The sequence below is a fragment of the Pavona decussata genome, unplaced genomic scaffold (assembly GCF_977016875.1).
Source record: "Pavona decussata unplaced genomic scaffold, jaPavDecu1.1 SCAFFOLD_336, whole genome shotgun sequence".
In the NCBI taxonomy this organism is placed as follows: Eukaryota; Metazoa; Cnidaria; class Anthozoa; order Scleractinia; family Agariciidae; genus Pavona; species Pavona decussata.
Window position 1 is genome coordinate 734771 of NW_028145724.1, and position 131866 is coordinate 866636.

At 41.4% G+C, this 131866-nt stretch overlaps 5 protein-coding genes and 1 long non-coding RNA gene across 8 annotated transcripts; 4 read left to right on the forward strand and 2 right to left on the reverse strand.

The window, feature by feature from the left end:
• Positions 1-35060: 35060 nt before the first annotated feature.
• On the forward strand, positions 35061-38167 carry LOC146453360 (uncharacterized). The gene is made up of 2 exons (XM_085096742.1): positions 35061-37283; positions 37442-38167. The coding sequence occupies exons 1-2, from the start codon at positions 35061-35063 to the stop codon at positions 38165-38167; spliced, it is 2949 nt and encodes a 982-aa protein (XP_084952868.1).
• Positions 38164-39861, forward strand: LOC146453361 (uncharacterized). Its single transcript, XM_085096743.1, has one exon. It carries the CDS (start codon positions 38164-38166, stop codon positions 39859-39861), a length of 1698 nt encoding a protein of 565 aa, XP_084952869.1.
• A 3296-nt stretch (positions 39862-43157) lies between these two features.
• On the forward strand, positions 43158-66794 carry LOC146453362 (fibroblast growth factor receptor 2-like). 3 transcript variants are annotated; one of them, XM_085096736.1, is made up of 16 exons: positions 43158-43308; positions 43517-43575; positions 44470-44607; positions 46901-47185; positions 50974-51030; positions 51524-51814; positions 57411-57791; positions 59541-60029; positions 60315-60479; positions 60942-61052; positions 61450-61634; positions 62286-62408; positions 63560-63671; positions 63882-63978; positions 64218-64323; positions 64749-66794. In XM_085096736.1, the coding sequence occupies exons 3-16, from the start codon at positions 44538-44540 to the stop codon at positions 64860-64862; spliced, it is 2586 nt and encodes an 861-aa protein (XP_084952862.1). In that variant the 5' UTR covers positions 43158-43308; positions 43517-43575; positions 44470-44537; the 3' UTR covers positions 64863-66794. The 3 variants fall into 3 exon arrangements, with proteins under 3 accessions (XP_084952862.1, XP_084952861.1, XP_084952860.1); XM_085096735.1 differs by having other exon boundaries at positions 43159-43575; XM_085096734.1 differs by lacking the exons at positions 43158-43308; positions 43517-43575 and having other exon boundaries at positions 44141-44607.
• Positions 66795-75894: 9100 nt separating this feature from the next.
• On the forward strand, positions 75895-81569 carry LOC146453363 (myoblast growth factor receptor egl-15-like). The gene is made up of 3 exons (XM_085096737.1): positions 75895-76137; positions 76358-76447; positions 80958-81569. The coding sequence occupies exons 1-3, from the start codon at positions 76056-76058 to the stop codon at positions 81347-81349; spliced, it is 564 nt and encodes a 187-aa protein (XP_084952863.1). The 5' UTR covers positions 75895-76055; the 3' UTR covers positions 81350-81569.
• Positions 81570-97742: 16173 nt separating this feature from the next.
• Positions 97743-99054, reverse strand: LOC146453364 (uncharacterized). Its single transcript, XM_085096733.1, has one exon. The coding sequence runs from the start codon at positions 98840-98842 to the stop codon at positions 97910-97912; it is 933 nt and encodes a 310-aa protein (XP_084952859.1). The 5' UTR covers positions 98843-99054; the 3' UTR covers positions 97743-97909.
• A 3302-nt stretch (positions 99055-102356) lies between these two features.
• On the reverse strand, positions 102357-113260 carry LOC146453365 (uncharacterized). Its single transcript, XR_014859516.1, has 3 exons — positions 112969-113260; positions 104639-104705; positions 102357-103887 (listed from the first exon to the last, which is right to left on the reverse strand). It is a non-coding gene; the product is annotated as an uncharacterized LOC146453365 (long non-coding RNA).
• Between the last annotated feature and the right edge of the window lie 18606 nt (positions 113261-131866).

Below are 131866 nucleotides of genomic sequence, written 5' to 3' on the forward strand. Positions count from 1 at the left end.
TTAAATGAAAAAGTATTTTAGACTCAAGATAGCCAAAGGACAACAGGCATTTATCCAATAGTGTCAAAGTTGGGTGGGAGTGTCTGTCACGTGACTTACCCTCGTCCAAACCATAGCCCTCACACGTACATCACCCTAGGGGCCAGAACTTAACCCTAACCCTAGATCTTAACCCTAATCCTGGATATCCTAGCTGCAACCATAGTTTTGAGTAATGCTTGTCTATGGCTTTCATCTGGTGATGTCACAAGTCCCGGTCACGTGACCTTGTTTTTTTCCCCTAACCCTTTCACTGCCAAATTTCTTGGTCTCTCTGGACAATTATCTCCATGTAGATGACCAAAACGGATTTAGTTGTCCTATATGAAGATCTCCTTTGAAATGTTCGCTGCTCTGCAATAACGAGGAGTCAAGTTTTTTTGTGACGTCACCTATTTGAACTGTTGTTGTTTTGCTCGCGAGCACAAACACATTCTAATCGGTAAGTTGTCGGTTTATAAGTGTACTTTCGGGCCATTTTGCACTGCAGAAGCTCCCAGGCTGGCATCATAAAGCTGGAATGGAGAGTAGAGACAATCCTCTGAAAGAATCCAGAGGTGAGAGATAATTTCATAGCGACTGGGACGCCAAAAGTGTTCGTATCGAGTCACGGTGGCTCACGAGTGAAGTTGTCTCTCTGGCCGTTCTGTGGGTGGATTCTCGGACCTACCTAGGCAATTTGGGGGAGATTTGACTTGCAAAGAAAACGATGTGTGCGATATTTTGCCAGTAGGACCGGGCGGCTCGACACTTATAAAAAAACTACTGAATTAAGATGGCGGGACCTCCATTTCGTCGTTGTATCGAAATTACCCAGAATGCAACTCGGACGGGAAAGGAAAAAAAATTACGGGCTTTTTGAAAAGTGGCTCGAATCAAATGGCTGATGTTCGAACAGCTGTACGCGTGAGAGGCAAAATTGGAGATAAATGCTTAGTCATGAGATTAAGGTTTGCTGTCATGAAGGAATTTTGGTTTTAAAATGAGATTTTGAATTAAAAAATTGGAAGCAAAGATGTGTGTTTTTCACCTTTGTCGATGCCGCAGAAAACGGTCATTTTTGGTTTTGCTTGAAAATAAATGTTGATATGGAACGGCAAACGGAAGATAAACTCAGTTTATTTGCTCTTAAAGCCTAAAACACTTACTAATTAACACTATTAGTAGACCATAATAATCAGATTTCTGGATTGATTTGAGAACGTGGCCAATCTTGAAAGTGGTAGCCTCTAAAACGGCGACATTAGTCGCCTTTAGCAGTGAAAGGGTTAACTAAAGATACTGGTTGTCAGCCACTCGTTAATTTCAACTCGGAAACCATGCCAATCGGCAAATATCATCGATATTAGTATTTTTGCAAAGTATTGTAGAGATCTGAGTACAGGAAATTAGAACTAGAGGGGAAGGGTAGCTGGCATGAGCCCAAAAATGACCAACGTTGTAAGAAAGGACGAAATCAGAGTAAGAGGGGAAGTTATTTTGAAATTTCGGCTTAAATGAAAAAGTATTTTAGACTCAAGATAGCCAAAGGACAACAGGCATTTATCCAATAGTGTCAAAGTTGGGTGGGAGTGTCTGTCACGTGACTTACCCTCGTCCAAACCATAGCCCTCACACGTACATCACCCTAGGGGCCAGAACTTAACCCTAACCCTAGATCTTAACCCTAATCCTGGATATCCTAGCTGCAACCATAGTTTTGAGTAATGCTTGTCTATGGCTTTCATCTGGTGATGTCACAAGTCCCGATCTCGTGACCTTGTTTTTTTTCCCTATCCCTTTCACTGCCAAATTTCTTGGTCTCTCTGGACAATTATCTCCATGTAGATGACCAAAACGGATTTAGTTGTCCTATATGAAGATCCCCTTTGAAATGTTCGCTGCTCTGCAATAACGAGGAGTCAAGTTTTTTTGTGACGTCACCTATTTGAACTGTTGTTGTTTTGCTCGCGAGCACAAACACATTCTAATCGGTAAGTTGTCGGTTTATAAGTGTACTTTCGGGCCATTTTGCACTGCAGAAGCTCCCAGGCTGGCATCATAAAGCTGGAATGGAGAGTAGAGACAATCCTCTGAAAGAATCCAGAGGTGAGAGATAATTTCATAGCGACTGGGACGCCAAAAGTGTTCATATCGAGTCACGGTGGCTCACGAGTGAAGTTGTCTCTCTGGCCGTTCTGTGGGTGGATTCTCGGACCTACCTAGGCAATTTGGGGGAGATTTGACTTGCAAAGAAAACGATGTGTGCGATATTTTGCCAGTAGGACCGGGCGGCTCGACACTTATAAAAAAACTACTGAATTAAGATGGCGGGACCTCCATTTCGTCGTTGTATCGAAATTACCCAGAATGCAACTCGGACGGCAAAGGAAAAATTACGGGCTTTTTGAAAAGTGGCTCGAATAAAATGGCTGATGTTCGAACAGCTGTACGCGTGAGAGGCAAAATTGGAGATAAATGCTTAGTCATGAGATTAAGGTTTGCTGTCATGAAGGAATTTTGGTTTTAAAATGAGATTTTGAATTAAAAAATTGGAAGCAAAGATGTGTGTTTTTCAGCTTTGTCGATGCCGCAGAAAACGGTCATTTTTGGTTTTGCTTGAAAATAAATGTTGATATGGAACGGCAAACGGAAGATAAACTCAGTTTATTTGCTCTTAAAGCCTAAAACACTTACTAATTAACACTATTAGTAGACCATAATAATCAGATTTCTGGATTGATTTGAGAACGTGGCCAATCTTGAAAGTGGTAGCCTCTAAAACGGCGACATTAGTCGCCTTTAGCAGTGAAAGGGTTAACTAAAGATACTGGTTGTCAGCCACTCGTTAATTTCAACTCGGAAACCATGCCAATCGGCAAATATCATCGATATTAGTATTTTTGCAAAGTATTGTAGAGATCTGAGTACAGGAAATTAGAACTAGAGGGGAAGGGTAGCTGGCATGAGCCCAAAAATGACCAACGTTGTAAGAAAGGACGAAATCAGAGTAAGAGGGGAAGTTATTTTGAAATTTCGGCTTAAATGAAAAAGTATTTTAGACTCAAGATAGCCAAAGGACAACAGGCATTTATCCAATAGTGTCAAAGTTGGGTGGGAGTGTCTGTCACGTGACTTACCCTCGTCCAAACCATAGCCCTCACACGTACATCACCCTAGGGGCCAGAACTTAACCCTAACCCTAGATCTTAACCCTAATCCTGGATATCCTAGCTGCAACCATAGTTTTGAGTAATGCTTGTCTATGGCTTTCATCTGGTGATGTCACAAGTCCCGGTCACGTGACCTTGTTTTTTTCCCCTAACCCTTTCACTGCCAAATTTCTTGGTCTCTCTGGACAATTATCTCCATGTAGATGACCAAAACGGATTTAGTTGTCCTATATGAAGATCCCCTTTGAAATGTTCGCTGCTCTGCAATAACGAGGAGTCAAGTTTTTTTGTGACGTCACCTATTTGAACTGTTGTTGTTTTGCTCGCGAGCACAAACACATTCTAATCGGTAAGTTGTCGGTTTATAAGTGTACTTTCGGGCCATTTTGCACTGCAGAAGCTCCCAGGCTGGCATCATAAAGCTGGAATGGAGAGTAGAGACAATCCTCTGAAAGAATCCAGAGGTGAGAGATAATTTCATAGCGACTGGGACGCCAAAAGTGTTCGTATCGAGTCACGGTGGCTCACGAGTGAAGTTGTCTCTCTGGCCGTTCTGTGGGTGGATTCTCGGACCTACCTAGGCAATTTGGGGGAGATTTGACTTGCAAAGAAAACGATGTGTGCGATATTTTGCCAGTAGGACCGGGCGGCTCGACACTTATAAAAAAACTACTGAATTAAGATGGCGGGACCTCCATTTCGTCGTTGTATCGAAATTACCCAGAATGCAACTCGGACGGCAAAGGAAAAATTACGGGCTTTTTGAAAAGTGGCTCGAATCAAATGGCTGATGTTCGAACAGCTGTACGCGTGAGAGGCAAAATTGGAGATAAATGCTTAGTCATGAGATTAAGGTTTGCTGTCATGAAGGAATTTTGGTTTTAAAATGAGATTTTGAATTAAAAAATTGGAAGCAAAGATGTGTGTCTTTCAGCTTTGTCGATGCCGCAGAAAACGGTCATTTTTGGTTTTGCTTGAAAATAAACGTTGATATGGAACGGCAAACGGAAGATAAACTCAGTTTATTTGCTCTTAAAGCCTAAAACACTTACTAATTAACACTATTAGTAGACCATAATAATCAGATTTCTGGATTGATTTGAGAACGTGGCCAATCTTGAAAGTGGTAGCCTCTAAAACGGCGACATTAGTCGCCTTTAGCAGTGAAAGGGTTAACTAAAGATACTGGTTGTCAGCCACTCGTTAATTTCAACTCGGAAACCATGCCAATCGGCAAATATCATCGATATTAGTATTTTTGCAAAGTATTGTAGAGATCTGAGTACAGGAAATTAGAACTAGAGGGGAAGGGTAGCTGGCATGAGCCCAAAAATGACCAACGTTGTAAGAAAGGACGAAATCAGAGTAAGAGGGGAAGTTATTTTGAAATTTCGGCTTAAATGAAAAAGTATTTTAGACTCAAGATAGCCAAAGGACAACAGGCATTTATCCAATAGTGTCAAAGTTGGGTGGGAGTGTCTGTCACGTGACTTACCCTCGTCCAAACCATAGCCCTCACACGTACATCACCCTAGGGGCCAGAACTTAACCCTAACCCTAGATCTTAACCCTAATCCTGGATATCCTAGCTGCAACCATAGTTTTGAGTAATGCTTGTCTATGGCTTTCATCTGGTGATGTCACAAGTCCCGGTCACGTGACCTTGTTTTTTTCCCCTAACCCTTTCACTGCCAAATTTCTTGGTCTCTCTGGACAATTATCTCCATGTAGATGACCAAAACGGATTTAGTTGTCCTATATGAAGATCTCCTTTGAAATGTTCGCTGCTCTGCAATAACGAGGAGTCAAGTTTTTTTGTGACGTCACCTATTTGAACTGTTGTTGTTTTGCTCGCGAGCACAAACACATTCTAATCGGTAAGTTGTCGGTTTATAAGTGTACTTTCGGGCCATTTTGCACTGCAGAAGCTCCCAGGCTGGCATCATAAAGCTGGAATGGAGAGTAGAGACAATCCTCTGAAAGAATCCAGAGGTGAGAGATAATTTCATAGCGACTGGGACGCCAAAAGTGTTCGTATCGAGTCACGGTGGCTCACGAGTGAAGTTGTCTCTCTGGCCGTTCTGTGGGTGGATTCTCGGACCTACCTAGGCAATTTGGGGGAGATTTGACTTGCAAAGAAAACGATGTGTGCGATATTTTGCCAGTAGGACCGGGCGGCTCGACACTTATAAAAAAACTACTGAATTAAGATGGCGGGACCTCCATTTCGTCGTTGTATCGAAATTACCCAGAATGCAACTCGGACGGCAAAGGAAAAATTACGGGCTTTTTGAAAAGTGGCTCGAATCAAATGGCTGATGTTCGAACAGCTGTACGCGTGAGAGGCAAAATTGGAGATAAATGCTTAGTCATGAGATTAAGGTTTGCTGTCATGAAGGAATTTTGGTTTTAAAATGAGATTTTGAATTAAAAAATTGGAAGCAAAGATGTGTGTTTTTCACCTTTGTCGATGCCGCAGAAAACGGTCATTTTTGGTTTTGCTTGAAAATAAATGTTGATATGGAACGGCAAACGGAAGATAAACTCAGTTTATTTGCTCTTAAAGCCTAAAACACTTACTAATTAACACTATTAGTAGACCATAATAATCAGATTTCTGGATTGATTTGAGAACGTGGCCAATCTTGAAAGTGGTAGCCTCTAAAACGGCGACATTAGTCGCCTTTAGCAGTGAAAGGGTTAACTAAAGATACTGGTTGTCAGCCACTCGTTAATTTCAACTCGGAAACCATGCCAATCGGCAAATATCATCGATATTAGTATTTTTGCAAAGTATTGTAGAGATCTGAGTACAGGAAATTAGAACTAGAGGGGAAGGGTAGCTGGCATGAGCCCAAAAATGACCAACGTTGTAAGAAAGGACGAAATCAGAGTAAGAGGGGAAGTTATTTTGAAATTTCGGCTTAAATGAAAAAGTATTTTAGACTCAAGATAGCCAAAGGACAACAGGCATTTATCCAATAGTGTCAAAGTTGGGTGGGAGTGTCTGTCACGTGACTTACCCTCGTCCAAACCATAGCCCTCACACGTACATCACCCTAGGGGCCAGAACTTAACCCTAACCCTAGATCTTAACCCTAATCCTGGATATCCTAGCTGCAACCATAGTTTTGAGTAATGCTTGTCTATGGCTTTCATCTGGTGATGTCACAAGTCCCGATCACGTGACCTTGTTTTTTTTCCCTATCCCTTTCACTGCCAAATTTCTTGGTCTCTCTGGACAATTATCTCCATGTAGATGACCAAAACGGATTTAGTTGTCCTATATGAAGATCTCCTTTGAAATGTTCGCTGCTCTGCAATAACGAGGAGTCAAGTTTTTTTGTGACGTCACCTATTTGAACTGTTGTTGTTTTGCTCGCGAGCACAAACACATTCTAATCGGTAAGTTGTCGGTTTATAAGTGTACTTTCGGGCCATTTTGCACTGCAGAAGCTCCCAGGCTGGCATCATAAAGCTGGAATGGAGAGTAGAGACAATCCTCTGAAAGAATCCAGAGGTGAGAGATAATTTCATAGCGACTGGGACGCCAAAAGTGTTCATATCGAGTCACGGTGGCTCACGAGTGAAGTTGTCTCTCTGGCCGTTCTGTGGGTGGATTCTCGGACCTACCTAGGCAATTTGGGGGAGATTTGACTTGCAAAGAAAACGATGTGTGCGATATTTTGCCAGTAGGACCGGGCGGCTCGACACTTATAAAAAAACTACTGAATTAAGATGGCGGGACCTCCATTTCGTCGTTGTATCGAAATTACCCAGAATGCAACTCGGACGGCAAAGGAAAAATTACGGGCTTTTTGAAAAGTGGCTCGAATCAAATGGCTGATGTTCGAACAGCTGTACGCGTGAGAGGCAAAATTGGAGATAAATGCTTAGTCATGAGATTAAGGTTTGCTGTCATGAAGGAATTTTGGTTTTAAAATGAGATTTTGAATTAAAAAATTGGAAGCAAAGATGTGTGTTTTTCAGCTTTGTCGATGCCGCAGAAAACGGTCATTTTTGGTTTTGCTTGAAAATAAATGTTGATATGGAACGGCAAACGGAAGATAAACTCAGTTTATTTGCTCTTAAAGCCTAAAACACTTACTAATTAACACTATTAGTAGACCATAATAATCAGATTTCTGGATTGATTTGAGAACGTGGCCAATCTTGAAAGTGGTAGCCTCTAAAACGGCGACATTAGTCGCCTTTAGCAGTGAAAGGGTTAACTAAAGATACTGGTTGTCAGCCACTCGTTAATTTCAACTCGGAAACCATGCCAATCGGCAAATATCATCGATATTAGTATTTTTGCAAAGTATTGTAGAGATCTGAGTACAGGAAATTAGAACTAGAGGGGAAGGGTAGCTGGCATGAGCCCAAAAATGACCAACGTTGTAAGAAAGGACGAAATCAGAGTAAGAGGGGAAGTTATTTTGAAATTTCGGCTTAAATGAAAAAGTATTTTAGACTCAAGATAGCCAAAGGACAACAGGCATTTATCCAATAGTGTCAAAGTTGGGTGGGAGTGTCTGTCACGTGACTTACCCTCGTCCAAACCATAGCCCTCACACGTACATCACCCTAGGGGCCAGAACTTAACCCTAACCCTAGATCTTAACCCTAATCCTGGATATCCTAGCTGCAACCATAGTTTTGAGTAATGCTTGTCTATGGCTTTCATCTGGTGATGTCACAAGTCCCGGTCACGTGACCTTGTTTTTTTCCCCTAACCCTTTCACTGCCAAATTTCTTGGTCTCTCTGGACAATTATCTCCATGTAGATGACCAAAACGGATTTAGTTGTCCTATATGAAGATCCCCTTTGAAATGTTCGCTGCTCTGCAATAACGAGGAGTCAAGTTTTTTTGTGACGTCACCTATTTGAACTGTTGTTGTTTTGCTCGCGAGCACAAACACATTCTAATCGGTAAGTTGTCGGTTTATAAGTGTACTTTCGGGCCATTTTGCACTGCAGAAGCTCCCAGGCTGGCATCATAAAGCTGGAATGGAGAGTAGAGACAATCCTCTGAAAGAATCCAGAGGTGAGAGATAATTTCATAGCGACTGGGACGCCAAAAGTGTTCGTATCGAGTCACGGTGGCTCACGAGTGAAGTTGTCTCTCTGGCCGTTCTGTGGGTGGATTCTCGGACCTACCTAGGCAATTTGGGGGAGATTTGACTTGCAAAGAAAACGATGTGTGCGATATTTTGCCAGTAGGACCGGGCGGCTCGACACTTATAAAAAAACTACTGAATTAAGATGGCGGGACCTCCATTTCGTCGTTGTATCGAAATTACCCAGAATGCAACTCGGACGGCAAAGGAAAAAAAATTACGGGCTTTTTGAAAAGTGGCTCGAATCAAATGGCTGATGTTCGAACAGCTGTACGCGTGAGAGGCAAAATTGGAGATAAATGCTTAGTCATGAGATTAAGGTTTGCTGTCATGAAGGAATTTTGGTTTTAAAATGAGATTTTGAATTAAAAAATTGGAAGCAAAGATGTGTGTTTTTCAGCTTTGTCGATGCCGCAGAAAACGGTCATTTTTGGTTTTGCTTGAAAATAAATGTTGATATGGAACGGCAAACGGAAGATAAACTCAGTTTATTTGCTCTTAAAGCCTAAAACACTTACTAATTAACACTATTAGTAGACCATAATAATCAGATTTCTGGATTGATTTGAGAACGTGGCCAATCTTGAAAGTGGTAGCCTCTAAAACGGCGACATTAGTCGCCTTTAGCAGTGAAAGGGTTAACTAAAGATACTGGTTGTCAGCCACTCGTTAATTTCAACTCGGAAACCATGCCAATCGGCAAATATCATCGATATTAGTATTTTTGCAAAGTATTGTAGAGATCTGAGTACAGGAAATTAGAACTAGAGGGGAAGGGTAGCTGGCATGAGCCCAAAAATGACCAACGTTGTAAGAAAGGACGAAATCAGAGTAAGAGGGGAAGTTATTTTGAAATTTCGGCTTAAATGAAAAAGTATTTTAGACTCAAGATAGCCAAAGGACAACAGGCATTTATCCAATAGTGTCAAAGTTGGGTGGGAGTGTCTGTCACGTGACTTACCCTCGTCCAAACCATAGCCCTCACACGTACATCACCCTAGGGGCCAGAACTTAACCCTAACCCTAGATCTTAACCCTAATCCTGGATATCCTAGCTGCAACCATAGTTTTGAGTAATGCTTGTCTATGGCTTTCATCTGGTGATGTCACAAGTCCCGGTCACGTGACCTTGTTGTTTTCCCCTAACCCTTTCACTGCCAAATTTCTTGGTCTCTCTGGACAATTATCTCCATGTAGATGACCAAAACGGATTTAGTTGTCCTATATGAAGATCTCCTTTGAAATGTTCGCTGCTCTGCAATAACGAGGAGTCAAGTTTTTTTGTGACGTCACCTATTTGAACTGTTGTTGTTTTGCTCGCGAGCACAAACACATTCTAATCGGTAAGTTGTCGGTTTATAAGTGTACTTTCGGGCCATTTTGCACTGCAGAAGCTCCCAGGCTGGCATCATAAAGCTGGAATGGAGAGTAGAGACAATCCTCTGAAAGAATCCAGAGGTGAGAGATAATTTCATAGCGACTGGGACGCCAAAAGTGTTCGTATCGAGTCACGGTGGCTCACGAGTGAAGTTGTCTCTCTGGCCGTTCTGTGGGTGGATTCTCGGACCTACCTAGGCAATTTGGGGGAGATTTGACTTGCAAAGAAAACGATGTGTGCGATATTTTGCCAGTAGGACCGGGCGGCTCGACACTTATAAAAAAACTACTGAATTAAGATGGCGGGACCTCCATTTCGTCGTTGTATCGAAATTACCCAGAATGCAACTCGGACGGCAAAGGAAAAAAAATTACGGGCTTTTTGAAAAGTGGCTCGAATCAAATGGCTGATGTTCGAACAGCTGTACGCGTGAGAGGCAAAATTGGAGATAAATGCTTAGTCATGAGATTAAGGTTTGCTGTCATGAAGGAATTTTGGTTTTAAAATGAGATTTTGAATTAAAAAATTGGAAGCAAAGATGTGTGTTTTTCAGCTTTGTCGATGCCGCAGAAAACGGTCATTTTTGGTTTTGCTTGAAAATAAATGTTGATATGGAACGGCAAACGGAAGATAAACTCAGTTTATTTGCTCTTAAAGCCTAAAACACTTACTAATTAACACTATTAGTAGACCATAATAATCAGATTTCTGGATTTGAGAACGTGGCCAATCTTGAAAGTGGTAGCCTCTAAAACGGCGACATTAGTCGCCTTTAGCAGTGAAAGGGTTAACTAAAGATACTGGTTGTCAGCCACTCGTTAATTTCAACTCGGAAACCATGCCAATCGGCAAATATCATCGATATTAGTATTTTTGCAAAGTATTGTAGAGATCTGAGTACAGGAAATTAGAACTAGAGGGGAAGGGTAGCTGGCATGAGCCCAAAAATGACCAACGTTGTAAGAAAGGACGAAATCAGAGTAAGAGGGGAAGTTATTTTGAAATTTCGGCTTAAATGAAAAAGTATTTTAGACTCAAGATAGCCAAAGGACAACAGGCATTTATCCAATAGTGTCAAAGTTGGGTGGGAGTGTCTGTCACGTGACTTACCCTCGTCCAAACCATAGCCCTCACACGTACATCACCCTAGGGGCCAGAACTTAACCCTAACCCTAGATCTTAACCCTAATCCTGGATATCCTAGCTGCAACCATAGTTTTGAGTAATGCTTGTCTATGGCTTTCATCTGGTGATGTCACAAGTCCCGGTCACGTGACCTTGTTTTTTTCCCCTAACCCTTTCACTGCCAAATTTCTTGGTCTCTCTGGACAATTATCTCCATGTAGATGACCAAAACGGATTTAGTTGTCCTATATGAAGATCTCCTTTGAAATGTTCGCTGCTCTGCAATAACGAGGAGTCAAGTTTTTTTGTGACGTCACCTATTTGAACTGTTGTTGTTTTGCTCGCGAGCACAAACACATTCTAATCGGTAAGTTGTCGGTTTATAAGTGTACTTTCGGGCCATTTTGCACTGCAGAAGCTCCCAGGCTGGCATCATAAAGCTGGAATGGAGAGTAGAGACAATCCTCTGAAAGAATCCAGAGGTGAGAGATAATTTCATAGCGACTGGGACGCCAAAAGTGTTCGTATCGAGTCATGGTGGCTCACGAGTGAAGTTGTCTCTCTGGCCGTTCTGTGGGTGGATTCTCGGACCTACCTAGGCAATTTGGGGGAGATTTGACTTGCAAAGAAAACGATGTGTGCGATATTTTGCCAGTAGGACCGGGCGGCTCGACACTTATAAAAAAACTACTGAATTAAGATGGCGGGACCTCCATTTCGTCGTTGTATCGAAATTACCCAGAATGCAACTCGGACGGCAAAGGAAAAATTACGGGCTTTTTGAAAAGTGGCTCGAATCAAATGGCTGATGTTCGAACAGCTGTACGCGTGAGAGGCAAAATTGGAGATAAATGCTTAGTCATGAGATTAAGGTTTGCTGTCATGAAGGAATTTTGGTTTTAAAATGAGATTTTGAATTAAAAAATTGGAAGCAAAGATGTGTGTTTTTCAGCTTTGTCGATGCCGCAGAAAACGGTCATTTTTGGTTTTGCTTGAAAATAAATGTTGATATGGAACGGCAAACGGAAGATAAACTCAGTTTATTTGCTCTTAAAGCCTAAAACACTTACTAATTAACACTATTAGTAGACCATAATAATCAGATTTCTGGATTTGAGAACGTGGCCAATCTTGAAAGTGGTAGCCTCTAAAACGGCGACATTAGTCGCCTTTAGCAGTGAAAGGGTTAACTAAAGATACTGGTTGTCAGCCACTCGTTAATTTCAACTCGGAAACCATGCCAATCGGCAAATATCATCGATATTAGTATTTTTGCAAAGTATTGTAGAGATCTGAGTACAGGAAATTAGAACTAGAGGGGAAGGGTAGCTGGCATGAGCCCAAAAATGACCAACGTTGTAAGAAAGGACGAAATCAGAGTAAGAGGGGAAGTTATTTTGAAATTTCGGCTTAAATGAAAAAGTATTTTAGACTCAAGATAGCCAAAGGACAACAGGCATTTATCCAATAGTGTCAAAGTTGGGTGGGAGTGTCTGTCACGTGACTTACCCTCGTCCAAACCATAGCCCTCACACGTACATCACCCTAGGGGCCAGAACTTAACCCTAACCCTAGATCTTAACCCTAATCCTGGATATCCTAGCTGCAACCATAGTTTTGAGTAATGCTTGTCTATGGCTTTCATCTGGTGATGTCACAAGTCCCGGTCACGTGACCTTGTTTTTTTCCCCTAACCCTTTCACTGCCAAATTTCTTGGTCTCTCTGGACAATTATCTCCATGTAGATGACCAAAACGGATTTAGTTGTCCTATATGAAGATCTCCTTTGAAATGTTCGCTGCTCTGCAATAACGAGGAGTCAAGTTTTTTTGTGACGTCACCTATTTGAACTGTTGTTGTTTTGCTCGCGAGCACAAACACATTCTAATCGGTAAGTTGTCGGTTTATAAGTGTACTTTCGGGCCATTTTGCACTGCAGAAGCTCCCAGGCTGGCATCATAAAGCTGGAATGGAGAGTAGAGACAATCCTCTGAAAGAATCCAGAGGTGAGAGATAATTTCATAGCGACTGGGACGCCAAAAGTGTTCGTATCGAGTCATGGTGGCTCACGAGTGAAGTTGTCTCTCTGGCCGTTCTGTGGGTGGATTCTCGGACCTACCTAGGCAATTTGGGGGAGATTTGACTTGCAAAGAAAACGATGTGTGCGATATTTTGCCAGTAGGACCGGGCGGCTCGACACTTATAAAAAAACTACTGAATTAAGATGGCGGGACCTCCATTTCGTCGTTGTATCAAGATTACCCAGAATGCAACTCGGACGGCAAAGGAAAAATTACGGGCTTTTTGAAAAGTGGCTCGAATCAAATGGCTGATGTTCGAACAGCTGTACGCGTGAGAGGCAAAATTGGAGATAAATGCTTAGTCATGAGATTAAGGTTTGCTGTCATGAAGGAATTTTGGTTTTAAAATGAGATTTTGAATTAAAAAATTGGAAGCAAAGATGTGTGTTTTTCAGCTTTGTCGATGCCGCAGAAAACGGTCATTTTTGGTTTTGCTTGAAAATAAATGTTGATATGGAACGGCAAACGGAAGATAAACTCAGTTTATTTGCTCTTAAAGCCTAAAACACTTACTAATTAACACTATTAGTAGACCATAATAATCAGATTTCTGGATTGATTTGAGAACGTGGCCAATCTTGAAAGTGGTAGCCTCTAAAACGGCGACATTAGTCGCCTTTAGCAGTGAAAGGGTTAACTAAAGATACTGGTTGTCAGCCACTCGTTAATTTCAACTCGGAAACCATGCCAATCGGCAAATATCATCGATATTAGTATTTTTGCAAAGTATTGTAGAGATCTGAGTACAGGAAATTAGAACTAGAGGGGAAGGGTAGCTGGCATGAGCCCAAAAATGACCAACGTTGTAAGAAAGGACGAAATCAGAGTAAGAGGGGAAGTTATTTTGAAATTTCGGCTTAAATGAAAAAGTATTTTAGACTCAAGATAGCCAAAGGACAACAGGCATTTATCCAATAGTGTCAAAGTTGGGTGGGAGTGTCTGTCACGTGACTTACCCTCGTCCAAACCATAGCCCTCACACGTACATCACCCTAGGGGCCAGAACTTAACCCTAACCCTAGATCTTAACCCTAATCCTGGATATCCTAGCTGCAACCATAGTTTTGAGTAATGCTTGTCTATGGCTTTCATCTGGTGATGTCACAAGTCCCGGTCACGTGACCTTGTTTTTTTCCCCTAACCCTTTCACTGCCAAATTTCTTGGTCTCTCTGGACAATTATCTCCATGTAGATGACCAAAACGGATTTAGTTGTCCTATATGAAGATCTCCTTTGAAATGTTCGCTGCTCTGCAATAACGAGGAGTCAAGTTTTCTTGTGACGTCACCTATTTGAACTGTTGTTGTTTTGCTCGCGAGCACAAACACATTCTAATCGGTAAGTTGTCGGTTTATAAGTGTACTTTCGGGCCATTTTGCACTGCAGAAGCTCCCAGGCTGGCATCATAAAGCTGGAATGGAGAGTAGAGACAATCCTCTGAAAGAATCCAGAGGTGAGAGATAATTTCATAGCGACTGGGACGCCAAAAGTGTTCGTATCGAGTCACGGTGGCTCACGAGTGAAGTTGTCTCTCTGGCCGTTCTGTGGGTGGATTCTCGGACCTACCTAGGCAATTTGGGGGAGATTTGACTTGCAAAGAAAACGATGTGTGCGATATTTTGCCAGTAGGACCGGGCGGCTCGACACTTATAAAAAAACTACTGAATTAAGATGGCGGGACCTCCATTTCGTCGTTGTATCGAAATTACCCAGAATGCAACTCGGACGGCAAAGGAAAAATTACGGGCTTTTTGAAAAGTGGCTCGAATCAAATGGCTGATGTTCGAACAGCTGTACGCGTGAGAGGCAAAATTGGAGATAAATGCTTAGTCATGAGATTAAGGTTTGCTGTCATGAAGGAATTTTGGTTTTAAAATGAGATTTTGAATTAAAAAATTGGAAGCAAAGATGTGTGTTTTTCAGCTTTGTCGATGCCGCAGAAAACGGTCATTTTTGGTTTTGCTTGAAAATAAATGTTGATATGGAACGGCAAACGGAAGATAAACTCAGTTTATTTGCTCTTAAAGCCTAAAACACTTACTAATTAACACTATTAGTAGACCATAATAATCAGATTTCTGGATTTGAGAACGTGGCCAATCTTGAAAGTGGTAGCCTCTAAAACGGCGACATTAGTCGCCTTTAGCAGTGAAAGGGTTAACTAAAGATACTGGTTGTCAGCCACTCGTTAATTTCAACTCGGAAACCATGCCAATCGGCAAATATCATCGATATTAGTATTTTTGCAAAGTATTGTAGAGATCTGAGTACAGGAAATTAGAACTAGAGGGGAAGGGTAGCTGGCATGAGCCCAAAAATGACCAACGTTGTAAGAAAGGACGAAATCAGAGTAAGAGGGGAAGTTATTTTGAAATTTCGGCTTAAATGAAAAAGTATTTTAGACTCAAGATAGCCAAAGGACAACAGGCATTTATCCAATAGTGTCAAAGTTGGGTGGGAGTGTCTGTCACGTGACTTACCCTCGTCCAAACCATAGCCCTCACACGTACATCACCCTAGGGGCCAGAACTTAACCCTAACCCTAGATCTTAACCCTAATCCTGGATATCCTAGCTGCAACCATAGTTTTGAGTAATGCTTGTCTATGGCTTTCATCTGGTGATGTCACAAGTCCCGGTCACGTGACCTTGTTTTTTTCCCCTAACCCTTTCACTGCCAAATTTCTTGGTCTCTCTGGACAATTATCTCCATGTAGATGACCAAAACGGATTTAGTTGTCCTATATGAAGATCTCCTTTGAAATGTTCGCTGCTCTGCAATAACGAGGAGTCAAGTTTTCTTGTGACGTCACCTATTTGAACTGTTGTTGTTTTGCTCGCGAGCACAAACACATTCTAATCGGTAAGTTGTCGGTTTATAAGTGTACTTTCGGGCCATTTTGCACTGCAGAAGCTCCCAGGCTGGCATCATAAAGCTGGAATGGAGAGTAGAGACAATCCTCTGAAAGAATCCAGAGGTGAGAGATAATTTCATAGCGACTGGGACGCCAAAAGTGTTCGTATCGAGTCACGGTGGCTCACGAGTGAAGTTGTCTCTCTGGCCGTTCTGTGGGTGGATTCTCGGACCTACCTAGGCAATTTGGGGGAGATTTGACTTGCAAAGAAAACGATGTGTGCGATATTTTGCCAGTAGGACCGGGCGGCTCGACACTTATAAAAAAACTACTGAATTAAGATGGCGGGACCTCCATTTCGTCGTTGTATCGAAATTACCCAGAATGCAACTCGGACGGCAAAGGAAAAATTACGGGCTTTTTGAAAAGTGGCTCGAATCAAATGGCTGATGTTCGAACAGCTGTACGCGTGAGAGGCAAAATTGGAGATAAATGCTTAGTCATGAGATTAAGGTTTGCTGTCATGAAGGAATTTTGGTTTTAAAATGAGATTTTGAATTAAAAAATTGGAAGCAAAGATGTGTGTTTTTCAGCTTTGTCGATGCCGCAGAAAACGGTCATTTTTGGTTTTGCTTGAAAATAAATGTTGATATGGAACGGCAAACGGAAGATAAACTCAGTTTATTTGCTCTTAAAGCCTAAAACACTTACTAATTAACACTATTAGTAGACCATAATAATCAGATTTCTGGATTTGAGAACGTGGCCAATCTTGAAAGTGGTAGCCTCTAAAACGGCGACATTAGTCGCCTTTAGCAGTGAAAGGGTTAACTAAAGATACTGGTTGTCAGCCACTCGTTAATTTCAACTCGGAAACCATGCCAATCGGCAAATATCATCGATATTAGTATTTTTGCAAAGTATTGTAGAGATCTGAGTACAGGAAATTAGAACTAGAGGGGAAGGGTAGCTGGCATGAGCCCAAAAATGACCAACGTTGTAAGAAAGGACGAAATCAGAGTAAGAGGGGAAGTTATTTTGAAATTTCGGCTTAAATGAAAAAGTATTTTAGACTCAAGATAGCCAAAGGACAACAGGCATTTATCCAATAGTGTCAAAGTTGGGTGGGAGTGTCTGTCACGTGACTTACCCTCGTCCAAACCATAGCCCTCACACGTACATCACCCTAGGGGCCAGAACTTAACCCTAACCCTAGATCTTAACCCTAATCCTGGATATCCTAGCTGCAACCATAGTTTTGAGTAATGCTTGTCTATGGCTTTCATCTGGTGATGTCACAAGTCCCGGTCACGTGACCTTGTTTTTTTCCCCTAACCCTTTCACTGCCAAATTTCTTGGTCTCTCTGGACAATTATCTCCATGTAGATGACCAAAACGGATTTAGTTGTCCTATATGAAGATCTCCTTTGAAATGTTCGCTGCTCTGCAATAACGAGGAGTCAAGTTTTTTTGTGACGTCCCCTATTTGAACTGTTGTTGTTTTGCTCGCGAGCACAAACACATTCTAATCGGTAAGTTGTCGGTTTATAAGTGTACTTTCGGGCCATTTTGCACTGCAGAAGCTCCCAGGCTGGCATCATAAAGCTGGAATGGAGAGTAGAGACAATCCTCTGAAAGAATCCAGAGGTGAGAGATAATTTCATAGCGACTGGGACGCCAAAAGTGTTCGTATCGAGTCACGGTGGCTCACGAGTGAAGTTGTCTCTCTGGCCGTTCTGTGGGTGGATTCTCGGACCTACCTAGGCAATTTGGGGGAGATTTGACTTGCAAAGAAAACGATGTGTGCGATATTTTGCCAGTAGGACCGGGCGGCTCGACACTTATAAAAAAACTACTGAATTAAGATGGCGGGACCTCCATTTCGTCGTTGTATCGAAATTACCCAGAATGCAACTCGGACGGCAAAGGAAAAATTACGGGCTTTTTGAAAAGTGGCTCGAATCAAATGGCTGATGTTCGAACAGCTGTACGCGTGAGAGGCAAAATTGGAGATAAATGCTTAGTCATGAGATTAAGGTTTGCTGTCATGAAGGAATTTTGGTTTTAAAATGAGATTTTGAATTAAAAAATTGGAAGCAAAGATGTGTGTTTTTCAGCTTTGTCGATGCCGCAGAAAACGGTCATTTTTGGTTTTGCTTGAAAATAAATGTTGATATGGAACGGCAAACGGAAGATAAACTCAGTTTATTTGCTCTTAAAGCCTAAAACACTTACTAATTAACACTATTAGTAGACCATAATAATCAGATTTCTGGATTTGAGAACGTGGCCAATCTTGAAAGTGGTAGCCTCTAAAACGGCGACATTAGTCGCCTTTAGCAGTGAAAGGGTTAACTAAAGATACTGGTTGTCAGCCACTCGTTAATTTCAACTCGGAAACCATGCCAATCGGCAAATATCATCGATATTAGTATTTTTGCAAAGTATTGTAGAGATCTGAGTACAGGAAATTAGAACTAGAGGGGAAGGGTAGCTGGCATGAGCCCAAAAATGACCAACGTTGTAAGAAAGGACGAAATCAGAGTAAGAGGGGAAGTTATTTTGAAATTTCGGCTTAAATGAAAAAGTATTTTAGACTCAAGATAGCCAAAGGACAACAGGCATTTATCCAATAGTGTCAAAGTTGGGTGGGAGTGTCTGTCACGTGACTTACCCTCGTCCAAACCATAGCCCTCACACGTACATCACCCTAGGGGCCAGAACTTAACCCTAACCCTAGATCTTAACCCTAATCCTGGATATCCTAGCTGCAACCATAGTTTTGAGTAATGCTTGTCTATGGCTTTCATCTGGTGATGTCACAAGTCCCGGTCACGTGACCTTGTTTTTTTCCCCTAACCCTTTCACTGCCAAATTTCTTGGTCTCTCTGGACAATTATCTCCATGTAGATGACCAAAACGGATTTAGTTGTCCTATATGAAGATCTCCTTTGAAATGTTCGCTGCTCTGCAATAACGAGGAGTCAAGTTTTTTTGTGACGTCACCTATTTGAACTGTTGTTGTTTTGCTCGCGAGCACAAACACATTCTAATCGGTAAGTTGTCGGTTTATAAGTGTACTTTCGGGCCATTTTGCACTGCAGAAGCTCCCAGGCTGGCATCATAAAGCTGGAATGGAGAGTAGAGACAATCCTCTGAAAGAATCCAGAGGTGAGAGATAATTTCATAGCGACTGGGACGCCAAAAGTGTTCGTATCGAGTCACGGTGGCTCACGAGTGAAGTTGTCTCTCTGGCCGTTCTGTGGGTGGATTCTCGGACCTACCTAGGCAATTTGGGGGAGATTTGACTTGCAAAGAAAACGATGTGTGCGATATTTTGCCAGTAGGACCGGGCGGCTCGACACTTATAAAAAAACTACTGAATTAGGATGGCGGGACCTCCATTTCGTCGTTGTATCGAAATTACCCAGAATGCAACTCGGACGGCAAAGGAAAAATTACGGGCTTTTTGAAAAGTGGCTCGAATCAAATGGCTGATGTTCGAACAGCTGTACGCGTGAGAGGCAAAATTGGAGATAAATGCTTAGTCATGAGATTAAGGTTTGCTGTCATGAAGGAATTTTGGTTTTAAAATGAGATTTTGAATTAAAAAATTGGAAGCAAAGATGTGTGTTTTTCAGCTTTGTCGATGCCGCAGAAAACGGTCATTTTTGGTTTTGCTTGAAAATAAATGTTGATATGGAACGGCAAACGGAAGATAAACTCAGTTTATTTGCTCTTAAAGCCTAAAACACTTACTAATTAACACTATTAGTAGACCATAATAATCAGATTTCTGGATTTGAGAACGTGGCCAATCTTGAAAGTGGTAGCCTCTAAAACGGCGACATTAGTCGCCTTTAGCAGTGAAAGGGTTAACTAAAGATACTGGTTGTCAGCCACTCGTTAATTTCAACTCGGAAACCATGCCAATCGGCAAATATCATCGATATTAGTATTTTTGCAAAGTATTGTAGAGATCTGAGTACAGGAAATTAGAACTAGAGGGGAAGGGTAGCTGGCATGAGCCCAAAAATGACCAACGTTGTAAGAAAGGACGAAATCAGAGTAAGAGGGGAAGTTATTTTGAAATTTCGGCTTAAATGAAAAAGTATTTTAGACTCAAGATAGCCAAAGGACAACAGGCATTTATCCAATAGTGTCAAAGTTGGGTGGGAGTGTCTGTCACGTGACTTACCCTCGTCCAAACCATAGCCCTCACACGTACATCACCCTAGGGGCCAGAACTTAACCCTAACCCTAGATCTTAACCCTAATCCTGGATATCCTAGCTGCAACCATAGTTTTGAGTAATGCTTGTCTATGGCTTTCATCTGGTGATGTCACAAGTCCCGGTCACGTGACCTTGTTTTTTTCCCCTAACCCTTTCACTGCCAAATTTCTTGGTCTCTCTGGACAATTATCTCCATGTAGATGACCAAAACGGATTTAGTTGTCCTATATGAAGATCTCCTTTGAAATGTTCGCTGCTCTGCAATAACGAGGAGTCAAGTTTTTTTGTGACGTCACCTATTTGAACTGTTGTTGTTTTGCTCGCGAGCACAAACACATTCTAATCGGTAAGTTGTCGGTTTATAAGTGTACTTTCGGGCCATTTTGCACTGCAGAAGCTCCCAGGCTGGCATCATAAAGCTGGAATGGAGAGTAGAGACAATCCTCTGAAAGAATCCAGAGGTGAGAGATAATTTCATAGCGACTGGGACGCCAAAAGTGTTCGTATCGAGTCACGGTGGCTCACGAGTGAAGTTGTCTCTCTGGCCGTTCTGTGGGTGGATTCTCGGACCTACCTAGGCAATTTGGGGGAGATTTGACTTGCAAAGAAAACGATGTGTGCGATATTTTGCCAGTAGGACCGGGCGGCTCGACACTTATAAAAAAACTACTGAATTAAGATGGCGGGACCTCCATTTCGTCGTTGTATCGAAATTACCCAGAATGCAACTCGGACGGCAAAGGAAAAATTACGGGCTTTTTGAAAAGTGGCTCGAATCAAATGGCTGATGTTCGAACAGCTGTGCGCGTGAGAGGCAAAATTGGAGATAAATGCTTAGTCATGAGATTAAGGTTTGCTGTCATGAAGGAATTTTGGTTTTAAAATGAGATTTTGAATTAAAAAATTGGAAGCAAAGATGTGTGTTTTTCAGCTTTGTCGATGCCGCAGAAAACGGTCATTTTTGGTTTTGCTTGAAAATAAATGTTGATATGGAACGGCAAACGGAAGATAAACTCAGTTTATTTGCTCTTAAAGCCTAAAACACTTACTAATTAACACTATTAGTAGACCATAATAATCAGATTTCTGGATTTGAGAACGTGGCCAATCTTGAAAGTGGTAGCCTCTAAAACGGCGACATTAGTCGCCTTTAGCAGTGAAAGGGTTAACTAAAGATACTGGTTGTCAGCCACTCGTTAATTTCAACTCGGAAACCATGCCAATCGGCAAATATCATCGATATTAGTATTTTTGCAAAGTATTGTAGAGATCTGAGTACAGGAAATTAGAACTAGAGGGGAAGGGTAGCTGGCATGAGCCCAAAAATGACCAACGTTGTAAGAAAGGACGAAATCAGAGTAAGAGGGGAAGTTATTTTGAAATTTCGGCTTAAATGAAAAAGTATTTTAGACTCAAGATAGCCAAAGGACAACAGGCATTTATCCAATAGTGTCAAAGTTGGGTGGGAGTGTCTGTCACGTGACTTACCCTCGTCCAAACCATAGCCCTCACACGTACATCACCCTAGGGGCCAGAACTTAACCCTAACCCTAGATCTTAACCCTAATCCTGGATATCCTAGCTGCAACCATAGTTTTGAGTAATGCTTGTCTATGGCTTTCATCTGGTGATGTCACAAGTCCCGGTCACGTGACCTTGTTTTTTTCCCCTAACCCTTTCACTGCCAAATTTCTTGGTCTCTCTGGACAATTATCTCCATGTAGATGACCAAAACGGATTTAGTTGTCCTATATGAAGATCTCCTTTGAAATGTTCGCTGCTCTGCAATAACGAGGACTCAAGTTTTTTTGTGACGTCACCTATTTGAACTGTTGTTGTTTTGCTCGCGAGCACAAACACATTCTAATCGGTAAGTTGTCGGTTTATAAGTGTACTTTCGGGCCATTTTGCACTGCAGAAGCTCCCAGGCTGGCATCATAAAGCTGGAATGGAGAGTAGAGACAATCCTCTGAAAGAATCCAGAGGTGAGAGATAATTTCATAGCGACTGGGACGCCAAAAGTGTTCGTATCGAGTCACGGTGGCTCACGAGTGAAGTTGTCTCTCTGGCCGTTCTGTGGGTGGATTCTCGGACCTACCTAGGCAATTTGGGGGAGATTTGACTTGCAAAGAAAACGATGTGTGCGATATTTTGCCAGTAGGACCGGGCGGCTCGACACTTATAAAAAAACTACTGAATTAAGATGGCGGGACCTCCATTTCGTCGTTGTATCGAAATTACCCAGAATGCAACTCGGACGGCAAAGGAAAAAAAATTACGGGCTTTTTGAAAAGTGGCTCGAATCAAATGGCTGATGTTCGAACAGCTGTACGCGTGAGAGGCAAAATTGGAGATAAATGCTTAGTCATGAGATTAAGGTTTGCTGTCATGAAGGAATTTTGGTTTTAAAATGAGATTTTGAATTAAAAAATTGGAAGCAAAGATGTGTGTTTTTCAGCTTTGTCGATGCCGCAGAAAACGGTCATTTTTGGTTTTGCTTGAAAATAAATGTTGATATGGAACGGCAAACGGAAGATAAACTCAGTTTATTTGCTCTTAAAGCCTAAAACACTTACTAATTAACACTATTAGTAGACCATAATAATCAGATTTCTGGATTTGAGAACGTGGCCAATCTTGAAAGTGGTAGCCTCTAAAACGGCGACATTAGTCGCCTTTAGCAGTGAAAGGGTTAACTAAAGATACTGGTTGTCAGCCACTCGTTAATTTCAACTCGGAAACCATGCCAATCGGCAAATATCATCGATATTAGTATTTTTGCAAAGTATTGTAGAGATCTGAGTACAGGAAATTAGAACTAGAGGGGAAGGGTAGCTGGCATGAGCCCAAAAATGACCAACGTTGTAAGAAAGGACGAAATCAGAGTAAGAGGGGAAGTTATTTTGAAATTTCGGCTTAAATGAAAAAGTATTTTAGACTCAAGATAGCCAAAGGACAACAGGCATTTATCCAATAGTGTCAAAGTTGGGTGGGAGTGTCTGTCACGTGACTTACCCTCGTCCAAACCATAGCCCTCACACGTACATCACCCTAGGGGCCAGAACTTAACCCTAACCCTAGATCTTAACCCTAATCCTGGATATCCTAGCTGCAACCATAGTTTTGAGTAATGCTTGTCTATGGCTTTCATCTGGTGATGTCACAAGTCCCGGTCACGTGACCTTGTTTTTTTCCCCTAACCCTTTCACTGCCAAATTTCTTGGTCTCTCTGGACAATTATCTCCATGTAGATGACCAAAACGGATTTAGTTGTCCTATATGAAGATCTCCTTTGAAATGTTCGCTGCTCTGCAATAACGAGGACTCAAGTTTTTTTGTGACGTCACCTATTTGAACTGTTGTTTATTTTGCTCGCGAGCACAAACACATTCTAATCGGTAAGTTGTCGGTTTATAAGTGTACTTTCGGGCCATTTTGCACTGCAGAAGCTCCCAGGCTGGCATCATAAAGCTGGAATGGAGAGTAGAGACAATCCTCTGAAAGAATCCAGAGGTGAGAGATAATTTCATAGCGACTGGGACGCCAAAAGTGTTCGTATCGAGTCACGGTGGCTCACGAGTGAAGTTGTCTCTCTGGCCGTTCTGTGGGTGGATTCTCGGACCTACCTAGGCAATTTGGGGGAGATTTGACTTGCAAAGAAAACGATGTGTGCGATATTTTGCCAGTAGGACCGGGCGGCTCGACACTTATAAAAAAACTACTGAATTAAGATGGCGGGACCTCCATTTCGTCGTTGTATCGAAATTACCCAGAATGCAACTCGGACGGCAAAGGAAAATTACGGGCTTTTTGAAAAGTGGCTCGAATCAAATGGCTGATGTTCGAACAGCTGTACGCGTGAGAGGCAAAATTGGAGATAAATGCTTAGTCATGAGATTAAGGTTTGCTGTCATGAAGGAATTTTGGTTTTAAAATGAGATTTTGAATTAAAAAATTGGAAGCAAAGATGTGTGTTTTTCAGCTTTGTCGATGCCGCAGAAAACGGTCATTTTTGGTTTTGCTTGAAAATAAATGTTGATATGGAACGGCAAACGGAAGATAAACTCAGTTTATTTGCTCTTAAAGCCTAAAACACTTACTAATTAACACTATTAGTAGACCATAATAATCAGATTTCTGGATTTGAGAACGTGGCCAATCTTGAAAGTGGTAGCCTCTAAAACGGCGACATTAGTCGCCTTTAGCAGTGAAAGGGTTAACTAAAGATACTGGTTGTCAGCCACTCGTTAATTTCAACTCGGAAACCATGCCAATCGGCAAATATCATCGATATTAGTATTTTTGCAAAGTATTGTAGAGATCTGAGTACAGGAAATTAGAACTAGAGGGGAAGGGTAGCTGGCATGAGCCCAAAAATGACCAACGTTGTAAGAAAGGACGAAATCAGAGTAAGAGGGGAAGTTATTTTGAAATTTCGGCTTAAATGAAAAAGTATTTTAGACTCAAGATAGCCAAAGGACAACAGGCATTTATCCAATAGTGTCAAAGTTGGGTGGGAGTGTCTGTCACGTGACTTACCCTCGTCCAAACCATAGCCCTCACACGTACATCACCCTAGGGGCCAGAACTTAACCCTAACCCTAGATCTTAACCCTAATCCTGGATATCCTAGCTGCAACCATAGTTTTGAGTAATGCTTGTCTATGGCTTTCATCTGGTGATGTCACAAGTCCCGGTCACGTGACCTTGTTTTTTTCCCCTAACCCTTTCACTGCCAAATTTCTTGGTCTCTCTGGACAATTATCTCCATGTAGATGACCAAAACGGATTTAGTTGTCCTATATGAAGATCTCCTTTGAAATGTTCGCTGCTCTGCAATAACGAGGAGTCAAGTTTTTTTGTGACGTCACCTATTTGAACTGTTGTTGTTTTGCTCGCGAGCACAAACACATTCTAATCGGTAAGTTGTCGGTTTATAAGTGTACTTTCGGGCCATTTTGCACTGCAGAAGCTCCCAGGCTGGCATCATAAAGCTGGAATGGAGAGTAGAGACAATCCTCTGAAAGAATCCAGAGGTGAGAGATAATTTCATAGCGACTGGGACGCCAAAAGTGTTCGTATCGAGTCACGGTGGCTCACGAGTGAAGTTGTCTCTCTGGCCGTTCTGTGGGTGGATTCTCGGACCTACCTAGGCAATTTGGGGGAGATTTGACTTGCAAAGAAAACGATGTGTGCGATATTTTGCCAGTAGGACCGGGCGGCTCGACACTTATAAAAAAACTACTGAATTAAGATGGCGGGACCTCCATTTCGTCGTTGTATCGAAATTACCCAGAATGCAACTCGGACGGCAAAGGAAAAAAAATTACGGGCTTTTTGAAAAGTGGCTCGAATCAAATGGCTGATGTTCGAACAGCTGTACGCGTGAGAGGCAAAATTGGAGATAAATGCTTAGTCATGAGATTAAGGTTTGCTGTCATGAAGGAATTTTGGTTTTAAAATGAGATTTTGAATTAAAAAATTGGAAGCAAAGATGTGTGTTTTTCAGCTTTGTCGATGCCGCAGAAAACGGTCATTTTTGGTTTTGCTTGAAAATAAATGTTGATATGGAACGGCAAACGGAAGATAAACTCAGTTTATTTGCTCTTAAAGCCTAAAACACTTACTAATTAACACTATTAGTAGACCATAATAATCAGATTTCTGGATTTGAGAACGTGGCCAATCTTGAAAGTGGTAGCCTCTAAAACGGCGACATTAGTCGCCTTTAGCAGTGAAAGGGTTAACTAAAGATACTGGTTGTCAGCCACTCGTTAATTTCAACTCGGAAACCATGCCAATCGGCAAATATCATCGATATTAGTATTTTTGCAAAGTATTGTAGAGATCTGAGTACAGGAAATTAGAACTAGAGGGGAAGGGTAGCTGGCATGAGCCCAAAAATGACCAACGTTGTAAGAAAGGACGAAATCAGAGTAAGAGGGGAAGTTATTTTGAAATTTCGGCTTAAATGAAAAAGTATTTTAGACTCAAGATAGCCAAAGGACAACAGGCATTTATCCAATAGTGTCAAAGTTGGGTGGGAGTGTCTGTCACGTGACTTACCCTCGTCCAAACCATAGCCCTCACACGTACATCACCCTAGGGGCCAGAACTTAACCCTAACCCTAGATCTTAACCCTAATCCTGGATATCCTAGCTGCAACCATAGTTTTGAGTAATGCTTGTCTATGGCTTTCATCTGGTGATGTCACAAGTCCCGGTCACGTGACCTTGTTTTTTTCCCCTAACCCTTTCACTGCCAAATTTCTTGGTCTCTCTGGACAATTATCTCCATGTAGATGACCAAAACGGATTTAGTTGTCCTATATGAAGATCTCCTTTGAAATGTTCGCTGCTCTGCAATAACGAGGACTCAAGTTTTTTTGTGACGTCCCCTATTTGAACTGTTGTTGTTTTGCTCGCGAGCACAAACACATTCTAATCGGTAAGTTGTCGGTTTATAAGTGTACTTTCGGGCCATTTTGCACTGCAGAAGCTCCCAGGCTGGCATCATAAAGCTGGAATGGAGAGTAGAGACAATCCTCTGAAAGAATCCAGAGGTGAGAGATAATTTCATAGCGACTGGGACGCCAAAAGTGTTCGTATCGAGTCACGGTGGCTCACGAGTGAAGTTGTCTCTCTGGCCGTTCTGTGGGTGGATTCTCGGACCTACCTAGGCAATTTGGGGGAGATTTGACTTGCAAAGAAAACGATGTGTGCGATATTTTGCCAGTAGGACCGGGCGGCTCGACACTTATAAAAAAACTACTGAATTAAGATGGCGGGACCTCCATTTCGTCGTTGTATCGAAATTACCCAGAATGCAACTCGGACGGCAAAGGAAAATTACGGGCTTTTTGAAAAGTGGCTCGAATCAAATGGCTGATGTTCGAACAGCTGTACGCGTGAGAGGCAAAATTGGAGATAAATGCTTAGTCATGAGATTAAGGTTTGCTGTCATGAAGGAATTTTGGTTTTAAAATGAGATTTTGAATTAAAAAATTGGAAGCAAAGATGTGTGTTTTTCAGCTTTGTCGATGCCGCAGAAAACGGTCATTTTTGGTTTTGCTTGAAAATAAATGTTGATATGGAACGGCAAACGGAAGATAAACTCAGTTTATTTGCTCTTAAAGCCTAAAACACTTACTAATTAACACTATTAGTAGACCATAATAATCAGATTTCTGGATTTGAGAACGTGGCCAATCTTGAAAGTGGTAGCCTCTAAAACGGCGACATTAGTCGCCTTTAGCAGTGAAAGGGTTAACTAAAGATACTGGTTGTCAGCCACTCGTTAATTTCAACTCGGAAACCATGCCAATCGGCAAATATCATCGATATTAGTATTTTTGCAAAGTATTGTAGAGATCTGAGTACAGGAAATTAGAACTAGAGGGGAAGGGTAGCTGGCATGAGCCCAAAAATGACCAACGTTGTAAGAAAGGACGAAATCAGAGTAAGAGGGGAAGTTATTTTGAAATTTCGGCTTAAATGAAAAAGTATTTTAGACTCAAGATAGCCAAAGGACAACAGGCATTTATCCAATAGTGTCAAAGTTGGGTGGGAGTGTCTGTCACGTGACTTACCCTCGTCCAAACCATAGCCCTCACACGTACATCACCCTAGGGGCCAGAACTTAACCCTAATCCCGGATATCCTAGCTGCAACCATAGTTTTGAGTAATGCTTGTCTATGGCTTTCATCTGGTGATGTCACAAGCCCCGGTCACGTGACCTTGTTTTTTTCCCTTAACCCTTTCACTGCCAAATTTCTTGGTCTCTCTGGACAATTATCTCCATGTAGATGACCAAAACGGATTTAGTTGTCCTATATGAAGATCTCCTTTGAAATGTTCACTGCTCTGATATAACGAGGAGTCAAGTTATTTTGTGACGTCACCTATTTGAACCGTCGTTGTTTTGCTCGCGAGCACAAACACATTCTAATCGGTAAGTTGTCGGTTTATAAGTGTACTTTCGGGCCATTTTGCACTGCAGAAGCTCCCAGGCTGGCATCATAAAGCTGGAATGGAGAGTAGAGGCAATTCTCTGAAAGAATCCGGAGGTGAGAGATAATTTCATAGCGACTGGGACGCCAAAAGTGTTCGTATCGAGTCATGGTGGCTCACGAGTGAAGTTGTCTCTCTGGCCGTTCTGTGGGTGGATTCTCGGACCTACCTAGGCAATTTGGGGGAGATTTGACTTGCAAAGAAAACGATGTGTGCGATATTTTGCCAGTAGGACCGGGCGGCTCGACACATAAAAAAACTACTGAATTAAGATGGCGGGACCTCTATTTCATCGTTGTATCGAAATTACCCAGAATGCAACTCGGACGGCAAAGGGGAAATTACGGGCTTTGAAAAGTTGCTCGAATCGAATGGCTGATGTTCGAACAGCTGTACGCGTGAGAGGCAAAATTGGAGATAAATGCTTAGTCATGAGATTAAGGTTTGCTGTCATGAAGGAATTTTGGTTTTAAAATGAGATTTTGAATTAAAAAATATGAAGCAAAGATGTGTGTTTTTCAGCTTTGTCGATGCCGCAGAAAACGGGCATTTTTGGTTTTGCTTGAAAATAAATGTTGATATGGAACGGCAAACGGAAGATAAACTCAGTTTATTTGCTCTTAAAGCCTAAAACACTTACTAATTAACGTTTTTATTAGACCATAATAATCAGATTTCTGGATTTGAGAACGTGGCCAATCTTGAAAGTGGTAGCCTCTAAAACGGCGACATTAGTCGCCTTTAGCAGTGAAAGGGTTAAAGCTACAAGTCAAAATGAATTTTGTTTTTGCTAATTTAATTTGCTCCTCAGTTTCCGGACCCAAAGCGCTAACAAAACGTGTCTGCGTTTTGCCATATTCATTTTTAGTGAAAAGTTATAGAGCATTTTTGAAATAGGATGAAAAAAATGTGGAGTAATCGTACAAAAATCGCTCTCTGAGAAAAAAATATTTCGAAAGAAAAAATTTGCATACACGTTTCTGTTGTTTATATGTTAAACTAGCTACTGTCGAAATTTGAAGGCAAACGAAAAAACTGCTTTTGAGTTTTGGCTCTTTGAAGTGGCTTCTCCAAGTGAAAAAATTTATTCGAGAAAACAGCGCTAAAAATTCGCCAATTCCTCCGAAGACGCCTCTCAAGGTACCGGGTAACCTTAAAGGGTTAATGCGCCTATGGCTGGGGAGACTTTCCTTCAAATCTCGTCGACATGTTTTGTCCAAGATAGTTGAGCATCGATGGTGAGACTCAAAGATTTAGCATGATGAACTCTCTCTTTATCGCTTTCCGCTATCGGCCTCCGAGAGGGCATGAAAAGGACTAAATAGGAAACAATAGAACGTTTGAATGCACCCAGAGCAAGCGGAGCTGTGGAGGCACTGTCACGCAAGCCCTCCTCGTGACAACTCTCTACCAAAGGAATCGCTAAATTCGTACATATTAGATTGAGCAGATAAAACTTACAAAACACGATTTAACATGACATGTTGATTTTTCGACCTCGTGCTTTAAAACAACGTGCGCGATAGCTGCTGGGAAACCTAAACCTAAAGAGCCCTGGAGCGAGGCTGCCACCGGAAGTGGCCTCTCCATCTTCACCCCTAGTGAGTTTACGGACTGAAACGAATGACCATTTACAGCAGTTCCTAGGTTTAAAATAACGACAACGAGTAGGTTCTAGACAAAAGGATGTCTTAAGTGTTTACAGTCTTTATAAGGTCCTTTACTGTTCATTTAGTCAAGTAGACGCTTCCAATAAGCACAGCTTTGCAGCTGGGTGCATCAAGATTCCATTTGGAGTCTTCACTTCTGCCATATGCACTCTGCCATCACTCCCTGGGAAAGTCTTGAGAATCCATCCGAGAGGTCAATGCGAGCGAGGCGCATCATCATTCTTCAGGAGGGTAGGATCCCCTTCTTGTAAATTTCTCTGTTCTTTATTCCACTTAGAACGGGTGGTCAGGCTAGGTAATACTCCTTCCACCACCGACGCCATAGCATATCGGCTAGGGCTTGCGCCATTCTCCACCGCTTGCGACTATCAACTTGTCGCTCCTCAAATTGACCTGGAGGGTTGTTAAGAGATGCTCTTCTAATCAGAAAGTGGTTTGGTGTCAATGCTTCATAGTCGTTCAAGTCATCACTGACTGAAGTTAGCGGGCGGCTATTTAGTACAGCCTCAGTCTCAACAAGAACTGGATGGAGTGTCTCCTCTGGTCTTTAATGACAGTCTTCATGGCTCTCTTGACTTGTTTTACTAGTGACTCAAAGATTCCTCCCATATCAGGGGACGATAGTGGGTTAAAGAATCAGGTGTTCCCTCGGTGGGCTAGCTCACCAGCAACGCTTTCTTGACTTAACTACTTCAATGCTTCCTCCAGTTCTCTCTTAGCTCCAACAAAATTAGTTCCATTGTCGGAACGCATCGTCTTGGGACTGCCTCTACGCCTTCGAAATCTCCTCAACTCCATGATAAACGAATCAGTACTTAAGTCTCCTGCTAGCTCTAAATGAACTCCACGGGAGGTAAGACATGTAAAGATGCAACCTCATCTTTTCTCGGTGCTTCGCCCTCTCTTAACGCTCATGGGACCGAAATAGTCCACTCCAGTATTTGTAAACGGAGGTTCCAAAAGCGCAAGTCTTTCTCTGGGTAAGTCTGCCATCACAGGCGCTTTGGATCAGTTTTCATTCTTCTACAGTAGAGGCAATCATTGATGATCTTCTTAGTAAGCGATTTTCCTTGGGGAATCCAAAACTGCTGACGCACAAGGACCAGAGTATGTTCTCTCCCAGCATGCAGATGTTTCTCATGAAGATCTTGAACCAGAATTTTTAAAATTGGATGTGCTGGGGAAAGAATCACTTGGTGCTTTGCCTCAAATGGTATGGAAGCTTTGTTGAGGCGACCTCCGACTCTGATAACTCCGACTGGGAGAATGGGCTGCAGCGGAAGTAGTGAACTGTTGTGAGGTAGGACCCTGTTGGCTTTAAGATCTTCATAGTCCTCTTTATTTGAACGACTCAATCTGAACTAACTGATATAAGGCTAGGGAGGCCCCTTTAAAATCATCGGCACACAACGTTTTCCCCTCTCGCTCTGGGGGTGGACATTTCTTCTTCACTTTACACTTTAACTTGAACTTGTACCTCATCCACCAAGCATACACGCGCACCAGCTTCAGGCATGGTATAGTCAAGGTGTTCATCGGAGCTAGTCTTGTCTTACTCATTATGAAACTCACATTTACATGTCCACAACTAATTGTTAGGAAATAGGCTACGGCCCAATGGCCAATCTCCGAGGCGTCACAGAACACGTGTAGTTGCACATCTTGGCATTCATCCCGGTGGAATCCATACCACCTGGAAACTGCAATAATCTGAGATGACTTCAAACCATCTTTTCAGCTTTGCCAGCTCTGGAGAATTTCGTCAGGTAGCTCTTCATCCCAGTCTATTTGGCGCCTCCACAACTGATCCATCATCTCCTGTATGATCAGCTTTCCCCTAATCACATATGGTGCAGCAAAACCAAGGGGATCAAACACGCTACTTGCGGCACTCAATATTCCCCTCTTAGTGTCAGGGAAGCCACTCTTCACTGGTTGCAGACACAGGAAATCTTGTTCTGTGTACCACTTGACACCAAGGGCTCTTTCTTGTGGCAGTTCTTTTCAATCAAGATCAACAGTGTTACATGCCACTACAGAGGAGGGGATCGCTGCTAGGAATTCTCGACTGTTCGACGTCCACTTTGTGAGTCTGAATCCTCTTGTTGCTAGGAGTTCAATTGGCTGCTTGGCTAGGTTTGTAGCACCATCAGAATTTGGTTTCGAGGATAAAAGATCATCCATGTAAAAGTTATGCAGAACGGCATGAACTGCATTTTTACTAAACGTCTCTGACTGATCAATGGCAGTCCTTTGTAATGCATAGTTGGCACAACAGGGTGAGTTAACAGCACTAAACACATGCACTGTCACTTGGTACTCATCTGGAAGTCTAGTGTCATCTAAATCTCTCCACAGAAAACGTAACGAGTCACTGTCGTCTTCACAAACTCCGACTTGATGGAACATTTGTTCCACATCCGCCATAATCCCGATCTTTCCACTTCTAAATCGCATGAGGATTCCTACCAAATTATTGAGCAAGTCAGGACCAGTGAACAGCTTGTTATTCAGGCAAACTCTGTCATATTTTGAGGCTGCATCAAAAACGACACGAATCTTCCCTGGTTTGTTGGGGCTCAGTACTGCATGGTGTGGGAGGTACCATGTCTTTAAGGTCATTTCCTTTGACTCCTCAGGTGTCAATTTGTAAGCATGTCCTTAACTGTTTATCACGTCCTGGTACTTCCTTGCCAGCTCTGGATTCTATTTGAGTTTCCTTTCAGTAGAATGGAGACGTGAAACAGCCGTAGCGCGATTGTTTGGCAAATTTGGCTCGCCTTACCACAACAATGCTGATTTGTATTGACCTTCTTCCTTCACTGTACTATTTTCTAATATTGACAGAGCTCTTCTGTCTTCAGCGGACATGCCAGAATCAGGGGGGGGGGGGGGGGGAGCTTGCTTTGTAACATGGGAGTCTATCTCCCAAAATCGCTCAATTTGGTTCTGCAGTTGAGTTTCTTGATCAGTTACAAGGAAGTTGGCATTGACTGTGTCACAGTGTCCATTGTCCACATTTCCAAACAAGGTCCACCCTAAGGGAGTTTTTACAGCAATAGGCTCATCCCGCCGCCCTTGGCGAACTTCCAGGTGAATCAGTAAGTGAGCCATGTCAGACCCAATCAGAACTATCACATCACTACCATCAAGTTCAGGAAGGTCAATGTTCAACAACTGGTTCCATTGGCCTTTTCCTTTGACACCTTGACAGATGGGACATTGAGATTGCCAATAACCTATGCCCCTTGTAAAGAAATCAGTTGAGGATGGTCTTTAGATGACAAGAAGAAACTTACTCTGCTTAAGTTCTGGAACTTGGCATCAGAGCCAACTGTATTTAAAGTTAGCTGGTGTGTCTCACCCCCAAGCTGCAGGTGGTCTGCTAAGTCCTTTCTAATCAAGGTCGAGTCGCTCCCAGCATCAAGGACAGCATACGTGTCGACTACACCACGATAGCTATGGATTTGAACTGGCAAGAGTTGAAGGAGGACCTTTCTCCAAGGCTGAACACTTACTTGGTTGATGCTTCGAGGGACATCGGATGGAAATAGAGGGGAGCTTGTATTGGGTACCAGTGGTTGAGCACTCTCTTTTGGCGAGATTGATGACTGAATATCGGTGCTTTCGCTGTAAGCTGAACTATCAGTATGTGGATCGCTTTGACGATCTTCATGCAGGAGAGTGTGATGTGGTCGGCTGCAATGCTCTCTAAGACAACGGTTTGTACTTGGACATTCTTTCGATTGATGGCTTGCTTTCAGGCAATTAAAGCAAAGTCTGTGATCCCACGCAATTTGTTCCCTTTCCTGCAAGGCTTTGGACTTAAAAACAGGAAAAAACGCAACACGGTGTCTGTCTGAACAAACAACGCACTTCTGTTCACAAACATGGACTGAGTTCCCGACTTCCTTCTTGCGCGGCTGCACTTGAGGTAGTTTGGGAGGCTTGGTAGTCGTAGCGAGAGAATGCATCTTCAAATTTGACTTTGGTTTCATACATGACTGCTTCTTGTTCCATTCTTCACATATGAAATCTTCAAGTGGGTTGAATAAGGTGTCGACTCTTTTGCAAAGCCAGGGTAGCTCTTTCAGCATGACCATCAATATGTTCGTACCATCTCACTCTGAGGTTAGTGGGTAACCGCATAGTAGCCCTACTTAGATACTCTGGTGTTAAGAGTATAGCAGACTAGCCTATCTTGACGCACCAGGTAGTGCAAGCTTTCACTTGATAATAATAATAATAATCACGCAATGCCTGCTTATCATTTGGAGTCACACAAGAGTTATCAAGCTTGTTCTTTAAGTAGGCTGATGCCACACTGCTGGGGTTGCCAAATTGTCATTTTAGTGTTTTGAGGGCGGTTGGGTAACTATGGCCAGTCACACCCAAACTTTCTATGGCTTTCTTTGCTTCACCGCTGAGATTTTGGAACAGATAAGACATTCGATCATAGTCAGTCAGTGTTGTCTTATTATGGATCTGGTCACGAAATCTCTCAATAAATTTGGGCCACTCAATTGGCTTGCCTGTACCGGTGAAAAGATCAAGTGGTGGTAAGCGTTGCGTTGCTGCTTTTGTGCTCCGAGCAGTGCTATACCGGAGTCTGTCAGTGAGCATTGAGACTTTCGGCAAAAACAATTTGCTGGCCATCTATCAGCCTGTCAATAGATGCATCTACAGGTTCTCCCGTAGGGTCTACTTGAGCTGGTCGATGCAGAGGGTTTGACTTAACCCGACTTGAGTGGGGAGTTGAAGTACTTCTGGAACTTGGGCCCCACAACGGTGTACTGCTTGGGAAAGAGTGATTCAATGGACTTTCAAACTTTGGGTCATGAGGGTAATAGGCTTGGAAACTATTACTGACAGCAGGTGATGTACTAACACATGTAGGTCTTGACGACAAAGGAATATCTTGAGGCGTTTGGCTACTCAGTCTTTCTGGATACTCGATTTCAGCTTTCGTTGACCAAGTAACTGATGTGACTGGAGGTGCGTATATATTACTATTGTTAGAAATGATTGACAGTTCATAGACACGTGATTTGGACCTCATGCTTTCGCAAGCTAGCTAGGTTTCAGTTTTCATTACAATCTTGTACGATTCTCGCGTAGCCTGCGTAGCTGGCGGTTTTTGTTGATGGGCGGGAAAGTCGGGCAGAAACGAGTGGTGCGGCTGCGGGGGAAATGGGGCGAGATCCGCGACAGACGCGGCGAAGCCCCATTTCCCATTTCCCCATTTCCCCAGCTCTCGCCCCATTTCCCCGCGGCTTCGCCACTCGTTTCGGCCTTTGTGCCTGCCCAATAACAAAAACCGCCAGCTACGCAGGCTAAATTACCGCAAGAAGTACGAATTCAAGTCGCTAGAAACACGGCTCAAGAGGTCTGGCAAATGTCTGGCATATTGGATGTGATTCGACAGGAAGTTGAGGCTCGAGAGATTAGCGAAGGTGTAAAAGTGAACGCTGACAAACCTAAACAAACATACAATCAGATGAAAACACCGTCTGCTGCAGCTCTTATCGCAAAAGTTAACGAAAGCACGCGACCCTCGCCAGCTGGAACCCAAATTAAATGTGCTTATTGTGGTGGCGGTCATTATTCAGCTTCTTGTAATCGTGTTACCGACCTGCAAGCTCGTTTGGAAATTCTCCGAAGAGATCGAAGATGTTTTGTTTGCTTGCGGTTCGGTCATCAAAGCAGCTCGTGTAGTTTGGGCTGTCGACGTTGTAACGGAAAACACCACCAGTCCCTGTGTCGTCAAACGAATTCACCGAGAGAGTCATCTACCCCAAACGAGTTTTCGCAGAACACGCAGACTCTTGTGAGTCACGCAATGGACAGTCACGTAATGGATGGTCGTACAATGGATGGTCACGCAATGGGCAGTCACGTAATGGATGGTCACGCAATGGAGGGTCACACAATGGATGATCACGCAGCAAACACACAACCTCAGAGAGTCACAACAACCGCCAGTTCTGAAACGAAAGGACACGTCTTATTGCAAACCGCAACTGCGCTCGCAACAAATCAAGATGGATCGAAATCCACAAGGGTGAAAATATTGTTCGACTGTGGAAGCCAACGTTCTTATGTAACAGATAATCTCAAGTCTAGGCTTAGCCTGAAACCAGCAAAGACGAAAACTCTTCACCTCAACACATTTGGAGAAAGGAACTTTCGAAAACAAAAATGCGATGTTGTAACTTTGCATCTTGAGAGCTGCAACGACGAGACTCTGAAGGTTTCTGTCCTTAGTTTTCCTGCTATTTGTTCACCGCTCCCGACAAGAGTAGACACAAGCAGCTACCCGCATTTGCAAGGACTGCAATTAGCGGACTGCTCCGATTCCCAAGATTCGATTGATGTCCTTATTGGATCTGACCATTACTGGGACTTCGTAACCAATGAAATCGTGCGCGGAGACTTTGGTCCTTCTGCGATCAATAGCAAGTTCGGATGGCTGCTCTCAGGGCCTACGGAGTTCGCTACTAGTTCTGAAACAACTGTGACAAACCTGATCATATCGGGAAACAGCAATGGTTTGTTCGACCACACCCAAGACCCCCTCGTTGACACTTTGAAGCAGTTCTGGGAAACTGAATCTATCGGAATAAAAGGAGAATTGGAATGCGAGCAGTCAAGTGATTGTTTCAACGACAATGTGCGATTTAATGGTGAACGTTACGAAGTGGAACTCCCGTGGAAGGAGAATTGTCCTATCATATCGAGTGATTACGAACTGTGTGTCAACCGTCTCAAATCTCTGCAACGAAGGTTGTTGAAGGAACCAGAGTTAATTCAGGAATACGATCGAATCATTGAAGATCAAATTAGCCAGGGAATTGTGGAAAAGGTCCCCGCAGAACAAGGCGAAGTAAACGAAAGCGAAACTGTGCATTATTTACCGCACCATGGTGTGATCCGAAGAGATCGAGAAACGACTAAGTTGAGAATTGTGTATGACGGATCAGCTAAACCACCTGGACGCAATCACTCCTTGAACGATTGTCTTCAAACTGGTCCTAATTATACACCGCAGTTGTTTGACACTCTTGTTAAATTTCGCTGGCACAAGATTGGTCTGACAGCCGATATCGAGAAAGCATTTCTGATGGTTGGAATAAACGAAAACGACAAGGACATGCTGAGATTCTTGTGGTTTAAGGATCCTGGCGACCTGAAATCCGAAATTGAACATTTGAGATTTACGAGACTGGTGTTTGGACTGAGACCATCGCCAGCTATTTTAGGATCGACGATTCGACACCATTTAGACGCGCAACTATCAGAGGAGTTCAAGATGGAATTGATCGAGCGGTTAAAGAATTCCCTGTATGTGGATGATCTCGTTACCGGAGAAGCGAACGATGATGAGGTGTTGGATTTGTACTCGAAGTCCAAATCAATTATGCAGCGAGGTGGATTCAATTTGCGAAAATGGAACACTAACTCGACCGTTGTACGAGAGGCAATCAACCGATCAACTGAGGGAGTGACGCCCCCATCTGTATCCGAAGGCATGAAGTCTGTCACCGAAGAAGATGAATCCTATGCAAAGGCCACAACAGGTCCACCAGTCAATGACGACAAGACCGCTGACAGCAATATTGTAAAGGTGTTGGGCTCAATTTGGAATACTGCAACACGTTCGACTTGTCTGATCTTTCAGAACAAGCTAAGCTGCTTCCGACTACAAAGCGATCGTTGCTGAAGATCTCGGCTAAAATATTTGATCCGCTTGGACTGTCGAGCCCATTTACTATACAGTGGAAGGTCTTATTTCAAGTACTTTGTAATGAGCGCACCGACTGGGATGAACAATTGAGTGACGAACACTTGAAGAAATGGAATTCACTCATCGCCGAACTTAAAACACTGAACAGTGTTCGCATACCGAGATGTTACTTCGACAGCCATTCCGCAAGTCTGCTGAAATCAGCGCAACTTCACTGCTTCAGCGATGCGTCTGAAAGGGCATACGCAGCGGTCATTTATCTTCGCTCGCTTTACGAAGATGGACATGTGGAAGTCAATTTAATCGCATCGAAGACCAAGATTGCACCGTTAAAGAAACAGAGCATCCCCAGGCTTGAGTTACTTGGCGCTACGATTCTGGCACGACTCGCTAAAACTGTGCAGAACGCCTTGCCCCAGAAGTTAGAAACTGTGTACTGGGTCGATTCCATGACAGTCTTATGTTGGATCAGGAATACAAGGCCATGGAAACAGTATGTCATGAGCAGGGTGCAAGAGATCCGTGAGAGCACCCCTCCAGCGTCGTGGAATTTCTGTCCCGGCGAACAGAACCCAGCCGATATCCCTTCGCGTGGAATGACAGCGAGCGAATTGGTTACCGAGGACAAATGGTGGAAGGGTCCAGAATTTCTGCACAACGTTGAAGAAGAATGGCCACGTGAGGACAACGCCCACTCCGACATGAAGAAGAATGGCCACGTGAGGACAACGCCCACTCCGACAACGAAAATGCCATGAAAGAAATTGCAAAGAATCCTGCAAATATTACACATGTTTTGGTCAGTGGTGAACAAGTGCGACAGACTGGCTTACATCAAATCATTGATGCCAACCGCTACAGTAGCTTGACAAAATTGTTGCGGATTACTGCTTACGTCCTTCGATTTGCGAGGAGATCAAAGGAGAAGAGAGGTCCCGAATTGAACGCAGAAGAAATCCGATCTGCCGAAGAACTGTGGATTAAGTCCATACAGAACCAATCATTTCCAGAGGAAGTGTGCCATTTGATGTCGACAAGAAAAACGCCCGCTCCAATTCTTGTGCGACAGTTTGACCTCTACATAGATGAGAGAGGTATCGTGCGATGCAAGGGTAGAATTCAGAACAGTTCACTTAATCAAGAAGCCAAAACTCCAATGTTGTTACCTTCAAAGCATTACGTGGTGGATTTGATTATCGGTGACCATCACCGGCGGATGCTGCACAGTGGAGTAAACACAACGTTGACGTCTGTAAGAGAGCGGTTTTGGATATTGCAAGGAAGACGAGCTGTCAAAGGGTGTCTACGAAGATGCGTGACGTGCCGAAAGGGGCAGGGACAGCCATTCCCACTACCACAGCCACCCGATTTACCCGAGGAACGAGTTTCTGATTGTCCACCTTTCACACACACAGGTGTGGACTTCGCAGGTCCTTTATACACGACAGATAAAGGTGGAACAAATGCAGATGAAGCTAAGACATACGTTTGCCTGTTTACGTGCGCCTCTACTAGAGCCTTTCACTTGGAGCTAACAAAACGACTGAGTGCCGAAGCCTTTCTATTGGCTTTTCGCCGATTCACTAGCAGGAGAGGTTTGCCAGCCACATTACTATCGGACAACGCCAAGACATTCAAGTCTGCTTCAAAGGAAGTTGTGAAAATAGCAAGAGCCCAAGAAGTTCTCCATTACATGGCAAACAACGGTGTAACGTGGAAATTCATTGTTGACAAAGCCCCATGGTGGGGCGGATTCTGGGAACGTTTAGTTCAAACCGTAAAGAGACCGCTCAAGAAAGTGATCGGACGGAGTTGTCTGAGTTTCGAAGAGCTCAGTACCCTACTTACAGAGGTGGAATGTGTCGTTAATGCTAGGCCTCTAGCATACGTTTACGATGACTTGGACGGTGTGAACTTTGCGCTAACTCCTTCACACTTGATCAATGGTCGACGCTTGCAGAGCACTCCCAATTCAAGCCACTTTGAAATTGTTAGCACCCATGACACGCTGACGCGACGGTCGCAGCACCAGAAACGCCTGCTGAATCAGTTTACAGCTGCCTGGAGAAATGAGTATTTGGTGAACTTACGCGAAACACACGCTACGAATTCGAGGAGAAAGGGAGAGAATCCAGAAATTGCTGTTGGTGACGTCGTACTGCTTCAGAAGGATTCGACCAAGAGAGCACTGTGGAAATTAGCGATCGTCAAACAATTGCTAGCAGGAGGTGACGGCCAGGTTAGAGCGGCAGCTGTGCGGGTAGCAGATACCGGAAACTTACTCAAGAGGAGTGTCAAGCATTTGATTCCAATCGAAGTGAAGGCCAACGTTGAGCTATTGCCGCAGCCCGAGAATTCAGTTCGGTCTGAACAAGGAACAGTAGCTGTTGATAGCAGACCTCGAAGGAGGGCGGCGATTGATGGAGAAATTCTACGGAGACTGAGATCATAAGAACTTTGACTATTTTAATTTTGCTGAACGTTTTCGTGTTTTAATTTTCTCGAACTTTGCAGTATGTTGCAATGGAACTGAGACCACAAGTGGTCTTCAAGAACTCATTAATTTGCGGGCTACATTTGTTGTATTTGTTTTGTTATTTCACAAGTACATCTGTATCACTAAGTTGAACAGATGCGGGGAGTGTTAGAAATGATTGACAGTTCATAGACACGTGATTTGGACCTCATGCTTTCGCAAGCTAGCTAGGTTTCAGTTTTCATTACAATCTTGTACGATTCTCGCGTAGTTATGGTGGAATTCGAATCGAACGATTAAACAAGTTAAAACTGGTGGTGGACGAACTCGTAATATTTGACAACTATAGACAACCAATGGTTGGGGAAAGTTCAAATGATGACATGATGACACTGTATTTGTTTGAAGATCTGACCCTAAACTCACAGGAGTAATTATATGCTAAGATATATATTCACTTCCTTGGCTGAATGGGTCTGGCTGAGTTGAGGTGCACCCACCACCGTTAGGTGCATAAACCTCTAAAACCTTTGGCGGTAAACACCTGGCAACTGCAATTACTGGAGTATTTGCATACAACATGAACATGTTGATTTTAGTAACTTGAGTGGCGCTACCGTGGGTTGGTTTATTAGTTTTTTCCCGTTTTTTTCCTCGTTTGTCCGGTGCCGTAAATATCACAAGTCATGACGAAATGGCGCCGCCGAGCTTCAAATCTCGGTGGATTTACTTTGTGGCACCACAGGTCGCCCAAGCTCTAATAAAGACCCTTGTTTGACCTTTGTAATTTGAGTGTCACGATGAGTTACGCAATGGCGTAAATTATAAGGACCCTTTGAGGGTTTGCTTGGAAATTTACGAACGTGTTTAGGAGTCGAAAATGAAGGGCATGAATTGAACAAAAATGGCTTACCTTGCCTCCTTGATATCTTTCCAGTGTTTGTGTGTCGTATTTTGGCCATTTCAGCGCGATTCAGTGGGTTTTAGGTTCGCTGTTTTCCTCTCTATATATATCTCTATATATACAGCTTGGGCTACCTGTGGTTGCACAACGGCCGCCGAGCTACACAACCCGGTTTGATGCCATGTGATGCACCAGGAGCTGCACACATTTTCCAAAGGCAGTGACGAATCTCAATCATGCTGAAAAATATGAAGACTTAATCCAAAGTAAAATTTTACTCAGCGTGTTTTACTTCCCGATAGTAGACCTGCGGCAAACTTTTAAAGGATGATAGTAAACGTTCAGCAAAAACAGAACCTCAGCCAACGGTTGAAAATGCGGTGTGTCGACACAAAGGCAATCTAAAAAAAACCTCGCTTCTAAATAATGCACAGAACACCCAACACAAGTTAGGGGTTGCGTTCTCGTACCTCGAAAGTAATTATAACAAAATGCCTGGAGAATACACTATAAAGACCGATAAACAGTAAGAGACATTTGATCGTGACAAGTGATATCACGCTCGATGCGGTTCACCAGCTAAAAGAACGTGAAAGCCTCCTCTACGCTTGGTCTGTACCTTTACGCATTCTGCTCTTATTCTTTACTTGAGTCAATCATATCTCCATGAGACTGTCTCATTTCCCTCTGGCGCCAGCCAGGTGAATACTACCAGCTATCAATTCTCAAAGGCCATCCATCAACGCTGGGTTTTTAAACGCATTCCAAACCTGCCTGCGCCTTTCTATAACACTTTATTAATACCCGTTTGAAACTGTCTTATACATTTTGAGGGTGGAATGACACTTAATTTCATTCCTTCGTAATATCAGTTGCTGAAACGACGTGTTAAAATTCTAGCTCTCTAAGCTTTCTCTAAACTCGGGTGTGTGCGTGTGTGTGTGTGTGTGTGTGAGGGAGGGGGGGGGGGGGGGTTCTCCCATAAATTTCGGATAGGTGTGTGCGCCCAGGTTCTTAACCCTGACCCTATTAAATTTACGGATAAGACAAACGAAAATTGATACTCTGTTTAAGATCCAATCCCGAAAAATGACACCCTCTATATTCAGGGGAAAAACAAAACTAATAATTTAATGTCGTGAACGGCTTTATTTCGTTCCTGAACATCGGAAGTTAAGCATCAAGCCTAGTTTATTAATATGCCATAATAACGGTTAACCATGGAACATCTTTCAGAAAAGTTTTTTCACTACTGTGACAGTGCTATGCTAGCGGGCTGGCGGAATTGCTTCTGCGCGCGTAAGAGTTTTGGCGGAGAAATCGCTATTCTCGCGGCTTTAACGCGAAAAGCGAGCACCGCAGGTGCAAGAAAATTCAGCGTCTCCTCTCTATCCTCCACTCGACGCACTTGAATTTTAACTGATACTACTAAGGCACCCTATCTAAGGATCACACCGGAACACAATTTAAACACCTGCAAAATGATACCCTATTTAAGGATCGAGACCCTCAAAGACCATACCCTATCTGGCGGCACATACCTATCTTGCCCATATATAGGACTCACCCTCCCCCCGGGCTCAAAACTCACCCTGCAATACACAACACGCAATATTTAGCCTTTTTTCACATGTTGTGTTTGAGGTGAGACAGGTGGTTTTTGTAATAAGAAACGAGAATTTTTCGGAACGAATCGAACCAACGTACGAAGAAAAAAAGCATTTGAGGAAAAAAGTAAACAAACCCTTTTCCAGGTTGTTATTGTTTTTAACAACTCCATACCTTGTTCAGTTTTTTAATGCAAATTTCGAAAAGATATTCTCTCGCTAAAGGAAATTTTCCTGTAGTTTTAATATTGTGGAAGAAAAATATAAACATTGTAACTCTGCCCGAATACGAATATGTCAATATGGCCTCCTCCACGGCACATGTCTGTTGTCTTCATGTGTCGATTTACGCGACCCTTCAGTTTTCAATTTTCTCAAGATGGGAATTCCATTCATATGTTTAGAAAACGGGTTACATCCAAGATGGAGTAACGATTTACAATGTATTTATAGCACAAGTAGCAGCTGCGCACAGTGGAAACCCGGTTAGGTGAATATCTCACAGCATGATAAGACTTCTGGACACAGGGGCAGGCAATCAATTCTGACAAAGAGAGCAATTGCTGTGATTTCGTGACCGATTGAGCCAAAATTTTAAATATCAGTTAATTGCAAAACATGGTAGCGCAATGACAAACGACAATGGAAAGCTAGATTGCTGAAAGATGAGAGCGCAAAGCACCCGAAAAATCGACATAAAAAGGGGTGTTGCATCTCGTGTTTCTTGGAGGAATTCAATTTATACAGCTATTTTTGTCTGAACAGAGAAAGAGTTCAACTTTTCTTGCGGCCCTCCTGCCCGCAAAGTTAAACACACTAAACGAGCAGGGCCAATCTTCGCACGCTTAAAGAGCTTCGTATCAAATTTGACGAGCGAAAACCAAAGAAATGAAATTTTGAAAGTTACACGAGGTAAACAATGCCAATGAAATAGATGTTCGGACGATTTTGGACGAGTATCAGGAGTATGAGAAAAGATAAGCATTCCGTACGCGGCACTTAATTTGATACTATTTCAGTAATACAGCTGCCAGCAGCAAAAAGAAGACGGCAGATTGAGCAAAAAAAGTGTTCGTATTTAAATGAAGTAGTACTCAGTGACTGACCTCTCATTCAACAGTACTTTGAAACGAGCCAGTCGTAACGCACAGACAGCAGAAAAGCAGCTCAAGTTGTCAGGTAAGCTGATTTGTTTTGTGCATACAGCCGATGAAAAAAAACTTTTGACAAGTCCCACTACTTTTTTTAAGCTGAAATGGTTCGCAGCGCGTTTGTCTTTGTGTTCAAGTGGCTCTACTCATGTAAATAGAGGCATGGTTGTTTACTTCAAGTAAACAGTTTGTTATCACACGTATTGACTATTGAGAGAGAAACCCCAAGAGGATGGTGGAATGTTGATGAAATGCCGTGGATAGCCGTGAAAATTTTGTTTTTATCGAATAAAACAAACGTGTCAACAGGGCAAAATGCATTGTATTGCTATTGGCATAGTTTACAGCATGTGTTATGTGTAACGTTTCTTAGAATCTAGTCAAGGCTGCCTGCACACTTCCAAGTGAATTTGTACTAAGGACATTGCTGATGTGCCTCTGTAAAAGATGACCAAATTATCACTTGAATAATCAATTTACCCCAAGGGTACAACAACCCAATTTCAACCGGATACGTGTGTGTACTTGACATCTTTGTATTTTTGACGTGATTGATAGAGGCGTGGCCAATTGTCACTTGAAACCATTGAAATTTCACACAGAATTCAACCAAAGCCAACATACCGAGTAAACCAATTAAAATTCTCTTACAGACGAATTCGTATCGTTGTTTGACAGCACTTACTCCGTATTACTCGAAGGTGTACTATCGGAACTTTTCGGACAGGATTTTTTCAGCTATCAGTCTAAAATCCTGGAAGCCGACACTTTGATAATCAATTGAAGTATTTTACTATTTGGCACGACGTCAGTATTGTGCCATCAGATTGACAACAAGCAAATGGATTGTCTGCGCAACACTGAAACAAACCAGGCAACTTGAGACGAGCGTGTGACCACAACAAAATCACTTCTTTCCTAGATATCTCTCGATCGACCGCCGGATTTCAGAATGTTACTACGCAAAGTAAGGCCTTGGTAGATGTGAGCATGCAGGCAAAACAGTGTTGGTGGATATTGCTGGCTAACCTTGTCCTCAATACGCTGACTGTTCAACCCGGTAAGTGGATATCTTAATTCTTGTTGTTTTGCAACTATCAAATTGTAGAGAACAGAGACTACGCGTTCCTAACCTCTCTACTCCTTGTTTGAATTTCTAAACTGTTTAGCAAAGATTGACCTTTGTCTAAATTACCACAGAACGAAAGTGGTTTCCGCTCGTTCTGTGAGGACTGCATAGTCGTGTACGACATCTCGTCACGCTTCGAAAATCAATTTAGATCAATGGCTCTATTCATTTGAAGCATTCAGGTAAAACTTTTTACTGGCGAAGAGATAAAAGGAATCTCACCAGTTAGCTTGACCCACAGCTTCAAATGTTTGTTCAGCTCTTAGCATTGTCGAAGTTGAAAGTAAATAAGAAGCTGGAGTCACTTTAAGTTGCTGTGTATCATTTCCTTTGTGTGCTCGCCATTGTGCCTTGTGATATTCCTGTTCTATCCAGCTGTTAATACAAGGCTCCCGTTTATCACTCATTCATAAAGCAGCGCACACTTTTGTTGCATACATCAGCTAGGCAAACGTTTTATTCATTAATAAGACCGAAGGGTAGAAGAAATCAAGGAGCAACAAATTGTCCCGAGTCGATCATTTCGTGTTCGTGATCCGTCATGTCACCTTGTTTTCATTGCTGAGAAGGTGCCAATATCCTAAATCATGAACTGATATCGAACATACTGTAATCATATTTTAAAACAAATATTCAACAAATGCTACCTTTGACCCACATGTTGAAGCCTTTAGCTGTCTTTTCATGATCCAAATAGAAGCGGCGACTGTTTTAATGGATCGTGCGCATCCGGCGCTAACTGCCGCTAAGTTGTTTTATTGCTGTGAATCCAAAACTCACTGTGCACTGTTTATCTTTCTACTCTTACATCGGGTGCAAGCTTTTGTCATTTTGTCTATGAACTTACTGGATAAAGTAAAGAATTTGGACTTTTGACAAGTTTCACATCTAGCAGGTTTTAAAAAGTCTTCAATTTTCGTGTGATCTAAGTTTTTTAACGCGCCAAAACTATCGATCAAGTCGCTCTTTAGTTAAGCTTAATGTTGTGACCATTTTCTACATGCAGTATCCAAAATGTTGCATAAAATGGAAACTGAGTGGCTAGCAAAGGAGTAATCAGAACCTTCTTGGACCTCCTTGTGTCATTTCTTTCCCGATTTTTTTTTTATTTTCGACTAAAAACATTTGTTTGTGATAAGCTTATATAATTTTAAGCGGACAAGTTGCTGATTACAGAGTGGAAATAGTCGTTGAATCGCTTGCTTGAAAAACTAACACAGGATCGAAATATTTGTTGTTGCTGTTTACATTCTTCATTTTAATAGCAAGAAATACAATTATGTTAAAGAGCAGTGTAAATATGCGAAAATGATGACCCTGCCGTACCAGATATTTGTTCACTCGCACTGGACAAGGTGAGCGAAAACGAAACGCTAAACATTCACAACGGAATACAATATTTAGGTTGCCAAGAAAGGCCAAGTAATTTGTGCCTCGTCGCAGGTACACACCAGTGTTAGAGATCGTAAGCAACACCATGTTGTGAAAAACATTTATTGCGAGCTTTTAACTCGGCTTCACCAATTAAATATGTGGGCAATGCAAGACAGTTTCTGTTGATGTCTTAACCTGGGTGTCACGAGAGGGTTACGTATCGTATGACCACTGTTTTGGGCGATAAATCTTTCATCTTGAATTTTTGTCGGCTTGAAATCCAGCTAGTGTACTTAGTCAAGTGCTCAAGGAATTGGGTTTTGTGAAATTCAAGGAGAAAAATAAAGCGAATCATAGGCAATGGAGATACTTATTTGGGTAGTGCGAGTAAATGATGAGAATTTCCGGCGCAATCAACAAGTTAGTGTAGCTGTGGAGCATATTTAGGAATTATTTCCCTATGACAACTGTAGGCTGATTATAAACGTTTTGTTTTGCAATTTAGGTCTCTTCACGTTGCGGATATGTGATGGATTAAAAAGAGAAGGCACCTTGTGTCAGAGGATATTGCGTTCAAATATCCTGAAATAGTAGTTTAGACTGACTTATAAATAACAGTTGGGACGAAAAACACAGATGACAGGATAATCCTTGTGTGAATGGTTTCTATGATTTCTGTTGTGCTGTGATAATGTACTGACACATACATTTTCCAAGAGCAAACTGAGTGTTTGGTGTTTTTTTTTGGGGGGGCCTGAATAGTGTAAAGTAGAACCCACATTTATTAAAGCAGGCTTAAGATTTCAGCTCAAATGATACAGAAGTCAAAAGACAGTATGTTGCTTTGCAGAATCATATCCACCTCGGTTTGAAGTAACTCCTAAACATGAGTATAATGCTGAGATAGGAAAAGTCATTCGCTTGAAATGTAAAGTGAAAGGAAATCCACCTCCAATCGTAACATGGATCAAAGATGACAAGCCTGTAGAGCTGTCAACCAGAGTGAGGAATTTGAATAGCAACTGCACCATAAAGATCAAGGAAGCCAGACTGGATGACCAGGGAAATTACACCTGCATTGCAGCAAACACTCTCGGCAAAATAAATGCATCTATGGAACTTCATATTCATCAAGGTAGGCTTGAAAACACCAAACAAAGGAAGCTACTCAAAAGACACTTTAGATGGCTGAGAACCTATAGGAAACTCAATCTTTTATATCAGAGAACTTTTATGTAAAATTATACCCTTGATAGATTGGCTTTAACCAATCCCTGTTCTCATATTGTATAGCTTTGTGTTGGCCAGCAAATTACATGATTTATTCTGGTATCTTTGATGTAAAGTATATGAAATGATTCATTTATGAACTGCGGATGTAGATGAAAGTGAGAAGTGATCATCGCAGTGAATTTTCCAATTAATGCAATTGGAAATTAGAAGCCTGAAAAAAATTCAGGCTTCAACAGGATTCGAACCCGTGACCTCCGCGTTACCGGTGCGATGCTCTACTGAGCTATGAAACCACACATTGGGAGCAAGGTCAATTGTGGATTCCCATTTCTTATTTCTGGTATCTTTGTTTGTCGTAATTTGTATTGGAGCTTTCTTTGGTTTGCATTCAAAAACATTTCCAATAATTATTATCACACAAAAGGCATTGGTACATGTAAAACGGGCAAGGGCAAAACATGGACCCAGGGTCCATGGAGCCCCCTTTCGACTGGATCAGTGGACCACTTATATGGACCCGTCCCATTGACCTCCTATTTTCTTTAATACCACAAAAAAGAAAGAAAGAAAAGAAAAATCATTAATATGTAAACGAGAATAACAACCAGAAGACATAACAAAAAGAAGAAAAAAAAGTGAACCTGCCAACCACCCAATCCTGTGAAAAGGATGATATGTACACAATGAAATTTGCAAAAAAAAAAATTCTGTGCCCCCAGCCAGCAGGAATTGAACCCACGACTTGTGTTATGATTGAACTCTTTTTGAGCAGCTCCCGGCGAAAGTGCACCTTAAAATAGTTGCAGTGAAAGGTCTACATAATCTACGTCACATGTTTAGGCAAGCCTTGCAATTGATGTATTATTATTATTGTTTTGAGATAGGGGAAGTACCTCTGGTACATTCTACAATTGCACCTTTCAATACTGTTCGATAATACACTGTTAAACACTGTTATGACCAATTTTGATATTCAGATATTGGATCTGAGGTTACCAGTTTATAAGGTTTCATCCATAAAAACACTTAGACAAATATTTGACATAGGTTTTGTGTTCAATATTGTTTATGAGAATGTTGTATTATTCAGTGAATGACACAGGCATGCTCAAAAAAAGGAAATCCAAGTGCTTCTATCAGGAATCGAACCTAAGACCCGATTCCTAGTTCGTACACTCTACCACTGAGCTACAGGAGACTCATGGTAGCTGAGTCCATTAAGGCGGGGCTCTACCTGAATTTGAGTGAGATTTGAAGAGGTTTTAAGAATGGATAGAGAAAAGAAAATGATTTTTGGAACACTAACAGACAGTTGATACCCATGCAAGTGCACCCCAGGTTTCTAGTGGACTAACTTGGTGTCGGTCTATTAATTATTAACTACAAATTCTAATTTTAAAACATCCCTAAATCTTCAACATTTCTTATTTCTTTTAATTTTACCAATCTTTCAAGAAAAATTATTTCCTTCCAAATATACCTAAAAATCACCCAAAAATTCATAAAACACCCCAAAACATTGATTTGTGTAATGAATGGAGGGTTTTTGTATAGCTTGAAATGCGAACAAGATATTTCCATTTGACGGATTTTAAGCGGCGTGAAAACGGCTTTCAGGTGAACCCCCGCCTTAAACTAGGTTCATGGGACAAACCTCCTGCATACTGCTAGAATTGGAATGTCAATGTGACGTGGCATATGTGCAATGAAATAAATGTGATGGAATATTTTAATCCTGGTGAATAAATGAGAGTATAGCATATTATTCAGTGAATGACATGCACATGTTCTGAATGCTCCTATCAGGAGTTGAACTTAAGACCTTCCAAGTACTGCAGGATGCTCTACCACTGAGCTACAGGAGACTCGTGGGAAATAAGGCCATTAAACTAGGTTCATGGGACAAACACCCTGCATACTGCTTGGATTGGAATGTCTACTACATATGGACATTCTTCCTTGATGATGAAATCTGCACATAGTTTGTTTTCTTAAAACTAGTAATAATTAAAGATTAGGGAGTGCATTCAGTGATCTTGATTTCAGGCTCTCTCTCCTTTGCCAAGTTTTGTGATGATGTCATCCACCCCTGCAAAATCTGCGGGTGATACCAGATACGCGTCCAAAGAATCATTCGTTCACGGCAATCAAAGTTGGTTGTCCCATGTAATCTCAACTCCAACTTGTAGTGGGAGTTCATTCTTTCTATGTTGAACGCAGTTAACAGATGTTACAACGTAGAAGCAATCCTACTAGTTAAATTTCATTATTAATTGATAACAGATTCAAGTTCCACTAACAAAGAACATGTTAGTATCATTGACAAAGATCCTAAAAGAGAGCTTGGTGAAAGAATTCTGGAGGTCATTAATACATGTATACAACAGAAATAGCAGGGGTCCTAGTGCTGATTCTGACATCATCAATCTTTACATATTGTGTGTGTGATGGTGTACATAATTTTCAAACCATTGATATGGGATTCCATGGACTCCATGTAGGTAAAGAGCTTAGACAACAGGATTTTATTGTTAGCAATATCAGATGCCTTAGAGAGAGGTCAAGGAAGATTCCACATGTAATTTGCTATCAATGGCCAGTGTTCAGATAAGTCAGTGATTTCCAAAATAGTTTGTTCAGTAGAGAAACCTTTCCTATAAGCCAAATTGATATTTGTAGAGGGTATTGCCTTGGAATACATCAAGTTGTTCATAGATTAGACTTTTGTAAACAGTGAAATTGTTGCAATAGCTAGGTCTATATAGTTTCCTGTGTAAGTACATGTAACATCACCACTTTTATAGAATGGAGTGACTTGTCATATGTTGTAAGCATCACAGGGCTGTCAACCTCCCATGTCTTCAAATATTGAGAATATGACTTGCCAGCCGGCAACAACAAAGCGCCTAACAGGTGCTTACCATCAAGGCTAAATTAATGGCTTCAGTGGAGGGGGGGAACAGCACTCTTTTGAATCTATGAAACAGTAGCTCAAATAACGCTCAACATTGGAGATTTTATTGTCGGAAAGTAGAGTCTATGACAAATATCTAACTTCGGCAATTATCCGGCAGATTACAGACATAAATCTGGACACCCGGAGATACGGTTCAAAATCTGGAGTCTCCTGGATTATCCGGGAGAGTTGACAGCCCTGCATCAGGCAGTATACCAGTTGCTATTGGTGGGTTGTAGACATAATTGTGCAAGCTAGCTAGGAGATTGGATAAATGCTCTGCAGCAATTTTAATAAGTTTATTTCGGATATCTTGCGATACTTTGTTCGTATTTAAGTTAGAAAAGAGCCCGTGACTTACTTCACAAACAGCTACCAAATATGGAAAGTTGCCAATGTAGTCTGTAATATCACCAGTGAACAAAATACAACTGTACTGTAACACTGCTCATTGCTGTGTTCTGTCTTAGAACAATTACTAGAAAATAGCCCTATTCTTGACTGATCACATTTCAGTAATTTCTCAGTATCTATTAATTATCAAAAATAAGTCAAAGTTGCATCCAAACTGCTCAGTTGATGAAGCTGAAGCCGAAGAAGCCATGAAATTACCTGTGGATGAAATGATTTTAGGTGACACTTAAGCAGCAGGAAATTTGAGCAAAGAATGTGCTAGCTACCTCATCAGGATAATGTGAGGAACCTTACTTACATTGCATAATCTTGGCTAATAGGGAATGTACATAATCTCCCAACCACTCAAGTACCAAGCACTCAGGCGCAAGGAAAAGGTGTGTAGACTGGCATTCAAGTAATACCTGATCCATCCTTCAGAAATTAGTCCACAAAATTCTCACTATTGGCCAATTTTCCTTACTGGTGTGCACATGATTATTGCTGTTACTAATTCAGTGGTGGATTTAGGGGAGGAGCCAGGCCCCCCTTATTTTTTTAGACCAAAACGGAGGCCTACAGGGCTGTGACACCAAGATATTTGATTTCACAGAGAGAGGCAAGTTAAGCGTTGGACAGCGGGTCTCCCATGTACCTGAAGGTGTGGATCTGCCACTGTATTTAGTTCAGATCAAAATATTTCAGCAGTAATTTGTTCTAGGAATGGGATGTAATCAGATATTGATTGTTCTTTATTCTTCATATTTGTTTTTCAAAAGCTAGACCATTGTTTTTTTAGGATTACGAGATCAAGTAAGCATCAGTACAAAAGATCTGTATAATCTTTATAAACTTGTATTCATTTTTACCATGATGTTCCTTCCATTTTAGATTCACCACCAACATTCTCAGATCCAAATACATTAAAAAGAGCGTTTAGAGCATGGCCAGCATCACATAGCATCAGGTTAAAGTGTGAAGCAAATGGAGCACCACCTCTGAAATACACCTGGCTGAAAGATGGACACAGAATGCCAACAAGACGAATGGATCCATACCTTAACAGCTCAATTTGGTACCTCAAACTGAAAGAGTTAGTGCCTGAAGATTCTGGGAAGTACACTTGTATAGTGTCCAATCCATATGGCAGTATAAATCATACTTACACACTCAAGGTTGTTGGTAAGTGTACTCAATAGATTATAATTTTGTCTTTATAACTTTAATTACTAATTATATCAACTATACCCATTGGACGGTCATTGTTGGATGTTTAATTAGCACACAAAGAGGAACAGGTTTACTCTCTAGTCAGATTCATTATGTTGAATGGGAAATCAATATTCAATCAGAAGGGAAGACTAAAAACTGGAGACAGGGTGACCAAATGGAACCTAATTAGAGTGCCAGACTTAAAATGCTAAGGCTCATCTAGCAATCAAGTTGCCCCATTAAATTACCACAAATTATGTTGTGATGTGTCTTGGTAGAAAAAAATATTTAACTGTTAACCGGAAGAAAAAAGCCACTCCTTTTACTCTGTAATGAACTTCCAATTTCCTGATTCCAGTCCTGTCTTTCAGTGAGAAGCCTGGGGACTAGGTTTTGCTGACGATCATGAAAATGGCGTCAGTTTCCTCAGAAATTCCAAACACTTTACTTACTGTCTGTAACGCTGTCCTTTGAAGATTAGGCCATCTTGTGCTGATAACTCATCTCTAACTAGGAAGTACGGGTGGAGAGATGCAGGGACTTCCTTCTTCGTTTCTGGCCATCCACTGATGATGGTCTTCTTCAACTGTTGGAGAGTGTCATCTTGAGCTGTTTCTGCTTGAATTTCTTTTAGCTGAGGCTCTGAGATAGAGAGAAAATCAGCTGCATGAATGGACTCAGTTTCCTCCTCTGCTTTTGATTGAGTGATGTTCTTTAAAGAAGCTCTTGATAAGGTATCAGCCAAGTACAGCTCAGAACCAGGTTTGTACTTCAAGTCAACATCATACTGCTGGAGTGGAAGCAGTAGTCGCTGTAGATGTTTTGGTGCTGAAACAAGGGGCTTCTTGTAAATTTATACCAGAGGTTTGTGGACTTTGTGGTAGATCCACAAAATCACTCGTCTTCCAAACGTGTAATGATGATTGTGTTCTAGCCCGAATACTTGAGCCAGAAGCTCTTTCTCGATCTGAGAATATCTCTGCTCCGCTGGTGTGAGTGCACGACTTACATATGTAACCGGCTGACCCTCTTGCATTAGAGCAAATCCAAGGCCATTTTGAGATGCATCACCTTGTCCTTCAGTTTGAGCTTGTGGACTGAAGTACTTAAGGACTGGGGCTTATGTAACAGCAGTTTTTAGAGACTGGAAGGCATCCTCTTGTTTCTGGGTCCACTGCCACTCAACGTCCTTGTGTGTTAGTTTGAGGAGAGGCTCACATAAGGCTGACAGGTTACTGAGAAACTTCGAAAGGTACTTAACCATGCCAATGAGACGCTGTACACCCTGGACATCAGTGGGTGTTTCCATTTTCACAATGGCCTCAATCTTCTTGGGGTCGGGTTGGACTCCTTCATTGCTTAACAGATGTCCAATGTATGGTACTTGGCTGCATTTGAAGTCGAACTTGGCTTTGTTTAATTTGATATTCCTGTCTCTGCATCTTTATAGTAGGTATACAAGGTTTGTATCATGATCCTTGTCTGCTTCTTCCTTGGTATCACCTTGACCTGTAATCAGCAAATCATCCGCTATTCTGTAGACTCCAGGTAATCCTTGCAGGTTTTGATCTAGCTTTTGCTGAAAGTATTCAGGTGCTGGGCTAATTCCATACGGCCTCCTTAACCACCGGTGTCTGCCCCATGGTGTCTGAAACGTAGTTAGGCGATTGACTCATCATCTAATTCAATCTGGAGAAAGCCATCTTTCAGATCTGCTTTGGAAAAGACTCGAGCTTTCCCAAGTTCAGGAAGAATGTCATCAATGACAGGCAAAGGATAGTGGCTTCGACTGAGTACCTCATTCAAGGGTCTGACTTTCCCATTCGCTTTTGCCGTGACCACTGCACTGGACACCCACTTAGTAGGCTCTTCTACTTTCTCTAAGACACCAACACTGACAAGACGGTCAATTTCTTCTTTGAACTTTCCTTTCAGCGCCACGGGTACTCTGCAGCTGGGAGGCATTATAACTGGTGGGACAGATTCATTTACTTCTAAGTGTAACTTTCCGTCCATTTTTCCAAGTCCCTTGAAGATGTCTCCAAAGTTGGTTAACACTTGCTCCTTAGTAAGAGAACTAATTGGTGAGGCAGTGAAGACTTCATTGTTGCTCATGAGTTGGATATTGTGATGTTGGACTACAATGAAACCCATCTGCTGTGCAGCACGAGCTCCTAGTAATGGTGTATAACTGCCATCCACTACGACAAACTCAGCGTTGTATTTCTTTCTAGTCTTAGGATTGCACATGCTGATTCTTGTTGTTCCAAGTGCTGGGATTCGTTCCTTGTTGTAGGCTGTCAACAACTTGTTTGTCTTCTGAACGTCTGCTCCTTCTGGAAGGTATTCCTTTGGGAGTACATTGCATGATGCACCAGAGTCAATCTGCATTTTTACAGTCTTTCCTTGTATTTCCATAGCTGCATAAATCTTACTTGGGAAATCACTGACATCAACCACTTCAGCTGTACTCACATTATCATCTTCTGTGGAGAGGTCTACAGCCAAACATTCTTCCTCTGAGGAAGTGACGGCTTCAAGAGCATTCACTTTCTTCCAATTGCTTTTCTTGGAGCTGGGTTTTGTAGCCTTTGGCTTCTTTTCCTCAGAGATATTCTTCTTTCCATGAAGATGACACTTAGCTTGCTCACTACGTGATTCTCTTTCTTGCACTTCTTGCAGATTTGACCAAAAGCAGGACACTTTTCTCTATTTCTTTTGTGAGACTTGCCTCAAAATTTACAGCCGTGGACCATACTGAAGTTTGACTTTGGACGAGATGATTTGAGCGCGTTGACTTCACTTGATACCTTGCCTTGACTTGACTTATCCTGGACTTGCAATTTAGTCGCTTCAGCTGCTCGACAGCTATTAAGACATGTTTTCAGAGTTAATTTCGGTTCCTGGAGAAGCTTTTTCCTCTGACCATTGCCCCTGATACCACAGACAGGCCTGTAGCGGGGGGAGGGGCAACCAATCTGAAGCTGTGAAAGCTGTCGAAATAAACTACTTGTTTTCTTAGACATCCGCTCATTTTAAGCAATACAAATGTCCTTAGTTTATAACAATTTAGTGTTCCCGCATTGTCACACAAAAAAGCCACTCAAATATGTCCTCAAGACCAGAGGAAAAAAAATTCTCCTACAGTCGGATTCTTACTGCCCAATTCCAAATTTATAAAGAGAAAGAAAAATTGTCCTTTGTTGACGTCCTCCTTCAAACGTGAAATTAGGAAACTTCACCTATCAGTCCACGTTAAAGAAAAGGCAAAAAGATGGTACCTAAGAGTGTGATCTAGGTGCAAAGTTATTGTTTTTATTACTTACTAAATCTACCGGGTTTTTTGATGTTCTCGTTGCATCTTAAACTCCCAAATCAGTCTGTTTTTGATTGACAAGGGGGGGGGGGGTAGTTTTGTTTCACCATTTTGCTAACCCCCCTCAGTTGTTTTAGCCTTGCTATGGGCCTGACAGACTAAACTGTCTCAGATTAAATCATCTTAAGTTTTAACAAACCAAATTCGCAGGTTTCGACAAGCGTGCGAAGCGCTGTTGTGTATGCATCAATCGAGTCATCTGCTTGTTGTGAACGATTATTGAACTTGTATCTTTCATAAATCACATTCGTTCTTCCAATGCAGTGATTCTGCCACAACTTGAGGACTTTATCCATGTTTTCCCTCTCAGCCTCCAATGAGAACGGCAAACCAGTGTGTATTTCCAGTGCATCTGGACCGATACACGTGATAAACGTGGCGACACGAAGCGTTGAAGGTTGTTTGTCCAAGCCAGTGACAATTTCATTCGCTTTCCAAATCTGTACCCACTTTTTCCAATTGGCAGCCAGGTTTCCTTAAGTGTCGAATTTCTGGGGAAGTGATACATTGGCAATAAACCTTGATTGCGGCGGGCTAATAACGGGATGAGCCTCTGCTTCGTCCGACATATCCGTGGATTCAAAGTGGCGACGTGTTGAAGCACAATCTTCATTCAATTGAGACTTTGAAAGCTTGAATTCACTCTACAGCGACTTTCTACAACACGACAACTACCATGTCTGACACCGTGTAACGTTACGCTATTCTAGGAGCACAAACGAGGTTAGCAATAAACGACCAACAGTCATAATGAAAACGACAACTCCATGCTTTATTCATCAAAGTAAGCACATGGCAAAGAGGTCATGTGACTAGCATGACGTCACACTGTTCAAAGAACTAATGTATCGGTATGGCAGTAATGGGGAGGGAAGTGAGTTAAGAGCTTTTCTGTTGAGAATAGGAAGGGAAGGTTGAAAGAGTTGAAAGTGGCCCATAATATTGTGCCTATGTGAAACAAGAAAACACAGTAAAAGCAAATAACAAATCAGAGATGATTTGCGGAGATTGCTGTCGCAGCATTCTCCTACAAACACAGGCCTTGCATTCATTCCTTGCTATTCCCGATTGGATAATATAGTGTCCAGATATATAGACAGATAGTGTGCTCAAGTGCCTATATTTTGTACTCAAAAATGATCAGACAATTTGGAATAATCAACTTGCGTGGGTAATCAACAACACAACTGACATTTTTCGCCCTCCAAAGAACCTCAAAATTCACCAAATCGTGTCTCGTGGACTGGGAATGAGTCTTTGCTCAGGACAATGCTGATGACATAGCAAATGCCTCAAGAAGTTGTTGACTTCTCACTTCTGAAGTATTTCCTACATCACAGCTTTGTTATACATTGTTTTGGCCGGGCGCAAGATGGAGACACTTTTAGGCGTCAAATTTAAGACTTTCATTTTGATTTATTTTGCATTGTGAATATTAAACTGCCTAAAACCTACATATTTAGAATCAGAAAATAAAAAACTATCATATTAGAACAAGAAATTTTTTACTTCATAGGCAATTTAAGCTTAAATGCTAATGTATTGCATTCTGAAATGAACAGCCATGCAGTTAAGAAAATATAATTAAAACTAATTAAAATATGCAAAATTAGGGTAATTAAAAGTCAAGAAATATTTACCTCGATCTTTCAAGCTCTATCCAAACTCAGTTTACCAGGAGCAAACAGAGCATAGCAGGGCATTCCATTGTGATGTCTACAAAACCAACTACAATGCCTTGCTCTTTTGATCTTACTGCAACCACGATGCTTTGCATTTTACAAGCAAGGTGAACAAAAGGCCCCATAAGTATATATTTGTTCTTCTAAGGAGCTGTGAGTAAAAGTAAATAAAATGCAGCAATTATTTATGTGAAGATCCTCCACTTGTGGAAGAATACAGTTATGCGATTGGCCAATTACTGCTACCATGATGCTCTTCGGACCATGTCCAACCACCACTGCCACTAGCTGAGTTGTTCCACTTCGACCTGAGTTCAACACCTTTTCCACAATGTGATATACTTGTAGCAAACCTGGTTTACCTTGCTGAACGTTCTTCCCCACTGGTATTAAATGTTCTTAACGATCACTTACTGTGCAAAGGAAATTATTATTCACCCAGTTAGTTACTACTATCAATTTTTGTGTGCATTGTTTATTTTGCTAACTTCTGTTGTCTTTTTAACAGCTAAACCACGATCCCGGCCCATCTTACAAACGGACCTTCCAAAGAACACAACTGTGGAGATTGGGGAGAATGCAACAATGAAGTGTATTGTCTTAGTTAGTGGAACACTGCCAGATTTCAGATGGTTGAAATGGGACAAATCTGTCAAATCTCTGCCAAAACTTAAAGACAATTTGGAAAATGGTTCATACAAGCTTATTGATCCACACTATCATGCAACTATTCAAGTTGGCGAGAATTATGGTGTTGAGTTGAGAATTAATAATGTGACAGAGGATGATTTTGGACTTTATACCTGCTTTGTTAGTAACCATATTGGCAAGGATTACAACAGTGCATTCCTTAGTAGATATGTGAAACCCACACACCCTTCAAAAGAAGGTACGTACATAGTGTTCCCCATGCAAAAGTGCAGACTGTTATGGAATTTATTGAAACCTCCATTGCTTGTTTCTACAATCCACTTGGTCAGATGTAGTTGATACCAGGTTTTTTACACAACTTTGTGTGATATGGACCATGTTGTTTGTCTTCATCTTATTGGTGACCTTGGCCCCACAGTTGTTTTCCACACCTCTTCCTAAGTGGAGCCAAATGTTTTAGCTCGCCATTACTGCATCATGTTTCAATCCTGTTGATGCTATTTGCATCTGTAATAGTGGGATGAAAAACCTCAGGGGGAATGCAAAGGGATAAATCAATACTTACACTGTAAATAAGCAACAAGGTGCTCCCAGCAGGGCTGATTTGGCATAGTTAGAAGTCCAAAAATAGATAGTGACACCAGTGATGTAAGCGGGCTACCTTCAACTCAGGATTCAGACCGCTTGAATGAAAATCAATTTAATTAATTTATTCATTAAACCTGGATTAAACCCTCTTCACCCCTAGAAGGGATATTTTTGTCCTCTATCATTCTTGTTGTCCTCAGCAAATGTAGCCCAATACGAATCCATTATTGACTCATACATAAATAGGTCTTAGTGGGGCCTAGAAAGGAGGCCTCTTGTCCTATGCTTAAAAGATCCACTTTCAGTCAATTGCAAAATGATTACCGTTTTCTTCATACTTAAATTTAAATGTAACAAGACGACTGGAGGTGTTCTCGCGGGATTTTTTAGTACTTGGTCGGTGTAAGCATTAGCTTTATTAATTTGAATGGCTACCCACACTTGCAGTCTGTTCAAACGTACAATTAAATAAAAATGAAAATGTAAACACTTAGTTCAATATTACAAACGGTGTTACTTGTACTTTCTCCAAAAATGATAACAGAATGGGGTTGGAAGAAAGAGTAACACTTCTCACTGTTGCATCAAGGTGACACAAAATGACTACCACCGTTCTTTATACCCACTCGACTTATGGCCGCCAGCAGGCCCCTTTGTATACTGTTAACTGCCGCTTATAAGCCCTGGGCTTATACAACTTCGTAAGAGGTTTTAGATGGGCTCATAAACTGAGGGGCTTGTATCCGAGGGGGCTTATAACCGGAATTTAAAACCATTTCGAAACAAGCTATAGCAGTGTTAATCGAAATACATTTTCCATTTACTGGTTTTTAATTAAGTTTTAATACGTCATAATAAATCGAATTAATTTCAATATTTGGAACAAAATTAAAACTAACAACACGAACGAAACTGGAACGTAACAAAACGGAAGCTCAGATTTTTCCCTTGAAGTTCATCTTTGCTATGCAATTTTAATGTAAAATTCGCAGCAGTGAGGCTTTCTGCTTTGTTATGCTAATGTATAGTTTACTGGGTGGTCTGGCTGCCTGCTTCAAACTCATCATCGTCTTCATCTTCTTTTCTGTTTGAAGTAGTACAGAGTTCTGTGAAAGTACTTAATATCACTCAAAACAAGGAAAGCTACAGGGGTCAGCTTATACTGGTTTACAGGTAGATGGGCCTATAACTGGCAGTTAGTGGCAGTTTGTTTGTCGCTGTCGTGTCTATAGAACTGCGGTTTCGCCTAAAAGTCGACTCGCCCCAAAGCGTTTTGCCTACGTAAACAAACATAGCCGCCATCTTGATTTGTATGCATGGACAAAAGCTTTTACTTTCTAGGCCCCATTAAGACCTACAGAAATTGCGAGTGTTTATTATCACATTGCTCTTTCCCTAGGTGATGGAAAAAATCATACAGCGAGGGGTCCTCCCAGCTTGCAAAATGGAACTTCAATACCTGTCAGCAAACAACCACTTGTAAATAATGAAAAGACAACCCAAGTTGGCTTAGTTGCTGTTATCATGATACTACTGGCAGCAGTTCTTTTTACTGTAGTTATTGTGGTTATGGTGTTTGTTTTCTGTTATCGAAAGAGACTAAAGGAGAAATTTCCTGACGATTCAAAGGTTCAAAAAGAAATTGTGAGACTGCAAGAAATGGATGATATCATTGCAGCATCGTCAACTCTTATACCATCGGAACCTACCACTCCGAGTCAAATTGATGGAACTCTAAGGACGTTCACTTATCCTGTTCCAAGAAGAAGGCTAAGTTCTTCAGGATCTATAAATTCTACCACACCATTATTAAAGTACAGAAATGGAAGCTATAGGTCACGCTTTTCCTCAGGGGTTTCGTCGAGAATAGACTCAAATATCGCTGAAGGTACAGAACTATCACTTATTGTCCCTATGCCATAAATACAAGCTGTTCTTTTAAAAACCACGACCACTCAAAAAAAAAGTAGAAAAAAGAACTTTTTAAACCTATTTACAATTCATTTCGATTAAAAAAGAGACTACTTTCAAGCGTAATTTTGTTTAAAAGAAAAAAAATAAAAAAAAAACATATTTTCAAAGTTGAAATCCCAATGAAAAGGTAAAACTTATTTCATTATTGCCCGCACCCCTCCAAGATGTTAAAGTTAACCTTGATTTCTGTCCAACGCAGAGCTTTATGAACTGCCTTGTGATGAGGAATGGGAAATTGACAGATCTCAGTTAACGATAAGAGAGCAACTCGGTGAAGGTGCATTTGGTTTGGTCATGCGAGGTGATGCTGTAGGGTTGCCTGAGAAGCTTGGGACATGTTCAGTGGCTGTAAAAATGCTTAAAGGTAAGAGTATTCTTTCTTTCTAGATTCAAAGGAAATTTGGCATCAAGAAATGTGATCCTAACATCTGTCTGTGGATAAGACCATTCACATAAAACGTCCCTTGTAGGAGTGATCGGTAAGCAGTTTTTAAGGGTGTAGGGGTTTAACAACATACCTTCTGATGTGTTCGTGTGTTAGAACTACAGATGTTCCTTCCATTACACTACAAGAAAATGTACTGGTGCCATCCTTGCCTTTATTAAGAGGCCTAACTTACTTATTTTACGGATGCAATCTTCGCTTCAAACATGGTTGTTTCTATGTATTAACATACAGTTACGAAATTTACAGTACGTGTATTAACGGTAAATAATCTAGAAAGGTTTACTTGAAATGTGGTATTTCCATGTACCTTAAAAGTAAAGAGAAAGCTCTTAGAAGAGTGTGCTGTACTAAATGTCAGGAAATTGCTATCGTTTCCAGCTGATGCAACCGAAAATGAGTTGGCAGACCTTCTGTCTGAAATGGACACGATGAAGGAGATTGGAAAGCACAAGAACATCATCAACTTGATTGGCGCATGCACACAAAATGGTGAGCTAAATATACTTATTAAACGTAGCAGTCAAATTTTGAAATGGACGTTCCTGAACAACTGCTGAAGATTACTTGAGGACTCTGTTAATAGCTGCTACTGTATAACCTTTGGAGGCCTATTCCCTAAGCACTCCCCTCTTGAGCTAGACTTCCGTAGTTCAAATGCGATTTCCTTCTTCACGCTAGACTTCCCCTTGCCGGTTACTGCAATGCAGTTGCAGTTTCCCCATTTACTTAAAAGCTATGAAGAAGTACCTTAGGGTGGATAGTTATAGTGAAATCGCAGAATATTTCTGTGTCCTTGATACTTTTCAATGTAAAGGATCCATGGTATAGTAAGTCAATACTAATGCAATTTTGCTTCTCAACAAAATTTCAAACATTTGCAATTTAGGTCCTTTGTTTGTCGTTGTTGAGTTCGCACCCTATGGCAATCTTAGGCAGTTTTTGAGAGACAGAAGACCTTCAGAGTACCAGCAGAGCAGACCTAGTTCCTGCGGCCCTTCACTCATCATTAGGGACTTTGTGTCTTTTGCGTTTCAAATAGCAAGAGGAATGGAATATCTGGGAACACGAAAGGTACCTTTACAGATTGTAGTCACGAGAACCAAACAGCAAAACTAGAGAAGGTCGATTCCCGGTCTAACGGACGCATGTTGTTTGTTGTTGCCCAAAATGTTGTGTCAGTTTGAGTAACCAAAATAAAATACTGGCGGATGGCGCACTTTTTTCAACAGGGCTTCTACGTCGGAAATATTCAACGAAAAGGAGGTCTAAAATCATAGTTCAGCAAAGGAGACACTAGTTTAGCAAACCTTGTTTCGTTAGTTTACCAGATACAGTATATGATCTCGCATCATTTGGATACACGGTGCAACACTTGTTGAAAAATGTGTCATCGTGATGTCATGTTGAGTGTTGAAAATAGGCGGAGCCCATTTAACATATTGAACGTTTTGCAGACTTTCGTTGAACGGAATAGAACTTCGCCCCATTCCGTTTATTAACATGCAACATGTTGAACGCCAAAAGAAAGCATCAATTTATCCTGGTTTCAACAAGTCTACATATCAACAGATGTTGAACGCTGTAGCACTGTGTATCGTTAAGGAAATAAGCAATTCAAAAAACGAGGGATCTCAGGTCGCTGGCAACCCAAACAGACGGTTACTTTAAATTATTTTTTATGCTCAACCATGGTCACCTGAGTTGTTTTATTTTTAAATGCAGTGCGTTCATCGTGACCTTGCAGCCAGAAATGTTCTTGTTGGCGAAGATTATGTCATGAAAATCGCCGACTTTGGCTTGGCACGGAATGTCAGAGACCTGGAGTACTACAGAAAGACAACAGATGTAAGCAAGTATAATTACAGCTCAGAGCAACTTTCAATTAAGTGTTGAGTAATTTCGCGTTTTCTTTGCTCTTCTTGTACCACACACGGTGACTGTACTGACTAAAAAACTTCCGCCACTTTCCCGAACATATTAGAAACAAAAACCAATCGCGCACTTGTTTTCCGCTATATTTGCATGGAGAGTGTTTTTCTTTCAGCGATTTTGATCTCTGATAGACACGATCATATGATCATCACATGATAGGGACGCCAAGTTTCACGTTCGTAGCAGCATGTTTTATGATTTTGCCTTGTTCAGGGACGTACTTTGGAAAAATCTAATGCGATTTTTCAATAATATCGCTTGATTAAAATAAGCTTTAAGTACCCAGCTATTTGTATAACCTTTAGACAAAATCTACTTTAGCTTTTTGCACACTCTCCGAGTCTCGCCAGTTTTGGCGCAACACCGTAGAGTGAGCTTACGAATAAACATGCCCTAGAAATTTCGTCCATATTCCCAAAACGTAGACTGCAGTGTGATCCAACTACAGTCGAATTTCCCGTAAGCGACCACCGATAATGTCAAGGATATGTGGTCGCTTACGGGAGGTGGTCACTTACCAGAGGTCAGACCACCGCTGTTTAAGACTAATCTGTTATAAATCACTCATCTGCGATATGATGGACGAGAATTCGTTTTTGGAAAATGATGTGGCATTTCGCACCGGCTATCTCAATTTTTTCCCTCATACTGCAAAACGGTAGGGGACTGGCAAAAAATATAGGATGGGGTGAGCCAGAGCAGAAAGGGGTGGGTCGTAGTAGCTTTTGAGCCCTTGGTAAGTGGTGGGTTGTTCAATTTTCAGCTACACCTGGGGGTGGATCAGGAAATGGCACGCATTTATCTGCAAACCTGCAGGCAACATTTCTCTTAGAAGTATGCGGTAGATCAAAAATCAGTATTTTAATTTGCTTAAGGAATGCTAAATCAGTTCTTAGATCGGTTCTTAGACCGGATTCATAGTGGTTACTTTAGCATTTCTCTTAGTTTGCACCGTGTAAAATAGTTCCATTTTAAAAAGAACCTTATCAGCCATATTGCATGCAAATAGGTGTCAGGGAGGTTTGCGATTAACTTTATTATCTTGTTAAACTTTTTATTTTCAGGGTCGACTTCCAATTAAATGGCTGGCTATTGAGGCATTGTTCGATCGAGTTTACACCACGCAAAGTGACGTATGGGCGTTCGGTATACTACTGTGGGAGATTTTCACTCTTGGTAAGGTTGTGCCCTTGTTAATAGGTCTTAAACAGCGAGCAGTTCCTTATTTTTCCCAGGGAAAAGTGCCTCAATCGCTCAGTCCCCTGTGCTCACGTGGTTCACCCCGCTTTACTATCCCTAAGTAAGGGACTGCTCCTAGTTTGCTTTGTCAGTCACTGAATATAGATGTTTGTAGTAAAACCCACCATGTACATTTGATTGGTTTAGGTGGCTCACCGTACCCTGGAATACCTGTAGAAAAGCTGTTTGACCTGTTGAAGTCTGGATACAGAATGCAGAAACCTCAAAATTGCCCTAGTGATATGTAAGTTCAGATATGATTTGCTAGTTTCAATAGCTCAAACAATTTTATCATTTTTCACTAAACGCACATCGCCTCACACCTTGCAACGTACGGTTAGGCAGCCAAACAGTAACGTAGGCAACGAGTGCAGTGGCGACAGTAGTGTAACAGTCAGTCTTTCACTCACAAAAATAGTAACAAGGCTGATGATTACTATTACTTTAAACTGATTTGGTTTGTTGTTTTTTCCCTAAAATCAGATACGATATAATGTTGAACTGTTGGGGTGAAAACCCCAGCAACAGAGCTTCTTTTACAGATCTAAGGAAACAATTTGATGCCATGTTGTCATCCATGACCAGTAAGGTAAGTGTCTTTCGTCTTCGATTTAATGTTACTTATACACCTATCGCCGGACGAGCTGCTTCATAGACATTCAGCTCGACAGTATAGCTCACTAGGCCCTTCCCTGAAAACAGACAATATTATAGTTAGTACATTAACGTTTACAAACAAGAGAGCCAGCCAAGTTTAGCATCTTTACAGGTCTACGACTTAGTAATGTTCATTACCCCACGTTATCCTTTTCGCTGACGACGCCGCTAGAACAAGAGTTCACACAGACACTGAGAAAGGCAAGCACAAGGATAAAAGAGGTTTTGATTCGTGTACAAAGAGGTTTTGATTCGTCTTGCAAAGAGTTGGGCTGAGGCAAAGGAAATTAAACCTTTTTTCACCAAAGTTGAAATTTACTTATTTGGTCTACAAATTTTGTTTCTACATTGCAACAGGATTACTTAGAAATCTTGGCCCAATCCATCGAGGACATAGCGCGTCAAATGGAGACGCCTGTAACCGATGATTCTGACATGAACAATGACGCTATAACCGAGTCTTCCTGCTAGTGGCAGCCCAGTGTCTAGGCCTGCTGAGTTTCGTCTGTATTTCTCTAGTTCTCAAAGCAGACATTGAGTGAATAAACTGAAGATAACGCCATGATAGGCGGCGCTGAATTTGCTCTTTGCCACATTTGCCATATACAAATGATTGATGGGTGTCAGAAGTCGTTTCACTAGAGGGAAAGATAAGACAAACTGTCGCTGGATGTTAACACTGCTCTAAACACGTGGAAAGTACGAAGGTTGAACTTTGAGTTCCTTCATCGCGTCACGTAACGCCATCTCCCGGTAAAACGTTTGAAATGTTGTATATAATAGTTGCTTTCAAGTGGCAGAAAGCCAAGGGACCAGTTACTGGGAACAAGAAACACCTAAACATACCTTCAACTACGATTCACTACTTCAACTGTTTAAAGAACAAATTGATACCTTGGCTGGCACTAACCATCAATATTAAATTTTCGCTCTCTGGCTAATAAAATTAAAAAGTCTTAGTCCACCTTTGACCAGCTCGGTGAAACTAAGTAGTTTTCGAACCCAGCATCAAGAAGTTAGAGCCATTTCATACCTCATGTCAGCCACGACCAAAGATATTAAACCCATGAGAAGCTAAATAATAATAATAATAATAATAATAATAATAATAATAATAATAATAATAATAATAATAATAATAATAATAATAATAATAATAATAATAATAATAATAATAATAATAATAATAATAATAATAATTTGTCAGTACCAATCACAGGGCAGGGTCCAGAGGAGTTCTATTCCAACTGACACTGTTGTCTTCGCTTGTATCTCTCGTTGGTTACTGTAAAACGTTTCTGCTTTGTGTAATGGCTCCTTCTAAACCCTAACTGTATCCCGTTTCCATATCCTTCGATCTTGGTATCAGTTTCTGGCAGGGTTTCCCCATGTTTAAAATTGAATCAGCAAACGTTGACCGCGGATGCAATATCCGTTGCGTCCAAACGCCCAAGAAGGCGGCGTTCAAAGGGTTTCGTGGTTAACAGGGTAAGACTTTCGAAGAGAACACTTTTTTGTACGATCAAATAGAGCTCCTCTAGATCCTGTGTATCAATCTTTTAATCTAAGAAGGAACTGCATGCAGCGTGGTTTCACAGCAGTGATAGTGATAACTACCAAAATTAATCAATTTCATCAAATGTCGGTACGAAAGAAACACAACAACAGTGCCTTCAAACTGCGATAGAACTTGTTAAGGCTTACGATACAATGTTATAAACAATTAGTGTCCATAATAATATTAACAATGTCGTGCAAACTTTTAGTTTGAAAAGGCTAATTTCAATTCCCAAATTGAAAACGCAAGATAGCTAGCAAAAGATTTAGCTGTTGTCATCCTACAATGTAGACCAAACAGCATGTTGTTAACCAAATGGATTTTGGCACGGGCTAGGCATAAGAATATATTTGTTAATGATTACCTTTTACAAGAACATCTTTTATTGGGTGTCTTTAGGTTCATCGAGAGTATTAAGGTCCCAGCTGTAATCTGAAGACGGGACATTTATACAAACCTTAAAACAATTTATCATATCGCCGCATTGATGACGCCACTCTACCAAGAACAGAAGGGTTGACGCTCGGCCTCATGCCGGCCCTCCAATAATCGTATGAATTTGGACAATTACATTGCCAAATGGTAACAAGATTTTGAAAAAAATTTACCCCACCCCCCCTCCTCCCCGGAGTAGTCTGTATAAAAGTATTAGCTATGTAACGCCAACTCTCCAATGGTTACCTATCTTTCAGGAAGAGTACACAATAGTTATATTACAAAATAAATACATAATACATTCTCAGTTAAATGCGGATTTTTAATAATTCAGATGTATCTATATTCATAGAGTAACGCAGTAATACTTATGCAAACCTTTTAATAGCAAATAAAAAGTTGGGAAAGAATACAGACTGGTTGTTTACGGTGTCGTCGTTTTGGTTTGTCTTGGATGTTCCTCAAAATTTCACATTTGCTCTCGAAGCTTCGCTTCTCGGCCCAAATGTTCATTTTTCGGACAATCTCTCATGGATGTTCCTCAAAATTTCACATTTGCTCTCGAAGCTTCGCTTCTCGGCCCAAATGTTCATTTTTCGGACAATCTCTCAGCTGTGGACATTATCAGCCGACATACCAGCAAGCCAGGAAGGGGCTACGCAGGACCCTTGCCTATGAATAAATTCATAAGCCAAATTGTAACAGGGGCTTTTGGGGCATTTCAGCTCAGTGGCTAAGCGAGAGGTGCCCTGCTACCTCAGGCTACCGGGATCTTTTGCATCAAGTGGACAAGATCTTCTTCACAGGAATACAGCCTTTATTGTAGATCTTGACTCATGTTCTTACAGGCAAAACTCAAAAGCTTTTACTGAAGTACATTTGTCATATAAGACCCGTAACCAATAGTATTTTAGCCTCCCACGCAGACGTTCTTAGGGGTTCGTCACGCGTTCCTGCCCCGGGCAGGAACGCGTGACGAACCCCTAAGAACGCCTGCGTGGGAGGCTAATAATATTTCGACAACTCAATTTCACTTGCGTAAGCTTAGCAAATGGAGGAAATTCTAAAGAAATTACTTTTCGCGCCTTTACAAACTGAAGCTCATTTCTTATTCGAAAGAACAGCAGGTGTTCAACACCTATGGGTTTTACTTGACGGCTACAGAGGTTCCTATATTTCCTACACTGCGTGAAATCTATTTTTACTGAAAAATGTCCCGTAACAAAATTTCTGTGGTAGGCGTTTACTTCTAAACCTTCACATCTCTGAATTTCGGAAATCGATTGAGGAGAAAATTTCTGCGGATGTTGACACGTTGGAATTATATCATGACTGTCGTTTTTCAACGTTTTGCTGGCGGGTCACGCAGGTTTTTAGCTTGACAGCGTCCTAAGTTAAACAAGATGCCCCTAATGGCATTTTAGCGGGATGCTTAATGTGGCCTTATTTCTTCCAATTGTATGCTTCGCAGATTTTTAAAACTATCCTAGCTAATGGAATAGTTTGAGTTACAAAGACAGCGTGATGTTGTTTCGGTGGAATTCCCTTGTGTTAGGCTACTTATCGTTATACCGAAAATTGCATTATAAAAACGTAATGACCACACATGGCCTGACTCACGTTTTCTACTGTGGTTACCGTGTAACACGAAAATTTTGCGGGAGTTTTATTTTGCTGATTGGCTATTTTTTGCGGTTTGCGGGAGCTAATTTTGCGATTCTCTGTTCAAGGAGCAGAACATCTTTAAGGGGCAGAATAATAATGATGCGCGAGCCCTACTAGAGAAGCATAACATGACAGAAGTCGTTGTATCAGCAAATACCACTGCGTTTAACCACCCCTTGATGTATCAGTAAGGGGCTGTTTACATGGAGGGAGGAAGATCCTAGCACTAGAAAGATCCTAGAAGGCAGATCATCCTAGCGCCATATGTTTTCTGTATTCAGTTTACATGCAAAAAGTTGTACTTGGCCCTAGTGGTAGCATCTTCCTAGAGATAGGATCTTCCTAGCTGAGCCTAGTACTAGGAACAAAAAAGAACAAAATGGCGGCAGCCGAGCGTTCAGCTTCTAAAGGCCGACAACTTTTCTTCTTTTCCTTCTCCTCTTGGTAACCACTCCGATCGAAATTTCTACATGTAAACCAAATGAAAAGTTGTTTCGCCTTCTAGGATCTTCCTCCCTCCATGTAAACAGCCCCTTAATCGTCCCTGTAAACATTTCATGAGAGAGAAAATTCAGGATGGTATGCTGGAGAAGTTGAGAAGAAGGCAAACCCTGGGTAAAACACCAAAAAACCCAGCAATCATTGAGAATGGATGGAAAAAATGTGGCATCGCAGACGCCCTAGCAAATGGTGCTCCTTCAGATGACCCATTCGTGCCAATCTAATGTACTGAATTGCTGTACACCTGACATTTTATGTGCTTTACACATTTTTTCGTTTGGGATACAGACTGCTGTATGTGTCTAAGCTCTGGTTGCTTTTTACAATGGAAAGTCATGATAACTTACACGTTCAAGTCCAATGTGTATGACGTATATCACCCAGTGACACAGGTCTATTAAAAGCGGAGTTTTTAATTTGACCGAGGCGAGTTAATTTTTGCGGCGTTTTATTTTGCGGGTTTTTTCTTGTGCGGGAACTAATTTTTGCGGATCGAGCTCAATCCGCAAAATCCGCAAAAATTAGAACCTGCAAAATTTTCATGCTACACGGTATGTAATTTCAATAAAAGTGGAAGATTAGAAATTGTTCTCGTTTTACCCCAAAAAAAGACAAAACCAAAAAAAAAAAAAAAAGCAAAAAGCTTTCCTAGTGAAATGCCATGGGAACGAACGGTTGACATCATTGGTAGCGGGACTAATCACACTAATCTTTGTCAGTGCACCTTCCACTCAGTTTTTCAGGTTAACCTTTCTTACTTGGTTTCAACTGTCACCCTTTCCGTTTACAGTCCGAAGGGACTCTGGCACAAACCACCATATACTCATACTATTAATAAGTGATAGATTCTAACGCATGTACTCGACGGCCATGTTGAGTCTAGGGGGAATAAAAAGCTTTGCTTTCGCACGGCAAGCCTTGGCCAAACGCGAATTCAGTGCGAGGCTTGCCGTGCAAAAACAAAGTTTTCATTCTCCTGGGCCCAGTTGTTCAAAGCCTGATTAGGGACTGTGCTATATTTGCTGTGCCAAATTTACCTGGATTGGGGGAGGAGGGAGAGGGGGTACTGCTCAAAATTAAGTCGCACCCCCCTTTCACTAAGCAAAACTTAACTTCAACCCCCCGTCACCTACTGATAAGGTACACCCCCTCCCCTGCTTCCCCCCTTTCATTGGTTCCCTTACACCTAATTTACGTGTTGTATCATTCTCGACTTCAGAGCTCTTCCCTTTTGCGCATGACCGACGGCGTATATGACGTATTCAAGCCGAGGTTCCCTTTTGCGCATGACTGACGGCGTATATGACGTATTCAAGCCGAGGTTCCCTTTTGCGCATGACTGACGGCGTATATGACGTATTCAAGCCGAGAGGCTCTGAGTCGAGAATGGTGTTCGATGTCTTCCTCAGGCACAAAAAGTAATTCAAATGACAATAGGAATATATTGAGATGCAAGAGTGACAATATCCTATTCACGAAAACAACTGGCAAACTGCAAACAGGGCTAACGTGCCATCACAAATTTAGTACAGATACCCTTCACTTTATAACTACAGAAATTGAGAAGAACATCGATACTTTCGGTTCGAGATGTAGAGAGAGTGGTTAGAAAATTTTCTGCTACTTTCCCAGTAATGTCTTCGGCAAAATCTTCAAAATCTAGGAAGAGAAAAGATAAGCAGTACCAAAGCCAATAGGAGGAAGATTCATGCTGCAGATGCTAGAAAGAAGAGAGCCTGTTTCATGTTTTGTCTTTGGGGGGCTCACCAATTGACAACGAATATGATCCATTGATACATGGCCCCGTGGGGGGGGGGGGGGTACTCCCTTATATGGGCTATATAGGTATGTGCGGCGTCATATGGCAACCTAGTTCCCAGGGTCTCTCTTCTTCCCGCCCCCCTGGAGCGAGAGAGGAGAGACAAATTTCACACTAAGCCGCCCCTCCCTCTAATCGATTATTTGTAGTCTCCCAGACTCTGGGAGACACGTGACCAGCCTGACCTAGGGTCTCTCCTCTCTCGCTCCAGGGGGCGGGAAGAAGAGAGACCCTGGGAACTAGGTTGAGGGTATGGTTTTTCAACAGTTATCAGCACTGAGACACACGTACCATCCATGGCAATCTCGTCCCCAGAGCCCGCGCACGTTTTAGGCCAGCGGTGGCCACACGTCCACGAGCTCCTGGGGCTAATCAGAAACCGGAAGCAAGGCTGCTTCCGGTTTAAAGGGGGATACTGCTGACTGAGAGGAAGACAGCCTCTGGTAAAGAGCATCAAAGGCCAAGAAAACGAGTGAAAAAGACGACAACTTCCATCCCTCCCGTTTGCAAGTGATTGTCATTCATGGGAAACTTCCTTGAAAACAAAACAACCAAACCAAAGGCTGCGTAAAATCTGGGTTTGCCTCTCTCAGCCGCCACAAATTCATTTTGCACATTTTCAGGTCGTCTTAGAAAACCAAACATTTTTTAAAAGCAGGGGTAAAGAGAAACATCCATAGGCTATGGCGATTAGAAACCATTTGTTGTACTATACTCATTTGGAATTAAATTAAGCTTGTTTTTGCTTGTAAAATGTAGTTTTTAAAACTTTAAAATGGGGGCGAATATACGCAGTCCACGCAGTATGAGATAGCCAAGTTTTCTCATGACACCACGGTAAAGTTAATAGCAAAACGAAAATAGAGCCTGGTCGGAGGTTATATAAGCTTCAACCTAATTAACTAAAACACTTACAGGGTAAAGATTTTCAAACAACATTCGATAAACTTCAGCAAGATATCGTTCCTAACCTGATTGCCGTCGACGACAAATACCAACAAATGTTCAGGGGCACCCAACGGATCGTTTCGGTAAATTATCTGTTCGGAAGGCCCTTAATCCCCTACAATTTTCTAAAGGGAATTTTTACCACGAACTTTCGTGATATGGGAATTTTAAGGCCTAGTGTTTTCGGATTGAAGAAAATGTTGTTGCGGGTACCGAAAAAAAGGTCAGCTAAGATTTTCGGAAAGGAAATAAGACCTAAGGTTTTCGGAAAATGGACAAAAATGCCCTACTTATTTCGAAAAGACTCAAGTTCCCCTAGAATGACCGAACAGATAAAAATATTATAGCGCGGCCTAAAATGAACCTATAGAGCTTTAAAGCCACTCCAGATCGCCTAAAATAACGTTTCAAAGGATCTGAGAGAAAATTGTCGTTGGATGCCCCTGAATGTTTACAAGCGTAAGCTTAATTTTTTTCCGCCGTGAAATTCACGTATACAAACGATAGGTTTCACAAGATCAGCTTTTGCTTACCCAGATACCATGATGCCAGAATAAATACAATAAAATGGCAGAAGTACATTTAATAACAAGACACAACTCTGTAAACGTTCAACCGAAATAACCAGCAACTTGAAAATCTAAGCTTATCAGAAAGATCGGCAAATTTTTTTCAATTCACACACTCAATGTTAGCCTCCCACGCAGTCGTTTTTAGGGGACTCGAATTACCTCCTCCCCACAAAGGACGGGTTCTTTCTGGAGCACAGATCACCCACTTCTGTTTTAAGAATCCGCAAAACTTTCTCAATCAGAAGATGAGCAACCGGGGCACACTTTAGTACGGCGGTTGCAATGCGGGACGGTGGGCCATGAATTAGAGCTTTCCCAAGTGCTTCGTACTCCTGCGGCAAAGTTCTGTTCACCGTTTTACTGGGGTAGTTCACAGACAACTTCACGGTAGTGGTCTCGGTAGGATGGTCTTGGGTTGATAACTTTTTCGTTGCCACTGGAGTAGACGACATGAGCGGAGCGCTGAAAGCTTGTTTCGCGAGTTCGTCACCCAAGTACCGCGGTGATGTCCATACAAAGGGATTTCCAAAACATACAGCTGGGCGACTATAAGAAGTGCAAGTGGTAGCGACGTTTCCAACAACATTGGAGCTTGTTGGCGTGCAGGAAAAGGAAATATTTCCCGATATGTGGCTAAAATTTAAAGATTTTGCGGCTGGAATTCGCTTTGCTGTTGTTGTTTGTTCGTGGATACGTGTGATGTTTTCCACGGAATTCTTTTCCACAACTTGATCAGCCCTTTGTCTTTTAATTCTCCGATTCATGGACTGGTAAATAGTACAGATCTCCTCCTTAATCTCTAATGCATTCTGGTTTACTTTCTTAAACCGAATAAGCCGCTTGTAACACTTCGTGCATACAAACAAATCCGCTCCAGAATTTCCGTAAGACGTGATATTTTCACCGACTGTCAAGTCGATCAGGCGAGCAAGATCGACTACACTTTTCCCAAATATTTTTACTCTCTCAGCAGATGAAGGTGTGAAAACGTTGCACATAAAGCACTTATTATGGCAGTCGATGATTTTTTTTGGCGTTTCAGCCATGTTTAGCCGTTCGAGAAGTGGAAAAAAAATTCCAACTCCACAGCGCCCGCATCTCTGAAGACTGTAATAGAAATTCGCGGGAAACAGAAGCGTGCTTTATAACAAGCTATTTGATTGGACAACGTAAGACAATACCTCGGTTGTGATTGGGTAGGGTGCTTGGGGAGCAAAACAATGGGAAAGGAATGTGGCGCTTGGGTAAGCAGGCGTTTTGTGGGGAGGAGGTAATTCGAGTCCCCTAAAAACGACTGCGTGGGAGGCTAACTCAATGTCAGCTTAAGAAACTCACCCTGAAAAAAATATTTTACCTGCACTCGATGTGGTTTATCAGTCCTATAACCTGCAAACTTACAAAGCTCACAAACAAACTGTTGTGTAAAGAGTGACAACGATCGCTATTCCAAGCGTTAATATTTTTGTCTTTCTGTCCATCCGCTTTCTGAACCACTTTTTGGGCCACGCATTCTTGAATACTCCGCTTTTACGCAGTGGTAACAAAGGCCGTTGGTTTTCCTTGTTCAAGTTCAATTATGTTTCTGCTGGGCTGCTGAAAGAATATCTGTTCCTGTTCAGCAAAGTAATCTTCAATAAATTCTGCTCCAGTCAGATCAACTCGCAGACTCCGCGGTGCGAATGGATTACAAGTTTGCTCCTTTCAGTTCCTTCAACAGCACGAGAAAGGCTGTTAAACTCTTATCCGCTTTAGACAATGTTAAGAACAATTTTAAACGGCCAGCATTGACTATGAACCACATTTCAGAGTCGATAATTAGAGGAGTTTTTCCGAAAATTGTCAGGTCTATCGTTAACCTCGACCGGCGCAAGTGTCACACTGTCATTCAGCTTTGTGAAACGCTGCAACATATCGCAGGGTTTTCGCGCCTTTTCCGTTTAGTCATGTGATTTGACTTGTTATCTTTTTCGTGTTTACTCACTGCCAAAAAAAAAAGCGTATTAAATTTAGTTGCATTTCGATTCTATGGCGGTTTTTGCTCCGATATCCTTGACCGACCGGCAGTCTATTTCATTTCTTGTTTTGAAATCAAAGACACTTCCGGTAAAATGTAATATCCAATCAGATTTCGATTTACTGGATTTTGACATTGATTAGCCCAGAGGTCTTGACCAGAGGTCTTGCTTCCTTGGTGCTGACCAAAAGGAACGCAGCCTCTGGGAACGAGACTGCCACTGCCCGGGTGATATGGTTGTGCGCATGCGTACGGTATTGGCCATACCACGGGGTCTCAGTGCTGATAAGTATTGTTAATGGTTTTTCAGCCGCTTTGGTCATAAATAGGGTAGCGATTTTAGCCCTTTTGCCGCCATTTTGGTAATAAATAGGGTATCTATTCTTGCACTCTAGTCTTGAATTCGTTTTTGTTTTTTTGAAGAAGCTACTTCTTCATCATGATGTTTACAGCAACTGTGTACGTGCCGCAACGGCTTGTCTCCAGTGCCCAGTTGTTCGAAAGCCGATTAACGCGAATCCCCGATTAAAAGTTAACTAAGGTTTTCATCTGGCTCCTTAAAAATGCTTTTTAAGGCTAACTTTAAAGCTAATGGTGTAGGAAAGTCCATGTCAAAACTGAGGGGAAGAAATCTTTGGAGGCATCCAAGGTTACTGATTTGCAATTAAACTCCAATCAAAGTTCACGTTAACCCAGGATTAGCTTAATCGGGCTTTGAACAACCCGGCCCAGGGGTTTTTGAACTGACTGTCGACCAGACACTATCTGGTCATAAACAGGGTATCAAATTTTTGGTCAGGTCATAAATAGGGTAGGGAAAATCACAGATTTTGGTCATAAATAGGGTAAGGGTTTTGGGAAGCGGGCCGCACACCCCTATCTATTTTTTTGGGAGTACCCCGCCCCCCCCCCCCCCCCGGGTACATGGCGTTCAGCAAGTTGAAGGAATATTGATTACGAAACTCTTTCATTTCGATTCATTGTTTACACATGCAACAGACACACCTTGGTTAAGAGATCTTCTGAACTGCAGAAGCTTTGTTCAAGAATCTGATTGAACTTACTTTGGCTTATAAGCGTACTTTGCTTAATAATCAAACTGTTTATGGTTACATAGTTCAATTTATTGCTATCAAATTCAACAGTTGGGTTTTACCATGTAGGCTATCCTACAATTAGTGACCACGTGCTATCACAGAGAGTGGATTTCCACACTTGCGTGAAAACCTAGAAGTTGACAGGACATTACCACGTAGGGAGGAGTGCAATTAATGCAGGCTAGAGACACGCATGATGTAGCGTAACGAATGAATTTTGAGCACGCAAAAGCGCACTTTTTTTAAAAAGACATTGTAAGGACGAGTTCCATTTGTGCGCGCTTCACTACGATAATTGGCGCGCTTTTTGTACACCTGCTTTATTCCTATTATTATTCAAGTTTATCGCAGATTAAACCTCGAAAATTGTCCCCCAAACAGCTATAGAAGACATTCACTGGTTTCTTTAATTGCACATTAAAAATATTTGCCTATGGCCTGCAAACGGCACTTAGTGTTCCACCAACAATTCCTAAGAATTTCATGTCCTTTACCTTCTTTCTAGGCGTGAGAATTTAAACGCCTGGGCACAATAAACAATGAATAAAATAGTTTCATTCTCAAAGCTTTTGGTTTGCTTTGAAACCATTGCCGCGTGAGCGGTCCCTTTCATGAAAGCCTTAACGTCATTACGCAGTAATACGCCTCCTGACACTGACAAATTGCTTGTTGAAGGGCAAGCAGAAAACTTGAAACATCCTCTCTTGCTTTAAATAATCCCTTTTTTGTAGGAAAATTACTTTTTATCAGGTGTTTGTAACGTTGTAATTCCAGCGGATTGTGGGCTCTTCGGCTCTTAACAGTCCTCTTAAACATCCCATTCAGCCAATCGATGTCCGCTGACAAGTGCTTACGTGACAGACTCCGCCGCCGAATAACAAATCACCGCTCATCACCGCGCTCAAAGGAAAAAATCGCGAGACGGATAAAGTTGAAGCGTTTTATCCGCGTTAGACTCCTCGATTTGTCGAAGTTACTTTATGAAGAAAAAAACGTAGACATGTTGTATTTATTTAACAAGACTAGCAATCAAGGGCCAGTGAAAGAAAACTGAAATGGCCAACAAACGTATCGTGCACCTAGTCTGGCTTTACATGATGACTGTACTTGGCTACCACGACAAGCTTGTATGGCAAGGTAACTTAAACGTTTCTCTTTCTCAGTTACACCTTGCTGTGTGCTTTGTTTTAGCAAGACTTTCCTTGGTACAACTTGAAATGAGCCTTCCTAGGATCACATTTTGAGTGCGTTAAATATGTTTATAATAGCTGTTGTAATTTTGTACTTTTAGTCAAAACTCAGGTGATTTATTATTTTAAAAGCTTATGACATAGCGATTTTCATTGTTCCTGAACAGCAATTGCACAGCCAGGCCTACCCCCAGACCACTCAGGTATTTGCCATGAAGAGCACGGAAGATGCATCAGAGATGGTACGTTTAAAAACTGTAAGTTTCGAGGATTTAGTGTTTAAGTTTGTAGGAAAATGCTCAGCAGAGAGGTAATTAGCCAGCTTGAGAAGAACAGCTGGGTAAAATCATATTATGCACCGCAAATGATTTGAGGGGCTTCCGGAATGAACATTCTGTTAATATGATAACATTGAACATGACTTGATTTTACTTGCTCGTATATAAACGCTTCACACCAAAGTGTATGAGTTGAGAATCATGATAGCACAGCGAAGTCAAATTTGCATGTCAAACCTTGGCGCAGCTGTTAGAATTGTTTGCAAATTACACTTGCTTAGTCTAATTATCGCGGTGATAACACGCACTGTGAAGACAGAAAATCGTGGTCTCACGCATTTTATTGTAAAGACTTTCATTTTTTTCACAAAAATTTTGAGTTTATTGAATTTTAAGCTGGTGGTAGACGGAGAATTTACCTCCAGTTTGGACTTTTATTTGCGAGTATTTAGGATTAAAATAAGCTTAATATCAGTTGACAGAATAAATGGAATAAATTTGCATGTACGTAATATCGTGACGTTTTCAATACAGTGCAGTGCTTTCCATCAAAGAAGAAAAGATAACTATGAGTGGTTTTACTCGAAGCTATTCTACTATATCAAAAATAAAGAATCGGGAAATGCAAGACCCAACTGTATTTTTTTATTCCTGCTACTCGCGCTCAACATGGATGATGCATTTTTAGTTGAGGGCGTACAGTGTATAAATTACCACCTTTGTTTACAACGAAAATTAAAGATTTATTCCTACAGACGAACGAATGCAATTGCTGAAGGGAAAGAAGTAAGTTGCATGAGAAAAACAAAGTTCTTAAGTTGTGTAAGAAAGACATTGGTTATCTGATTAAGAAACACAAAACTTCCTGTCAACTCAGTAAACATTACCTGGTATTTACTCCAAAACTCAGGCCATCTTTTCCTACGAGATAAGTGACATTACTGTTAATAACAGAAAATTAATATTCTCCAACCACCAGCAGTTTTAAGAGAAAGTTCAACAGAGCTGAGGCGAAGCAATCTGTATCCACCACCATTACGGCCTGCAATGAAACCGACGGCCCATGAGCCTCTGATCTATAAGACAATCTTGCAGCCTCTTCATCAATTAAGAAACCACAATGACAGCGGGAATGAAAATGTCACTTGAAAATATTAGTTCGAGTTACTTTTACTCCTTTGAGTTTATTCCAATTCGTCCAACTTGTACTATGTGGCCGAACTATCCAGTAACTGAACAGGTGAGAGTGACGTTCAAGTTGAGATGGAGAATGGAAAATTTATCCTCATGTGCTCACATTCTCCACAAAACCTTGTTATTTGGCCAAGCATGGTGAAGAAATGTACTGAAATTTAAAGTGCACATGCAGGGCCTTTGTTTCTCTCATTGAATCCTATTATTTTGTCATGTCATTGCCGTCGCCATAGTAGCTTCAATATGAGTCCTTAGTGAAACTGCACATCAGTGACTCCACAGTTCAATAAAAGGCGTCTTTGAGCCACTTCATAGAGTGGACTAGTATGAAGTTGCACATTATTTGCTCATGGTTATTTACATTGATAAAGTCACTGATAACTACTGATACTACAAAGTTTTATGGGAGGCACTGTGTCGTAGTGGTCCCAAGTGTTCAAGTCACTTTCTGACCAGTAAGATTTGTTAACGATAGCTCTGTTTTCAAATCTAATTCCATGCTGTGCAAATAGCCAACTGGTGTACCTCCTGCCAGTTATGATTTTTAACAAAGTAATGTTATGTTTATTTAATGTACTGTTTCTTTCAGCAATTTGTGTAGAGTCTCAAATTAGGACTGCAGTGTTAAATACCTTGTCACTCATATAAAATCATTTGCTCACGTCCCAACAGTGGAACCTTCACACTGTTAATTTTATTGCTATTTTACCCCCTATAAAAAGTGAAAATTAATAATATGAGAGCACTTGGCTGCTACAGTTGTTACCTGGTTGACTGTGCACAATGCACAAAATGGTTTATTTCAGAACATTTTTAAAAATCGATTATGGACTTCCCAGCCGTGTTTATTTTTCTGCTAAAATCTAAGTTGTAAAATTGAAGCACACTAGCAAATTTAAATAATTCTGAAGTTTTCAATAAATGCAGTGTACACAAACACAGTGGTGTGACACAAGTAAAGAGGAAATTTCTTCCATTCATTTCTAATTGTTTGAAATTGTTTTTGCACTTTATTGCTAATTGAAACAATGGGATTGTGAGCTCTCAATGATAACAACAGCAAAAACTAAAAGGATTTCAAGGATTAATATTCATGAATTTGTAAGTCTTTCAACCATTTTGAATGCAGTCACAGCGAACTGATGTAAATAATTTAATATGTCTATTCGTGCATTTAAACACCCTTCTCAATAGAACTGAATGAAGTGATCATAAGTATCAGTAAGGTGTGAATTATTTTGATTGGAAACATGCAAAGAAATTAAGCTTAACTAAATTTAAAGATACTGGATTTAGCTATTTTAGAAATTGTGTCTGGAAGGTGTGAAATATTTCTGAGGAATCATTGTAATTGGCCTTAGCTGTCAGTAGTATTTCCTCAGCCATTTTGTCTCTTTGTTTGGCTTTGTATCTTTGAAATTTATTTGTTCGACTGTTTGTAATTTTTTTTTTCCATGGCAAAACTTAAATAAAATAAAATAAAATAAAATAAAATGTTGATCAGAGCGATACCAAGCTTAGATGGCAATAATATTCCACAATCAACAGCCCAAAAAGTGCACAGAAATTTTAATGGTAACAAATTTGAAAACAGGGAAGTGTCCAGGTTTCTTCTAATGTCCACATTCAAGGTAAAGATGCTTTATATTTAAGTCACTGAGCTTATCTTCAGTGTTTACAGAAATGATTCATTCTTCACTTAAAGTTTTACTGTGGTGGTCTTACTAATGTCTTGATCATTTACTCTGTTTAAGGTGGCTGAACACAGTTTTCTAGTATACAGGTGTAAGAAAAGGTTATTTACAAACTACATAAAATAATAGTTTTACTTAACTTTTAGAAAATGCACTTGTTAGATTTTTCCATTTTTTGTCTCCAGAAAATCTTACAAAAATGTGACCTTAAGTGACACTGCTTTCAGGTAATTTTGACAGAGAGATCTTCTGTAAATATTGCTAAGAGGGGACCGCTGTTTTGTCAAATTTCACAAAATTCTAATGAATGGTCCCCAAGAAAACAGTTCATTTCCACTAAAACATCCAGTCACAATTTTTTGGTCAAATGCACATGCATGGCTTTTAATTGAGTTTTCACAGCAAAGATGAAAAAAGGTGCAATAAGGCTCAGCTCTTTGTGAAATTACTTTCTTTGTTCCATGATGAAAGAAAAAGGGTAAATGCAAATGAGGAACTGAATTATTTTTTAACAAAACTCAACTTTGTGATCCATTTGATATAAAATTGAGGAATCGCTTTATTGATGCCATATTTGCTTACCACAACGCTAATGCGCACTTACAAGCAAACTCCCGCTCCCGCAAACTGTATGCGGCCACCTTAATTCCCATCACATTCTGGCATTGATCTCTCTGAAAAGATGGGTTTTAAACAGTTGCATTTTGAGATGACAAACAACTTTTAATAACCAAGTGTTAAAACAATCAACGGTATAAACCCTGTTATGCCGCAAAATGTAACATTAACGCCAAATGTAACAACTTTTGACGCAAAATGTAATATTAACCCGAATTGTAACAACTTCTAACGCAAAATGTAACAACTTCTTTAACGCGAAATGTAACAACGCAAAACGTAACAATCTTTTTGATGGATTATTGTAAGTAAAGCTTAAGGAACATTACTATCCACTGTGTGCGGGTGGCTAAACTTGGTCATACCAACCTTCAGTACAGCTTTAACTATTATCCCTCGGTTGTCTAAACCTTATGAAGTATGGATTTTTGGATTCCCAAATTAATTAACTGCTGTTTATATTACTATCAATACCAGAGGTAAAGTGCGAAATGTAACAACGCAAAACGTAACAATCTTTTTGATGGATTATTGTAAGTAAAGCTTAAGGAACATTACTATCCACTGTGTGCGGGTGGCTAAACTAGGTCATACCAACCTTCAGTACAGCTTTAACTATTATCCCTCGGTTGTCTAAACCTTATGAAGTATGGATTTTTGGATTAATTCCCAAATTAATTAACTGCTGTTTATATTACTATCAATACCAGAGGTAAAGTGGGAAAGAGGAAACCTCAGCGCTCAAATCTCTTTAAAGAGGCCAAATTACCTTCAGTTATCAACTCTGCTGATGAAACCAAACATTCTTTTCCAATCCTCCACCAATGTAGCACCACTGCCTGAGTTTCTTTAGAAACTATAATCGCCCTGTTATTCCAAAATGTGGTTTAATTTCATGGCGATGCAGTTCCAATCAACTCATTTTTTTTATTATTCTTTTTTTTTTTTTATTTTTAAATAACTTAATCTTTTCTTTTTTGCAGGTTCAGTTAGAACACTTGCTCCTAGGATCTCTCATGAGAATCTTGTGAACATTAGTGTCACAGTGAATGGCACTGCCACGTTTAAGTGCCTGCAAGAAAAATATGAAGCATCCTTGGCACAGCTTCAATTTGACTGGATAAAATGGACCAAATTAGATGATTCTGTGCACTCTTCACTTGACATTGATTACGGTAACTTCATCGCAATTAATACAAGCTCAAAATCCACAATCAAGGAAAGCAATGAACATGATAAAGATGTTTCATATCTCACAATTCACAATGTTGCACTTGATGACACAGGATTGTACTCTTGTGTTGTGTGCAATCAGCATGGTAGGGACTTCAGGAGTGCTGTCCTGAGCTTGAAGAAAACACCAATTCCAGGTTAGAATAAGTCTAAGAGTAATTAGTAAACACTGCCGTCTGGGCACATTTACAACTACAGTGTCTATGGGCATCATTAACTAGGAATAAGAAACAATGAGGATATATCCTATTTAATATGCTGCTACATGGTAATTAGAATGTCCACAGAAGAAAGATTTAGTTTATAGCAACTAAACAGGAGCATGTAGGCAGGGAGAGAGCTAAGTATGAAATAATGTTCTTATGAGAAAAATAAGTGTGAACTTGGTGAAAAAAATCAATATTTGTCTGTTAAGGTGGTCCTTTTTAAGGGGAGTTGTGTTACAGTGCAGCCTCCTTCCTCCAAATGCCTGTTAGCTGAATGTCAGCATTCCTTTACTATCTAATGACCAATCTAGACTTCCAAGAGTTTTAAGAGTAGACTCCCAGACGTCTGTGGGAAATAATTATAATATTTCTAATTGATCCATGCGTTGTAAATGGAACACTGGACAAATATATATAGCGTAGCTCACTAGTTTACTAGTTTGAGCACTCTGACATGGTACGATGATACCACATGTGTGGGATCGTCTGAGGTGGCTATATTGCCAAACCTCAACTCCAGCATCAGCACTGCACTGATGAGGCCCAAAAGGCCGAAACAGTACTGTCTGCAGTTATATATATATATATATATATATATATATATATATATATATATATATATATCTACCTGGATTTTCAAAAACATACCTGCACTTAACCTACGCAGAGACAGAAAGTTCACCCTAACTGAGTCTCACAACACTTCCCTCCCCACCCCTCTGCTTTTCACACAAACTTGCAAGTCACTCACCTGCATTTAGGCCACACTCCAGGCTTTGTGTCAGCTTGATGCAATTGATTGTCAACAGCCTGTGTCTCTATGGGGGAGGTCAAAGGGCATTAGAATTAAGTCACCCTGGTTTAAGAAAAACAGCAAATTGGACCAAGCTGAAGGCTACAATACCCTCCCCTCCCCACCCCGGAGCTTTTGACACACAACCAAGAGCTACCCCCCAGCAGTAAGCCCTCACCCTGGGCTAGCTCACAGACTGGTCCTTGACGGCAAGCCCCCTCAAGTTTGGAGAACCACAGAGGCCTGAAGCTGGGCGGTGCCCAGCTTCAGGCCCAGTTCTAGCAGGCACGTTTTTGCAAATTCGCACAGATATCACAGGCAAATAGCTCTCTGGAAGGCAAAAATTGAGTTTGCAGGCAAAATGTACTAAGTCTCGCATGTAGCAGCTCAACTTGGGACAAGCCCACTTAAATTGACTGCTAATATCTACCTGGATTTTCAAAAACATACCTGCACTTAACCTACGCAGAGACAGAAAGTTCACCCTAACTGAGTCTCACAACACTTCCCTCCCCACCCCTCTGCTTTTCACACAAACTTGCAAGTCACTCACCTGCATTTAGGCCACACTCCAGGCTTTGTGTCAGCTTGATGCAATTGATTGTCAACAGCCTGTGTCTCTATGGGGGAGGTCAAAGGGCATTAGAATTAAGTCACCCTGGTTTAAGAAAAACAGCAAATTGGACCAAGCTGAAGGCTACAATACCCTCCCCTCCCCACCCCGGAGCTTTTGACACACAACCAAGAGCTACCCCCCAGCAGTAAGCCCTCACCCTGGGCTAGCTCACAGACTGGTCCTTGACGGCAAGCCCCCTCAAGTTTGGAGAACCACAGAGGCCTGAAGCTGGGCGGTGCCCAGCTTCAGGCCCAGTTCTAGCAGGCACGTTTTTGCAAATTCGCACAGATATCACAGGCAAATAGCTCTCTGGAAGGCAAAAATTGAGTTTGCAGGCAAAATGTACTAAGTCTCGCATGTAGCAGCTCAACTTGGGACAAGCCCACTTAAATTGACTGCTAATATCTACCTGGATTTTCAAAAACATACCTGCACTTAACCTACGCAGAGACAGAAAGTTCACCCTAACTGAGTCTCACAACACTTCCCTCCCCACCCCTCTGCTTTTCACACAAACTTGCAAGTCACTCACCTGCATTTAGGCCACACTCCAGGCTTTGTGTCAGCTTGATGCAATTGATTGTCAACAGCCTGTGTCTCTATGGGGGAGGTCAAAGGGCATTAGAATTAAGTCACCCTGGTTTAAGAAAAACAGCAAATTGGACCAAGCTGAAGGCTACAATACCCTCCCCTCCCCACCCCGGAGCTTTTGACACACAACCAAGAGCTACCCCCCAGCAGTAAGCCCTCACCCTGGGCTAGCTCACAGACTGGTCCTTGACGGCAAGCCCCCTCAAGTTTGGAGAACCACAGAGGCCTGAAGCTGGGCGGTGCCCAGCTTCAGGCCCAGTTCTAGCAGGCACGTTTTTGCAAATTCGCACAGATATCACAGGCAAATAGCTCTCTGGAAGGCAAAAATTGAGTTTGCAGGCAAAATGTACTAAGTCTCGCATGTAGCAGCTCAACTTGGGACAAGCCCACTTAAATTGACTGCTAATATCTACCTGGATTTTCAAAAACATACCTGCACTTAACCTACGCAGAGACAGAAAGTTCACCCTAACTGAGTCTCACAACACTTCCCTCCCCACCCCTCTGCTTTTCACACAAACTTGCAAGTCACTCACCTGCATTTAGGCCACACTCCAGGCTTTGTGTCAGCTTGATGCAATTGATTGTCAACAGCCTGTGTCTCTATGGGGGAGGTCAAAGGGCATTAGAATTAAGTCACCCTGGTTTAAGAAAAACAGCAAATTGGACCAAGCTGAAGGCTACAATACCCTCCCCTCCCCACCCCGGAGCTTTTGACACACAACCAAGAGCTACCCCCCAGCAGTAAGCCCTCACCCTGGGCTAGCTCACAGACTGGTCCTTGACGGCAAGCCCCCTCAAGTTTGGAGAACCACAGAGGCCTGAAGCTGGGCGGTGCCCAGCTTCAGGCCCAGTTCTAGCAGGCACGTTTTTGCAAATTCGCACAGATATCACAGGCAAATAGCTCTCTGGAAGGCAAAAATTGAGTTTGCAGGCAAAATGTACTAAGTCTCGCATGTAGCAGCTCAACTTGGGACAAGCCCACTTAAATTGACTGCTAATATCTACCTGGATTTTCAAAAACATACCTGCACTTAACCTACGCAGAGACAGAAAGTTCACCCTAACTGAGTCTCACAACACTTCCCTCCCCACCCCTCTGCTTTTCACACAAACTTGCAAGTCACTCACCTGCATTTAGGCCACACTCCAGGCTTTGTGTCAGCTTGATGCAATTGATTGTCAACAGCCTGTGTCTCTATGGGGGAGGTCAAAGGGCATTAGAATTAAGTCACCCTGGTTTAAGAAAAACAGCAAATTGGACCAAGCTGAAGGCTACAATACCCTCCCCTCCCCACCCCGGAGCTTTTGACACACAACCAAGAGCTACCCCCCAGCAGTAAGCCCTCACCCTGGGCTAGCTCACAGACTGGTCCTTGACGGCAAGCCCCCTCAAGTTTGGAGAACCACAGAGGCCTGAAGCTGGGCGGTGCCCAGCTTCAGGCCCAGTTCTAGCAGGCACGTTTTTGCAAATTCGCACAGATATCACAGGCAAATAGCTCTCTGGAAGGCAAAAATTGAGTTTGCAGGCAAAATGTACTAAGTCTCGCATGTAGCAGCTCAACTTGGGACAAGCCCACTTAAATTGACTGCTAATATCTACCTGGATTTTCAAAAACATACCTGCACTTAACCTACGCAGAGACAGAAAGTTCACCCTAACTGAGTCTCACAACACTTCCCTCCCCACCCCTCTGCTTTTCACACAAACTTGCAAGTCACTCACCTGCATTTAGGCCACACTCCAGGCTTTGTGTCAGCTTGATGCAATTGATTGTCAACAGCCTGTGTCTCTATGGGGGAGGTCAAAGGGCATTAGAATTAAGTCACCCTGGTTTAAGAAAAACAGCAAATTGGACCAAGCTGAAGGCTACAATACCCTCCCCTCCCCACCCCGGAGCTTTTGACACACAACCAAGAGCTACCCCCCAGCAGTAAGCCCTCACCCTGGGCTAGCTCACAGACTGGTCCTTGACGGCAAGCCCCCTCAAGTTTGGAGAACCACAGAGGCCTGAAGCTGGGCGGTGCCCAGCTTCAGGCCCAGTTCTAGCAGGCACGTTTTTGCAAATTCGCACAGATATCACAGGCAAATAGCTCTCTGGAAGGCAAAAATTGAGTTTGCAGGCAAAATGTACTAAGTCTCGCATGTAGCAGCTCAACTTGGGACAAGCCCACTTAAATTGACTGCTAATATCTACCTGGATTTTCAAAAACATACCTGCACTTAACCTACGCAGAGACAGAAAGTTCACCCTAACTGAGTCTCACAACACTTCCCTCCCCACCCCTCTGCTTTTCACACAAACTTGCAAGTCACTCACCTGCATTTAGGCCACACTCCAGGCTTTGTGTCAGCTTGATGCAATTGATTGTCAACAGCCTGTGTCTCTATGGGGGAGGTCAAAGGGCATTAGAATTAAGTCACCCTGGTTTAAGAAAAACAGCAAATTGGACCAAGCTGAAGGCTACAATACCCTCCCCTCCCCACCCCGGAGCTTTTGACACACAACCAAGAGCTACCCCCCAGCAGTAAGCCCTCACCCTGGGCTAGCTCACAGACTGGTCCTTGACGGCAAGCCCCCTCAAGTTTTGAGAACCACAGAGGCCTGAAGCTGGGCGGTGCCCAGCTTCAGGCCCAGTTCTAGCAGGCACGTTTTTGCAAATTCGCACAGATATCACAGGCAAATAGCTCTCTGGAAGGCAAAAATTGAGTTTGCAGGCAAAATGTACTAAGTCTCGCATGTAGCAGCTCAACTTGGGACAAGCCCACTTAAATTGACTGCTAATATCTACCTGGATTTTCAAAAACATACCTGCACTTAACCTACGCAGAGACAGAAAGTTCACCCTAACTGAGTCTCACAACACTTCCCTCCCCACCCCTCTGCTTTTCACACAAACTTGCAAGTCACTCACCTGCATTTAGGCCACACTCCAGGCTTTGTGTCAGCTTGATGCAATTGATTGTCAACAGCCTGTGTCTCTATGGGGGAGGTCAAAGGGCATTAGAATTAAGTCACCCTGGTTTAAGAAAAACAGCAAATTGGACCAAGCTGAAGGCTACAATACCCTCCCCTCCCCACCCCGGAGCTTTTGACACACAACCAAGAGCTACCCCCCAGCAGTAAGCCCTCACCCTGGGCTAGCTCACAGACTGGTCCTTGACGGCAAGCCCCCTCAAGTTTGGAGAACCACAGAGGCCTGAAGCTGGGCGGTGCCCAGCTTCAGGCCCAGTTCTAGCAGGCACGTTTTTGCAAATTCGCACAGATATCACAGGCAAATAGCTCTCTGGAAGGCAAAAATTGAGTTTGCAGGCAAAATGTACTAAGTCTCGCATGTAGCAGCTCAACTTGGGACAAGCCCACTTAAATTGACTGCTAATAAATTATCACAGGCAAATAGCTCTCTGGAAGGCAAAAATTGAGTTTTGAGGCAAAATATACTAATTCTAGCATGTAGCAGCTCAAGGCGGGAAAAGCTCACTTACATTGACCGCTAATAATTATCACAGGCAAATAGCTCTCTGGAAGGCAAAAATTGAGTTTGCTGGCAAAATGTACTAAGTCATTAGCTAGCGTGTAGCAGCTTAAGTCAGGATAAGCTCACTTACATTGACTGCTCATAGTTATCACAGGCAAAGTAAGCTCCCTGGAAGGCAAAAATTGAGTTTGAGGGCAAAAGTTTAAGTTTGGCTAACAGGTGTTACGCCACAAAATGTAATAACTGACACAAAATGTAATAGTAACGCAAAATGTAATACCTTTTGACGCAAAATGTAATAGTAACGCAACATGTAATACCTTTTGACGCAAAATGTAATAACTTTGTTAACGCAAAATGTAATAACTTTTGACGTAAAATGTAATACCAGGAAGTAACGCATAATGTAATAACGCAAAATGTAATAGTATTTTCAGTCGGTCTTTACAGTATGTTGGGAGGGGAGGAACACAGCATCTGCGATGTTGCATTTTACCTGGAGGTTGACTTTGATTATTTTTCTGCAGATATTTGATTTCTGCCGAGCTTCACTGAGGATCAAAGGATTATCGCAGTGACAAATCTGTTTTGAAACTGAACTAAACGAAGGTAGTTTTATTGCGAATCACCAGACGTTGTTTTCAAACCAACGGAGCAACGAAGAGTAATAAAAAATTTCTTTACATGTCAAACAACAATTAAAATGCTTTTAACAGAAACTTCAACTCTTTAGTTATAGAAATTTGTCAGTACATAATCTAACGATGAACCGCTGTCTTTGATCCAATCGTCCTCAATCTGAAAACCCTCAGTCATACACATAACTTAACTATAACTGAACCTTTAACCTCTTAAACCTAAATTTTAACTACCAGTGCAACTGGCTGAACCGGTAAGGAAGACAGATTAATTTTTTTTTCCAGTCAATTTTTTATACTGCAAACCATCCTAAGCCGCAAGCAACAAGGCTTATCCAGGCGTTTGCCCAGTTACTAGAGTTAATAAGTTGCCTTAATGCAATTACTGCACCACTGTTCTTTCCTTTCATTTTTATAATCTTCCGCAAGCTGACGTGGCGTATATCGGAATAGTCTTCTAACCCTGGAATGTAAATCTGGGGAAGGGGAACACTGTCCACCATTCGCTGAAAAAATCTTGAAACAGCCCTTAGAGTCTGACGCATTTGTGGAGATGTCGTCAATGTTGCTTTAATAACTTTATCTAAAACATCCGGATTAAAGTAAGAAACACTTTCAGCTTCGTCTACCTTTTCGTGCGCTTGCATTTCGCAATTTTTATTACTGGCGTCTTCATCATCATCGTCTTCTTTCTCAGTTTCTCTATTGCCATGCGGGACCTCTGCTTCGTCCTTGAGAGAATGGGAAACATTTAGCTCGTTTGCAGCACTTGTCTCTTGTCTATCGTCCACCAAACACACGTAATGCTCCCCAGCTCCTTCTGCAAAATGGCCTAAATAAAAGGTGGCAATTGGACATCCATTCACAGGGGTAATTGTCTGGGTAGCCAAAGTACCGAGTGTGGAGTAGATTACAAGCTGTACGTTAAATAGATTAGGTATGGCTTGCAGGGTTATATGGTCGCCATAAGTTCCATTACGTGCCATTTATTGTAGATACTGCGTCCATGGTACCCCAGAGAAAAATTCTAATGGAGTACCATCTGCAGAGTTTGGATTTGATTCTAGAAACAACACTATCTCCTTTCTTAATGTTTCTGATGACCGGAATATGCCCATTTTCATAAGTTCATGGAAAACTGCAGAAAACTGACAGTTGCCGTCTTTGGGTGGGTCAAAGCTAGTTAAGAAATGAATCTTAGACTGCATGTCGGTGAATTTCTTTCTTTCATTTGAGAAAGGAATAAAGTATTTTTTTCTGTGTTTCTTCTTGCTGCTTTGGCGGGCAAGTTTTTTCTTTTCATGTTCTTTATTCATTGTCGTGCTTGTTATATCACTGACGGAAATCCATTTTCTTAAGGTATTTGAAGACTTGGACGGATATGTAAATTTTACTTTGTAGTTGCAAGTGCGCAAATTCCTTTTAAGTACTCTACCTGGTAAGACACATCTCTTACTACATAACTTTTTCGCCGTCGGGTAACGAATAAGAACCTTTTCTCCAATGTCATAAACTGATGGAGGATTGTTCTTCAGTCCTTTTTTAATCATCCGACTCTCGCATCTCTTACTGACCAATGCGGCGGCCTTGCGAATTCTCGTTATTTTTAGTTCATGGGACTTGTAATCTTTAGGAACCGACGACGTCAATCGTTCGTACTCTTCTTCGTCAACTTTCCATTCTTGTGCTGTAGAAGCCCCTGATATATAATTTTTTCTGAAGGGTTTCCGTCCGTAATACACTTCAAAGGGGGACTTCCAAGATAACTCCTCCTTTGGTTCACAATTCAAAGTTCTTGCATAATCCGGTAAGCATTTTACCCAGTTAACCCCAGTCTTGCTCAGAGACAATAAGTCATACATCACCTTCTTCTTAAACGATCTGTGGGACCGTTCGATTTTTCCCTGTGATTGTGGGTGGTATGGACGCCCTTTAATTATTTTAATACCGCGACTAATTTACCATAATAAACAATTCATGTGTAACCGCATGTTACAACGGTAAAATATACCGCGGCTTTATTTAGCGTGGGAAATGACTTTTAAAATGGTCAATCATCGCGTACTTCTTTTTTGATGCAATTTGAATCAGCAGAAATCAAATATCTGCAGAAAAATAATCAAAGTCAACCTCCGGGTAAAATGCAGCATCGCAGATGCTGTGTTCCTCCCCTCCCAACATACTGTAAAGACCGACTGAAAATACTGTTACATTTTGCGTTACTTTCTGGTATTACATTTTGCCTCAAAAGTTATTACATTTCGCTATACAAAGTTATTACATTTTGGGTCAAAAGTCATTACATTTTGCGTTACTATTACATTTTGCGTCAAAAGGTATTACATTTTGCGTTACTATTACATTTTGTGTCAGTTATTACATTTTGTGGCGTAACAAACAGGTGCAGGTCAAGTCGAGATAAGTTACATAGCATGCTGATATTAAAAAAATATATATATTATTATAATTAATATTTGGTCAAGATGGATGGTTATAGGCCTTACTACGGTTTTCGACACCATTTTGATGAGTCGGCAAACAGGCTTGAAATAACAGTTTTTGTATGGAAATCTGATGTCAAATAATTAGCAATTATTTACCAATCTGGAGGCGAATAGAATATTTACCGAGCCACGAAGCGGCTAGGTAAATATCCATGACTTTCACCAACACCGAGGTAAATAAAATAATTGTTTTAGTATATACCACACAAGCTGAATAACTAGTGGACCAAAAAATTAATTTACCTCTGACAAATTATAGTGACAAATGGTATGAAATTTTAAAATCTTAGGCACGCAGTACGCGATTTCTTAGTTTTAGAAGTTCTGTCTCGCTTTCTTGCAGCCAAATCAAATTTTTGGAGACACTAATGTCTTGTTTAGTTCTTACAGTGTCATTTCTTCAAATTTTCTGTGAAATTTGTCTTAATGTTGAAACCATGGGCACTAAAAAATATTAGATGTTTTATTGTTTTCATTGTAATTTTCGTGCTCGGCAGTTTTTGTAAACAAGGGATTTAATTTTTATTTTTAGCCTAAGAATATGAGGTTGAAAAGATTAAAAAACTTACCATTTAATTTCATCAACCAAACTTGGTTGCCATTTTTTTAACAGCTGCTTCGTTTATCGAAATAGTTTCCTCTTAAGTAACCATGGCAAAACAGGAAGCCATCTTGTTTTTCTTCTGCTGTTTGGAGGTGAATAGTACTTGACTATAAAGCACCTCCAAAATAGCCAATCAGCGTGTGCGAAAAGTACTATTCACTTGTGTGGTGTATACTAACTTTTATAAACATCACTTCTGAAAAATTCATGAATTGGAAACTTTTGGCACTAGGAAAGGGATTTTAATAAAAAATTGGAGGGATGTAGCTGTGTCAGAAAGCTTCCAGTTGTGTTTTGAATTTTCCATACATTTCCCTGTATTTTTTCCCGTGAACCATTTTTAGTAGCAGTTTACGGCTGGTTTGCTAGACAATTATTATTCAACACATTGTGACACTGCCCAAATATGGTCATGGTGAATTCAATATACGTCGCCCGCAGACAACAGATATCCTGCGATATAAGTAGTTTTCGTGTGTCGGGGAGAAAAATGGCATGCAGATCAGGGCTTCAAAAAGTAACAGCCTTGCAAGACCACCAAAATATTAATAACGCTGTTTTATACTGAACACAAAGAAGGCAACCAAGTTTGCTGTTAAGAATTGTAATGGTTAGTGTAAAAGCGTTTACTGCTTACCTTTCGGTTTATATTATGAACTGGAAAATTACAGTTCAGCAAAACGTTTGATATATTTTTGGCTAGACTTATGGTTTGTCCCATATTCTAGCAAAGGCTCAGAAATTGCAAACAGTACATGTTTTTCGTAGATTGGTTCTCCCAACCGTTAAACCGAGATCTCGACTCGTCTTGAAGAAATGAAGAAAACCAACTGAGAAAATCCGAGCTCGCTGCACTGAAGTATCCCGAGAAATTTTAGCTTTCAGTGGCAGACAAAATGACGCCGAGTACAAAGCAATTATTCTCAGAAGCATCAGAGCCGCTTAAAAAACTGTTAGTTTCTTAAAAGATCCAGAGTTCTTGCAAGCAACAAGGTACTAGATGTGTTTGTCAAAACACTGAGGAAAGATCGTGAAATTGCTTGCGTAGTAAACAAAGAAACAGTCTCACCCAAGAAATCATTGTAAAGCTTTTCCAGTCTGTTCAGCTCGGCCCGGCTAAACAAATCCTTCCCAGCTTAAAAAAAAAGTTGGTTTTTAGCTTTTGTGGCCTCAATTTGTGGAAAATTTTGCCGGAGCGATGGCCACACCAGACGAGTACTCAATTTTTTTAATTTGATGCAATTAGTGCTCTCGATTTCATTCAAACTTGAATTGAAAGCTGCCATTGTCATGCATGCCGCTCCGCGCGCGGGAAAATGTTACAAGTTTCTTTTTCTTTTCTTTTGTTTTTTTTTTTTTTTGACAAATAAAGATCGCCTCCAGCTTTTATGCTATAAACCTCAGTCCTTTGTTATCAATGTGTTCAATAACAAGACAATTATCCTGCTCAATATTGCGGGAATATCGCCTGATTTTACTCAGCCGACGGCCTCGTCGGCTAAGTAAAGGCGATATCCTGCGTGATTTCGCAGGATAATCGTTAATGCATGGAAAGTTCAAAACGCGACTGGACAGCTACATCCCTCCAATTTTTTTTCTTTTAAAAATCCTTTTCCTGGTGCCAAAAGTTTCCAATTCATGAATTTTTCAGAAGCGATGTTTTGTAATATTATTTGACATCGGATTTTCATACAAACACAGTTATTTCAAGTCTGTTTGCCTACTCGTCAAAATGGCGTCGAAAACCGTGATAAGGCCTTTATAATTGTCCAATTTTTTTTTCGCGTTTTATCTCGTCTCGGTCCATAAAAACGCAAAAAACGCAAATAAAGAGCGAGGCCAATATCCAGCCATCTTGACCGAACAAGCTTGGTCAATAAAGGATTTATTATATGGCTTAAATTAATATCTTCAAGTTAAACTACAACAACAAAACAAAACGGAATATGCAACTGTTCTGTTCGGAAAGATATTCTTCACTGACTAGCCGGCCGGTATAGGATATATTATCATTTTTGGATTAGCATGCAATCACAGAAAACAAGGAATCGTAAATTATCCTAACGCTCTAACTTTATAATGGTTTAAAGGGAGCATACAATTATCAAGTACGAAAAATTTAGATTTTCCCAAGTGCAAGATTCGGCAAACTCGCCATTTTCAGCCGATAGCGCCATGCGGTAAATTAATAAATATTTTCACACATTTTTCGCCCTCCAATCAATAATTCTTGAATGAAACAATACATTTTAAAATTAGATGCAAACATAAGCCGAAAAATAGGGCGGGTAAAGCAGACAACTGGGCGAAACTTTGAAAAGATTTTGTTGTTTACAACAACCAAGTCAAGCGGCTAAATTTAAATCGTGACCTTCTTCGGTAAACTTGAGAAAAACATTCTTCGGAACTGCTCTAAGTCACTGAAACACTTAACGCAACTTTCACTACGCTATGATTTTAATACATTCATTGCAAACCTAGAGAACTAATCAATTTAGTACTTGACTAGAGACATACAATGAGTTTTAAAAAATAAACTTATCTACACACAGAGCAACTCACCGCTGATTCAACTCGCATTCATTGTGGCTGAAGCAAAATTTTCACCACACCAGGATGAATCCATTCTCTTTCCTTTCGTATAGGTAGATATTGACAGTTTACCGAACATATTAGTAAGCATTTTCCCGCAGAACAACGAGAAAATCGAATAAAATATTGCGTTGATGCTCGGGATTAAACTTTCGATGCCAAGCGGCACGGACGGTCAAAGGGTGATCCAGAGCGGGCATCAGAGAGAGCTCCAATCACAGCGCACGATTTGTCTCATTTTTCCCGCTCACGGAGCCAGCCATATAATATAATATTTTTTTCAATAAGACGGGCCGATTGTTGTGCAAAAATCGGCCCGATCGATCGGTCGTGTAAATTAGCTTTAAATACCGTTTCCAATTTTTTTAAAATTTAGACACCAACTTACAGGATTCAGTGGAGTTTTTACAACCTAAAATTTTGCTTTACAACCACAGGCAGCAAGAGCTGATTTCCTTCCTTCTGAAAATTAGATTCTAAGTTTATAGGTCTTTCATTTCCTAAGTTTTCCTAGCCATGTTACAGAGAAGCTAATTCGCCAACAGTCAGCATTATTTACAAGCGATTTTGGAGAGAAGACAATGTCTATTTGTAGAGTATCAAGTTCAATTTATTTTATTACATACGGCTTTATTGCGCGAATTAACACTATGCGAGACAGTAAAAATGTGAGCTGTCTGGCTAAATAACAATCAATTGCACCGTAGAGCAATTTGAAGATTTCTTTGATGTGGACATCAAAATAGGATCGAGAGAAAGTATTTATAACATAGAACGCGTGCTTTCCTATTCCTATTGGTGTCATTATGGTACATTCCTGTGATGTAACCGGTCTGTACATTGTACGTGACATCTGAACTAAAGTTTGAAGGAGGCGTGATATGTAATACGTTATCGGCTGCTTTCAGAATTGAAAAGAATGTTCAGGAATTTACGAGATTACTTTCCTAGTTGCTAAATAAACGACAACTCATTGCCACTTTCCACAAATTAATGTCTTCAGTTGCACGTTAAAGCAAAGAAAATGGCTTCGATTTCTGGTTTAGGGTCCGAGGCACGCGTCCGTCTGGCAAACCACTCAGCAAGCACATGCGATAGGCAAGTGACAATCGATGTAAACAAGTTAGTGTATCGATTCGACCCCGACAGCCGCTGGACATATTTCCGAGATGGTGCTCCTCTGGCAAGTTCAGTTGAAAGAGGGCTTAAGAAAACTAGGTCTAAACTTCAAAAGGTTTACGTTAACAAACAGAGAAAAATAACTGCACGGAAAAACAGACCTCATCGAGAACTAGCACGAATGTCTTTGATTTGTTCTTGCGACCAAGGCTGTTTAATGAGACGGCCACCAGCTGAATGTCGTCAATTAATACAGCTCCTACGACAAAGCTTCTATCAGAAAAGTTATAATGAACAGAATTACATTCTTTCGGGACTAATGGAAGTCAGCGTTTGTCCGAGTGGAGTCAGGAGAGTTACCTACAGAATACCAACTTTAGGAAGAGTTTGTCGTGGCGCGTTTGAGAAATGTTATGCATTTTCTAACGCGAAAATCAAAGTTCTGCTTAGGAAAATGAACGCCGATGGTGTCACAATTCAGCAAGACATGAGAGGGCGGCATGGAAATAATGCAAGAACACTTTTGCCAGAGGCGCGGAAGGCTGTCATTGACTTTATCTGCTCGTATAAGGCGGATGCGTCACATTATCGAAGGGCAAGGACTCAGAAGAGGTACTTTGACTCAAATGTGTCCATGAGGAAGATGTGGCGTGACTTCGTTGCAAAGAACCCTGATTTTAAAACGAACCGGTCACAGATAAAAAATAGGGGCCCTGTGATAAGTTTTTCCTCTTTTAGAAACATTTTTAATCTAAACTTGCGAGACATGTTTAGTTTTCGAAAAGCTAGGATGGATACTTGTCAGTACTGCGATCAAATGGAAAACCAAATCAATACTCTGTGTTTAGAAATTAACCACGGTAACGCAGAACGCGTCAGTGAGTTAGAGCGTCTACGACAGGAACACGACGCACACCAGCTAGAAAGTGAAACGAGATTCGCTTCTCAAAAATATGACATGGTTGTTCTTTCAAAGAGACAGTAATTTCAAGAACTGTTCCTTAAAAAAACTGTTTTGCGTATGCAGTCAGTCTCACATCGCAGCGCTGTGCATTTAATTTATATTATTTTGAATAGAACTCCGACTTTTTCTTAATAAACTGTGTTTAAATTTAGAAGTGCCTTTTAGTTTTATCTGTATTTAACCTGCTACAACGAAAATCCCAGCGTCATATGGTACCTTGGCTGTTTTTTAAAGAAGACGGAAATATAATACTCGTGTTATTATGTTTAGAGACTAAGTTCTCTTAAATTCACGTATTTTTATGGACCGGTCTGTATAAACACAAAAGAAAAAAAATAAGCTTGGTCAGTAAAGGAGTTGTTTTACGGCTCTACTGTCTAAAGCATAGCACAAAGGAGACTGACAACTTTTCTGTTCAGTGTTTGGAAAGAAACTTTTACGGTGAAAAAAAAAATATTTTCAGTGGATTTACATTTCCATGTAATCTGATGGAAAACGGGCTATCGAAAAATAACTCTTAGAGCCTGGAAATTACGTTCGGATACAAGTTTGACATCTAATGAGCATAACACAGAGGTAATCTTTAAATGTACAGGAAGTCTTTGACAGTGCAGAATTTAGCCGTTCGCATTGCAACTGGAGTAAAGTTAAGACATACCATCACCTCACGCCATCTTGAAAACCGCTTCACTGGTTGCCATAATGACTTTTAAATGTGTTAAAGGACTCGCCCAGCCCTATTTCAGAAATAAACTTAATTAAGAAAAAGAGCGTTGTGTACTCTCCTCATACCAGAAACATCAATAAGTAAATAACATGGGCTCCTTAAACCAGGGGTTTCTATATTCTTAATGAAATGAGGTAGAAATTTATAAATAAGTCTTTTCACTTGTTAAAACAGACATTGCTGATAAAGGCGCTACGAAAGAACAGGTTTATTTTGCTATATGACTTGAGCGTGCAATTAGTTGTTTATGCCATTTGGCGCGCGAGGGCCGAATGAAAGCAAGAATTGGCATTATTTTCAAACCACAAAGCGTACGTTTGTTACACATTTCTCAGCGTCTATAATAAGTTCCGGTGATTCAGGTGGAAACTGTATTACCATATAAGTCCATGGATCTCCAGGTACGCCTGAATATGGAATACAGCCAAGCCAGACACTCTGCGTCGTTTCTGTTCTTCCGTGTGACTTCGTGTCGAAGTGTAAAAAAAAAAAACAAAAACAGTGAAAGCCTAATTAAACTTTCAACAATAGGCACGCTATATATGCACCCGAACGATTGCTGGAAATCGCGCAATCGAATCACCAAAAACACACGGAACTTCAAGGTAGTGATACTATTAAATCTATTAAGTCATCCGTATTATTAAGTTCAGCCTTACTCACAGGCCTGAGTGTGAAGGGCTCGGCGCGCTAACTTAACAACTTTATTCCTGAAAAGAAGGCTAAAAGATGTTACGCCACAGTCATGCACGTCACCGATCTGTAGCGAATTGAGTTTCAAATCTTCATTGAATAACAAAAGCAAAAATTCATTTCATTGTATTAGATCTAAATTGCATATTAAGTCCTATATTAAAATATATCAATTTGTAGGTAGAGTCCTTTGTTAACTCTTTGCATAAAGCTCAACTGATGTTTATGAGACAGTTAGAGACATTGTTTGGTAAAACATCTGATTACTCTCTAAGAAACAACGATTTCAGCTGCCTTAAGGATTGATATCAGACGCTATGCCAAACACTAAAGTAACACTAATTTGGTTACTTGGGCCGTGATCTGTAGTGTTAATTATTCAGCCGAGGTCAATGCCTTGCATTGCCTCTGAGCGTTCAAATAAAACACGACTTACAGGGCATAATTACACTTAGTCACGATGAACAAGGGCTGTGACCATCAGCGCCATGAATCAATTAGTAGTATGGTAAAAACAATGGCACCCAATGAGAGTTTTCTCTCAGATCCTTTGAAACGCTTTTTTTAGGCTATCTGGAGTGCCTTTAAAGCTCTGTAGATTCATTTAAAGCTGCGCTATAATATTTTTATCTGTTCGGTCATTCTAGGGGAACTTGAGTCTTTTCGAAATTACTAGGGTATTTTTGTCCATTTCCCAAAAAAATTAGGTCTTATTTCCTTTCCAAAAATCTTAGCTGACCTTTTCTCGGTACCCGAAACGACATTTTATCAATCCGAAAACACCAGGCCTTAAATTTCCCATATCACGAAAGTTCAAGGCGAAAATTATTTTTAGAAAATTGTAGGGGATTAAGGGCCTTCCGAACAGACAATCAGTACCGAAACGATCCGTTGGGTGCCCCTGTAAAAACTTGTTCGAAAAAAATACTATTTGTTAAAATGTGCTATTGTTATACGCCCCCACCCCCTTATATTTAAGTAAAAGACATTCAGTGGAAATTACTTATATTTATTAAACTCATGCAGTGAATGTGAAAACTGCATCTAATACAACATTAGTACAACTTTACTTAAAGTCCTTCTTGCTGCAGCACCAACTCAGTTGTCATAACGTCTTTTCGACATTTCGTTTCGAGCTAGTGAATACTAAAATCCTATTTATTTCTTCATTATTTTCACTGTGCGGCGTTATCATTTTCATCATCAGTAGAAGGCAGTGATTCATAAAATCGAACAGCATGTTCAGATAAGTATTTCTGTGCTAATTTAACACAAGATCGTTTAACGTCCTCGCGTACCGGCCTCCTTTCTTGTCGTAAATTAGTGAGAAGTTCTGGTCTTAGCTCAGTAGCTTGTTTCTTCTTTATAAAGGAAACTTTCCGCGGTAATTGTTTAGGATTTATTTTGAATCTAATGAAGACGTTATCAGGATGATGGACCAGCTGAAGCTCCCCCTCTTCATTGACTCGTTCTCCATATCCGAAATTGAGCCAGGCGATGTTTTTGACCTCAAACCTTTCCCCTTCTAAGTCCTCGTTACGGCTTACGTACTGTAGTCGAAGGAAAGATTTGTAGTCCTTTATCATGTCTAGGGTAACGCAATGTACTGTGACGCCGGATAGTTTTTCTTGTTCCAAAACTGTTGCCCATTTTAGCGGGGTGTCAATAACTTCGTGCTTTTGGAAGAGCGTTTGTATATTTCCAAATCGTCTATCGCAAACGGAGTAAGTGTGGCCCTCAAGCAAAAATTTCAAGTCAGCTCTTAGAAATTGTCCCATTCTTACTACATGGTCCAGGTAGAAAAACAGGAAGCATTCCTTGAATTGTCCAGGAGCATTATCACACCAAATAATTAAATGGTCATGCTTTCCAAGCTTATTTTCAAGTTGAATGAGCAAATAATCCATTAAAGATATCACCTCGTTTGGTCCAGTGGTACCGATGGTTTCATCGTACAGAAAACAATGAATGTTTTCGTCGTTGGCGCAGTATATACCCAAGTGGTGTGTTCTAAGCCTCGTGCAGTAATACGCGTCTTGGGAACTGACTTTGGGTGTCTTGAGCGATTTATCAAAATCCAGCTGCAAGGTAATTGTTCTTGGGAACATATCTCTGTGAATATAATGTGTTTCAATATCTAATTATATAAAGAAACCCGTTATATTTATCCTTTGGCAAGCGTATTTATTTTAGCTGGAAGATACGAGAAGCTTCTTGTGACGTGAAACTGGTAAGTTACAGGAGCGTTCTAGAAGAGATTAAGATTTCGCAATTGCAATCACTGCTGCAGATGCAGTAATTACAGTAGTCCCGTCTATTTTTCTCCTTTTACTTATTCATCTATTACGCAAGGAACGTGCATACAATAAATTGATAATTAGACCATGTACCTTAAATTATTACGAAGTAAAACAAGTGCCATTCTCAGACATTGAGGATAATTCGGAAGGAAGTTTTTGTGTACAACAGCACGACAGGGGGTGTTTTTGTAGAACTGCATGCCATCTGGTGCAGACATCATAGATAATTGCTCAATTATCGGGCAACCAGACCACTTGAGATACAATGAAGAGGGTATATTTGTTTTACTTTTCGCGAATGTTCGAGTGATTGCTGGAGGAAAGGAGCCAAAAAAACTAGGACTCTATACTGGCCTAAGATCTGTTTATCACTAGGTTAGGTTTCAGTTATATAACATCTCGTTGAACTATTGGATAGAGCTTCTGATGACAATTTGATTTTTGCGTGTTTCCAAGCCACGCTCTGCTGCTTCCGTCTTTTTTTTCCCGCGAATTGTAATTAACTGGTCCGAGCCTGTGGAACTTTGCACCCACTAAACGTTTTCAAAACAATCGTATCTGATTGCATTATTTTGGTAGAACAGGGCAAGGACGGTGGAGCCTATTTTCAACTGGGGGGCTTGAAAACGAGCGCCGGGTTCGCGAGTCATCCTCCCCCAGAAAATTCTGAAATCGAGAGGCTCGGAAATGGTTTTTCAACATTTTCTATGAGATATTTTCTGCCAAAAAGTTTCCGAAAGTTTTTGTATAAGGTCGTAGCTTTGTAAATCCTCGTCACGAAATAAAGCAAGTACGATTCAAACACTACTTTCATCTAGCGGATATACTTTTATGTATTCTACGTCTTTTCTAATGAAAATAACTTGCGAGCATGAATCAAATTAACGTTAACAGAAGTAGTTTACTATTCAGTCAAAAATGTTAAGAGACACGATCCGGTCCCTTGCTCAAAAATGACAACAATCTGACGGAGTCAATAAAAGTAACTAAATGTTTTAACAACTATAAAATGGTCTTTTACAACATATTATTACAAGTTTTGCTCCATGAGTCGGTAGTTCAGTGTAGCAACGGCAATCTTATATCTTAACACAATAGTTAATGAAAATCCGCCACCGTGAATTTCCCGAAATTTCTCTTGCGATTGTCATTGTATGATACAAAAGCATTGGCAACCGGTACCAGGCAACTCCATCCAGTCTTGTCTTGTGAGTGTTTAGGATGGACAGATTATTAAATCGTGCTCGACACATTTGAGAAAGAAGCCAGGTTTTCCACTCATCTAGCGGTTGAAAACGCTCTCCTGTTAAACTGGTAGCAGGATTAACGTGTATTAGATTACAGACTTTTGTTACTTAGCCAATAAAATCTCGTTCGTGTACATTCAAAGTTTTCGCGTCGCGCGTCACTTGCGCTTCTTGTAAACAAGAAATGCTGGCTGGTTGAAGCGCTCCTTTATAGCAGATGTTAAGCAATCTTATGCTCCAAAGTATAGTCCTTGGTAGTAGTCAAGAGCTGTGCTCGGATGATGTGGCTCACTAGTGCCCACTTCACAACGTGAATGAGCGCGCCGTTTTCTTGGGAGCATCTTCTTTCTCTTTTATTCTTCGTATGTTCCCCATACTAAAACAAAATAAATTGCTGTATTCGCAATAGGTAGAGGGGGGCTACCCCCCCCCCCCCTCCCCAGCATACCCTGACCCGCCGTCCCCGCAGGGTACAATAATCTTCATGGGGAAAATATAATTTGGAATAACGTTCTACCGTAATGAAGAGTTTCAGTGTGTCGAAGTCTGATTAGTTCAACACAATCACTTTACTTTTTATATAGCGAGTCCAACGTCCCTGACGGATTGTTGTAAGCAAGTAAGTATATCACAAGATTTTCAGTTATGCCATATGCTGCTAACCTCAAATTCCATGCGGCATAGCGATGTTTCAAAAGCTAAAGCGCTTTAGCTAATAATCAGCGTATTGTGAGCTTACGTCGAGCGCGTGTACTGTTCAGTAAAAGTGCCTTAATTTGCTAGCGTGAAGCAACTAATTCTCAAGAAGAAGCGTGGGGCAAAATGTCCTTTTCTAAAACGATTTATTACTTTTGCTGTTGCGAAAGGAAACGAACACAGGTTTGTACCAACAGAAGACATATTCCGAGAGTATTGCGCTGCGGTGCCTGTGTGGACTGAAGATGACAGTCTGCATGGCCAGACTAAATACCTGATGAAGAAGACAGATTTTTATAAGGCAAGTATAACAGTATCTCAATGCTGCCAGTTTTGCAGTCCTAAATTGGGCTACCTTTTATCCAGAGTATTTTGGCCATTAGTTATGAGTAAAAGAGTAACTTTCTTTGTCTAATGGGCAAAATCTTATCTTCAGTGTAGAAATAAATTAATGGCCTTAAAATTATTTTCCAACACAGTTTCGGTGAATTCAATTTAATCGTAAATTTATCCGCTTCCCATTCGGGATACACGTCACACAGTTCCAACAATAAATTGAGAATATATTTTCAACGAACACAGGTTTTTTTTTTTCTGAACAGTACTTCGGGACATGTAAAACTTCAAAACTACCGTAGTCTTCTCATTTGTTCACCTTTTACGTGCCACTGGCCTTAGCATATTTCTCGTTTTCATTGAGAATTATCGTAAATACAAATGAGACCTTCTACTTGTAGTCGAACCAGCTGTGACTGTGATCACAGTTGAAGTCAGTTAGTCAGTTACAGGGAGTCACCTTCCTAGGAAAACAACTTTCCTTCGTCAAATTGTCGTATGTCTTTTCTTGGAAGGGAAGCCACACAAATGTTGGTCACCAATGGGCACTTTCAGAATGTTTCTACTGTTTTATTGACAAATATGGAGCGGTACAGTACAACACAACAAAATACAATACTGAAATGTATACTTACAAAAAACACTAAACTGAGGTTAAGAAAAACTACTTACAACTTGATATCTCCTATTTTCAACTCAATTTTTTAATCCCACAGCTGGACTCCATTATGGTATACAATTTTCTGACAAGTTGCACAACAATACCAGTCTACCGTTTTAATGCTTTCTTTCTTTGTTTTTATCAAGATAGATCCTTTTGAAGGTTACCCCCAAAATCTACTAATTTAGGGCGCTACCCCAAGGACTCAAGGCAGAATGCCAATGTGAAGCCCTTCGTATCAATTAAGAACACAGACCATCCCCGTGTTTTCTTTGTTACCCTTCGTGATATTACAAAGAATACGGAACTTCTGTGGAACTATAACGATGCTGAGTGGGAAATCCAGCAACAAAGGCAAACTCTTCTTTTTAAGTGAATCGCAATACACTCTTTTCTTTTCATAACAATGTTATTTTTTCCGGCCCAGACTGAATACTCTTCTTTTTCTGCCGATGTTAGGCTTAAAATATTCTTGTGAGTATTCTCAGATTTTAGCGTGTGACATTCAGTTTATCAGTTGGCTAGTTTTGCCGTTTAGAGAAAGGAATCATTTTATCCTGTTTTGTTAAAACATATAACTGTATTGTATTTACAAATTTTCAACACAAAATTACATTCTTTTCAAATCTCGGGCTCGGGTTTATTTTTTAAAATATTCTTAAATTCCCCCAAAAATTTCAGCTTCGAAATTCTAATGAAATAAATTCCTATAAACAGAAAAGAGTGTTCCGTTCCAGAAACCTATCTCTTGTATTTGACTATTAAATAAAAACTAGAGTGGCTAAACTAACGCGTCTTTCGCGTATTTATCATTCATTCTGCGTAAAGAGAAAGGTTTGACAAGAAGGTAGCTCTAGAGAGACACCATGTATTTTGCTCCCACTTGAGCGTTTAATATTCACAACTACAGTCAACACCCTGACAACACGAACAGCAGCGAGGTCCAAGGCGAAAATAAATTATAGACGTTTCAAAGAAATAAATTCCCGCTATTACGGACAGTCGCTATTTAGAACACTAACTTATGGTCCCGAGGGTGTCCACAATAAAAGGAGTTGGCTGTATTGATTAAAACTTATTATGCTTCCTTTGATGTCCTGTCTTTCTAGACCCGAAAAAACTACTCAAACGAAACCGAACGCTTCATTAATCGGAATAAATCGAGGTTGATAAAACAACTGCGTTCGATTGATTTTGACGATCGAACTGTTGCAAAACAAACAAGAGCGATGGAGCCCTTAGGTTAGAGGACTTTATGTCTTGTAGGGAGTTTCTCTTTATGAACCAAGAAAAAAACGCTTTCATCTCGGTTTGCCGACCTTTCTTAATATAATCATCAGCATTCAATTCTCAGCCGTGTACATCTAACGTAAATTGAATAATTAACCAACAAGGAACGACAAGTTTTAGCCATGAAGACATCATTTGCGTCCCACCTTATCTCACCACTCATTTCCAAGTGTGACCATCCAACAGCCATTTGTCATTCTGTGAATCCACATGGTGGGATTTTTCTCCCAACGGATCTGCTCATAGGTGCCAGGAAAAAAGTTCGCATGCCATTTCAAACAATTATTCTCCTGGTTGGATGTGAGATTTTCGGCTTTTTCATTGGAAAACGCAATTATTTAATTTGTTATATAATGTGGTTTTGTATACATCAGCTGATAACAGCGTAAAGCATTTGCGATGAGCAAAAGAGAAAATGAAAAATACCCCACATTACTGGGAGGGGTGATTATGCTAGGAAATGACAGAGTAATTACATTTAGCGAGAAATTATTTCATAGTAGCCATGGACTTTAAGTGAGTTTAAACAAAAACTACATGGTAGTTTATCTACTTAGGTAAGGTTCCGTAAAGCCTCCAATATCTCAACTTTCCAACATCAACGCTGGTTTATAGAAATTCCCCTAGAAGACAAAAACAAAACAAAGTAAGAGCAAGATAAATTAAACCAAGAATCAGTAAAATAAAAAAAATATTAAGAAAATATTATACTTATTTTCTGTCAATTAACCAAAAAATAATTAAAAAGTAAAATAGCTCCTCAACAATATTATAGTAATCTTTATTGTGTCCAATTTCAAATCGACTCAGATAATTCCGCGATGAAAATTCCAGTTCAACGTTCAACGTCCCGAACTGGAGTACACAATTTTTTCTTTTTAACTTACAAGGTATCATAGGCAAACACCTCCCTGCAAAGAAAAAATTAAGTTTGCAGCCAAAATATATTTACTAGGTCTTAGCATGTAGCAAGTCAAGTCGGAAAAACCTCACTTACATTAATTGCTAAAAAATTATCACCAGCAAATAGCTCCCTGGAAGGCAAAAATTGAGTTTGCAGGCAAAATATACTAAGTCTAGAGAGTAGCAGCTCAACTTAGGATAAGCCCACTTAAATTGACTGCTAATAATTATCACAGGCAAATAGCTCTCTGGAAGGCAAAAATTGAGTTTGCAGGCAAAATGTACTAAGTCTCGCATGTAGCAGCTCAACTTGGGACAAGCCCACTTAAATTGACTGCTAATATCTACCTGGATTTTCAAAAACATACCTGCACTTAACCTACGCAGAGACAGAAAGTTCACCCTAACTGAGTCTCACAACACTTCCCTCCCCACCCCTCTGCTTTTCACACAAACTTGCAAGTCACTCACCTGCATTTAGGCCACACTCCAGGCTTTGTGTCAGCTTGATGCAATTGATTGTCAACAGCCTGTGTCTCTATGGGGGAGGTCAAAGGGCATTAGAATTAAGTCACCCTGGTTTAAGAAAAACAGCAAATTGGACCAAGCTGAAGGCTACAATACCCTCCCCTCCCCACCCCGGAGCTTTTGACACACAACCAAGAGCTACCCCCCAGCAGTAAGCCCTCACCCTGGGCTAGCTCACAGACTGGTCCTTGACGGCAAGCCCCCTCAAGTTTGGAGAACCACAGAGGCCTGAAGCTGGGCGGTGCCCAGCTTCAGACCCAGTTCTAGCAGGCACGTTTTTGCAAATTCGCACAGATATCACAGGCAAATAGCTCTCTGGAAGGCAAAAATTGAGTTTGCAGGCAAAATGTACTAAGTCTCGCATGTAGCAGCTCAACTTGGGACAAGCCCACTTAAATTGACTGCTAATATCTACCTGGATTTTCAAAAACATACCTGCACTTAACCTACGCAGAGACAGAAAGTTCACCCTAACTGAGTCTCACAACACTTCCCTCCCCACCCCTCTGCTTTTCACACAAACTTGCAAGTCACTCACCTGCATTTAGGCCACACTCCAGGCTTTGTGTCAGCTTGATGCAATTGATTGTCAACAGCCTGTGTCTCTATGGGGGAGGTCAAAGGGCATTAGAATTAAGTCACCCTGGTTTAAGAAAAACAGCAAATTGGACCAAGCTGAAGGCTACAATACCCTCCCCTCCCCACCCCGGAGCTTTTGACACACAACCAAGAGCTACCCCCCAGCAGTAAGCCCTCACCCTGGGCTAGCTCACAGACTGGTCCTTGACGGCAAGCCCCCTCAAGTTTGGAGAACCACAGAGGCCTGAAGCTGGGCGGTGCCCAGCTTCAGGCCCAGTTCTAGCAGGCACGTTTTTGCAAATTCGCACAGATATCACAGGCAAATAGCTCTCTGGAAGGCAAAAATTGAGTTTGCAGGCAAAATGTACTAAGTCTCGCATGTAGCAGCTCAACTTGGGACAAGCCCACTTAAATTGACTGCTAATATCTACCTGGATTTTCAAAAACATACCTGCACTTAACCTACGCAGAGACAGAAAGTTCACCCTAACTGAGTCTCACAACACTTCCCTCCCCACCCCTCTGCTTTTCACACAAACTTGCAAGTCACTCACCTGCATTTAGGCCACACTCCAGGCTTTGTGTCAGCTTGATGCAATTGATTGTCAACAGCCTGTGTCTCTATGGGGGAGGTCAAAGGGCATTAGAATTAAGTCACCCTGGTTTAAGAAAAACAGCAAATTGGACCAAGCTGAAGGCTACAATACCCTCCCCTCCCCACCCCGGAGCTTTTGACACACAACCAAGAGCTACCCCCCAGCAGTAAGCCCTCACCCTGGGCTAGCTCACAGACTGGTCCTTGACGGCAAGCCCCCTCAAGTTTGGAGAACCACAGAGGCCTGAAGCTGGGCGGTGCCCAGCTTCAGACCCAGTTCTAGCAGGCACGTTTTTGCAAATTCGCACAGATATCACAGGCAAATAGCTCTCTGGAAGGCAAAAATTGAGTTTGCAGGCAAAATGTACTAAGTCTCGCATGTAGCAGCTCAACTTGGGACAAGCCCACTTAAATTGACTGCTAATATCTACCTGGATTTTCAAAAACATACCTGCACTTAACCTACGCAGAGACAGAAAGTTCACCCTAACTGAGTCTCACAACACTTCCCTCCCCACCCCTCTGCTTTTCACACAAACTTGCAAGTCACTCACCTGCATTTAGGCCACACTCCAGGCTTTGTGTCAGCTTGATGCAATTGATTGTCAACAGCCTGTGTCTCTATGGGGGAGGTCAAAGGGCATTAGAATTAAGTCACCCTGGTTTAAGAAAAACAGCAAATTGGACCAAGCTGAAGGCTACAATACCCTCCCCTCCCCACCCCGGAGCTTTTGACACACAACCAAGAGCTACCCCCCAGCAGTAAGCCCTCACCCTGGGCTAGCTCACAGACTGGTCCTTGACGGCAAGCCCCCTCAAGTTTGGAGAACCACAGAGGCCTGAAGCTGGGCGGTGCCCAGCTTCAGGCCCAGTTCTAGCAGGCACGTTTTTGCAAATTCGCACAGATATCACAGGCAAATAGCTCTCTGGAAGGCAAAAATTGAGTTTGCAGGCAAAATGTACTAAGTCTCGCATGTAGCAGCTCAACTTGGGACAAGCCCACTTAAATTGACTGCTAATATCTACCTGGATTTTCAAAAACATACCTGCACTTAACCTACGCAGAGACAGAAAGTTCACCCTAACTGAGTCTCACAACACTTCCCTCCCCACCCCTCTGCTTTTCACACAAACTTGCAAGTCACTCACCTGCATTTAGGCCACACTCCAGGCTTTGTGTCAGCTTGATGCAATTGATTGTCAACAGCCTGTGTCTCTATGGGGGAGGTCAAAGGGCATTAGAATTAAGTCACCCTGGTTTAAGAAAAACAGCAAATTGGACCAAGCTGAAGGCTACAATACCCTCCCCTCCCCACCCCGGAGCTTTTGACACACAACCAAGAGCTACCCCCCAGCAGTAAGCCCTCACCCTGGGCTAGCTCACAGACTGGTCCTTGACGGCAAGCCCCCTCAAGTTTGGAGAACCACAGAGGCCTGAAGCTGGGCGGTGCCCAGCTTCAGGCCCAGTTCTAGCAGGCACGTTTTTGCAAATTCGCACAGATATCACAGGCAAATAGCTCTCTGGAAGGCAAAAATTGAGTTTGCAGGCAAAATGTACTAAGTCTCGCATGTAGCAGCTCAACTTGGGACAAGCCCACTTAAATTGACTGCTAATATCTACCTGGATTTTCAAAAACATACCTGCACTTAACCTACGCAGAGACAGAAAGTTCACCCTAACTGAGTCTCACAACACTTCCCTCCCCACCCCTCTGCTTTTCACACAAACTTGCAAGTCACTCACCTGCATTTAGGCCACACTCCAGGCTTTGTGTCAGCTTGATGCAATTGATTGTCAACAGCCTGTGTCTCTATGGGGGAGGTCAAAGGGCATTAGAATTAAGTCACCCTGGTTTAAGAAAAACAGCAAATTGGACCAAGCTGAAGGCTACAATACCCTCCCCTCCCCACCCCGGAGCTTTTGACACACAACCAAGAGCTACCCCCCAGCAGTAAGCCCTCACCCTGGGCTAGCTCACAGACTGGTCCTTGACGGCAAGCCCCCTCAAGTTTGGAGAACCACAGAGGCCTGAAGCTGGGCGGTGCCCAGCTTCAGACCCAGTTCTAGCAGGCACGTTTTTGAAAATTCTCACAGATATCACAGGCAAATAGCTCTCTGGAAGGCAAAAATTGAGTTTGCAGGCAAAATGTACTAAGTCTCGCATGTAGCAGCTCAACTTGGGACAAGCCCACTTAAATTGACTGCTAATATCTACCTGGATTTTCAAAAAAATACCTGCACTTAACCTACGCAGAGACAGAAAGTTCACCCTAACTGAGTCTCACAACACTTCCCTCCCCACCCCTCTGCTTTTCACACAAACTTGCAAGTCACTCACCTGCATTTAGGCCACACTCCAGGCTTTGTGTCAGCTTGATGCAATTGATTGTCAACAGCCTGTGTCTCTATGGGGGAGGTCAAAGGGCATTAGAATTAAGTCACCCTGGTTTAAGAAAAACAGCAAATTGGACCAAGCTGAAGGCTACAATACCCTCCCCTCCCCACCCCGGAGCTTTTGACACACAACCAAGAGCTACCCCCCAGCAGTAAGCCCTCACCCTGGGCTAGCTCACAGACTGGTCCTTGACGGCAAGCCCCCTCAAGTTTGGAGAACCACAGAGGCCTGAAGCTGGGCGGTGCCCAGCTTCAGGCCCAGTTCTAGCAGGCACGTTTTTGCAAATTCGCACAGATATCACAGGCAAATAGCTCTCTGGAAGGCAAAAATTGAGTTTGCAGGCAAAATGTACTAAGTCTCGCATGTAGCAGCTCAACTTGGGACAAGCCCACTTAAATTGACTGCTAATATCTACCTGGATTTTCAAAAACATACCTGCACTTAACCTACGCAGAGACAGAAAGTTCACCCTAACTGAGTCTCACAACACTTCCCTCCCCACCCCTCTGCTTTTCACACAAACTTGCAAGTCACTCACCTGCATTTAGGCCACACTCCAGGCTTTGTGTCAGCTTGATGCAATTGATTGTCAACAGCCTGTGTCTCTATGGGGGAGGTCAAAGGGCATTAGAATTAAGTCACCCTGGTTTAAGAAAAACAGCAAATTGGACCAAGCTGAAGGCTACAATACCCTCCCCTCCCCACCCCGGAGCTTTTGACACACAACCAAGAGCTACCCCCCAGCAGTAAGCCCTCACCCTGGGCTAGCTCACAGACTGGTCCTTGACGGCAAGCCCCCTCAAGTTTGGAGAACCACAGAGGCCTGAAGCTGGGCGGTGCCCAGCTTCAGACCCAGTTCTAGCAGGCACGTTTTTGCAAATTCGCACAGATATCACAGGCAAATAGCTCTCTGGAAGGCAAAAATTGAGTTTGCAGGCAAAATGTACTAAGTCTCGCATGTAGCAGCTCAACTTGGGACAAGCCCACTTAAATTGACTGCTAATATCTACCTGGATTTTCAAAAACATACCTGCACTTAACCTACGCAGAGACAGAAAGTTCACCCTAACTGAGTCTCACAACACTTCCCTCCCCACCCCTCTGCTTTTCACACAAACTTGCAAGTCACTCACCTGCATTTAGGCCACACTCCAGGCTTTGTGTCAGCTTGATGCAATTGATTGTCAACAGCCTGTGTCTCTATGGGGGAGGTCAAAGGGCATTAGAATTAAGTCACCCTGGTTTAAGAAAAACAGCAAATTGGACCAAGCTGAAGGCTACAATACCCTCCCCTCCCCACCCCGGAGCTTTTGACACACAACCAAGAGCTACCCCCCAGCAGTAAGCCCTCACCCTGGGCTAGCTCACAGACTGGTCCTTGACGGCAAGCCCCCTCAAGTTTGGAGAACCACAGAGGCCTGAAGCTGGGCGGTGCCCAGCTTCAGGCCCAGTTCTAGCAGGCACGTTTTTGCAAATTCGCACAGATATCACAGGCAAATAGCTCTCTGGAAGGCAAAAATTGAGTTTGCAGGCAAAATGTACTAAGTCTCGCATGTAGCAGCTCAACTTGGGACAAGCCCACTTAAATTGACTGCTAATATCTACCTGGATTTTCAAAAACATACCTGCACTTAACCTACGCAGAGACAGAAAGTTCACCCTAACTGAGTCTCACAACACTTCCCTCCCCACCCCTCTGCTTTTCACACAAACTTGCAAGTCACTCACCTGCATTTAGGCCACACTCCAGGCTTTGTGTCAGCTTGATGCAATTGATTGTCAACAGCCTGTGTCTCTATGGGGGAGGTCAAAGGGCATTAGAATTAAGTCACCCTGGTTTAAGAAAAACAGCAAATTGGACCAAGCTGAAGGCTACAATACCCTCCCCTCCCCACCCCGGAGCTTTTGACACACAACCAAGAGCTACCCCCCAGCAGTAAGCCCTCACCCTGGGCTAGCTCACAGACTGGTCCTTGACGGCAAGCCCCCTCAAGTTTGGAGAACCACAGAGGCCTGAAGCTGGGCGGTGCCCAGCTTCAGACCCAGTTCTAGCAGGCACGTTTTTGCAAATTCGCACAGATATCACAGGCAAATAGCTCTCTGGAAGGCAAAAATTGAGTTTGCAGGCAAAATGTACTAAGTCTCGCATGTAGCAGCTCAACTTGGGACAAGCCCACTTAAATTGACTGCTAATATCTACCTGGATTTTCAAAAAAATACCTGCACTTAACCTACGCAGAGACAGAAAGTTCACCCTAACTGAGTCTCACAACACTTCCCTCCCCACCCCTCTGCTTTTCACACAAACTTGCAAGTCACTCACCTGCATTTAGGCCACACTCCAGGCTTTGTGTCAGCTTGATGCAATTGATTGTCAACAGCCTGTGTCTCTATGGGGGAGGTCAAAGGGCATTAGAATTAAGTCACCCTGGTTTAAGAAAAACAGCAAATTGGACCAAGCTGAAGGCTACAATACCCTCCCCTCCCCACCCCGGAGCTTTTGACACACAACCAAGAGCTACCCCCCAGCAGTAAGCCCTCACCCTGGGCTAGCTCACAGACTGGTCCTTGACGGCAAGCCCCCTCAAGTTTGGAGAACCACAGAGGCCTGAAGCTGGGCGGTGCCCAGCTTCAGGCCCAGTTCTAGCAGGCACGTTTTTGCAAATTCGCACAGATATCACAGGCAAATAGCTCTCTGGAAGGCAAAAATTGAGTTTGCAGGCAAAATGTACTAAGTCTCGCATGTAGCAGCTCAACTTGGGACAAGCCCACTTAAATTGACTGCTAATATCTACCTGGATTTTCAAAAACATACCTGCACTTAACCTACGCAGAGACAGAAAGTTCACCCTAACTGAGTCTCACAACACTTCCCTCCCCACCCCTCTGCTTTTCACACAAACTTGCAAGTCACTCACCTGCATTTAGGCCACACTCCAGGCTTTGTGTCAGCTTGATGCAATTGATTGTCAACAGCCTGTGTCTCTATGGGGGAGGTCAAAGGGCATTAGAATTAAGTCACCCTGGTTTAAGAAAAACAGCAAATTGGACCAAGCTGAAGGCTACAATACCCTCCCCTCCCCACCCCGGAGCTTTTGACACACAACCAAGAGCTACCCCCCAGCAGTAAGCCCTCACCCTGGGCTAGCTCACAGACTGGTCCTTGACGGCAAGCCCCCTCAAGTTTGGAGAACCACAGAGGCCTGAAGCTGGGCGGTGCCCAGCTTCAGACCCAGTTCTAGCAGGCACGTTTTTGCAAATTCGCACAGATATCACAGGCAAATAGCTCTCTGGAAGGCAAAAATTGAGTTTGCAGGCAAAATGTACTAAGTCTCGCATGTAGCAGCTCAACTTGGGACAAGCCCACTTAAATTGACTGCTAATATCTACCTGGATTTTCAAAAACATACCTGCACTTAACCTACGCAGAGACAGAAAGTTCACCCTAACTGAGTCTCACAACACTTCCCTCCCCACCCCTCTGCTTTTCACACAAACTTGCAAGTCACTCACCTGCATTTAGGCCACACTCCAGGCTTTGTGTCAGCTTGATGCAATTGATTGTCAACAGCCTGTGTCTCTATGGGGGAGGTCAAAGGGCATTAGAATTAAGTCACCCTGGTTTAAGAAAAACAGCAAATTGGACCAAGCTGAAGGCTACAATACCCTCCCCTCCCCACCCCGGAGCTTTTGACACACAACCAAGAGCTACCCCCCAGCAGTAAGCCCTCACCCTGGGCTAGCTCACAGACTGGTCCTTGACGGCAAGCCCCCTCAAGTTTGGAGAACCACAGAGGCCTGAAGCTGGGCGGTGCCCAGCTTCAGGCCCAGTTCTAGCAGGCACGTTTTTGCAAATTCGCACAGATATCACAGGCAAATAGCTCTCTGGAAGGCAAAAATTGAGTTTGCAGGCAAAATGTACTAAGTCTCGCATGTAGCAGCTCAACTTGGGACAAGCCCACTTAAATTGACTGCTAATATCTACCTGGATTTTCAAAAACATACCTGCACTTAACCTACGCAGAGACAGAAAGTTCACCCTAACTGAGTCTCACAACACTTCCCTCCCCACCCCTCTGCTTTTCACACAAACTTGCAAGTCACTCACCTGCATTTAGGCCACACTCCAGGCTTTGTGTCAGCTTGATGCAATTGATTGTCAACAGCCTGTGTCTCTATGGGGGAGGTCAAAGGGCATTAGAATTAAGTCACCCTGGTTTAAGAAAAACAGCAAATTGGACCAAGCTGAAGGCTACAATACCCTCCCCTCCCCACCCCGGAGCTTTTGACACACAACCAAGAGCTACCCCCCAGCAGTAAGCCCTCACCCTGGGCTAGCTCACAGACTGGTCCTTGACGGCAAGCCCCCTCAAGTTTGGAGAACCACAGAGGCCTGAAGCTGGGCGGTGCCCAGCTTCAGACCCAGTTCTAGCAGGCACGTTTTTGCAAATTCGCACAGATATCACAGGCAAATAGCTCTCTGGAAGGCAAAAATTGAGTTTGCAGGCAAAATGTACTAAGTCTCGCATGTAGCAGCTCAACTTGGGACAAGCCCACTTAAATTGACTGCTAATATCTACCTGGATTTTCAAAAACATACCTGCACTTAACCTACGCAGAGACAGAAAGTTCACCCTAACTGAGTCTCACAACACTTCCCTCCCCACCCCTCTGCTTTTCACACAAACTTGCAAGTCACTCACCTGCATTTAGGCCACACTCCAGGCTTTGTGTCAGCTTGATGCAATTGATTGTCAACAGCCTGTGTCTCTATGGGGGAGGTCAAAGGGCATTAGAATTAAGTCACCCTGGTTTAAGAAAAACAGCAAATTGGACCAAGCTGAAGGCTACAATACCCTCCCCTCCCCACCCCGGAGCTTTTGACACACAACCAAGAGCTACCCCCCAGCAGTAAGCCCTCACCCTGGGCTAGCTCACAGACTGGTCCTTGACGGCAAGCCCCCTCAAGTTTGGAGAACCACAGAGGCCTGAAGCTGGGCGGTGCCCAGCTTCAGGCCCAGTTCTAGCAGGCACGTTTTTGCAAATTCGCACAGATATATATATATATATATATATATATATATATATATATATATATATATATATATATATATATCTGTCTGGATTTTTAAGAACATGCCCTCAGAAATTAACCACATTTTGAGACTTTCTAGGCTGATGGAATATGCTAGACCAGAACATGACTTTAATTAGGGCTCATCACAAGAAAGCAAGGTCAAAGAATACTACAGACCTGGTATAGAAGGTTTGTCTTTGAAATTGGACATGACACTAGCACTGACATTTGAACTGACATGAAACATGGCCTATGTGTTGACAAAACAAGTGCGACATTTCGCAATTATTAACGGCGCCAACGCATCTTAAATCTCACCCAAAACCCGGTCTTTTAGCGGTCCAGTCTAGCTTTCTACAACAGAATCGGCTTAATCGGAGCAAGACAGCGTTCTAAATTGATTTTCCGAATCTCTTCTCTATTTACAAATCGAAACGAATCACGCCGAACGACATCTGGAAATTATTTATGACATTGAGTCCAGAAATCCGACCCCAAACCGCACCTCTCGACTAATCCATCACTAGCCTAACAACACTACAGTTATAACGGCGAAAAATAATCGAACAGCTTTTCAAACTCACGCTTTTTGAAGAGAAAATCCTTGCCATTTCTTGTTCGTGTTTAGTGATATAACTTTAAGTCCTGGATGTTGGCAAAAAGATTGGAACGGGGAACACATATGGCGGTTTTCAACAAGAAAATAAACTAAGTCTTTGGCCAGGTTAAAAATTCCCGATAATTTCATCTTGCCCGACTAGAAATCATCCCTAAGAGCTACTTTTTAAAGCCAAAGACTGTCACCTCCTCAAGCAAAGCCCAAAATATGCCAGCCTTCGTCCAAGCCCGAGTAACTAAAGTTTACCCGTTTAGCTGAAAAACAGGACTACTGGTAGCAAGCATATTAGACCAGGCAGAAACTGCACTCGGAAGACTTTTTCCCTCATTAGACTTAATGATGTCCTCAGGAAAACTTTGCTTAAGGAAGCCAAACAAAACGCTAGGGCTAATGAATTTCTTCTCAGCTAAGAGCTTGCCGAATTCAAAGCAAGTTCGTTGTGCCGTGTATAAACGTTTGAGAGAGAATGGGGCTAGCTGGGCAAAACAATTAAATGAGTCTACATCGGGTAGTTTCGGGGAGGGGGGGGGGGGGTAAGGAGAAGAATAGCTTTTGTCTTTAAAATGACTGCTGGTGACTCTTGTATCGTACATCCCTAAATTTAATGGGAAATAAAAAAATAATAATAAAAAAAAAACAAGTTATATGTTAAGAAAAGTTAACAAAAATCATAGATTTCTGAGGGTATGTTCTTTTAAATTCAGACAGATATATATATATATATATATATATATATATATATATATAGATTAGTGTAAGCAAGTTTCGACTTGAAGACAAACTTCTAACTGTTCCGGCTTTTAAGACAGATATACAGTACCGCCTGAATCCATATGTACATCAGCCGCGGGTTTCACGAGGTGGACGCAAGGGCAGTGCACGCGTTTTGCCCTTGCGTCCACCTCGAGAGGAACGAACGAAGCACGAGACGAAACCGAGACGAAACCTAGGGAATCACGCGTTCTTCAATGGCCGCGTCTTCGTGCTCTTAATTGCCTTTGTTTGCTCTTTGTTTGTGTTTCATTGTTAGTTATCAAGTCGCATTTACCCAAGAGATTTTCACGGAAACCACAGCCACCTCTCGCGATCTCATCGATGCATTGCTCACGGCTTAAGCTACTGTCACTCGAGATCAAAGCGTACGTCAATACGAAGGACTTTGAAGCTAAAATTCGACTTTTTCACGTACAACTTATTATTTATCGCTCAGTAAATCTGCTATCAAAGTATCCGTGCAGAACTCGAAAATTTTCAAACAAATTGATCGAAAATGGCGAATGAAGCGCTGTCACTGTTGTCACGCTTCGATTAATTTCGTTCGCAATTTGCATGTGTAATGTTTTCGTTTGTTCTCCACAAATATTTTTCTTCTTTTGCATAACGAATGAAACTTTTTTTTGTTTGCCGAACGTCAAAAAGTGTTTGTGCAGTATTCAAGCGTAATAATTTCCTTTATCGTCAGCAAAACTACAAACGAACGGCTGTGACGGCACGGCCTGCCGCAATTGAAAAGGTTCAATGCAAATTAATGATTTGCATATTTTCGATTACGGATTTTCATGTGTCGGAATTTCCAAGTAAAAACGTCCGTTTCTTCATACTAGAAAAGTACACACAGAAATATTTTTTTTCGGCCGCTTAGATAAGTAAATACTGAAAGGCATGGATTAGAAGCAAATTACAACATTGCTTGCACCGTGCAAAAGCCGACAAGATGACGCTTACTTTTCGAAACTGACATAAAGCGCATCGCATTAACGTAAATAATAAACCATTGATAATTTTGTTTTTGAAAGCGAGGAAGGACATTTCTTTATCTAAAGGTAATGAATTCCTTTAAATTTTGATTTCACTTGAAACATTTTGAGAAGAACTTGAGGAAGTCACCATTAAATTATATTACGGGTAACGCATGTCGCGCGAGTCATGTAACATTCTTCGGAGGAAAGCAAATCGAGCGCTCGATCTGTTTCCCGGATCTCTTTACGGAAATCCGCTTGAATTTAAACGGCTATAGAAAATGCATGGACGGCTTGTGTACGTTGAATTACGCGATGGTAAAAATCCATGCACCTAAAGCAGTCCAAGATTAGTCTCCTACGCGACGATTCCAAAGACCGGCTGCATTTCAAGGCGGCGTTTCATGTTTCATGCGGTTTACTTGAGAAAAAAAATCTATTCAATGGAAAACAATAAACTCACAATAGGCCGAAAGATGCTATTGTGTTTGGGCCTCGTCCTTTTGACCGCGGGAAATATTCAACCTAGGTTTCGTCTCGTGAACCGCGCGGTTTCGTCTCGTGAACCGCACGGTTTCGTCTCGTGAACCGCGCGGGTCTTCACGCGTTCTGCCCTTGCGGTTCACGCGTGCCAATGTGCATATGGATTCAGGCGGTACTGTATATAATATATATATATCTGGCTATATATATATTTGGCTATTTTATCTGAGGAGTGCCGTACATGTTGTGCGGTACGAAACTAAATAGTAATAAAATGCCAAGTCGAATCCATATATATCGAATCCGTATATATAATAAAATAATGAATTGAAGACTTCATCAGCTATTAAAGTGCTCAATAGATAAACTAGAGCAATATGTAGATTCTCAGATTTGGATTATTTGGTTGAAGACATTTATTGCAATAAATGTCTTCAATAAATGTCTTCAACCAAATAATCCAAATCTGAGAATCTATATATATATATATATATATATATATATATATATATATGTATCTGTCTGAATTTAAAAGAACATACCCTCAGAAATCTATGATTTTTGTTAACTTTTTCTTAACATATAACTTGTTTTTTTTTTTTATTATTTTTTTTTATTTCCCATTAAATTTAGCGATGTACGATACAAGAGTCACCAGCAGTCATTTTAAAGACAAAAGCCATTCTTCTCCTGACTGCCCCCCCCCCCCTCCCTCCCCGAAACTACCCGATGTAGACTCATTTAATTGTTTTGCCCAGCTAGCCCCATTCTCTCTCAAACGTTTATACACGGCACAACGAACTCGCTTTGAATTCGGCGCGCTCTTAGCTGAGAAGAAATTCATTAGCCCTAGCGTTTTGTTTGGCTTCCTTAAGCAAAGTTTTCCTGAGGACATCATTAAGTCTAATGAGGGAAAAAGTCTTCCCAGTGCAGTTGCTGCCTGGTCTAATATGCTTGCTACCAGTAGTCCTGTTTTTCAGCTAAACGGGTAAACTTTAGTTACTCGGGCTTGGACGAAGGTTGGCATATTTTGGGCTTTGCTTGAGGAGGTGACAGTCTTTGGCTTTAAAAAGTAGCTCTTAGGGATGATTTCTAGTCGGGCAAGATGAAATTATCGGTAATTTTTCACCTGGCCAAAGACTTAGTTTATTTTCTTGTTGAAAACCGCCATATGTGTTCCCCGTTCCAATCTTTTTGCCAACATCCGGGACTTAAAGTTATATCACTAAACACGAACAAGAAATGGCAAGGATTTTCTCTTCAAAAAGCGTGAGTTTGAAAAGCTATTCGATTATTTTTCGCCGTTATAACTGTAGCGTTGTTAGGCTAGTGATGGATTAGTCGAGAGGTGCGGTTTGGGGTCGGATTTCCGGACTCAATGTCATAAATAATTTCCAGATGTCGTTCGGCGTGATTCGTTTCGATTTGTAAATATAGAAGAGATTCGGAAAATCAATTTAGAACGCTGTCTTGTTCCGATTAAGCCGATTCTGTTGTAGAAAGCTAGACTGGACCGCTAAAAGACCGGGTTTTGGGTGAGATTTAAGATGCGTTGGCGCCGTTAATAATTGCGAAATGTCGCACTTGTTTTGTCAATTGTTTTGTCAACACATAGGCCATGTTTCATGTCAGTTCAAATGTCAGTGCTTGTGTCATGTCCAATTTCAAAGACAAACCTTCTATACCAGGTCTGTAGTATTCTTTGACCTTGCTTTCTTGTGATGAGCCCTAATTAAAGTCATGTTCTGGACTAGCATATTCCATCAGCCTAGAAAGTCTCAAAATGTGGTTAATTTCTGAGGGCATGTTCTTAAAAATCCAGACAGATATTAAAATGATATAAGTGGAATGATGAAAATATAAGCTTTTCTTGCTAGTCCTGCTTTTGTAAATCACAGTTGTTTTGTCTAGCAATGTAACTGCTGTTAGTAGAAGGGCTTAAAGCCTCAACTTTACAGCTTATTTCAAAATATGATGAATGCAAGGAACTAGTTAGCCCTTGCTTTGTGTCACTCATAAACTGACATGATTTCTTGCCTAAAATATAACTTGTGGAGGCACCATTTCCTCTTTATTTTGTTACTACAGTTTATCTTGAAGTGATTAATGATACAAAGAACAATATCAAGCCGTTCTGAACAATTTGAGCCCAAATACTAATAATATCTGTCTGAATTTAAAAGAACATACCCTCAGAAATCTATGATTTTTGTTAACTTTTCTTAACATATAACTTGTTTTTATTTTATTATTATTTTTTCATTTCCCATTAAATTTAGGGATGTACGATACAAGAGTCACCAGCAGTCATTTTAAAGACAAAAGCTATTCTTCTCCTTACCCCCCCCCCCCCCCCTCCCCGAAACTACCCGATGTAGACTCATTCAATTGTTTTGCCCAGCTAGCCCCATTCCCTCTCAAACGTTTATACACGGCACAACGAACTCGCTTTGAATTCGGCGCGCTCCTAGCTGAGAAGAAATTCATTAGCCCTAGCGTTTTGTTTGGCTTCCTTAAGCAAAGTTTTCCTGAGGACATCATTAAGTCTAATGAGGGAATAAGTCTTCCGAGTGCAGTTGCTGCCTGGTCTAATATGCTTGCTACCAGTAGTCCTGTTTTTCAGCTAAACGGGTAAACTTTAGTTACTCGGGCTTGGACGAAGGCTGGCATATTTTGGGCTTTGCTTGAGAAGGTGACAGTCTTTGGCGTTAAAAAGTAGCTCTTAGGCATGATTTCTAGTCGGGCAAGATGAAATTATCGGGAATTGTTAACCTGGCCAAAGACTTAGTTTATTTTCTTGTTGAAAACCGCCATATGTGTTCCCCGTTCCAATCTTTTTGCCAACATCCGGGACTTAAAGTTATATCACTAAACACGAACAAGAAATGGCAAGGATTTTCTCTTCAAAAAGCGTGAGTTTGAAAAGCTATTCGATTATTTTTCGCCGTTATAACTGTAGCGTTGTTGGGCTAGTGATCGATTAGTCGAGAGGTGCGGTTTGGGGTCGGATTTCCGGACTCAATGTCATAAATAATTTCCAGATGTCGTTCGGCGTGATTCGTTTCGATTTGTAAATATAGAAGAGATTCGGAAAATCAATTTAGAACGCTGTCTTGCTCCGATTAAGCCGATTCTGTTGTAGAAAGCTAGACTGGACCGCTAAAAGACCGGGTTTTGGGTGAGATTTAAGATGCGTTGGCGCCGTTAATAATTGCGAAATGTCGCACTTGTTTTGTCAACACATAGGCCATGTTTCATGTCAGTTCAAATGTCAGTGCTTGTGTCATGTCCAATTTCAAAGACAAACCTTCTATACCAGGTCTGTAGTATTCTTTGACCTTGCTTTCTTGTGATGAGCCCTAATTAAAGTCATGTTCTGGACTAGCATATTCCATCAGCCTAGAAAGTCTCAAAATGTGGTTAATTTCTGAGGGCATGTTCTTAAAAATCCAGACAGATATTAAAATGATATAAGTGGAATGATGAAAATATAAGCTTTTCTTGCTAGTCCTGCTTTTGTAAATCACAGTTGTTTTGTCTAGCAATGTAACTGCTGTTAGTAGAAGGGCTTAAAGCCTCAACTTTACAGCTTATTTCAAAATATGATGAATGCAAGGAACTAGTTAGCCCTTGCTTTGTGTCACTCATAAACTGACATGATTTCTTGCCTAAAATATAACTTGTGGAGGCACCATTTCCTCTTTATTTTGTTACTACAGTTTATCTTGAAGTGATTAATGATACAAAGAACAATATCAAGCCGTTCTGAACAATTTGAGCCCAAATACTAATAATATCTGTCTGAATTTAAAAGAACATACCCTCAGAAATCTATGATTTTTGTTAACTTTTCTTAACATATAACTTGTTTTTATTTTATTATTATTTTTTCATTTCCCATTAAATTTAGGGATGTACGATACAAGAGTCACCAGCAGTCATTTTAAAGACAAAAGCTATTCTTCTCCTTACCCCCCCCCCCCCCCCTCCCCGAAACTACCCGATGTAGACTCATTCAATTGTTTTGCCCAGCTAGCCCCATTCCCTCTCAAACGTTTATACACGGCACAACGAACTCGCTTTGAATTCGGCGCGCTCCTAGCTGAGAAGAAATTCATTAGCCCTAGCGTTTTGTTTGGCTTCCTTAAGCAAAGTTTTCCTGAGGACATCATTAAGTCTAATGAGGGAATAAGTCTTCCGAGTGCAGTTGCTGCCTGGTCTAATATGCTTGCTACCAGTAGTCCTGTTTTTCAGCTAAACGGGTAAACTTTAGTTACTCGGGCTTGGACGAAGGCTGGCATATTTTGGGCTTTGCTTGAGAAGGTGACAGTCTTTGGCGTTAAAAAGTAGCTCTTAGGCATGATTTCTAGTCGGGCAAGATGAAATTATCGGGAATTGTTAACCTGGCCAAAGACTTAGTTTATTTTCTTGTTGAAAACCGCCATATGTGTTCCCCGTTCCAATCTTTTTGCCAACATCCGGGACTTAAAGTTATATCACTAAACACGAACAAGAAATGGCAAGGATTTTCTCTTCAAAAAGCGTGAGTTTGAAAAGCTATTCGATTATTTTTCGCCGTTATAACTGTAGCGTTGTTGGGCTAGTGATCGATTAGTCGAGAGGTGCGGTTTGGGGTCGGATTTCCGGACTCAATGTCATAAATAATTTCCAGATGTCGTTCGGCGTGATTCGTTTCGATTTGTAAATATAGAAGAGATTCGGAAAATCAATTTAGAACGCTGTCTTGCTCCGATTAAGCCGATTCTGTTGTAGAAAGCTAGACTGGACCGCTAAAAGACCGGGTTTTGGGTGAGATTTAAGATGCGTTGGCGCCGTTAATAATTGCGAAATGTCGCACTTGTTTTGTCAACACATAGGCCATGTTTCATGTCAGTTCAAATGTCAGTGCTTGTGTCATGTCCAATTTCAAAGACAAACCTTCTATACCAGGTCTGTAGTATTCTTTGACCTTGCTTTCTTGTGATGAGCCCTAATTAAAGTCATGTTCTGGACTAGCATATTCCATCAGCCTAGAAAGTCTCAAAATGTGGTTAATTTCTGAGGGCATGTTCTTAAAAATCCAGACAGATATTAAAATGATATAAGTGGAATGATGAAAATATAAGCTTTTCTTGCTAGTCCTGCTTTTGTAAATCACAGTTGTTTTGTCTAGCAATGTAACTGCTGTTAGTAGAAGGGCTTAAAGCCTCAACTTTACAGCTTATTTCAAAATATGATGAATGCAAGGAACTAGTTAGCCCTTGCTTTGTGTCACTCATAAACTGACATGATTTCTTGCCTAAAATATAACTTGTGGAGGCACCATTTCCTCTTTATTTTGTTACTACAGTTTATCTTGAAGTGATTAATGATACAAAGAACAATATCAAGCCGTTCTGAACAATTTGAGCCCAAATACTAATAATATCTGTCTGAATTTAAAAGAACATACCCTCAGAAATCTATGATTTTTGTTAACTTTTCTTAACATATAACTTGTTTTTATTTTATTATTTTTTCATTTCCCATTAAATTTAGGGATGTACGATACAAGAGTCACCAGCAGTCATTTTAAAGACAAAAGCTATTCTTCTCCTTACCCCCCCCCCCCCCCCTCCCCGAAACTACCCGATGTAGACTCATTCAATTGTTTTGCCCAGCTAGCCCCATTCCCTCTCAAACGTTTATACACGGCACAACGAACTCGCTTTGAATTCGGCGCGCTCCTAGCTGAGAAGAAATTCATTAGCCCTAGCGTTTTGTTTGGCTTCCTTAAGCAAAGTTTTCCTGAGGACATCATTAAGTCTAATGAGGGAATAAGTCTTCCGAGTGCAGTTGCTGCCTGGTCTAATATGCTTGCTACCAGTAGTCCTGTTTTTCAGCTAAACGGGTAAACTTTAGTTACTCGGGCTTGGACGAAGGCTGGCATATTTTGGGCTTTGCTTGAGAAGGTGACAGTCTTTGGCGTTAAAAAGTAGCTCTTAGGCATGATTTCTAGTCGGGCAAGATGAAATTATCGGGAATTGTTAACCTGGCCAAAGACTTAGTTTATTTTCTTGTTGAAAACCGCCATATGTGTTCCCCGTTCCAATCTTTTTGCCAACATCCGGGACTTAAAGTTATATCACTAAACACGAACAAGAAATGGCAAGGATTTTCTCTTCAAAAAGCGTGAGTTTGAAAAGCTATTCGATTATTTTTCGCCGTTATAACTGTAGCGTTGTTGGGCTAGTGATCGATTAGTCGAGAGGTGCGGTTTGGGGTCGGATTTCCGGACTCAATGTCATAAATAATTTCCAGATGTCGTTCGGCGTGATTCGTTTCGATTTGTAAATATAGAAGAGATTCGGAAAATCAATTTAGAACGCTGTCTTGCTCCGATTAAGCCGATTCTGTTGTAGAAAGCTAGACTGGACCGCTAAAAGACCGGGTTTTGGGTGAGATTTAAGATGCGTTGGCGCCGTTAATAATTGCGAAATGTCGCACTTGTTTTGTCAACACATAGGCCATGTTTCATGTCAGTTCAAATGTCAGTGCTTGTGTCATGTCCAATTTCAAAGACAAACCTTCTATACCAGGTCTGTAGTATTCTTTGACCTTGCTTTCTTGTGATGAGCCCTAATTAAAGTCATGTTCTGGACTAGCATATTCCATCAGCCTAGAAAGTCTCAAAATGTGGTTAATTTCTGAGGGCATGTTCTTAAAAATCCAGACAGATATTAAAATGATATAAGTGGAATGATGAAAATATAAGCTTTTCTTGCTAGTCCTGCTTTTGTAAATCACAGTTGTTTTGTCTAGCAATGTAACTGCTGTTAGTAGAAGGGCTTAAAGCCTCAACTTTACAGCTTATTTCAAAATATGATGAATGCAAGGAACTAGTTAGCCCTTGCTTTGTGTCACTCATAAACTGACATGATTTCTTGCCTAAAATATAACTTGTGGAGGCACCATTTCCTCTTTATTTTGTTACTACAGTTTATCTTGAAGTGATTAATGATACAAAGAACAATATCAAGCCGTTCTGAACAATTTGAGCCCAAATACTAATAATATCTGTCTGAATTTAAAAGAACATACCCTCAGAAATCTATGATTTTTGTTAACTTTTCTTAACATATAACTTGTTTTTATTTTATTATTATTTTTTCATTTCCCATTAAATTTAGGGATGTACGATACAAGAGTCACCAGCAGTCATTTTAAAGACAAAAGCTATTCTTCTCCTTACCCCCCCCCCCCCCCCCTCCCCGAAACTACCCGATGTAGACTCATTCAATTGTTTTGCCCAGCTAGCCCCATTCCCTCTCAAACGTTTATACACGGCACAACGAACTCGCTTTGAATTCGGCGCGCTCCTAGCTGAGAAGAAATTCATTAGCCCTAGCGTTTTGTTTGGCTTCCTTAAGCAAAGTTTTCCTGAGGACATCATTAAGTCTAATGAGGGAATAAGTCTTCCGAGTGCAGTTGCTGCCTGGTCTAATATGCTTGCTACCAGTAGTCCTGTTTTTCAGCTAAACGGGTAAACTTTAGTTACTCGGGCTTGGACGAAGGCTGGCATATTTTGGGCTTTGCTTGAGAAGGTGACAGTCTTTGGCGTTAAAAAGTAGCTCTTAGGCATGATTTCTAGTCGGGCAAGATGAAATTATCGGGAATTGTTAACCTGGCCAAAGACTTAGTTTATTTTCTTGTTGAAAACCGCCATATGTGTTCCCCGTTCCAATCTTTTTGCCAACATCCGGGACTTAAAGTTATATCACTAAACACGAACAAGAAATGGCAAGGATTTTCTCTTCAAAAAGCGTGAGTTTGAAAAGCTATTCGATTATTTTTCGCCGTTATAACTGTAGCGTTGTTGGGCTAGTGATCGATTAGTCGAGAGGTGCGGTTTGGGGTCGGATTTCCGGACTCAATGTCATAAATAATTTCCAGATGTCGTTCGGCGTGATTCGTTTCGATTTGTAAATATAGAAGAGATTCGGAAAATCAATTTAGAACGCTGTCTTGCTCCGATTAAGCCGATTCTGTTGTAGAAAGCTAGACTGGACCGCTAAAAGACCGGGTTTTGGGTGAGATTTAAGATGCGTTGGCGCCGTTAATAATTGCGAAATGTCGCACTTGTTTTGTCAACACATAGGCCATGTTTCATGTCAGTTCAAATGTCAGTGCTTGTGTCATGTCCAATTTCAAAGACAAACCTTCTATACCAGGTCTGTAGTATTCTTTGACCTTGCTTTCTTGTGATGAGCCCTAATTAAAGTCATGTTCTGGACTAGCATATTCCATCAGCCTAGAAAGTCTCAAAATGTGGTTAATTTCTGAGGGCATGTTCTTAAAAATCCAGACAGATATTAAAATGATATAAGTGGAATGATGAAAATATAAGCTTTTCTTGCTAGTCCTGCTTTTGTAAATCACAGTTGTTTTGTCTAGCAATGTAACTGCTGTTAGTAGAAGGGCTTAAAGCCTCAACTTTACAGCTTATTTCAAAATATGATGAATGCAAGGAACTAGTTAGCCCTTGCTTTGTGTCACTCATAAACTGACATGATTTCTTGCCTAAAATATAACTTGTGGAGGCACCATTTCCTCTTTATTTTGTTACTACAGTTTATCTTGAAGTGATTAATGATACAAAGAACAATATCAAGCCGTTCTGAACAATTTGAGCCCAAATACTAATAATATCTGTCTGAATTTAAAAGAACATACCCTCAGAAATCTATGATTTTTGTTAACTTTTCTTAACATATAACTTGTTTTTATTTTATTATTATTTTTTCATTTCCCATTAAATTTAGGGATGTACGATACAAGAGTCACCAGCAGTCATTTTAAAGACAAAAGCTATTCTTCTCCTTACCCCCCCCCCCCCCTCCCCGAAACTACCCGATGTAGACTCATTCAATTGTTTTGCCCAGCTAGCCCCATTCCCTCTCAAACGTTTATACACGGCACAACGAACTCGCTTTGAATTCGGCGCGCTCCTAGCTGAGAAGAAATTCATTAGCCCTAGCGTTTTGTTTGGCTTCCTTAAGCAAAGTTTTCCTGAGGACATCATTAAGTCTAATGAGGGAATAAGTCTTCCGAGTGCAGTTGCTGCCTGGTCTAATATGCTTGCTACCAGTAGTCCTGTTTTTCAGCTAAACGGGTAAACTTTAGTTACTCGGGCTTGGACGAAGGCTGGCATATTTTGGGCTTTGCTTGAGAAGGTGACAGTCTTTGGCGTTAAAAAGTAGCTCTTAGGCATGATTTCTAGTCGGGCAAGATGAAATTATCGGGAATTGTTAACCTGGCCAAAGACTTAGTTTATTTTCTTGTTGAAAACCGCCATATGTGTTCCCCGTTCCAATCTTTTTGCCAACATCCGGGACTTAAAGTTATATCACTAAACACGAACAAGAAATGGCAAGGATTTTCTCTTCAAAAAGCGTGAGTTTGAAAAGCTATTCGATTATTTTTCGCCGTTATAACTGTAGCGTTGTTGGGCTAGTGATCGATTAGTCGAGAGGTGCGGTTTGGGGTCGGATTTCCGGACTCAATGTCATAAATAATTTCCAGATGTCGTTCGGCGTGATTCGTTTCGATTTGTAAATATAGAAGAGATTCGGAAAATCAATTTAGAACGCTGTCTTGCTCCGATTAAGCCGATTCTGTTGTAGAAAGCTAGACTGGACCGCTAAAAGACCGGGTTTTGGGTGAGATTTAAGATGCGTTGGCGCCGTTAATAATTGCGAAATGTCGCACTTGTTTTGTCAACACATAGGCCATGTTTCATGTCAGTTCAAATGTCAGTGCTTGTGTCATGTCCAATTTCAAAGACAAACCTTCTATACCAGGTCTGTAGTATTCTTTGACCTTGCTTTCTTGTGATGAGCCCTAATTAAAGTCATGTTCTGGACTAGCATATTCCATCAGCCTAGAAAGTCTCAAAATGTGGTTAATTTCTGAGGGCATGTTCTTAAAAATCCAGACAGATATTAAAATGATATAAGTGGAATGATGAAAATATAAGCTTTTCTTGCTAGTCCTGCTTTTGTAAATCACAGTTGTTTTGTCTAGCAATGTAACTGCTGTTAGTAGAAGGGCTTAAAGCCTCAACTTTACAGCTTATTTCAAAATATGATGAATGCAAGGAACTAGTTAGCCCTTGCTTTGTGTCACTCATAAACTGACATGATTTCTTGCCTAAAATATAACTTGTGGAGGCACCATTTCCTCTTTATTTTGTTACTACAGTTTATCTTGAAGTGATTAATGATACAAAGAACAATATCAAGCCGTTCTGAACAATTTGAGCCCAAATACTAATAATATCTGTCTGAATTTAAAAGAACATACCCTCAGAAATCTATGATTTTTGTTAACTTTTCTTAACATATAACTTGTTTTTATTTTATTATTATTTTTTCATTTCCCATTAAATTTAGGGATGTACGATACAAGAGTCACCAGCAGTCATTTTAAAGACAAAAGCTATTCTTCTCCTTACCCCCCCCCCCCCCCTCCCCGAAACTACCCGATGTAGACTCATTCAATTGTTTTGCCCAGCTAGCCCCATTCCCTCTCAAACGTTTATACACGGCACAACGAACTCGCTTTGAATTCGGCGCGCTCCTAGCTGAGAAGAAATTCATTAGCCCTAGCGTTTTGTTTGGCTTCCTTAAGCAAAGTTTTCCTGAGGACATCATTAAGTCTAATGAGGGAATAAGTCTTCCGAGTGCAGTTGCTGCCTGGTCTAATATGCTTGCTACCAGTAGTCCTGTTTTTCAGCTAAACGGGTAAACTTTAGTTACTCGGGCTTGGACGAAGGCTGGCATATTTTGGGCTTTGCTTGAGAAGGTGACAGTCTTTGGCGTTAAAAAGTAGCTCTTAGGCATGATTTCTAGTCGGGCAAGATGAAATTATCGGGAATTGTTAACCTGGCCAAAGACTTAGTTTATTTTCTTGTTGAAAACCGCCATATGTGTTCCCCGTTCCAATCTTTTTGCCAACATCCGGGACTTAAAGTTATATCACTAAACACGAACAAGAAATGGCAAGGATTTTCTCTTCAAAAAGCGTGAGTTTGAAAAGCTATTCGATTATTTTTCGCCGTTATAACTGTAGCGTTGTTGGGCTAGTGATCGATTAGTCGAGAGGTGCGGTTTGGGGTCGGATTTCCGGACTCAATGTCATAAATAATTTCCAGATGTCGTTCGGCGTGATTCGTTTCGATTTGTAAATATAGAAGAGATTCGGAAAATCAATTTAGAACGCTGTCTTGCTCCGATTAAGCCGATTCTGTTGTAGAAAGCTAGACTGGACCGCTAAAAGACCGGGTTTTGGGTGAGATTTAAGATGCGTTGGCGCCGTTAATAATTGCGAAATGTCGCACTTGTTTTGTCAACACATAGGCCATGTTTCATGTCAGTTCAAATGTCAGTGCTTGTGTCATGTCCAATTTCAAAGACAAACCTTCTATACCAGGTCTGTAGTATTCTTTGACCTTGCTTTCTTGTGATGAGCCCTAATTAAAGTCATGTTCTGGACTAGCATATTCCATCAGCCTAGAAAGTCTCAAAATGTGGTTAATTTCTGAGGGCATGTTCTTAAAAATCCAGACAGATATTAAAATGATATAAGTGGAATGATGAAAATATAAGCTTTTCTTGCTAGTCCTGCTTTTGTAAATCACAGTTGTTTTGTCTAGCAATGTAACTGCTGTTAGTAGAAGGGCTTAAAGCCTCAACTTTACAGCTTATTTCAAAATATGATGAATGCAAGGAACTAGTTAGCCCTTGCTTTGTGTCACTCATAAACTGACATGATTTCTTGCCTAAAATATAACTTGTGGAGGCACCATTTCCTCTTTATTTTGTTACTACAGTTTATCTTGAAGTGATTAATGATACAAAGAACAATATCAAGCCGTTCTGAACAATTTGAGCCCAAATACTAATAATATCTGTCTGAATTTAAAAGAACATACCCTCAGAAATCTATGATTTTTGTTAACTTTTCTTAACATATAACTTGTTTTTATTTTATTATTATTTTTTCATTTCCCATTAAATTTAGGGATGTACGATACAAGAGTCACCAGCAGTCATTTTAAAGACAAAAGCTATTCTTCTCCTTACCCCCCCCCCCCCTCCCCGAAACTACCCGATGTAGACTCATTCAATTGTTTTGCCCAGCTAGCCCCATTCCCTCTCAAACGTTTATACACGGCACAACGAACTCGCTTTGAATTCGGCGCGCTCCTAGCTGAGAAGAAATTCATTAGCCCTAGCGTTTTGTTTGGCTTCCTTAAGCAAAGTTTTCCTGAGGACATCATTAAGTCTAATGAGGGAATAAGTCTTCCGAGTGCAGTTGCTGCCTGGTCTAATATGCTTGCTACCAGTAGTCCTGTTTTTCAGCTAAACGGGTAAACTTTAGTTACTCGGGCTTGGACGAAGGCTGGCATATTTTGGGCTTTGCTTGAGAAGGTGACAGTCTTTGGCGTTAAAAAGTAGCTCTTAGGCATGATTTCTAGTCGGGCAAGATGAAATTATCGGGAATTGTTAACCTGGCCAAAGACTTAGTTTATTTTCTTGTTGAAAACCGCCATATGTGTTCCCCGTTCCAATCTTTTTGCCAACATCCGGGACTTAAAGTTATATCACTAAACACGAACAAGAAATGGCAAGGATTTTCTCTTCAAAAAGCGTGAGTTTGAAAAGCTATTCGATTATTTTTCGCCGTTATAACTGTAGCGTTGTTGGGCTAGTGATCGATTAGTCGAGAGGTGCGGTTTGGGGTCGGATTTCCGGACTCAATGTCATAAATAATTTCCAGATGTCGTTCGGCGTGATTCGTTTCGATTTGTAAATATAGAAGAGATTCGGAAAATCAATTTAGAACGCTGTCTTGCTCCGATTAAGCCGATTCTGTTGTAGAAAGCTAGACTGGACCGCTAAAAGACCGGGTTTTGGGTGAGATTTAAGATGCGTTGGCGCCGTTAATAATTGCGAAATGTCGCACTTGTTTTGTCAACACATAGGCCATGTTTCATGTCAGTTCAAATGTCAGTGCTTGTGTCATGTCCAATTTCAAAGACAAACCTTCTATACCAGGTCTGTAGTATTCTTTGACCTTGCTTTCTTGTGATGAGCCCTAATTAAAGTCATGTTCTGGACTAGCATATTCCATCAGCCTAGAAAGTCTCAAAATGTGGTTAATTTCTGAGGGCATGTTCTTAAAAATCCAGACAGATATTAAAATGATATAAGTGGAATGATGAAAATATAAGCTTTTCTTGCTAGTCCTGCTTTTGTAAATCACAGTTGTTTTGTCTAGCAATGTAACTGCTGTTAGTAGAAGGGCTTAAAGCCTCAACTTTACAGCTTATTTCAAAATATGATGAATGCAAGGAACTAGTTAGCCCTTGCTTTGTGTCACTCATAAACTGACATGATTTCTTGCCTAAAATATAACTTGTGGAGGCACCATTTCCTCTTTATTTTGTTACTACAGTTTATCTTGAAGTGATTAATGATACAAAGAACAATATCAAGCCGTTCTGAACAATTTGAGCCCAAATACTAATAATATCTGTCTGAATTTAAAAGAACATACCCTCAGAAATCTATGATTTTTGTTAACTTTTCTTAACATATAACTTGTTTTTATTTTATTATTATTTTTTCATTTCCCATTAAATTTAGGGATGTACGATACAAGAGTCACCAGCAGTCATTTTAAAGACAAAAGCTATTCTTCTCCTTACCCCCCCCCCCCTCCCCGAAACTACCCGATGTAGACTCATTCAATTGTTTTGCCCAGCTAGCCCCATTCCCTCTCAAACGTTTATACACGGCACAACGAACTCGCTTTGAATTCGGCGCGCTCCTAGCTGAGAAGAAATTCATTAGCCCTAGCGTTTTGTTTGGCTTCCTTAAGCAAAGTTTTCCTGAGGACATCATTAAGTCTAATGAGGGAATAAGTCTTCCGAGTGCAGTTGCTGCCTGGTCTAATATGCTTGCTACCAGTAGTCCTGTTTTTCAGCTAAACGGGTAAACTTTAGTTACTCGGGCTTGGACGAAGGCTGGCATATTTTGGGCTTTGCTTGAGAAGGTGACAGTCTTTGGCGTTAAAAAGTAGCTCTTAGGCATGATTTCTAGTCGGGCAAGATGAAATTATCGGGAATTGTTAACCTGGCCAAAGACTTAGTTTATTTTCTTGTTGAAAACCGCCATATGTGTTCCCCGTTCCAATCTTTTTGCCAACATCCGGGACTTAAAGTTATATCACTAAACACGAACAAGAAATGGCAAGGATTTTCTCTTCAAAAAGCGTGAGTTTGAAAAGCTATTCGATTATTTTTCGCCGTTATAACTGTAGCGTTGTTGGGCTAGTGATCGATTAGTCGAGAGGTGCGGTTTGGGGTCGGATTTCCGGACTCAATGTCATAAATAATTTCCAGATGTCGTTCGGCGTGATTCGTTTCGATTTGTAAATATAGAAGAGATTCGGAAAATCAATTTAGAACGCTGTCTTGCTCCGATTAAGCCGATTCTGTTGTAGAAAGCTAGACTGGACCGCTAAAAGACCGGGTTTTGGGTGAGATTTAAGATGCGTTGGCGCCGTTAATAATTGCGAAATGTCGCACTTGTTTTGTCAACACATAGGCCATGTTTCATGTCAGTTCAAATGTCAGTGCTTGTGTCATGTCCAATTTCAAAGACAAACCTTCTATACCAGGTCTGTAGTATTCTTTGACCTTGCTTTCTTGTGATGAGCCCTAATTAAAGTCATGTTCTGGACTAGCATATTCCATCAGCCTAGAAAGTCTCAAAATGTGGTTAATTTCTGAGGGCATGTTCTTAAAAATCCAGACAGATATTAAAATGATATAAGTGGAATGATGAAAATATAAGCTTTTCTTGCTAGTCCTGCTTTTGTAAATCACAGTTGTTTTGTCTAGCAATGTAACTGCTGTTAGTAGAAGGGCTTAAAGCCTCAACTTTACAGCTTATTTCAAAATATGATGAATGCAAGGAACTAGTTAGCCCTTGCTTTGTGTCACTCATAAACTGACATGATTTCTTGCCTAAAATATAACTTGTGGAGGCACCATTTCCTCTTTATTTTGTTACTACAGTTTATCTTGAAGTGATTAATGATACAAAGAACAATATCAAGCCGTTCTGAACAATTTGAGCCCAAATACTAATAATATCTGTCTGAATTTAAAAGAACATACCCTCAGAAATCTATGATTTTTGTTAACTTTTCTTAACATATAACTTGTTTTTATTTTATTATTATTTTTTCATTTCCCATTAAATTTAGGGATGTACGATACAAGAGTCACCAGCAGTCATTTTAAAGACAAAAGCTATTCTTCTCCTTACCCCCCCCCCCCCTCCCCGAAACTACCCGATGTAGACTCATTCAATTGTTTTGCCCAGCTAGCCCCATTCCCTCTCAAACGTTTATACACGGCACAACGAACTCGCTTTGAATTCGGCGCGCTCCTAGCTGAGAAGAAATTCATTAGCCCTAGCGTTTTGTTTGGCTTCCTTAAGCAAAGTTTTCCTGAGGACATCATTAAGTCTAATGAGGGAATAAGTCTTCCGAGTGCAGTTGCTGCCTGGTCTAATATGCTTGCTACCAGTAGTCCTGTTTTTCAGCTAAACGGGTAAACTTTAGTTACTCGG

Excerpts from the sequence above, each read along its gene's own strand:
- LOC146453360 (XM_085096742.1), top strand. The coding sequence starts at position 35,061 with ATGTCTGGCATATTGGATGTGATTCGACAGGAAGTTGAGGCTCGAGAG. Across the intron at positions 37,284-37,441 it reads AGACCGCTGACAGCAATATT|TGGAAGGTCTTATTTCAAGT; the intron begins GTAAAGGTGTTG and ends TTTACTATACAG.
- LOC146453361 (XM_085096743.1), top strand. The coding sequence starts at position 38,164 with ATGAAAGAAATTGCAAAGAATCCTGCAAATATTACACATGTTTTGGTC.
- LOC146453362 (XM_085096736.1), top strand. The coding sequence starts at position 44,538 with ATGCAGGCAAAACAGTGTTGGTGGATATTGCTGGCTAACCTTGTCCTC. Across the intron at positions 51,031-51,523 it reads CACTCAGGCGCAAGGAAAAG|ATTCACCACCAACATTCTCA; the intron begins GTGTGTAGACTG and ends CTTCCATTTTAG. Across the intron at positions 61,635-62,285 it reads AATATCTGGGAACACGAAAG|TGCGTTCATCGTGACCTTGC; the intron begins GTACCTTTACAG and ends TTTTAAATGCAG.
- LOC146453363 (XM_085096737.1), top strand. The coding sequence starts at position 76,056 with ATGGCCAACAAACGTATCGTGCACCTAGTCTGGCTTTACATGATGACT. Across the intron at positions 76,138-76,357 it reads CGACAAGCTTGTATGGCAAG|CAATTGCACAGCCAGGCCTA; the intron begins GTAACTTAAACG and ends GTTCCTGAACAG. Across the intron at positions 76,448-80,957 it reads AGATGGTACGTTTAAAAACT|GTTCAGTTAGAACACTTGCT; the intron begins GTAAGTTTCGAG and ends TCTTTTTTGCAG.
- LOC146453364 (XM_085096733.1), bottom strand. The coding sequence starts at position 98,842 with ATGTTCCCAAGAACAATTACCTTGCAGCTGGATTTTGATAAATCGCTC.